The 144,179-nt window shown below is 44.2% G+C and overlaps 1 protein-coding gene across 1 annotated transcript; it reads right to left on the minus strand.

Moving 5' to 3' along the window:
• Nucleotides 1-21,397: 21,397 nt before the first annotated feature.
• tent4b (terminal nucleotidyltransferase 4B) lies at nt 21,398-91,558 on the minus strand. The gene is made up of 12 exons (XM_070898027.1): nt 90,910-91,558; nt 67,610-67,733; nt 67,061-67,107; nt 46,069-46,189; nt 44,483-44,590; nt 38,731-38,859; nt 36,065-36,278; nt 32,505-32,631; nt 32,305-32,408; nt 30,272-30,462; nt 28,002-28,169; nt 21,398-25,526 (listed from the first exon to the last, which is right to left on the minus strand). Exons 1-12 carry the CDS (start codon nt 91,359-91,361, stop codon nt 25,344-25,346), a joined length of 1,968 nt encoding a protein of 655 aa, XP_070754128.1. The 5' UTR covers nt 91,362-91,558; the 3' UTR covers nt 21,398-25,343.
• Nucleotides 91,559-144,179: the final 52,621 nt, after the last annotated feature.

Raw genomic sequence — 144,179 nt, forward strand, 5'->3', positions numbered from 1 at the left:
ATGTGTTTTGAGAGTTAAATCTTGCTATATTATAGCTAACAACCAGAAAATGAACCCAGAATCATTAGGATCGATGCCAAATAGCTTTTCAACTATAATAAAGAAACTCAAAGCCAACAGCCCTGTAAAGTACTTGCAGCTAATTGGCCCTCCTCTTCTATGATGCACATGAGTTAATGCATAGCAAAAGAAGATATACAGGACAAGTTTGCGATCTGGAAAAAAATTATGAGTGCTTAAAGATGTCTGTAATAGTGCAACTATAGTTGAGCTAATCTTTCTTCTAGCAGGCCTGGATTTTTTTTCAATGCTAGGTATTACTTGAGATTGTTTGAAGAACATTTAACAAGATAGCAATGCTGTATACAAATACTAACCATGGTTAGGTTTTGAGCTGCGATTTCGCACTGTTCCCAACTTATTGAGAAATTGAGGTAAGGAATTTCACCAATTTTGCGAAAGCAAGTATGGAAGCGCTTCTGAGTCGATCGTCCTTCTAGCAGTAGGTGAGTCGCTGTTGAAGCAACAACTGAGCTGGGGCCACAGTCAGGCATTTAGTAAACACAATTTGTGCCGATATCAGTCTTGAGCTTGGGACTGGATCATTGCCTTGACTATATAACCAGCACGTTCTTTCACTAAAAGGAAACATCTCGACAACCTTGCACCAGTTTATTCTATATTTAGTTTATTCACGATGATTAACTGTTCGCCTGACCAGATCAACTGATTCCTTTTAAGTATCACCGTTCTAAAAATGCCCATTTTGAGAACTTACTGAGATCAAGGATAGATTGAAACCATCTTACTCTTTTTTGGAATGAGGAAGAATCTATTTTTTTCATGTGATGGTGCTTTGACTGAGGCTGGGATGGACTGGGCTTCTTTTGACAAACGCAGTGCTCACAAAAGAGGAATAACCATTTCAGATGTTCATTTGAAGCTCTTGGAAAAAAAGATCCAAACAGTGCAACAGGAACCAACATTGTACTTGAAGACATGGGCTAGATATCAGGAATCACTATCCTGGAAAAGCATCAAAGATTTAGCAATAGGTTTAAACCCCAAGAAACCTCATTTGAATTTCTTGCAAAAATGTACATGCAATTTTAGCATCATTGTTGCCTTAGTAAGGTAGCCACAGTCAAGCTCCAAAGTAGGGGCAAATAGAATGGAATATACTCAAGAGAATATCAAGTTTATCATAAATGTCTCTCCCTATTGACAGCTGTCTCTTTTATCAAGCCGTATGTAGAATTATTGTCCAATAGACATTGTGGACCAATCATAGGCATGGCTGCCGACAACGCTTTTGTCACATGCCGTAATTTCAGTAGAAAATGCCTTACACACAATACAGGTAAATTTAATTAATGTATATTTACTTCAAAAACATCTGTCTCAATTCAGTGCAAAACTTTGCAGTCTTTGACCAAAGTTTAGAATTCCAGCATGTATTTATCAGATGCAGTGCTTCTTAGTGCACCTTTTAGGTTTTTGACCAGCATTTACCACAGTACTTTGACTTCCTCAGAGTGATTGCAGACAATGTTGACGTGGTTGCATCTATTTGTAACACCAGATTTCGGATTGGTCCCCTTGGAGGACAAGACCAGATTTCTGATTGGTCCCCTTAGAATACAAGACACACCCAACAGTTTGGCTGGAATGTATAATTTGATCCTGCCTGCTGTCGGCAATCCTGCAATGTGTAATTTGATGCAGCCTTGCCAGACTACAGAATGTGGAAGTCGAGTTACTTTGTGAAGATCCTCTGTTAAAATTGTAATTAGCATTGGTCACCTCATTACAGGAAAGATGTGATTGCACTGGAGAAGGTACAGAGGAGATTTACGAGGATGTTGCCTGGCCTGGAAAATTTTAGCTATGAGAAAAGATTGAATTGGCTGGGTTTGTTTTCCTTGGAACAGAGGCTGAGGGTGACCTTATCGAGGTGTCGAAAATTATCAGAGGCCTAGATAGAGTGGATAGGAAGGACCTATTTTCCTTGGCAGAAGGGTCAATAACCAGGGCGCATTGATTTAAAGTAATTGGTAAGAGGTTTAGAGGAGATATATATGGGGAAATTTCTTCACCCAGAAGGTGGTGGGGGTCTGGAACTCATTGCCTGAAAGGGTGGTAGAGGCATAAACCCTCATCACATTTAAGAGGTACTTGGATGTGCAGCTGAAGTGTTGTAACCTGCAGGGCTATGGACCAAGAGCTAGAAGGTGGGATTCGGCTAGATAGCTGTTTGTCGGCCGGCACGGACACGATGGGCTGAAGTGGCCTCCTTCCGTGCCGTAAATTTCTATGATTCTATGATTCATTGTACTTGGCTGGTAATATAAAGGATTTTATATTCTAATTAGAGGGTTAGTTAATTCTTTGGAGTTTTGTGTGTTTTTTCCTTTTGAAAAGATAAAAATGATTTAATTCTGAACGAAGGGCCATTGTGTGGGGGTATTTTGCTCACAAGAACTGTTCCTAAGGTTTCCCCAGAGTTTGTAGCTCTGGTTTGTTGCAGATTGGATTGCAGGGTCAGGCTGGAAGCTTGTATTGGGAGCAGAGTGTGGTGCATCCAGAGCACTGAGCTTTCCTTTCCCGTAAGAACATATGAAAGTGTTCGTGCCACTTTGAAACATATGGAAGTAAATAAGTGTTTCAGTATCAAATGAATCCTTACATCTTGAGAATGAAAGCCTTATTCACTCAGAAGTCGTGATAGTGACTTTCTGTTTATCTCAGGGGACAGGTCCGTGCAGGTGGGTAATGCAGAAACAGCACTGCTGGTCTGTATGAGTGCACTGCAAGTTCAACTTGCCCAGAACAAAATGGTATAAAACATACAACATAACCGATGGCACCTACTTAAGTTTGTCTCTCTTGTCTCCGCACCATCTCCCGACAGGAAGAAACTAAGATTTCCCAATTCGCAACCTTTGGGTTTTTGATTTGATTTTGACCCCTCTATCAGTAGCAAATCCCTGTACCTGCTCTCCTTGAGCAATTGAGCTGGAGAGCGCAAGAGGTGGCACAGCGAGCATGAGCCGGGGCCCCAACACCAAACCCTGGGAACCTCACATGCCCGCCAAGGCCACAAGTCGGGCAAGTGGGACTTGAAACATCAGGGCTATTATATATGTAAACCTGCAAATACCTTGTTTAACCACCAGAGGGCTCATCCCCTGGAATCCTAAGGGACCCCACAATTTCTTGGGAGCACCTGTACATAAGGAGGCCTCACAGGGGCTGGAGAGGCACTCTGGAGACCTGTAATAAAGACTATGGTCACACATTACTTTGAGCTTACAGTATCGGGTTAGATTCTTTATTCAAGACATAACAACTGGCGATGAGATACAGATGACGAACCCTACCGCAACAATGCAGAGAACCGTGGGCATCCTGGAGACATTTTTGGAGGGAGATGATTGGGAAACCTTCGTGGAGCGACTCAACCAATACTTCGTGGCCAACGAGCTGGAAGGAGAAGCGAACGCTGCCAAACGAAGGGCGATCCTCCTCACCGTTTGCGGGGCACCAACGTATGGCCTCATGAAAAATCTGTTCACTCCAGCGAAACCCACAGTGAAGTCGTATGATGATTTAGGCACACTGGTCTGGGAGCATCTAAGGAAAGCGTTCTGCTGGCGAGGGACCGGTTCTACACGTACAAGAGGTTTGAAGGCCAGGAAGTGGCAAGCTATGTCGCAGAACTAAGGCATCTTGCAGGACGTTGTGAATTTGAAAGGACACTTGGAACACATGCTCAGGGACTTCTTTGTACTTGGCATTGGCCATGAAGTAATACTTCGCAAACTTTTGACTGTAGAAACCCCAACCTTGAGTAAAGCCATAGCGATAGCCCAGGCGTTCATCGCCACCAGTAACAATACCAAACAAATCTCTCAGCACACGAGTGCTGCTGCAAGTACTGTGAGCAAAGTAATGTTGTTTTCGAATCGCAACGTACAGGGTAGGACCCACATGTCTGCAGCTGTACATCCGCAGATGCCTCAGAGTCCACCATCAAGGGTGGTGAATGCAAAACCATTAACACCTTGTTGGCGCTGCGGAGGTTATCATCACTTCCATTCATGCCGCTTCAAAGGATACGTTTGCAAGGGTTGTGGAACAATGGGACACATCCAATGTATGTGCAGGCGAGCTGCAAACCCTGCTAATTCTGCAAACCACCATGTTGCAGAGGAGGACAGATCCATGGTGGATCACGACAAACCAGAGCCTCAGACTGAGGAGGCGGAGGTATATGGGGTGCACACATTTACCACAAAGTGTCCCCCAATAATGCTGAAGGTTGAATTAAATGGACTCCCGGTGTCAATGGTGCTAGACACTGGTGCGAGCCAGTCCATAATGAGCAAAGAGACTTGCGATAAATTGTGGTGCAGCAAGGCTTCAAGGCAAGTCCTGACTCCCATTCGTACTAAACTGAGAACGTACACAAAGGAACTGATTCCCCTAATCGGCAGTGCTACCGTAAAGGTATCCTACGATGGAGCGGTACACAATTTACCACTCTGGGTGGTACAAGGTGATGGCCCCACGCTGTTCGGCAGGAGCTGGCTGGGAAAGATATGCTGGAACTGGGACGACGTCCGAGTGCTCTCGTCCGTCGATGACACTTCATGTGCCCAAGTCCTAAACAAGTTCCCCTCGCTGTTCGAACCGGGTATCAGGAAGTTCCAAGGAGCAAAAGTGCAGATCCACTTGATTCCGAAGGCGCGACCCATCCATCACATGATGAGAGAGAGGGTGGAGATCGAGCTGGATGGGCTGCAACGAGAGGGCATAATTTCGCCGATCGAATTCAATGAGTGGGCCAGTCCGATTGTGCCAGTCCTCAAGGAAGACGGCACCGTCAGAATCTATGGTGATTACAAAGTAACTATCAATCGTTTCTCCCGGCAGGATCAATACCTGCTACCAAAGGCAGATGACCTATTTGCGGCGCTGGCGGGAGGAAAAAATGTTCACGAAGCTGGACTTGACCTCAGCCTACCTGACGCAGGAGCTGGAGGAATCATCGAAGGGCCTCACCTGCATCAACACGCACAAAGGTCTCTTCATTTACAACAGATGCCCGTTTGGGATTCGATCAGCCGCGGTGATATTCCAGAGGAACATGGAAAGCTTGCTGAAGTCCCGCGCACCATGGTCTTCCAGGACGACATCTTGGTTACAGGTCGGGACACCTTCGAGCACCTGCAGAACCAGGAGGAGGTTCTTAGTTGGCTTAATCGTGTGGGGCTCAGGTTAAAATGCTTGGTGCATTTTCTTGGTGTCTGAAGTGGGGATCCTGTGGAGAAGAATCGCGGTGGATGGAGGCAATCAAGAACGCACCGAGACCACAGAACGTGACAGAGCTGCGGTCATTTCTAAGACTCCTGAACTACTTTGGTAACTTCTTACCAGGTCTCAGCATACTGTTAGAATCACTGAACTCTTTACTGCGTAAAGGAGATGAATGGGTATGGGGTAAGCGCCATGAAAATGCCTTTGAGAAAGCAAGGAAACTGTTATGCTCAAACAAATTGCTTGTGTTGTATGATCCATGTAAATGTTTGGTCCTAACATATGATGCGTCGTCATACAGTGTCGGGTGTGTATTGCAACAAGCTAATGAATTTGGGAAATTGCAACCGGTTGCTTATGCATCCAGAAGTCTAAGGCCGAGAGGGCCTACAGTATGATCAAAAAAGAGTCAGTGTGTGTTTATGGGGTAAAGAAAATGCATCAATATCTGTTTGGGCTTAAATTTGAATTGGAAACTGATCATAAGCCACTTATATTCTTCTTTTCTGAAAGTAAGGGGATAAATACGAATGCATCGGCCCGCATCCAGAGATGGGCGCTCAAGTTGTCTGCATACAACTACGCCATCTGCCATAGGTCAGGCACATAAAACTGTGCCGATGCTCTCAGGCTGCCATTGCCCACCACAGAGGTGGAGATGGCACAGCCCGCAGATTTAGTTATGGTAATGGAAGCATTTGAGAGTGAGCAATCACCTGTTACCGTCCAACAGATTAGAACCTGGACGAGCCAGGATCCCTTACTGTCCTTAGTAAAAAAACTGTGTGCTCCACAGAAGTTGGTCTCGTGTCCCGTTAGAGATGCAGAAAGAAATAAAGCCGTACCAGCGACGCAGAGATGAAATGTCCATACAGGCAGACTGCCGCCGATGGGGTAATCAGGTAGTGGTGCCAATAAAGGGCAGGGACACTTTCATTAGTGACCTCCATAGTACCCACCCAGGCATTGTAATGGTGAAAGCGATAGCCAGATCCCACGTGTGGTGGCCCGGTATCGATGCAGACTTAGAGTCCTGCATGCACAAATGTAACACATGTTCACAGTTAAGCAATGCACCCAGGGAGGAGCCATTAAGTTTATGGTCCTGGCCCTCCAAACCATGGTCCAAGGTCCATGTCGACTATGCAGGCCCATTCTTGGGAAAAATGTTTCCTGTGGTCATAGATGCGTACTCCAAATGGATTGAATGTGAGATAATGTCGGCAAGCACGTCCGCTGCCACTATTGAAAGCCTGCGGGCCATGTTTGCCACGCACGGCCTGCCTTATGTCCTTGTGAGTGACAATGGGCCGTGCTTAATCAGTGCCGAGTTCAAAGAGTTTATGACCCGCAATGGAATCAAACATGTCACATCTGCTCCGTGCCAATGGTCAGGCAGAGCAAGCAGTGTAAACAATTAAGCAGAGCTTGAAGAGGGTAACTGAAGGCTCACTGCAGACTCACCTATCCCGAGTCCTGCTTAGTTACCGCACAAGACCCCACTCACTCACTGTGGTTCCCCTGCTGAACTACTCATGAAAAGGGCATTTAAGACAAGGCTCTCGTTAGTCTACCCTGATCTACACGAACAGGTAGAGAGCAAGCGGCTTCAACAGAATACGTATCACGATCGCGCAACTGTGCCATGTGAAATCGAGATTAATGATCCTGTATTTGTGTTGAACTATGGCCAAGGTCCCAAGTGGCTTCCCAGCACTCTCATGGCCAAAGAGGGGAGTAGGGTGTTTCTGGTCAAACTTTCAAATGGACTCACCTGCAGAAAACATATGGACCAAACCAAACTCAGATTCACGGACTATCCAGAACAACCCACAATAGACTCTACCTTTCTCGACCCCCCAACACACACATGTGGCAACCGACCCAGCGGTTGACCACGAAGCAGAACCCATCACCTGCAGCAGCCCAGCAGGACTCACCACACCCGGCAAGGCCAGCTGTACAGCAGCCCAGCGAGGGCCCAACAAACGACTCACCAAGACCAGCATTTGCACCAAGACGATCAACCAGGGAAAGGAAGGCCCCAGATCAACTCACATTGTAAATAGTTACACGATTGACTTTGCGGGGGGGGGGGGGGCGGTGGGGGGGGCAGAGGGAGTGGTGTTATATATGTACACACCTTGTTTAACCACCAGAGGGCTCATCGCCTGGAGTCCCAAGGGATCCCACAATCCCTTTGGAGCATCTATACATAAGGAGGCCTCACAGGCTGGAGGCGCACTCTAGAGACCTGTAATAAAGGACTACGGTCACACATTACTTTGAGCTTACAGTATTGGGTCAGATTCTTTATTCAAGACATAACAAGGGCCAAGGCCGAATTTCTACCCTCGGCTGATTCTTGCTGGGTTTGGCTGCCCTCCAGTTTCCCTCAACAAACTGACCCTCCATCATCTCCTGAAGCTTGAAGCTCTAGCCCCACGGCTACAGAATCCAAGTCTGGTCCCCACACCAAGACCATGGCCTACTGCTCAGGCCTGCATCTGCCAGTCTGCCCCACAGATTGCTAGCAATGGACTTACAAGGGCCCTCATGTGCGCATGTGCAGCCGCAACGTTAGTGCACATGCAGGGTTCTTCTGAGAGCAGGACTGTGTTTTGGCGAGGGACAGATTAAGGCGGGAGGCAGGGGGTGGGGTGGGGGGGTGCGGATTGGGCAATTGCCCAGGGCCCAAGCCAAGAGTGGGGCCCATACAGGGTCGGATTAAGGGTAAGAGTTAACAGTATTGACATAAGTGGTAGAGTGGAGCGAAGCCATGAGGGCTCAGGTGCATGTTATTTTTGATTTGATGTAAACAGACTCTAGCTGCCCTTTAGAGATGCATTCTGCACACAAATCGGGGCATGAAAAAAAGGATAGAGTACCAGCTATGCGTGGAGCAAAAGAGACGAGAAGTAGCTAAACTGCTTAAACAAAATCCTTTTTTCCAACTAAAAACTCAAGATCATGACGATGAAGGCCAAGACGACACTGTGCAGTCAACTTCAACAATGAACCCACTAGCGGCACCGGCCCGGGACTTGGCCGTGTTGGTCCTCTAAGTCCAAAAAGTTGATGATGAAGAAAACCAACTGGTGCATACTGAGCTGAAAGAGGCGCAACTTCCGAGTGACATTGGGCTGTGGGGAGACAATATCTCATAAGACTTGCAAAGCCATTGGATGGCAAAAGGTAGTGAGGACTGCAGAAACTGTGATAAAGACTTCCAAAACTCCAGCATGATTCATACCAAGGATGTTGCCGATACTACTCAAAGTCCTTCTTCACACCTGTGCACCCGCTGACAGGGGAATGTGTGGAGCGAACGTGGCTGTTATTCACCTTCAAACGGTAGAGTATACTGCTTTGCTTGCAAGGTTACAGCACGAACAAGTAGCCACTTTATTCATGGCTTTAATGACTGGAAACATGAGATGGAAGGATGTCATCTCATGATAACAGCCATCAGCATAGAGAAGCCATGGTAGTAATGTGCACTAGACAAGCAGGCACTGGTTATGAGATGATCATGTTGTCTCAGTTTGAAAATGAATGGCAGAATTGGCACAAGGTGCTAGAGCAGGCTGTGTAATAATGCTTCTCTGTGAACATAGAAACATAGAAACATAGAAAATAGGTGCAGGAGTAGGCCATTCGGCCCTTCTAGCCTGCACCACCATTCAATGAGTTCATGGCTGAACATGCAACTTCAGTACCCCATTCCTGCTTTCTCACCATACCCCTTGATTCCCCTTGTAGTAAGGACTTCATCTAACTCCTTTTTGAATATATTTAGTGAATTGGCCTCAACAACTTTCTGTGGTAGAGAATTCCACAGGTTCACCACTCTCTGGGTGAAGAAATTCCTCCTCATCTCGGTCCTAAATGGCTTCCCCCTTATCCTTAGACTGTGACCCCTGGTTCTGGACTTCCCCAACATTGGGAACATTCTTCCTGCATCTAACCTGTCTAACCCCGTCAGAATTTTAAACGTTTCTATGAGGTCCCCTCTCATTCTTCTGAACTCCAGTGAATACAAGCCCAGTTGATCCAGTCTTTCTTGATAGGTCAGTCCCGCCATCCCGGGAATCAGTCTGGTGAACCTTAGCTGCACTCCCTCAATAGCAAGAATGTCCTTCCTCAGGTTAGGAGACCAAAACTGTACACAATACTCCAGGTGTGACCTCACCAAGGCCCTGTACAATTGTAGCAACACCTCCCTGCCCTTGTACTCAAATCCCCTCGCTATGAAGGCCAACGTGCCATTTGCTTTCTTAACCGCCTGCTGTACCTGCATGCCAACCTTCAATGACTGATGTACCATGACACCCAGGTCTCTTTGCACCTGCCCTTTTCCTAATCTGTCACCATTCAGATAATAGTCTGTCTCTCTGTTTTTACCACCAAAGTGGATAACCTCACATTTATCCACATTATACTTCATCTGCCATGCATTTGCCCACTCACCTAACCTGTCCAAGTCGCTCTGCAACCTCATAGAATCCTCCTTGCAGCTCACACTGCCACCCAACTTAGTGTCATCCGCAAATTTGGAGATACTACATTTAATCCCCTCGTCTAAATCATTAATGTACAGTGTAAACAGCTGGGGCCCCAGCACAGAACCTTGCGGTACCCCACTAGTCACTGCCTGCCATTCTGAAAAGTCCCCATTTACTCCTACTCTTTGCTTCCTGTCTGACAACCAGTTCTCAATCCATGTCAGCACACTACCCCCAATCCCATGTGCTTTAACTTTGCACATTAATCTCTTGTGTGGGACCTTGTCGAAAGCCTTCTGAAAGTCCAAATATACCACATCAACTGGTTCTCCCTTGTCCACTCTACTGGAAACATCCTCAAAAAATTCCAGAAAATTTGTCAAGCATGATTTCCCTTTCACAAATCCATGCTGACTTGGACCTATCATATTACCTCTTTCCAAATGCACTGCTATGACATCCTTAATAATTGATGCCATCATTTTACCCACTACCGATGTCAGGCTGACCGGTCTGTAATTCCCTGTTTTCTCTCTCCCTCCTTTTTTAAAAAGTGGGGTTACATTGGCTACCCTCCACTCCATAGGAACTGATCCAAATCAATGGAATGTTGGAAAATGACTGTCAATGCATCCACTATTTCCAAGGCCACCTCCTTAAGTACTCTGGGATGCAGTCCATCAGGCCCTGGGGATTTATCGGCCTTCAATCCCATCAATTTCCCCAACACAATTTCCCGACTAATAAGGATTTCCCTCAGTTCCTCCTCCTTACTAGACCCTCCGACCCCTTTTATATCCGGAAGGTTGTTTGTGTCCTCCTCAGTGAATACCGAACCAAAGTACTTGTTCAATTGGTCCGCCATTTCTTTGTTCCCCGTTATGACTTCCCCTGATTCTGACTGCAGGGGACCTACGTTTGTCTTTACTAACCTTTTTCTCTTTACATATCTATAGAAACTTTTGCAATCCGTCTTAATGTTCCCTGCAAGCTTCTTCTCGTACTCCATTTTCCCTGCCCTAATCAAACCCTTTGTCCTCCTCTGCTGAGTTCTAAATTTCTCCCAGTCCCCGGGTTCTCTGCTATTTCTGGCCAATTTGTATGCCACTTCCTTGGCTTTAATGCTATCCCTGATTTCCCTTGATAGCCACGGTTGAGCCACCTTCCCTTTTTTATTTTTACGACAGACAGGAATGTACAATTGTTGTAGTTCATCCATGCGGTCTCTAAATGTCTGCCATTGCCCATCCACAGTCAACCCCTTCAGTATCATTCGCCAATCTATCCTAGCCAATTCACGCCTCATACCTTCAAAGTTACCCTTCTTTAAGTTCTGGACCATGGTCTCTGAATTAACTGTTTCATTCTCCATCCTAATGCAGAATTCCACCATATTATGGTCACTCTTCCCCAAGGGGCCTCGCACAATGAGATTGCTAATTAGTCCTCTCTCATTACACAACACCCAGTCTAAGATGGCCTCCCTCCTAGTTGGTTCCTCGACATATTGGTCTAAAAAACCATCCCTTATGCACTCCAGGAAATCCTCCTCTACCGTATTGCTTCCAGTTTGGTTAACCCAATCTATGTGCATATTAAAGTCACCCATTATAACTGCTGCACCTTTATTGCACGCACCCCTAATTTCATGTTTGATGCCCTCCCCAACATCACTACTACTGTTTGGAGGTCTGTACACAATTCCCACTAACGTTTTTTGTCCTTTGGTATTCTGTAGCTCTACCCATATAGATTCCACATCATCCAAGCTAATGTCCTTCCGAACTATTGCCTTAATTTGCTCCTTAACCAGCAATGCTACCCCACCTCCTTTTCCTTTTATTCTATCTTTCCTGAATGTTGAATACCCCTGGATGTTGAGTTCCCAGCCCTGATCATCCTGGAGCCACATCTCCGTAATCCCAATCACATCATATTTGTTAACATCTATTTGCACAGTTAATTCATCCACTTTATTGCGGATACTCCTTGCATTAAGACACAAAGCCTTCAGGCTTGTTCTTTTAACACCCTTTGTCCTTTTAGAATTTTGCTGTACAGTGGCCCTTTTTGTTCTTTGCCTTGGGTTTCTCTGCCCTCCACTTTTCCTCATCTCCTTTCTGTCTTTTGCTTTTGCCTCCTTTTTGTTTCCCTCTGTCTCCCTGCATTGGTTCCCATCCCCCTGCCATATCAGTTTAAATCCTCCCCAACAGCACAAGCAAACACTCCCCCTAGGACATTGGTTCCGGTCCTGCCCAGGTGCAGACCGTCCGGTTTGTACTGGTCCCACCTCCCCCAGAACCGGTTCCAATGCCCCAGGAATTTGAATCCCTCCCTGTTGCACCACTGCTCAAGCCACGTATTCATCTGCACTATCCTGCGATTCCTACTCTGACTATCACGTGGCACTGGTAGCAATCCCGAGATTACTACTTTTGAGGTCCTACTTTTTAATTTAGCTCCTAGCTCCTTAAATTAGTTTCGTAGGACCTCATCCCTTTTTTTACCTATGTCGTTGGTACCAATGTGCACCACGACAACTGGCTATTCTCCCTCCATTTTTTGAATGTCCTGCACCCGCTCCGAGACATCCTTGACCCTTGCACCAGGGAGGTAACATACCATCCTGGAGTCTCGGTTGCGGCCGCAGAAACGCCTATCTATTCCCCTCACCATTGAATCCCCAATCACTATTGCTCTCCCACTCTTTTTCCTGCCCTCCTGTGCAGCAGAGCCAGCCATGGTGCCATGAACTTGGCTGCTGCTGCCCTCCCCGATGAGTCATCCCCCTCAACAGTACCCAAAGCAGTGTATCTGTTTTGCAGGGTGTTGACCACAGGGGACTCCTGCACTACCTTCCTTGCACTGCTCTTCCTGTTGGTCTTCCATTCCCTATCTGGCTGTGGACCCTTTCCCTGCGGTACGACCAACTCGCTACACGTGATACTCACGTCATTCTCAGCATCGTGGATGCTCCAGAGTGAATCCACCCTCAGCTCCAACTCCGCAACGCGGTCTGTCAGGAGCTGGAGGCGGATACACTTCCCGCACACGTAATCGTCAGGGACACCGGAAGTGTCCCTGAGTTCCCACATGGTACAGGAGGAGCATAACACCCGACCGAGCTCTCCTGCCATGACTTAACCCTTATATACACTTAAATTGGCAACAACAATGTTAAAAGTTACTCACTGATATAGAAGAGAAAAAAGAAAAACTACTCACCAATCACCAGCCAATCACTTACCCTCTTGGCTGTGACGTCACCTTTTGATTTCTTTCTACTTCTTTTTTGCCTTCTCCCTGTAGCTGCACAAGTACGCCTTTTATAGGCCTCTCCACGCACCTCCTCGACGCTGCTCCCGACTGCCGCCGATGCTGGGCCCCGGACTCCCTGCTGTGCCTTTTATAGGCCTCTCCACGCACCTCCTCGACGCTGCTCCCGACTGCCGCCGACGCTGGGCCCCGGACTCCCTGCTGTGCCTTTTATAGGCCTCTCCACGCACCTCCTCGACGCTGCTCCCGACTGCCGCCGACGCTGGGCCCCGGACTCCCTGCTGTGCCTTTTATAGGTCTTCCACTGCGAGGCAGAGACAAAATCGTTGGGTCTTCAAGTAATGGTAATTATCTGGGTGTGTTGGAGGTTCTCGCAAACTACGATGCATTTTTTGCTGAACACATCAAGTAGTTCACCACAAAGGCAAGAGGCATACTTCATACTTGTCTTCCACACTTCTGAAGAACTGATTAGTCTGATGGGTGGTAAAGTACTTAAGACGATTATCCAGGAATTGAAATCAGCAAAATTCTATTCAATATCTTTTGATTCAACGCCAGATGTCACACACTCAGATCAGCTGATATGTCATCCGCTATGTTCTACCGACTGGTCCTGAGGAAAGGTTCCTAAAGTTCTTGCCGATAATCGGTCATACTGGACAAGAAATAGCAGAAATAATACTGGCCTTTCTGGATGAGAACGGGATCGACATACAAAATTGTCACGGACAATCTTATGAGTGGGAAATACATTGGTTTCCAAACTATCAAAGAGCAATGCCCTTATGCGACTTTTATACCATGCGCAGCGCACTCACTCAACCTTGTGGGGAAAAACTGTGCCAAATACAACTGTGATCATCAGATTTTTTGACCTTATACAAAAGCTGTACACTTTTCTCTCTGCTGGTGACTGCTTTATGAAAAACTAAAGCCTTTAGGGCTGGCTGGTGACAGATAGCTTTCTGCTACTCGATGGTCAGCAAGGTATGAAGCAGTGTGAGCCCTACTCAAAGGTTACACTCCTATATGTGAAGTGTTGGAATCCCTGACAACTGACGTGGAACAGAAAGTTGAATGCCGAAATGAAGCTCAGTTGATCCTTGACAAACTGAATTCAACCATTCTCATTGTTATTTGGAACACAGTCTTGAAGCGCTTTCACCTTACCAATCTCTCGCTTCAAGAGACCGGCTTGAATCTGAATGTCATGGTGTCCTTACTTGAGTCCCTTGTTGATTCTGTCAAGATGCAATGGACAGAGTTTGAGGATTTCGAAAACCTAGGGATTAAACTGTGTGGCCACAACGAGTACAATTGAACTACGCCGCTATGACGATGGAGATGCTGAAAACAGAGTGCTGTCACCCAAAGAGAAATTCAAAACTGAAGTGTTCCTTATCATCATTGATCAACTAATCAGTACCTTGAAACACTGCCTTGAAGCATTCAAGGAAATCAACTAAGTTTGGACTCCTGTACAAGCTAGCCGCTCTCTCGACTCTCGAGATCAAGCAAGCTGCAACAAATCTTGCCTGCTCCTATCCCAAAGATCTGTAACCTATGATTGAAAGTGAATTCATCCAGTTTTCTAGCTTGGTTGCATCCTCAACAGAGCTTCAAACTTCAATGTGCGTCAAACAAACTAAGTCAGCAGAGCTGAGAATGTAGCAATTCCTCCATACACACACCCTCACCCAAACCTTTTCTAACTTTGAAATAGCTCTTCGGATATATCAGTCAATGATGGTATCAAATTGCAGTAGTGAGCGGTCCTTCTCGAAACTAAAACGCATCAAGGATGAGGATAAGGACAAGATCGACTGAATAGTCTTTCAATCAGGAGCATTGAGAGCGAAGTACTGAGAGAACTTGACTTCTCGAATTTAGCTGACAAAAATCTAGGAAAAGATCAATATACTGTTATACATATAGTTGCTTCTGTGGAGAAAATGGAATGCAAATGACAAATGATGGTCTTCCAAAGAAATTGCACTCTCTTGTTCTAAATTGAAAACATTCAAAGGGAAAGATTCTTCGAAGAGGAGATTCCTCTTAACCATAAAGATGAGGATGCCTATTCTCCATAATTAAACCCACAAAGTTGACAGTTAATCAATTATGGAGAAAATGGCTCAATTTTTTTGTTCAGGAATTTCAAGTCCTTGTTGGTACTAACAATTCAGAGATTTTGAAAAACAGAGGATTGGAGTTTTAAAACTATCAGCCAACATTATATGGAGTTAGAAAAGTAAAAATGGAAAAACAGTTGGTCCATCAAGCCTGTCTTGTGCGGTCATGGTCTATCTTATGCACACCATGATCCCCATTTTCACTGCATTGCCTCTTCTCCACCAACCAGCCATCTAAGCTTCTGGAAGAGGCAAAAACTACAGAAAAAAAAAAAACTGTATTTTAGAAAATAATCCTCAAATTCCTCTCCGAACCTCAAGGGTGATAAATTAAGTTCCAGAAGACCAGTGTCTGGGAGATGGATCCCCCAACCACCTTTTATACTCAGTGCACTTGCTCCATAGATTGACGACTCTCTGGGAATAGAAGTCCCTCCTTACATCTAATCTAGTTCTATGCTTACGTAGCCAATACCTGTATTAGTGTCTCCTTGATTTCAAACATAAATGCAGCAATGTTTTTTTTAAAATGGTAAGTATATTACTGATGTTTTTCCTCACACACTCCTTAGGACTTGAATCATTTGTATCTCAAATCTTTCTTCTATACCTCCTGATTAACTGAAGTCAGATCATGAGTATTTCAACACTTAATTCACCACGGTCATGCAAATAGTACCCGAAATAAATAGAACTGATTAAAACCCTTCAGAGCTGGGAAAATGCAGTAGATCCTCCAACATATCCCCCATTGTTTGCATCATTCTGTGCATATCTCCCACCAATCACCCTAAATTATCAAACACAACATAAGTTTTGGTCCCATTTTTAGCAATACCCAAGCAGCTACCCATGTGTTCAATATCAGTCTTGTCTGCACTTTCCCAGTTGTGAAGATGACCTGTGCCTCAATAATCATATTTTCTGCTGTTTGTATTTCTTTCTCAGCTGTTCCAACAAGTTCGTGTATTACAATGTTATTTAAAGATAAAACTAGATGGTCAAATACCACCCCCCCCCCCCCCTCTAAAATGAATGATAAAACAATTGGTAAGTAGCAAATACTAAAGGCAAAATGCTTCTGTTAGTATTCATTTCTTCCCCCCCCCCCCCCCCCCCCGTCCAAAAGGAAACCTTACAGATGTCACTAACATTTTTTTTTAACACAAATGCATAAGTGTTTATGGCAATTATGTTAGGTTTTATGGCCTCAATTTTGGCCGAGCCCGTTTTTCGGCGCACTTACCGGAGTTGCATCGCTTATCTACATTTCGAGGTGTGCCGAAAAAAAATGTTGCAACTTTGGCCGCTGTCCGGCCTCTTCACTACAGTTGCGTAACGTGGCCAGTCGAGTCGGGGGTAGAGCCTGCATTCTGTACTGGAAAATGTGCCGGAACGTCTGCACATGCACAGTAGAGTCCGCTGGTGATGTCCGCGCATGAGCAGTAGTGCTGAAAGTTGGCAGCCATTTTTAAAGAGCTAGCTAGCTGCTTGTGTTTTGGTGCCAGGAGTGCTGTGGTAGAAAAATCACTGCTGAATTCAAGAAGCAGTGCTCCGTTTGGTAAAATCAGTGCTGCATGCCAGCAGAAATGCTGTATTTGTAAAAATCGCTGCTGCATACAAAATAAGGAGTGTGTGTTTGGAAAAATCTACTGAGCATTGGAAAAGTGCTGCGAGTGTCTCAGAGTAGCTGCAGCATACAGCAATGCAGCAAACATGGACCAAGAACAAAGAATTTCTTGCTGGAGGAAATGGAGATAATAGTTAATGTAATTGAGAACAGATGGCAGGAGCTGGATACCAGCAGAGGTCGCACAAAAGTGCCACCCAAAGAAATGAAGAAACGCTGGAACCAAGTTGCAAAAGATTTCTGCGCATTGGTGAACACCAAGTGATCTGGAAGCCCGTATAAAAAGAAATGGCAGGACCTTGGTCAAGTAGTTAGTATAAGTAAGATTTTCATTTATTTAATGCAATTGCAAATGTGACCAGCTGTATATGTCCCACCCAGCAGAAAGACACCTCTTTAAAAAGTTGCCTTTTCATCTTTGCAGAAGAAATTGTCCCACAACAAAAGGGAAAGAAATCGAACAGGAGGAGGCCTGCCAAATCTGCACCTACTGACACCCTTGGAAGAGAGAATCGCTGCTTTGATGGGTCTTGCCTGGAGAAAAACAATCAGTACTGCACAAGCTGGGCCCACTCAAGGGAGAGGGCAAGTCCTGAAAATTCATTGTGGCCCTTCAAATCAACCTGCTGCCTGGCCTGCTATGTGTGATCCTACTCATGACACCCATCCTGCCTCCTCCTCTGCTGCTAACCATTTGACGGTTCTGTTATATTTTGAAGAACCCAATGCCAATCCTGAAGATCCAGATGCGGACGAGCCTGAACAGGAGAACATTTTCCAATCCAACCCTCCTTGGTTTCATCCCTTCCATGACTAGTGGTTTAAGTTTTGGTGGGACATTCCATGGTTTCACACAATCCAAGGTTGCGGGTCCCAGTAGCGGGCTGCAGCAAGTAACACCCAGGGCCCCACCGTCCGAGGATGCGGGTCCCAGTGGGATTCTGCGAGGCACACCCAGGGCCCCACCGTACGAGAATGCGGGTCCCAATGGGATTCCGCGAGGCACACCCAGGGCCCCACCATCTGAGCCTGCGGCTCCCATTGGGATGCTGCGAGGCAAACCCAGGGCAAGGGGAAGGAGAAATCGACCACGCTCTCCTGAGATGCAGGATGCAACAGATGTGGTTCAGATCATGGCATTGAGTGCGGAGAGCATTGACCTTACCCGATCACTCCTGGACACCATCAGTGGGGTGAGTGATGAGGTAGCGGGACTGTCGTGAGAAGGAACAGCAATGGTACGGGAAATGGGAACAATATCTGGAAACAGTGAGGGAATAGTGTCCATGAGGGAGGGAATGTCAGAGGTAGTGGAAAGGACGACACTGGCAATGACATAGGCCATGAGGGAGAGCATGTGTGAGTTAGCTGCTGCAAGGGAACACACCCAGACCATGCGCCCATTGACAGAATCGACTGCCACTCCCACTGCAATCCCCACACCAGCCTCTGGTGGCGAGTCCAAGACCAAGCGTGGCAGGCGATGTTAGACTAAGGGGGATGAGAAATGGGTGCAGCCTTTCTTTGTTGCTGTTGTTGTTGATGTTACTGTTGTAACTGTTTTCAAATTGAAAGTTTTTTTGTAACATATAAATTTACAATTTTATAAGGTGATCTTAAAGTTTTTAAGTGATCTTAAAGAGTCATATTAAAGTAAAGTTTGATAAAATTATTATTTTATTACACCAACGTTAAATACATTGTAAACTTTTGAATAAAATATATTTTACATTAAAACTGAATCATGTTCCATTAACACAACACAACATTACGGAACAGCTTCAAAAAATAAATATGTCCATGCGGAATAGTTGTCGCTGAGCCCTCAGGCATCAGTAAAGCGTTCACCAATGAGCTGCTGGCGCAAAGCTTGAACAATTGTTAAAGGAACATGATGGCCCGTCTTCCTCCAGCCTCAGGCACTTGCACGGTTTCCTCATCCTCGTCATCACCCTCCTCTAGCTCATCATATGCATCTTCCAGATCATTATCAGCCACTCTCACCGCAGGTGGGTCTTCTTCCACTAGCAGCTGCTGCTGCCTCATGATGGCCAAGTTATGCAGCATGCAGCATGCAACAGTGAACTGACCGACAATCTCAGGGGAGTATTGCAAGTAGCCTCCAGAATGGTCCAGGCATCGGAAACGCTGTTTCAAGATGCCAATGGTCCTCTCTATGATACTGCGCAATGTAATGTGTGACATGTTGTATTGATGGTCAGCTTCCGTCTGGGTCAGGCGTCATGAGCCAGGTGGTGAGACTGTACCCTGTCTCCCAGTAGCCAGCTCTGCCCTTCTGGTTGCTGCTCAAACATGTCAGATATAACGCTGTCGCGTAGGATGAACGCATCATGGGTGCTGCCAGGATATCTTGTATCGACTGACATGATGCAATGCATGTTGCCACACATGAGCTGTACATTAATGGAGTGGAAGCCTTTTCTATTCCTGAACAGCTCGGCAGCCTCCAAAAAGGTACTCGCTAGGCGATGTGGGTACAATCAATGTAGCCCTGTACCTTTGGGAAGCCAGCAATCCTGGAGAGCCCCACAGCCCTGTCATGGATTGCTCAGGCGGTCATTGGGAACTTGATGAAATAATTCCTCTGCGCATACAGTGCAGTCGTGACCTGGTGAAAGGAGACATGTATTGCATGTTTAGAGATGGCGCACACATCTCCAGTTGTAGCTTGAAACGATCTGGAGGCATAGAATGAAAGTGCAGCTGTAACCTTCACTTCAACTGACAAAGCAGTCCACCCGACGCTTCTCAGCTATAGGTCTGGTCTCAGCAACTCAGATCTCACGGACAACTTCTCTGCGGAAACGCAGCCTTCTGGACACATTCTGCATCACTCAGGTGCAGGTTCGAATGCCCGACTCGAAAATGCCGAAGTGGGTAAGGCCTCCTGCCCAGCAGCCTACAGGCTCGGATGTTCCTGATGTGATGAGCTATAATCAATTGACTCCTACGTAGCACAATGATGCAGAACGCTTGTCAGTATTGCCCCCATACTTAAAGTTAAACTTACAAAGTCAAAACAGCAGGAAAGCAGACAGCACAGGTTCTCAGTTCTCTCTCTCCGTCCCCCCCCCAAAGGTCTGTACGGACAGACCATGCCCAAAGGTCTTTTTTCTTCTCCCCTCTCCCTCACCCCCACCAGAGTCTTGTGAGCTCTCTCCTCCCCGCCCCTTGAGTCTTGTGACCTCTCTCCCTCCCCCCCCGTCCCCAGCCTCTCTATTGAATTGCAGCCTCTCCCTCTCTGTGGCTCCCTATGCTTGCTAACTCCCTTCCTTCCTCTCCATTGATTTGCTTGCAGCCTCTCCGTTGAATCCCGATGCCGGCCAATTCAATCGCTCCTGCCCCTAGCCCAGGCAGAGTGGCCTTCTAGAGCGTTGTCCTGCTCCTAGCCCAGGCCGAGTGGCCTCCCAGTGCGTTGTCCTGCCCCTAGTCCAAGCAGAGTGGCCTCTCGCACCAACCAGCCCGTTGCCTTCCCGGGCAGAGTTTGAAGATGAAGGTAGGATTTCAATTTTTTATTTCTTATTGAATTGTTAGTACTTTTTGTTTGCACTTTTTGTTTGCAATGTCTATCCCAGGCCGAATGGCCTCCGGTGTACCTACCTGCGCAGATTTCTTTAACTCTCCGCAAGGGTTTTCTGAAGTGGCCACATACGCTGGCCTAAGTAGGAGCAACTATTAGCTGGCCAAAGTTGCCTAAATGGGCAGAACTGGCATAGGTGGCTGGTAACGTCCCCTGTTGAGAAAAATAAATTACCTGAAAAAAAATCATAACTCAGTTACGCTGGTGCAAATTGATTGGGGAAAATGGGGATTTTTAAGTTACGCCAGAAAAAACAAGTTGCTCAAAAAAAAAGAGCAACTCCTGGCCAAAATTGAGCCCTATATATCCAACAGTGAAGGTTTTATATATCCAACAGTGAAGTTATAAAATACATCATTTGTCAGCTATTCGCAACAAATCAGGAAGCATTATAGCAAATGTACTTTTTAGCCCAGAAAAGATGATGCAGTTTGCAGTCGTATAAAATGATAAAGACAAAGGTTTCTTACCCTTTAAAAATGTAGTCTTTGACTCAGCCGGAGCAGATTAAGAATTTGAATTCATTGCCTTTTTGAAAAAAAATATTGCTGAGAATGCAATCATTTAGAACTGTGTACCAGACACAACAAGCAATAAACAAACGATTTATAATTCCCAAAAGTATATGCTCCATCAGTCACAACTCTAGTCAAGGAAACAGTAAATTTTCCAATTCACCGACCCTCCAATGAGCTTTGTAAAATGACTAAGAAAATAAGTGTTATTGATTTCATAACACAACAATGTTGCTGCCAGTATCAGTTTCCAGCTGTATATCACTGATCTTAAATTTAAAACTTTTAATGCATTTTTTTAATTCATATCTTCCACTGATATTGTCTGGAGTCGAGTTAATAAACATGTATTCAAATTGCCTGACAAAAGTCCCCATGCAGTTAATTTAAAAAAATACTTAAGACAGCATGTCATGGACATGGGAAGACAATTTACTTTATTAGCAATTACATGTAAACTCCTGAGTTAACAGGAGATTTCCTGGGAGAACCAATTACAAGACTGCAAATCATTTAAAAAAAAATCAGAACAATGCTTGCTCGGACAGATATTTATCAATGCAAACCTAAAAATGCAACAATGGAAAGAACAAAAATGAAATCAGCAATTTAAAAGTTATTGGGAGTTGAGGTCCAACAGTTGAGGCAGAGCATATTCAATATACTATGTCTGTTTATTGTATGTTAACAGTTTTAATTGGCAGTTGGACAGAAGTAAAAGCATAAATGAAAGTGGAACCAACAGAGCAAAGAAATTAGTGGATCAAAGAAAAAAAAAATCAGTGGGGGAAAAAAAAGAGCAACTGTTGCCAACCAGGTGAACAGTGTTAGCGAGTCATCAGAAGAGGAAAATAAACCATCAAAATGCAATTGTTTCAAGAAAAATGTCATATGATGTGCAAACAATTAAAGAGGCAATTCCAAAAAATAATCTGCAAATTCTGGAAATACACAGCTAATTGGTTAACATCTATAAAGAGAAAAGATGGTTCAACACTTTGGTGTAGAACCTTAATTAGAACTCCAGTTCTGATGAAGGGTTTACATGAGAAACATCAACTCATCTTTTCTTTTTATAGACGCTGACAGATCTGCTATGGATTCCCCGCACTTTCTGCAGTGGCAGTACAGTTCATATTACAAAAAAGGTATACATCGTAAGTTACAGCACATAAATTAAAGGTTCCTTTTGCCATATTCACAATAATTTTATCAGAGACTCAAACCTGGTAAAACAAACTGTAAAATATTGTATAGTTGTAAGTTGATGAAGTGACCAAGCAAACCTAATACAAGATACAGTTAAGAAACCACAAATTGCCAAGCAGAGAGAACAGGTCAACTGTTCTTAAGAGTCATTGATATTTTAAACTTTGCAAGTTTTATATTTTGTATGAATGACTATAAAAAAGTTTAAGGCAAACCATATAAACCTCTGTTTAATTTTTCATTTTCAAAAGTATGTGTACATTGCTTCAAGGCTGTTGTGCTGTCTCAGAAATAGAGGTTCATTTATCACTTAACAAAACAAATCATTTAATATAACTAGCAAAATTCTTAAAATGCTGGCAAAGATTCCCAATGGAATCAATATCATTTTTCAACTACTGCCCCATCTATTATGGCATTTGACCATAGTTCTTACTGTTATTTGGTATGCATCTATTTTAAGATCCCTTTTATATCACTGTCAGGTTACAAGCTGTGAATGTACAAACTGCTGCAGAACACCATAAATGTTAAGCATTAAATAGTCAAATTTTATCTGCAAATTGTGAAATACTACTATCTATGACAAAAATTACATAACTATGTGCAATTTAATAAAAATTTCCATCCACTCCTAAATAGTTTTTTTGGTTTACCTCCATCTATTATAAAGTACCAATTTAGTTAAAAAATAAATTAGCAGCATATACTGAAGCAATATAACTCATCAATTTACTACATGTAGTAAATAAGTCTAAAAAATGCATACTTCAATGTAAATATATCTAATCAGTAAAATAAAAGTTAACTTGGAATATCAACTTGGCATGAAACCTCACCTGACTAATAAGATCTACTGTAATCCAAAATTTTGTGGATAGTAGTGTTTTTGTACTGCTGATGTATATTTGCTAACACAAAAGTTCCTAGCATTTTAAATCTAAATATATTTGTTACAGCTTTGAGATCAATACTTACAACTAGTACAGTCTTGGTTAAAATATTTTTTGATCACTGTAATGATTCAACATGTGGATATTTACAGTAAAAGTTCTGCATCAACTCTTATGCCTTCACAGGAAATCTGAAGCAATCAGGTCATTTAAAAAAAGTGTGAATGGTGAGTTTGTGAACGAATTAATGTTGTATTATTGGCATCTTCACTTCCAGCTGTATATTTTGCCAAAAGCTTAAGTAGGACACTATTGATTTAATGGGATAATTCATCAGTTTGGCCATTTCAATGCTGGTAATATGCTGATTCTGAAGCCGGTTGAGAGTCACCGGCTTGTGAATCAGACTGATTGTAAAGTTTGCTGTAAAAAAAAAACCTCATATTGCTGAGCTGGACAAATGCTTCGAAGCATCCTGACTGGGAAAGTTGTTCTTCAGTGGCATACAGTGAACTAAATGTCAGAAGGGAGGGGGAGCAATTATCAAGGACCTCTGAAAGGATCCTTGCTCCATTCCAAACAATACCTACTGTAATGAGCAAGTAGATTTTTATTATTCTACACATGGATTAAAATGCCTGAATAGTATAGGTATAGTTTTTCACTGCTGGTTTACCCATCAATTGTCCATTTTCTATATTTGTTTTGCATCTAATGGAAACTAATTGCAAAGTTTTAAAAGAAATAAACCAAAAAAAAAGAACATTTGATTTTTCCTCTCCACTCCAATTGGTTTTATTCAGTTTGCTTTTATTGATTATTCTTCCCTGGAGAATTAATAACCAAGTCCATGCCTTTCCAGGTGAAACCCCATTATCACCACAGGAATCTTGTGTTTCTGGTATTGATTTTAAAAAGTCAAATTTATCCACAGTTAAAAAGGAAAATTGTACTGTGAAGCTTTTCCAGTAACGTTTCAGTTTACATGGTGTGTAAACACAGATGTCACTGGATAACACTTACTGGGTCTTATAGTTTGTTGAATGATATTTGGTCATGATTTTATGTATGAGGAAGAATTAAAGTCAGAAGTATACCAGGATTGAAGGGCTCAACAAACAGATATGCATGCATAAAAGTTCAAAGAACAAAAGCAGTATCTATTCGAGCAGAATGCTGGGAGGTTACTGTCTACAGAAATTAAGTGTGATATCACTTGTTCTTAGACTTCAACTTAAAATGTATACTATTACAACATAGAAAAGCCAGAAAATGGGACAAACACAGATTTATGCTGCCAGATCTATGAGGATGTATTTAGAAGGAAATTTGTGTCACTCCATTTGGTAAAATACAATATGAATATTTACTATTACACCTGAGACAAGGAAATATTAAAACTTCCTTCAAAATATTTGATAGGAACAATTCTGTTCATACAGCATCTTTAACAGTTGTACAAATGTCTACATGCTGCACACAGAATTAAACAGTATTAAAAACATTGTGTTTCACTTTTCCAGATGCCATGTGCTACTTAAAGCCTTTAACTTAGTGTATTTCAACAGCTGCTTGAGCAATATCTTCTACTTCAAAAACCAATAAGTGAATCTGGAAGTTGCTACATCGATAAGTATTAGTAGAGCACTTTTAAGCTTACCATATATAGCCTTCATTCCATTATATAAGTAGTGTCAGATAACATCCTTGGGATCCATTAAATTACCAATACTGAAAAGTTCAATTTTAAATTTAAGTTGCAATGACATGTAAAAACTGTTACCCAAAATAACACACAAAGGTTACCAATGCAAATACTGTACTGATACAATCTTTTCTGTATATACACAATAAAAATGTCAGTATATGCAAAAATAATTAAAATCGTGCACAAAGTATACATTTTGTTGTAACATTTAAATTTCCCTTGCAAAAGGAAGCAATGGAAATTTTGTTTTTTCAATAATTTTAAGATCCTCCAACACTCTTTTCTGATCAACTTCTTAAACCCGGGGGAGGGCGTTTTTGTCCATCGATTCCATCTTCTTCAAAGTCTGCTCCACTGCAGCTTATGGCCCATCTAAAAAGGGAAGCAATGTTTGTGACAACCACTGGAACCCATGATCATTTTATGGCAATCTGGAAAAAAATCAAAATCCATACTCCTGGGAAAGTCTGAGCAGATCCCATCTAGCGCCACCAGTCTTCTGTAGCTTATGGGATCACTGCAGGAATTTTCTTTAACCAAGTCAAAAACAGACTATCGACACAAGTCTGCTGAGGCAGTGTCTCTCTTGTGCTTCCTCTTTTTGCTAGGTAAGTACTGTTGTTGATGTGGTTTGTTGCCTGGATTCTGTTTGTTTGATACACTTCCAACATGGCTGGAGTTCTGTTGTCCTTGGAAACCTCTGATAGACGAACGGAATAGTCTTGCTGCACCATGCTGGAACAAAACAATATCTTAAGTCAACAAAACATTATCGCATTAGCAGAAAATATCTTGCATCAATATGCTGAAACAGCGTATGAATATTGAAATTTAAATTATACTGCTGACTGTACCTTGAATATAATTTTACATGTAAATACACTTAAGTATATTTTTCCACCTTCGCTGCACCGCCTCCAAGGCAAATATATCCTTCCTTAGATAAGGTGACCAAAACTGTGCACAGTACTCCAGCTGTAGTCTCACCGAGGCCCTGTACAATTGTAGCAAGACTGCCTTACTCTTATACTCCAACCCCCTTGCAATAAAAGGTCAACATGTAATTTGCCTTCCTTATTGATTGCTGTACCTGCAAGCTATCTTTGTGTTTCTTAAACTAGGACACCAAAATCTCTCTGAACACCACCTTTTAAAAGTTTATCACCATTTAAAAAATATTCAGATTTTCTATTCTTCCTACCAACATTACAACAGTGATTACAATTCAAAAGTACTTCAATGTCCATGAAGTGCTTTGGACATCCTGAGTTTATGAAAGGTGTGATATAAATGCAAGTTTTTACTCATTAGTCTGTTAATTCTGTATACAGGTACAAATTTCTACACTCATCGCCCTTTCTGCCCCCAATCCTTTTCGGATTGAATTATTTTCCAGTTATTTCATAACTAATGCGAGAAATGCTTTTTCAAAACAAAAAGAAAATTTCTTTTATATACTACAAACTTGTATTACATTTGAATCTGACAATCATTTTCCTTTTTATATACTACAAACTTGATTTTGTCAGATTCAATTGTACCAGTATTTCTATTAAGTGCAGTAATTTTGAAAACCCACAGTCCATCAGTATTGGGTGCAAAAGCCATCAGGAAAACTCTAACGTGCTTCAATCACCATTATAATTGCACATCTACATTTGTAGGGAGGCTTGAATGATTCAAAATAAAGAGGAAATTGATATGTAAAGAATGCTTTCATTCAAAAAAGAGGTAAACAATTTATATTTTAGTCTTCATTCCAGCACCCATTATATATTGTCGGGAACTGATTCCACTTTAACTAGGATAGAAGAGGCATTCTCTCTGGAAACAATTTTGAACTGCCAGTCGGCATTTCTCGCCTGAAAAACGGGCGCGGCAGTTGAAAATCCGGAGTGGGTGTCCTAACTAGCAGTCCTGAAAAGCTCCACAGAAGGCCTATACATTTTTTTTTGGAGAATTTTTATGGTGCCAGGAGGAACAGGAAAGCCGCAGATTCTTCCAACTTATTTTTTCCCTTATTGACCCTATTTTTTTTTGCCTCTCCCAGCAGATTCCATAGCTGAGGTGGGGGAGAGGAAAGTGTCTAGTCATGATTCTCCAGCCATCATGATGTGTGGCTGCCCCAGCTGGTCTTCTCCTACCATCAATTTCATATAAATGTTTTAATACCTTCTAGGCAACAATGTAAAATACATTTAGCCACCTATTTCATGTGGAGTAAGTTTTTGGCTTTCTGACTCCACAATAAGGAATGATTTGGAGGAGAAGGCCACCAGGGCAAGAAGAGCAAAATTCACAGCCAAGCATCACTAAAGATTTCCTCCATATCAACTTTTAACAACCCATTTCCTGGAATTGAAAGTGGTTGAATGGATATAGGAACAGAGTGATATGATACAGGAACAGGGTGATGATATCAGAACAGGAACTGTGATTTGAACAATTTGCTTGCATGGAAGGTAAATACCAAGACTGTCTGGTTGGCCCAAATGGCCTGTTTCCGTGTTGTAACTTCTATATATCTCTACTTTGAAAACGCCCATCAACTTAGAGTTAAAAATAAAATATAGCAGAGTACTTTTTATTCAAGTATATCTCTATATCCTTGTAGAAAAAAAAAAAGTGTTTAAAAATGCATGAAACTTCCTATCCCAATGGAAATCTGCCACTTCAGGTCTCTCCACTCATCACAACTAATGTTAATGATGCGGGAAACCACTGGCACTTCAGAATGCCACTCATTATAATGGGTGCCTTGACTTCAAACTGGCTCATGTGGCCTGGAGATGCCAAACATATAAGTGGCAAGTATACAGCTGAGAAGTCAGTTTATAAAGGGAAGACCACATGGGCAATGTCAAAAGGGACTACACATCCACATTCATTTCCTTTGCTTCAATTGTGCTGTATATGAAGGATACTGGAAAGAACATATAGTTCTATCACTAGTTTGTGCAATATGATTGTTAGGAAAGAGAACCATTCTTTTTAAATTTTTAAAGATCACCGTTCTTGTTTCGGTGGGGCTGGGAGGAAAAAGGGGAAATAAGCAAAAGGGGAGAGGACCAGTTAGGTTAGGTTATGAAGCATGTTTCATCCAACACTGGCTACAGCATGAATAGGTGCAGAATCGAGTCCTGAAAGTGGAGTCCAATTGGAGCTAAATTGCACACCAGTAGGAGACCACAAAATGAATAAATTGCAAACCTGGGCTTTCGTATTGTTGCTTGTTGAATTGCTTGATGTATTATGTTGTATTTTCAAACTTGGCAGTGAAGATGATTCTGCTACTGACTCTTGTGGCACTGATCTGTTAGTATTGGACTGGTGACTGCCAGATTGTTTGGAGGTTTTGCAAGGTGTTCCATCAGAATCCTAGATGTAAAAACATATGAATTACATTTAGAATTATGCACAAACACCATCAAACAAAAACACTCCAACTGATTTTAATATCACTTTATTCAGTACTGGGACTTGCATTAGATGGATATGCTAGCACCTATTATGAAGGATGTTATTTCTCATAGGTCACGCAAGCCAAAATAAAAATAACTTGCGTTCTCCAAATCATAATCTGAAACTTGCTGTGAAAGCATATTTATACCTAGTTCCAAAAGCAAAATACTGCAAATGCTGGAAATCTGAAATAAAAACAGACAATGCTGGAACTACTCAGCAGGTCAGTTAGCATCTACGGAGAGAGAAAGAGAGTTAACGTTTCAGCTCTGACAAAAGGTCATCTACCTGAAACATCAACTCTGTTTCTCTCTCCACGGAGGCTGCCTGACCTGCAGAGTATTTCCGGCATTTTGTTTTTATTTTATACCTAGATTGACAGATGAAGCAATATAAAACAAGGAACATAGGAAACAAGAGCACTTATTGTTTTCAGAAAGATACTACCTATATTCTAGTGTCCTTTTTGTTTTTGTGAACTGGATTTCAATCCTCCCCTTTGCCAACACCAAAAGTCCTATACCCATAATTCAACACAAACCAGAAATCTTTTTGGAAAAGTGAAAAATATGGCAAGTGTTGAAAATAGAGAAAAATTAGTAGTATTGCAGGTAGAAAGAATACTGTGCATCGATGTTCCCGCTAAGCTGTGCAGCCACGCAGCCGTCTTTTCAATGGGGAAACCGCGCATGTGCGGTATTTTGAATGGGCCGGGCAGCACACCCCAAAAAAATTAACGGGAACACTGATCTGCATCTGCCCAGGTTATATCTAACCTGGAGTGGGTGCTTGAAGTAGACACTGGGTGTCTTATTCAATATTACTAAAACAACTGTTTTCTATGAATCCACATTAATCGGTTAATGACATCATTGTAAATGGAAATTGAATAAACATCAGGATCATAGTACTGTATTTTAATTAAATGACATAAGCACACTTTACCCAAGCCAAACCAATCTGAATAGCCAATTGTAATTGCAATTCTTCCTCCTGCATTTAAAAAACAATGTTGACTGCTTTGCTCAGTTGGAATATTCAAAGAAAATAAACAGTGGCCAGAGTAACCCATTGGAAGATTCTGGGAGCACAGATATAATGTATAGTTCAAGTCTTTAAATCACTGAAATTCCATGAAAATTAAAAGTTATTTACAGTTCCTTAGCTGAATAAAAAAACTTGTATTATTAGAACATTTATACTGAAAAATGGGTTTTGTAACAGTCAGTTTAAAAGTCATTAAAATACACTGAAAATGTGTTTGAATTTAATCTGATAATCAGTTTGAAAAAAAGTAATGCAATAACTCAAAATGTTACATTTAAATTTCACTAGTCATTGGAAGGCACTTCCAAAAGTGTTGCGACGTTCCAGTAAACCATTTATCCAAACAGTACGAAAACCCCCTCTTTCAGATGAACAAATAATTTGAACAATTAACTGCTATGTTGCACTGCTTCAGATGATACTAATTCAGCACAAATTAATATACAATACAGTACAATAATTATGCACACAACAAATACTGAGAGATCCAACCAATTTAGTCAATCAGTTAATTCCAATAAATTGTGCTTTGGTAAATGGCTTCCAATTGTAGCAACTGTGCTGGATTTGAAACTGTTTGGCCATGTGTTTGGAGTTCTGGAAGGTCAATCCCTCAAGGTTGCAGGAAAAATGACCGAGAGAAGTTAATCAGTTCGCAGCTCTGCCACTCGCTTGGAGTGCACTGTAGATGCACAACATTCCAAACCAAAGCATGGAAGAATAACTTCAGAACTGCATCAGTGGAGAAATAACCTCCTAAGTACATTCGTGATCATTAAGTGGTGACAGATATTTGTACAGGTGCACTTTCTACTGTTTTTAACCTATCAACAATAAACTTCTTCCTTAATCCCTTTAAATCATACTTGTACTGCAAGCTACATTTAAAAAGAAAACATTTACAATTTTAAGTAAAATATTTGTCTCTACAACAGATACCTTAACATGAAGCCAACAGTTTGGTTACTTACAACATCACTTGAACTGGATAAGGTAGAAGATGCAGAGGACAATGGACCAGACGATGAATTAGAAGAGTGTTTACTAAGACATGTTTCAGAAGTCCTACTTCTGGGCTGGCCTATAACTGCGCACTCTTCTGAAACATTGTTGTTGCATTTATCCAGCTGTTGTGGGCCAACTAGCAAAGTTACATCATTCCCTGAGGAAGAAGGAGGAAATAGTTTGCTCACTGCAGTAACTCTCTTTTTCTTAATGACCAATTCATTTTTATGAAGATCCATTTACAGTTATTCACTGAGCAATATTCAATGAACAATGTAGCCATTGGGCAGATTACAAGAAGAATGTTGGCACTAACAGGATCATATATTAAAGCTAGTTATGAAGAATAACGTGAGAAATTTGAGCTTTTCAGCCCAGAAAGGAGACATCTGGGACTTGGAGGTATATAAGCTAGTTAAGGGAATGGAAAAAATAATTCTGGAATATTAATTAAATTAAATTGCGAGAGCAGGACAATGGGCCACAGGTTCTTCACAGAACTGTTGCTGAGCAGTAGGATTGTGGCTTGGAAAAACAGTTTGAAAAAAATCTTTTAAATATCTCAGATCTCTGTATAAAAAGTATTATACCCAATATTAAATTGAGATATTATTTTCCATATTGGTTAAGAAACTGAATTCCCTTGCATTAATATAGTATTTTAGGAACAAATAATATGCAGACAATTCAAAACCAGGCCAAATGCTGAAGATAAAACTTGCATTGAGAGGACCAATTTCTCAATGTAACCGAACACTAAGTATATTTGAAGATTCTCACCTGGTTCCAAATTGTTAATAAGGAATGCAAAATGGCTTTAAGTGGGAGTAAAGTTGACCATAAATAACAGAGCCTCATAAAAATAGTAATTACTGGTAATGGAGGGGCCGAGATTCAACTGGAGGATTTTTGTTATTACTCAAAAGCACATGCTTCTTCAGTAGATTGTGACTGCAGAACCAATCATTTTGATAAATCCTCAGATATTGATACATGGGTGTAGATTTAAACCAGCAAGGTAAAAACGGACATTTAAAAATCAACAAGCAGGCAGGTTACAACAGAACCACATAACAATCGTCTTGAAAGATGATCATTTAGAGGAGGTTAAGAATGAGAGGAGATCAAGGAAAGGAGAAATCCAGAAGAATAGAAGTATCTGGGAAGGTGGCATTAAAAGGACTAGAAGTAACGTACTTAAAATAGTATGCACAACTGAAAGAGCATTAAGAATAAATTAGGTGATCTGGAGCTCTATGCTCGGGACAAAGATCATAATTATCGGAGTCATAGCTAAATAAGGACAGAGTGAGGGGCACATCTTGAAAGATATAAATTCACACAGAAGGGGGATTTTTTAAATGCAGAAGCAGAAGTAATTAAACTTCAATTTACTATTAACAACGTAGAAAAATTATAGATTAAGAGAAGCTAGTTGTTGGGAACTGTTACAGGTTATTGAGTCAAAGAAAGAATGAAAGCGCCCTTCATGTCTTCAGAATCTCCCAAAGTGCTGTACAAATTTTCATCCTGAAAGGATTTTCAAGATAGTGGCAAAAAAAAGAGATAAAAGCTGCCTCAAAGTAATTATCGTACATTGAATAGCTACAGCATCAACAGAAGACTCAAGAGCAAAGCACTAAAAAATAATGCATTTTATATGTGAGGGATTAAATGAATGAGACGGGCAGCTCATCAACAATTCTCAAATACCAAGTACAGATAATGTGCATTTTTGTGACAAGCAGGGATCCAACAACATAACACGGTGTATCTATTCAAACCTCTAAATGTCTATATGCAGTTACTTAGGGAAAAAAAACAGTTAAAGTTAATAGCAAACCAAAATTCAGCAAGAAGTGGTCAGAAACTAAGAAAGTGAGGAGAGAGATAAAAGGAAAAAAAATTATTTTATGGAAAAAGTAATCTCAAATTTCTTTTAGTTTATTATTTACTAGGGATTTTGTTAATCAAAGTAATTTACTTACAACACACCTACCATTAAATGGAGAATCACTACTGCTCTGTGGTCCCCAATGCTCTTGTATCCAGGTCCTGTAGTCAGCAACTTCCTGAGTTACTCGGATTATTCGACCCAATATACTGTTAAAATATATTGAATATTGAATAGCTAACTAGCAAAATGAATTATAATGTATCATACAACTAACATTAAATTGTTTAAAAATAGCTTCTTACCTTTCACATTCTCGGTTTGGATAATGCTTTGCAATTGGAGACACAGCGTGACTTAGAACAACATAGGCATAATCAAAGGCTTGCTTTACCTGCATGGCACCATATGAACTCCTACCAACATCATTTCCTTTAGAAAAGAAAAAAATAAATCACTTAACACACTATGCATGCTGTGTGTAAAAATAACTCCAGACAATAAAACAGACAACTATATTTCACCAAGTCAAAATGCATTGGCCCAGATTTTGCTGTACTAATAATAGTGAGGCTGTTAGCGTTCACCGTTATTACAGGGTAAAACTGACAGCAACTTCTGGCGCCCATATGCGCGTAGTTAAAGTTGAAGTCAATGATACCCTGCTCCTTCACAGGCTGCTATGTTAAAGCCTTCGCTGATGGAATCTGCACAGAAATCACTGTAGTGGCGTGAACTTGGTGTAATTACCCACTCGTCTCGCACTAAAGAGAGATGAAAGAGTCAGGGCTAGTGCAATCAGGAGTAAGTGAGTTTTTAACGATGTAATAAGTGTTAATTACTGCTGAACAACCTCTGGCCCTAAAAAAATTAATTTTACAAGCATAGAGTCTCATTCCCTCAGAAGAAAATTAATGATGCCGATTTTAAACATTTTTTTTTAGTTTTACTATTTATCTCTCATGTCTCTTCCAGTGTTTCAAATCAATGGTTTCTGTTTGTCCAACAGTACTTTCTTCATTTTTAGTGTTTCCTTCAAATTTTACAATAATTGCAGTTCATAACTTTTTTAAAAATCCTGATGTGTCTATTGGTTGGGAAATAAATTAATGCTACATTTTCTTGTGTGAAATGTTTCCTGGTTGTTTTTCTACTGGAGGAAAGTATACAGTGGGGTTCCCCAGGGGGCAATATTAGGACCACTGCTCTTTTTGATATATAATATATATATATTAATGACCTGGACTTTGGTATATAGGGCATAATTTCAAAGCTTGCAGATGACACAAAATCAGAAATGTAGTAAACAATGAGAAGGACATAGACGGACTAGTGAAATGGGCAGACACATGGCAGATGAAATTTAACACAGAAGTGAGATACATTTTGATAGGAAGAATGAGGCGAGGCAATTTAAACTAAATTGTACATTTTTAAATGAGCTGCAGAAGCACAGAGAACCAGTTATGTGTACACAAATGTTTGAAGGGGACAGGACAAGTTCAGAAGGCAGAGTACAAAAGCAAGGAAGTTGTGCTAAACCTTTATGAAATCATCATCTTCTTAGGTGGTCCCTCGAATCGAGGATGACTTGCTTCCATGCCAAAAAGGGAATGTGTTTGATGAGTTTACAGGTGTTTCAATGAAGGACCTAATATTCCAGGTCCCGAACTGCATATTGAAGGGTGGAAGATGCCTGTGCGTGGATTTTTTATTTTTTAATGTGTGGTGGCCGTTGCACACCAGCCACCACAAGGGCATGACAGAGCTTAGTCTTGGTCCAGTGGCAAGAATTAACCAAGACAACTGGAGATCAGCTCTGCTGCACGGACCTAGGTGCTGCCCCTGGGCCCACACCTCTTCTGGGCCCCGAACTCGCGCCTCTCCTTGGCCCCGAACTCGTCGCTCTGCAATCTCTCGCCGCACCTTCGTCCCGACCTCATCGCTCCTGCTGTACCTGCCCGCACTCCAATCAGCAACCTGGACCTTGGTGACGTCCAATCCAGTCGCCCTCTTCACTGCCGTCGCCCTCCTGCACCAGCTCCCGCTGCTCCCTGGAGTGGTATGCTCCTTTTAAGGAAATACTTTATGAAATACTATTTAGACCTCAGCTGGAGTTCAATTCTGGGCACGACACTTTAGGAAGGATGACAAGGCCTCAAAGAAATGAGCAAGAGATTTACTGGAATAGTACCAGGGGTGAAAGACTTGAGTTATGTGGAGAGACTGGAAAAGCTGGGGTTGTTCTTCTTAAGAAGAGAATGTTAAGAGGCAATTTGATAGAGGTGTTTAAAATCATGAATGGTTTTGATAACAGTAAATAAGGAAAACTGCTTCCAGTAACAGATGGGTCAGTAACCAGAGGACACAGATCTATGGTGACAGGTAGAAAAACTAGAGGCGACATGAGTGCATTTTTTTCTTCATACAGCGAGTTGTTGTGATCTGGAATGCATTGCCTGAACGAGTGGTGGAAGCAGATTCAGAATACTAAGTTTCAAAAGGAAATTAGATAAATACTTGAGGAAGGGCTATGTGGACAGCGCAGGGGAATGGGACTAATTGGATAGCTCTTTCAAAGAGATGGCACAGGTGTGATGGGTTAATTGGAATTCAATATTTTAAAAAAACATTAAAAACTTTTGTATATTTACCCATTTTGTCTCCTGCACTGGTCATATCATTTTAACACTTTCTAATTTAATAGGTTATTTTAAAAGACAATATGAAGAACTGAAAACTGCAGAACCTAAATAAAACATTATTTTTACTTCATGTAACACATGTTAAACAAGCTGTCCGATAGCAGATCTAATTTAAGGGAATCTTTCATGAACAGACAGCCTTGTACTCGCATATTTGGAAATATTATATATAACCTTGACTTTACTTCCTTGTATCTAATTTATCCAAATCTTTTCATTCCTAACTTTGAAATCTTTCACCTACTTTCTTATTCTATTTAGTTTCTGCTCTCTAGTTTGGAGGTGGTATTAGCAATATATATAATTGATTTTTATTGATTTAAATCAACTTTAAAGATTCCAATTAATTGAAAGACCAAACTTGGTAGTTTGACATGTGATCAGGTCGATCTTTGATACATTTTAGGGAGTCAAAACAGGAAGAAACTCTGATGACATGTATACTTGATAGTGATCCTGCAGCCCGACTGTCGCCAGGTGAGTACAGTTTTGTATTGCTCCAGATGAGTTAATTAGCATTAAATGCTAAGACACAATTCATGTAAACTCACATAATTAAACCAGTAAATAAACTTATGAACAAAATGCCATCAATTCATTATTATTCTATTGTTTGTTGATACTACAAGCAAGTTCCTTTCTTAAGTACTGTATCACCTTTATACGACAACCTTTATACAAAAGTTCATCATGCATAATGTCAAAAAGAAAAATCACAATTATGCAGCTAAGTAATTGCAAAAAGTCACAAACTCTCTTCACAAGCATATAATGCAAACACAGAACATACAATTATGCTTTTCTATGCATACCAACTACATTTACTACTTGGAAAGCACAACTGTCAGAGATAATACAAAAAAGTGAAACTACAGTGCATAAGTTTATTTAGAAAATATGGGAATCATTTTATGGCTTTTACTTCATCAACATTTAGAAGAGTTACAATTCCCCCAGTGAGAGCACTACCTGATAGTAACTTCCATGTATCAGTAATTCTCTACAGAAATGGAAGAAAACCTTTAAGTGCCATTGCAAAATAAATATGTCTCATTTCTAACTGATTACCTGAATCTATATTTTCCACATAATCTATAATCTTAAGGATCACTTCAGCAATTTTAATTTTTAAACTATCGAAACACCAGATAAAGTGTTACCTTGCTGCAGTGGATCCTCGATATACAGCATTGATGGCCTGTATCCATCAGCCATAATTTTTTGCACTTCATCCTTAGCAACATATGAGCCCCCATCATTTATCCGAATACCAGTCTTAAGATAATTAAAATGTCTTCCATATAGTTCAAAAAATTCAATTAGAAGCACTCCAAGATTAGCATCACAGTTGCAGGCATCTTCTCGAGGATGTAACTACAAGCAAAGGAACATTATGGATTAAGTTAGATGTTTTGATTTGATGTGAAACAAAATAAGGACTTCTGTCTTCTTTAAGTAGCTAACTATAACCATAAAGACACCCTCAAGTAGGGAGGATAGAACAGTCTGTGCTATGGACTAATCTATAACTCATTATTAAAGTGAGTGAGTGCATCAGCTGAACTGAGAGACTGTAGTGGGTTAGGAATTATTCCATTCCTCAGAATGTATGTTATAAGGGATCTCATGTCTTGCATCTCCAGTGAGAAAGGAGACACATTCCTAACAACAACTGGCAGTCATTGGGCTCAAATGTAACCTCTGGCTAGCAGTGAAGCAGTAAACCACTTCAGATATGGTGGCATTAAAAACATACCTCTGCCTTTTAATAAAACCCAGGATACTGCACATCCAACAGTTTATTACCTAGTTTATTTTATGAGTATAAGAAATAATGGATAGCTGCTCAGTGAAGCATTGCTACTGAGGCAATATTTTACTTCGATGAGGTGTTATATGGTGGGAGGGGAGGAAATAAAAACAAGATTGTACTGTTTATTTTCTAGAATGTATTCAGGACAGTTTTTTTTAAAGAATCAACAAAGGATAAGGCCATCATAGTGATAAGGAACAAACTAGAATTAGTTAACAATCTGACCATGGGAATATTTTGAGAGAGTGGTAAGAGGGAATGTGGGCCCTTTAAAGACTGATGCAAGTGATACAATTATGGAGATGGCAGACTGTTAAATAAATACTTTGTATCTGTTTTCACAGGCGAGGAAGAGGACAAAATACCAGTTATACAAGTGAACCTAAAAATAAGTCAAGGGGAGGAACCTATTGGAATTAATATAAGTAAAAGACAGACAAATCTCCAGGGTTTAACGGCTTCCACTTTAGGGTATTAAAAGAAAAAGGTGGGGAAATTGTAGGTGCATTTGTCATAATTTTCTAAAGCCCTTTCGATTTGGGAATTGTGCCTTTGGATTAAAATTTTTTTAAATGTCACTCCATTATTTAAGGAGGGAGAAATCACAAAATTACAGACCAGTCAGTTTAATGTCAGTTGTGGGGAAGTTACTGGATTTGATCATCAGGGACAAAATGACCGAGCATCTGAACATTGTAGACAGGGGAGTATCTATGGATGTTGTCTATATGGACTTCCACAAGGAATTTGTTACAGTTCTGCACAAGAAACTATGAGCAAAACCGAGACAGAGTTAGAGTAACTTGTGATACTGGTTGTGTGGCAGGAGACACAGAATAGGGATAAAGCTGATTGGTAGGATGTGATAAAGTGGTGTTCCCCAAGGATCTGTACTGGGCACTCAGCTATTCACTATATATAGCAATAACTGGATGGAGGAAGAGAGTGTTGTATATCCAGTTTTGCATATGACACTAACATTGAAAGATTAAATGAATGGGCAAAACTGGCAGATGGAGTTCATTGTGGGGAAGTGTGAGGTCGTCCATTATGGATCCATGAAAGAAAAATTGGAACTTTTTTTTTTACTGACGAGACACTAAGAACTATGGAGGAATAAAGGGATTTGGGTGTCCAGGTAGCTGGAATACAAAGGGGAGGGAGTGATGCTTCAGCTGAACAGAACCTTGGCCAGACCCCATCTGGAGTACCTCGCTCAGTTTTGGGCACTGCACCTCAGGAAGAATATATTGGCCTTGGAGGGGGTTGCATAAATGTGGGTTGTATTCCCTAGAGTTTAAAAGGCGTGATCTAATTGAGATGTTTAAAATGATAAAAAGGTTTAAATATAGATACAGGGAAGTTATTTCCTGTGATGGGGGAATTTAAAATAAGGGGCATAATCTTAAAATTATTTAGGGCATTCAAGAGTGAAAGCAAGAGCACTTTTTCACGCAATGAGTAGCAGAAATGTGGAATTCTCTCCCCCAAAAGCGTGTGGATGCAGCATCCATTTAAATTTTCAAGATGGAAATAGTCAGATTTTTATAGGTAAGGGTATCAAGGGATGTGCATCAAAGGCAAGTAAATGGAGTAGAGGTACAGGCAAGGCATGATTTAATTGAATAGCAGGACAGGCTTGAGGAACTTCACTCGTATCTATATTCCTATGAAACTAAGTGGGCATAGAGACAAGAGGCAAAATCAGCAGTGCTAATTTTTCTGATGACAATTATTCATATTAATGCACATGATCAGGAGGAAGAAGAAATATTCATGGTTGCAAAGTATCAATGGTTGCTGCTGAAAATACCAACAGAATTCTATGTCAGGTCAATTCACCTTCAAGGAGTGGAGAAGGAAAAGTGAAGGAGAAGAGGAATGAGCGATACAGGGATGGGGAAGAAGGGAAGAGTGAGAGAGTGAGGAAAATAAACTGCAAGCTAGAACAGAGAAAGTGACAGCGAGCGAAAGTGAGCATGAAAGAATAAGAAAAAGGAGAAAGATTTTCACCTGTAGGAAGCTAACAGCCATTAGGAATAGGCTGTAGGAGCCAATCCCACCTGTGAACACTTCATTTAGGTCTCTCTGCAGCAAGAACTGCTTCAGCACTAGAACCAGGTACGGGAGCACTGGAAACTTCTACAAAAAAGTAAACTTTTGTTAGCTGTAAACTGGAAATTGTCATGTTATCAAAGTAACGTTCATCCTTTATACGGTACTTTAGGAAATCTGAATGAAAACACAAACAAGGACATGGGAAGAAGAGAAGCAAAAATTCAAGAGTGCAGGAAATAATAACTTTGTAACATCCTACTATAGTTACATAGGGGCCAAGTTTCGGCCTGAGTTGCTGCTGTTTTTTTGGAGCAACTGGTTTAGAATGGAGTATCTTAGAAATTGCAATTCTCGGCATTTAGTTTGCTCCAGTTCTACTCCGTTAGAACAGTTTCAGTTTGGAACAGATTTTTTTTTCCTCAAAAGGGGGCATGTCCAGCCACTTACGCCCGTTTTGAAAGTTTAGGCAGTGAAAACATACTCCAAACTAACTAAGAATGGAGTAAGTGTAGATTTTTGTATGCTCAGAAAAACCTTGTCTACACTTAGAAAATCAGGCGTAGGTTACAAATCAGGCATAGGGAATGGGGGGGGTTTAAAGGGAAGTTTACAAACATTAAACACTACGGCACCAAGTTTCCACATGCGGTGAAAAAGGCGCACCTCAGAGCTGGGCGCCTGTTTATCGCGCCGAAAACGGCACCGGAAAAAAAGTGCGGTATTCTCGAGCTCCTTGGAGCTCGATGTCTGCTTGGCGCGGCGCACAGGGGGCGGAGCCTACCACTCGCGCCGATTTTGTAAGTAGGAGGGGGCGGGTACAATTGAAATGAGGCTCCTTGGTGCCGGCAACCCTGCGCGTGCGCGTTGGAGCGTTCGCGCACGCGCAGTCTGAAGTAAACATTGGCACTCGGCCATTTTTAAAAGTACTGCAGAAAAAGTGAAGATTTGTTTCTTGGACCCCAGCAAAGGCTTGTATTTTAATTTTCTTGATATTTGTGTGTGTGAGGGAGTGCTTTTAGCAGCACTGCTGAATAAATCACCTGCTGAAATCAGTGAGTTCAGCTTTTCACTGCTAAACTTGCAAGTTAAGGACTGTGTATTTGGAGAAATAAAAGTGCCAATTCAACTTTGCAATGGATCAACATCCACCAAGAACAAAGAATTTCTTGTATGAGGAAGCAAACCATTGCATAATATGTGGTGTTGACAATGCAGCAAATTTAAATATAAAGATGTCGATGTGGCTGTCTCTCCCTGTCCAAATGGCCTCAGTCAGTCCCCCTCACAGCTCGAAGGCTGCTGCTGTTCTTTCTTCGGCTCCCGGCCAGCCACTGATGCCGCTGCAATCCCATGGCCGAATGGCCTCACGTCCGCTCCTGATTCTTCGGCTGCCTTCGAACCACTGACGCCGCCCCATAAGCGTGGCCGAACGGCCTAAAGAATTTAAAATCTGCAGCTGCGTGTGTCCTGTGTTCATTCTTCGGCTCCCGGCCAGCCACTAACGCCGCTGCAATCCCATGGCCGAATGGCCTCAAGTCCGTCCGGGTGCTGCACCTTCGCGGGGAATGAAGGCCTGCCTCAAGCACCGCAGTTCAGCTCGAAGGCTGCTTGCTGCCTGCCGCTGCCGTCGAGACACTGACGCCACACCGCTGCCTCAAGCACCGCAGCTCAGCGCGAAGGCTGCTTGCTGCCGCTGCCGTCGAGTCACTGACGCCACACCGCTGCCTGAAAGGCCTGCCTGAAGCACTTTCACACAGGTAGGAACATGGTTTATTTAATCTTTTCTTTGCTTATAAATTTTTATTCAGGTTGGATTTATTTGTATAATATTTGTATAAGTATAACTAAGGATTGATTGTAGAATTTAATGACTTCCCTTCTCCCCCCCCCCCCCCCCCCCCACCTCGTTCCCGATGCCTAATTTGTAACCTGCTCCTGATTTTTTAAAGTGTAGACAAGGTTTTTTCAAGCGTACAAAAATCTTCACTTACTCCATTCTAAGTTAGTTTGGAGTACGTTTTCACTGTGGAAACTTTGAAATCAGGCGTCAGTGGCCGGACACACCCCCTTTTGAAAAAAAAATTCTGTTCCAAAGTGAAACTGTTCTACCTGACTAGAACTGCAGAAAACTAAATGTGGAGAATTCCGATTTCTAAGATACTCCGTTCTACACCAGTTGCTCCTAAAAATCAGGAGCAAATCATGTGGAAACTTGGGGCCAGAAGTTTTACAAATAAAGAGTCATCAATAATAAATGATAAATACATCAATAAATCAACCAATAAATCAATCAAAAATTTTTTTTTAAATCAATAAATAAAACATTTTCTACTTACCGACTGCAGCACCGGGAGTCCTCCAACAACATGCTGGGACGCCGCCCCCCCCCCCCCCCCCCCGCCCCGCCCCAGTGTCTCTATCTCTCCTGTCTGTCTATGTGTGTCTCTCACTTTCTGTCTGTCAGTATCTGTCTTTCTGACAGCGAGGGGAGTGGGGTGAAATTGGAGGGGGGGAGGAGGAGGGGGGTTGGGGGGAAGAGGAGAGTGGGGGGGGGGGGGGGAAAGAGAGAGAGGAGAGGGGAGTGGGGGTTGGGGGGGAGCAGAGCGGAGGTCGGGTTGGGCCCGGTCCAGTCCGGTGGGGGGGGGGGGGGGGGGGGGGCGGGAGTAGAGTCGGGTCGGGTCGGGAAGCAGGAGCTGGGCGTGGGAGGCAGCCTTATCCACGCAGCCCCAGTGAGGCCATTCGGCCAGGGCTAGGGCTGTGTGCTTTGAGCCCCTCCCACACAGTTTTGGGTGCCTGGAGCTACTGCACATGCGCGCCCACTGTAGCGCGCATGTGCAGAGCTCCCGGCACTGTTTTCAGCACAGGGACCTGGCTCCGCCCCCCACAGCTTGTGCTGTGCCGCGTCCAGCTCCAGAGGACCTGCAGGGAGCCGGAGAATAGGCAAGTTTTTTTTAGGCGCACTTTGTGGTGCGAAAAACGGGCATCCAACGGCGCAGCCCAAAACTTGGGCCCATAGAATGTACAGCACAGAAACAGGTTAATTCAGTCCAACTGATCTGTGCCAGTGTTTATGCTCCACATGAACCTTCTCCCACCCTATTTCATCTAGCCCTATCAGCATAACCTTTCTTCTTTTCTCCCTCATGTCTTCCCCTTAAAAGGCACCTACGCTATTCGTCACAATTACTCCATGTGGTAGCGCATTCCACATTCTCACTTCTCTTTGGGTAAAGAAGTTTCTCTTGAATTCCCCATTGGATTTATTAGTGACTATCTTATATTTATGCTCCCTAGTTTTGGTCTCCCCCCACAAGTGGAAACATCTTCTTTATGTCTACTCTATCAAATCCTTTCATAATCTTAAAGTCCACTATCGGGTCACCCCTGAGAGAGAGACACCGAAATGAAGTGTTCGCAGGTGAGATTAGCTCCTTTTCTAGAGAAAAGAGCTCCAGTTTGTTCTAAATTTCCTGGTGTTCTTTATATCATATGGAGACCAGAACTGTGCACAGTACTTCAAGTATGGTCTAACTAAGGTTCGATACAAGTTTAACATTACTTCTCTAGAAATGAAGCCCAGTGCTTGGTTTGCTTTTTTCTTTTTTTTTTTAAATGGCCTTATTAACCTGTTTAGTGATTTGTGTATCTGTACCCCTAGATCCCTTTGCTCCTCCCCTCCATTTGACTCTTATTTTCCAAGGTGTATGTGGGCCTCCTTATCTTTCCTACCAAAATGCACTCACATTTACCTATATTTAAATTAATTTGCCAATTACATGCCTATTCTGCAAGTTTGTGTCTTATATTTTGTCCCAGTCTTCCTCAGAATTAACTATAACCCTTAATTTGGTGTCAATCACAAATATAGTACTTCTGATTCCCAAATCCAAATCATTTATGTAAATGGTGAACAACAGTGGTTCCAGCACCAATCCTTGTGGTAAACCACTTCCCATCTTTTGCCAGTTTGCCAGTAACTACCCTTAACTCCTACTCTCCATTTTCTGTTTTGTAGCCAGCTTGCCATCTATTCTGCTACTTGTCCCCTGATCCCATGAGACACCTTCGTCATGAGTCTACTATATGCAGTACCTTATCGAAGGCCTCTTAAAAATCCAAATATATTACATCTACTGCATTACCCTTGTCTACTATTGCTCAAACAGGACTTTCCCTTTTGAAACATGTGCTGACTACTCTTATATTTTTGGTTTCTAGATGCTTTCCTACTTCAATATATTTTATTTAGCTGGAACAATAGCAATAATTAATTAAGGTTGGTACCCAAAATTAATTTTAACAATGTAAATTTGTCTTTTTTGTGCAACATTTCTATGTAAGTAGGAAGGAAGGGATAAACCGAGCAACTATAGACCCATTGGCCTAACATCAGTAGTGAGCAACCTTTTAAAAGCTGTAATACTTACAAGTTTATCAGAAAGCTTTTAACAAAATCCCAAGTTAAAAAATGCTAATTAAAACTAAAAAAATGAATCTAGGGTAGAATATGGGACTAGATCAGAAATCAATTACAAAACAGGAAGCTGTGGATACAAATGTGTATCAAAACTATACACAAGCTTGTAAAATGTGTCACAACACTAAAGTAGGGACAGCGGTAGAAAAAGAGGCTATTGAATAAACAATGTGTGAAATGATTTAGATTGGCTTGTAACTCGGCAATTGAAATTTAACACAAAAAATCTGCAACATACAATAAGTATAAAATGAATGGGATTGAATTGGTAAACTTGGAAAGAGACCTGGGAGTGATGATTGACTCATTACTTTTAATATCAGGACAATATGGTGAATCCATCAACAAAGCAAATAGAATCCTTGGGTGCAGTTGGAATAGTGTGTTCAATTCTGGTCACCACACCATAAAAAATACATGCAAGTATTTTAGAGTAGGCAGAGAGGAGCAACAAGACTGATCCCAGATGCAAGGCTGTGCTGTGAAGAAATGTCTACCGTCTAGAAGGATATAACAATGAGGTATACAAAGTATCAAATGAAATAGATCAGGCAAACATGAAATATTACTTTCATTTATGCAAGGAATACAAGACCAGAAGATAAATTTAAATTAACGAGAAACAGTTTTAAAATAGTTTATCAGCAAGAATTTTCTTTTTGCTGAAAAGAGCAATAAATGTTTTAAAACAAATCAGCCAGGTAGGGAATAGATACAAATAGATTAGAACATCCAAAATAAGGTTGGATTCTATAAAAGAGAAGTCAGGGCACCAGACAGATGGCCTTTCTTATCATTAATTTTTCTTAGATCCTTTTCAGTCATCACATGGGAAATAAGTGTGAAGAAATGTTTTCATCATTAGAATTGCCTTACTGTCTTAGCAGTACAACATCCATGAAATTCAGAACTGAAGCCACCCAAATGTGAACACTTGACTCAGGCTACAAATACTTTGGCTGCATTACCAATTTATGCGAGAGGCAACCAAATTTAAACCGAGACTCAGGCTACAAATACTTTGGCTGCATTACCTATTTATGCGAGTAGTCAACCAAATTTAAACCGAGGCCCCGTCTGCCCTCTCGTATAAGTAAAATATCCCACAGCACTATTGCAAAGAAGAACAGGGGACTTCTCCTGTGTCCTGGCCAACATTTATCCCTCAACCAACACAATTAATAAATCTATACCACATACAATACAGATTATAATACAGAATCTTCTGACCTTGATAAATTCACGGATAAGCTGAGCAGCCTTTACTCCATTTTGTACATTGAAGCTGATGTCAACTTTTACTTCAGTGTAAGAGTCTGTTAGTTTGATAATAGGCACCTGTTGCATCAAAAAAAACAAAAAGGTTATAACAGAGGTGCAAGGGATGAATTAATTGTTCAATGCTTCAGGTGAACTACTGCTCAGTCCCCTGCCCTAAAAACTGAAACCAAAACCAGCAGTATTAACAGTCTTAGTAACCTGCATTGTATAGCACTGAAATCATTCAACCAACTTTTATATCAATTACTTACTGGCAAGGCAGATTCATAAGCTACTCTACAAACACACTGCAGACCAATGTGCCAAAAGTGATAACGGTTTTAATGTGCACCCAAACACAATCAGTTGCTTTAAATCATTATTCACCCAAGTGTCAACCTATAGTACCTTTTTGAAAGAAGGTCGACTCACTCTGCTACTTCTATAAAGTGCTCCTCCAGTGGAGCTGCTGTGGATGATGGTGGCCCCCTTGAGTTGAATGTGGCCAGGGATCTCTGCAAGCTCCAGCCCGTGAGAGTATGGGTTGCAGACTGTAGCTCTTCAGTGCAATCTGACCCAGCTGGCTTTCAAGCATTATTAGAAATATTGGCTGATGGGGCAGTGAATGCAGATGTGCTGCCACCTGAGAGAAGGCAACACTTGACTCTCCTGTAGCATGGGGCTGCGGTTCATCACTCCATCTGAACTGGGAGAGCTGATTGCAGGAGATGAGTCGTGCCTGGAAAGCCCTCGTCCATGTGGTCTACCCATCTATTCACCTGGTTCACCAGTCTCTCTAAAGCGAAACAGATGTTGGAGCCCAGAATCTGGATGGGAGCCTTTGGAGCATCCATCAAAGCTGCAAAGGCTGGCAACACAGACTCTTGCTGTAAGGGTCCAGTTGCAGTAACCCTGGGACTGGCCACATGCTCCAAGGTAGATGGCAGAGCTGAAATTCAATGCGATAGAACTCCACATATGCCGAATGTGGACTCCTCTATACACTGAGGCAGTGTTCAAGCTCTTTGTTGGGCCTTGCAATACCTCATATGATCATTTTTCTTTTTGTGGTTGGGCCCTGGAGATCCGCATCTCTGTCCTTCTCAGCAAAGCTAGGAGAGGACGAGTCGTCTCCCGGGCTGTCCCTGCCACCGGCATCTGCTCTTGTTCGCTTATGTTGTGTAATGTGTTTTTCTAACTCACTATCTACCCACTCATGGTGCCAATCCCTGTGCTGCTGCATTCTCACTTCAAAATATGATTCCTCAGGACTGCCACATAGCGATTGTGAGAAAAAGGTGGGTGGGTGGCTGGCCTGCTGCCGACACGATCTGCCGGGCCTCACTCCAATGATGTTATTCGGATGCACTGCCTGCCTCAACACTCGCCACGCACCAATCCTGCTCTCCGTTAAAAACAGCACCCATATTTCTGTAGCACTAAACAGTTTCTTTGTTCGCAACAAATACTAAAATCCTATTTCTTTGCACTTGCCACCCTCTTTAAACAGACACAAAAGGAATAATTATTCAAAAATTAAACTTCCAAGTACTTACAGTTGCTTTATCCAATACTTTCACAGAGCTCTCATCAGCCACACTGTGTTTCCTAAGTGCTTCCTCTAAAGTCCACAGTGGTAGGGTCTCCCATTTCCCAAACACCACTAAGTCTATATCACTGAATAGGAGAGAATGAAAAGCATTAGTGAATCATTTTTTGACAAGTTAAAAATGTAATACTAATGGAAATTTGCACTCCACACCCTGCAATGTTTCTGCATGTGGAGGAATTGATCTTCATCCTTGCAACCAAGATTGTAAATCATTGGTCACATGACAATAATAGACATCGAGTACTAGTGTTATATAGGTTGGTCACTGGGAAGGATTCAGGACCAGGACCCTCGTCAGAATCGGAAATTAGGAGCTGGATTTAACTCCTAATATCCAAATCTGGCCAACATGAAATGCACTGGCACTAAACTCACCAGGTGTCATGACCAAATATTACCTAGCATGCGGTGATGCCTCACCATGAGAAGACAATGTTTCAAAACTTTACCAAAAAAAGTGACAAGATTAGGGATATTTCAATTCAGAACCAAATTGCTGAAAAGACTAGACTGCAAAACAAATCTAAGAGAGAAATAAAAGGCATTTGAACTTTTCTAAAGTAGGAACCCGGCAGCTTTGCTCACAGCAAGTGATCCAAGGTAACCTAACTTGCACATGGTGGAAATGCCTTGAAGGAATAGTGTACTTTGATGACTTTCCCCCATAAAATAGAAGCTCCGATTTGTCAGATTCTTAACCAGTTATCTACTTCTACTCACTCCCACTGCACCCTCCTCCTGGAGAGGTGGTGAGAGATCAAAGGCCCCCAAACCCTCAACTGTTTCTTTCCTCTACCTTCCCATCTGTTTCCCTCAAAGAGGCTTTGCTTGCCTTCAAAATTCAACGTTTTTTTTAAAAAAAGAAATCAAATTACAATGAAGAAAAACATCTCTATCTAACTGGCTGGTTTGTGTCTCGCAATCATGTGTGTTAGAATTAAGATGTGCCTCATAGGTGTAAGGAATTAGCATTCACCTTCTCCAAAAGTCAGCAATACATAAATTATTAGTTGGCTTCAAAACTGAACTGGTGTTTTTGGAAAAGTGATTAATAACGAGTCTCTCTCTCTCTCTCTCTCTCTCTCTCTCTCCATTTCCCCTTCTCCCAGATTAATGCATATTCAGATGTTTTGTGACACAAAAGCTATAACAGGTGTGTATCAGAACAAATCATTATTTACCCCTTTCTCTCAGACACACCTCTTTCAAAATACAGGTTGAACCTCCCTTATCCGGCACCCTCAGGACCTGGCCTGTGCCGGATAAGGGATTTTGTCAGACGAGGGGAGGTCACGTGTTCTACCGTCTTTTACAACTGCCAGCCCCGAGCCCAAGCCAGCCAGCCCCAATACAGATATTCCCGACGCCCGCAATCCACTGCCCCCCCCACCCCCACGATCTTCAAAACTCATTGAAAGTAATGAAGAGGTCTTTTCTTTTTGTTTGGCAGAGCACCAAGGGCAGCAGGGAGGGGAGGAGCGGCCAGCCCAGGTTGCAGCCCGCCGGCCTGACCAGGGCGCGGGAGGCAGGTCGATGGGACTCAGTGCAATCCATGTGCTGACCCGGGATCGCGTTAAAAGCAAGCCGCCCAGCGTAAGCGAAGCTATGGTGGCTCTGTGGTTGCAGGAGTCCCCACAGGGGGGTTTAAACATGTTTATTTTTTAAAATAATAACTTTTATCAAGTTTTTATTTATAATTTAATTCAAAATATAATTATTAGTAGTATAGGTTGAACCTCTATCTATCCCCCGCCCGCACCCCCCCACCAACTTGAATACCCACCCTCAAGGCCACTTAGGCAATCAGTGCTTTCAGAATCGGAGCAAGGAAGGAGTCTCATCTTCAGGAGAGCACAGAATATTAGTGAGTATGAAAAAAAATTATCTGTGCATACGCCACCCATCAGCCAGGAATGGTGCCGGATAAGGGAGTCTCGGATAAGAGAGGTTCAACCTGTACATTCAATATAAATTTTTCTTCAATAAAGGTTTTGAAATTTGTCCTCTTATTCAAAACTATTTGAAGAATAACTATTGAGTTAAAAGTGCTCAGAACTAAAGCAAAATATTCTATTAGTATAGCTGACTGAATGGCACTGATGGATCCTGTGAAATTAGGTACACTGCACATGCTTTGACTGCCCAATCCAAATTCAACCCAGAGTCACAACTCTGGGCAAAAATATCAGCCCCAAAATGTCAGCGTTTCAAGTGCAAAATATTTTTCCTAGGCAGCAAATTGAGGCAGAAGCTGGTTTAACTCCAAAATCCACCCTCCTAAATTTACACATGCTTTTTGGTGCTTCCTGGTGAGTCCCCGCCACTGAATTAACATATTAAAATGAGGGCTCTTGTTTTATGCTCATGCTGCACTAGGGGCAAGTTAAAATGAGAAATACAAGACACAACTGTTGCCTGGACTTGTCAAAGATTGCTGAAAGTTTGAGTAGCGATTACAGTAGTTTGGAACAACTTTTCAGAGCTATATATTTTTTGTATTTAGCCTAGATAAACCTTGGACGTGGGAATGTGCGACCATTGGGCGAATGACTTTTTGCAGCCCCCCCCCCACCCCCCAAACCCCATTTCAGGCAAGGGCTTGTCAGGACCAAGTACAGAATTCCCTATGGGCATACCTTTGTATGCCATTATATGGAGGAGGAGTAAAAGAGGAGAGGATGGAGCAAAGGACGCTGTCACATCATTCAAAGAATATACAGGCAGCATGGGACCTTTGAAGGTGTTAATGAAGGGATATGTATTAGAAGACTGTGTTTCCCCTATGAGATAATAGAGGAAATCTGCCACCTACTCCATAAAGACCTGCAACCACAGTCATTGGTCCACACTTATCTATTTGTAGCTATGAAGATGATGCGTACTCAATGCTTACTCACTCACTCATTTGGCACTTACTCATTTCGGGCAGCCACAGGAAATCTCTTATTTCAGCCAGGTGTGTGCATATTAGGTGACCAACTCACTTTTTAAGAGAGCTGGGGAATTCATGCACCATCACATCACAGCAAGGGAAAAGATAGAGCCATCTAGGTTTTCAGATTGCAAGCTTTCACAAGGTTCAGAGTACAATGGATGGCACCAGCATTGCTCTGACAGCTCCTACAGTCAACCCGGTCAACTTTCTCAGCCTTGGCTTAGTGGTAGCACTCTTGCCCGAGTCAGAAGATCATGGGTGTACAAGTCCTACTCTAGAGATGCCGGCACAAAATTATTGGCTGACACTCCAGTGCAAAACAGATTAGAGGTGTTGTCTTTCAGATGAGACATTAAACCGAGGCTCAGTTTTCCCTGTTAGGTCAACCTAAAAGATCCCATGGCACTATTTGAAGAGCAAGGGAGTACTAGCCAACACCACGAACAAACTTCAATTGGTAATTTATCTCTCTAGTGCCTGTGGGATCTTGTTCTGCACAAATTAGTTTATTTCCCACCATTAAACAGTGACTACACTTCAACAATACTTCATTAGCTGTGAAGCACTTTGCAATATTCTGAGGTCGTGAAAGGCACTCATGAAAGTTTTCTTTTCTTCAATAGGAAAGGCTCCCATTTTCTGAATGTACAGATTGTGAGACAACATGCAATGTGAGATTTCTTGGAAGTTGTCACAATGGCTCTGAATTTGCGGTCGGAGGCGTACCAGAAGAGGATACCTCCGAATCAAAAAAAAAAATCCGAACATACCTGATGTCTCCAGAGCTTCAGACTCTTCGAGTCCTGGATCTGCAGGCATACGCCTATGCCCCTGGGATCACCTGTGCCCGGTCAACCAAAAGGGGGGGATTCCTATGATGCTTATGGGGATTCCATTTATGTACGGAATCCCCATAAGCATATTAGAAATCATCAAATGAGTAAGAATTCACACCACTTAAATAAAAATAAATGTTCCCATGTTCAAAATTCATTCCTTTAATTAAGCATTTAAAATTAAAATTTAATTTTTTGAAAAATAAATTTAGCATTAACTAATTTTAACTATGTGTATGTTTTAATCATTTTTAAAATTATTTTAACATTTATTTTAACCCGTATGCTGGTAAAAGGCTTTACGATTGCTTTAACCAGATGCAAGGGTTACGTGGGCATTCACTGGCAGTAGTTAGCCAAATAGCCCAAATCCGGGCCAAGGAAAGTGTTTTTGCAGCGGATGCGAAGGATCTGTCAATGTGAAACTTGACAGATCGCAAGTTCCGGGTTTCGCGCATGCAGAAATCCAGAACTTGTAGAGCCATTCTGAGGACTTACAACGGCATACGCTGTGCATACGCCATCAGCTGCCTCGCAAAATCCAGGCCAGTGTATTCAGCCTTCAAAATTAGGCCCTTCCTAAATTCGAGGAAGAAAATCAGGTCACTGTGGGTGACGAGGTGATGCCCCTGCTCTCATGGATAATGGCCATACTAAGAGTTGCCCAAACAGCAGCAGAGGAGCACTACAAGTCATATGCCTTCACCAAAGTGGGCATCAAGAGGACTATCAAAGTCTTGAAGGAACACAGCAGTATGTTCCAGATTGTGACTCCAGCATAATTGTAGTTTGGTGTGCCCTGCTCAAATTCACTACACAAAAAGGCCTGGACTTGGATATTCCTGGCGAGGTGGCACTCACTGCTTTGGAGGCATAAGTATGTGGAAGAGTGCATCACCATGACCATCATTCAGAGTGCTCCTCAGTTACTGCTGCAAAAGGGTATCTGAGCACAATTGATCACTAAAGCTTTCTCTTCTGTGCGACACAATCTAACTGTCACCACTGCCGCAATTCGATGTCCCCTACCTTCAGAAAAATCACCAAATGCCTTCACGAATAACAAAGCATGACTTAAGTACGCATTCTTTTTCAATACAATAAATTCCAAAGTGAGCACTAGCCAACCTATTCTTCACTTTAAAAAAAACTATTACCGCATGGCCTTTCTTTCACTTACTCTATTGCTTCTCTTAGGTACAAATTGAGGGTCAGTTTGAGAGACAGTTGACTGCTGGAAACAATCTTCTGCATGCAGAGCCCTGCTGCTGATCTTCAATTATGCTCCTGATAAAACCACCCTGCCGCCTAGAAGCCCCACCGCCTCTGCCTAGCTAAAAATAATTATTTTTATATTTGGCCCGCAACTGCTTCAGGCCAAATCCAGGCCCACTGAAATACCCACCTCCTTCTACCCCAATGGTGCTTTAGCCCCGCTGTTTTAATTTGTCCCGCTGCTGACCTTAAGCTGCTACCCCTTCAAGCCCCACTGCTTCACAGTACTGAAGATTAAAAAAAGGTTTAAAATGTTCTTAGTTGCTGCCTCAGCCAGCTGCAATGAAATCACCACGCACTCCCACCCCACTGCTCCTTTAGTGCCCACTGACTGAGCCGTGCACCCTCCAGCCCTCTGGCCTTCATCCCAATTCTCTCCAGCCCAGCTGACTGAGCTCTGCTCCTTCTCTGCAGTGCTTATGTGCCCATTCCCTTATAGTGCACCTCTGGTCATAACCAGATCTCTTTGACCATTCCACATTCGCCATCGGAAAATGCAACCTATAACCTGGTTTCCTATCCCCACCTGCAACCAAAAAGATACCCATCACCTACCAGCCTGCAGCACTGGTCAGATCCCCTTCCCTACCCAGCAACCAGAAGCCACCACTGAAAATATGGTGCCTTCTCCGCCGACCTAAAAAGGACAAAAAATGAGAAGTAGAAGAGGAGACACAGAATAGTAGGAAAGAGAGGGAGGGAATAAAGAACAGAAGAGAAAAGATGGAGAGAGAAGCAGACAGAAAACCAGCAACATGAAGGTAACAGACAGGTAAGACAAAGAACTCTTCTTTCTATTTACCGTGAGCAACAGCACGAGAGATCTACTAGTAATGTGTTGTGTTATATATCAAAAACTCAGTCTCAAGGTTCCAAAGGTAATGTGCCAGGAGGTGGCACAGCAATTGTAACATTACAGGTCAAATTAAAATCCCTAAATAATGTTAATGTGCCCAGCTCTTTAAAAAAAATTGTGTGTAACTTACTAGGAGCTGTTAAAAAGATGAGTAATGCAATAGATATTTCCATTTGGAATAAGGTAAATGTTTATGTAAAACAACTGTCAAGCAGTTTAAAGGCATTTCACAAAAATCAATTGCAAAAAAACTTTTGAAAAAAGTGTCCACATGCAAAATAGTGAAGTGAAACCGATGACCACGAGTACAAATCCTGAAAAGTAAAATTGCATGGAAGCAGAATTGAAGATCGTGCATTGCATCATCAGCCAGAGTAATAGAATCAGCGTATTGGCCCTTAAAAGTCCAGAGAAGCAACCAAGATCACACATCTCCTCCTCCCTCATCTCCTTCCTCCCACCCCATGCGTATGACTCGTGCCCCTTCCCACTGAGCAACAATCCACTCCCCTCGCCGATGAAGAAACCATCAGCAACCTCATCAACTAATGGACAACAGACGTGTGGCAACCTGCATTACTTGTACAAGCTGGATTACTAATGTAGCTTGCTCCCCCACCCCTCCACTGGTCGCTGCAACAGAAATCCTGGGATGACAAAGATTGTTTCTCCGTGTTGAATTGGAAATTGGGTTGTGCTCAGAAAAAGTAATCTCCTTCTTCAACTGACATTGGAATTAGAACTTGCTGCAACCTCCTTCAGGGTCTGGTGAAGGGAGGGGCATGTGTCGGCAATTATTTCTCCTTCCATTCAAAACAAGTGGGTGGCCAGGTGCAGGGAAAGGATGATTTCCCAGATCCCTCTGGTGAGAGGTTGTGAAAGGTCTAGTGGAAGCAAGGGGACATTCTCCAGCTTCCTTCTCTCCCCTCCCCAACCACCCCCACCCGAGAGAGAGAGTCAGGACTGGTGGAGGGAAGGGCATCCTACCATCTGATGATATTTTGGAACCCAACCTGCTGCGGGTTTGCCAACCTCAGCCTGCAACCCCCCTTCCCCCTCGACCACCCTTTCCTCTTTCACCCTCACCAATGTGAGGCCATCCCATTTCCCCCTCATTTCGTATCCTCCTTCTCCCCCTTCCTTTCCACCCTATCCCTCGATCTACCCATTCCTTCCTCTCCTACTCTCACTCTCTCTTATTCCTCCATTTTCCCTCTCCATGCTCTCTTTCACCCACCCTTCTCTAATCCAATTTGATCCAAATACTACACTTGGGATCTGACAAAGGTTCATAGACCCAATACATTAATCCCACCTTCCTTTTTTCAGATTCTGCCTGACCTATTGAGCGTTTCCTGTATTTTCTGTTTTAGTACACTTGGTCTTCACTTCCGGTGTGCAACACCATAGCAATCAGATAGTTATATATTAAATTTGGTACATGGGGGTGATGAGCCACATTGAAAACTCATTGCAAATATTTGCAGTATCTGTTACTCCTGTAGGTGACGCTGTGATATGTATTTTTAATGATTATATTCCCGTGATTGCATAATCTAGCCACCAAGTTTCTACAAATCGCTCAAAATGTTTTATCATTTTTTTCTTAGTAACTGTGATTTTTAATATCCAAAATAAAGGTTTAAAACAAAATGAAAAATTAGAAAAATTACATATTTCACAATAACACAATTACATTTATTCACTGAACTGCCTTTTGTGTCTATTACATAAGAACATAGGAAATAGGAGCAGGAATCGGCCATACAGCCCCTCGAGCCTGCTCTGCCATTTAATACGATCACGGCTGATCCGATCGTGAACTCGGGTCCACTTCCCTGCCCGCTCCCCATAACCCCTTATTCTCTTATCGGTTAAGAAACTGTCCATCTCTGTCTTAAATGTATTCAATGACCCAGCTTCCACAGCTCTCTGAAGCAGCGAATTCCAGATTTACAACCCTCAGAAGAAATTCCTCCTCATCTCAGAATAACGGGCCGCCCAGTTAAAACTAAGATTATGCCCCCTAGTTCTTGTCTCCCCTATCAGTGGAAACATCCTCTCTGCATCCATCTTGTCAAGCCCCCTCATAATCTTATACGTTTCGATAAGATCACCGCTCATTCTTCTGAATTCCAATGAGTAGAGGCCCAACCTACTCAACTTTCCTCATAAATCAACCCCTTCAGCTCCGGAATCAATCTAGTGAACCTTCTCTGAACTGCCTCCAAAGCAAGTATATACTTTTTTAAATATAGAAACCAAAACAGTACGCAGTATTCTAGGTGTGGCCTCACCAATACCATGTACAACTGTTGCAAGACTTTCCTGCTTTTATACTCCATCCCCATAGCCTTTATTGCAAAGATTCCATTGGCCTTCCTGATCACTTGCCGTACCTACATACTAACCTTTTGTTTCATGGACCAGGACCTCCAGGTCCCGCTGCACTGCAGCACTTTGCAATTTTTCTCCATTTAAATAATAACTTGCTCTTCGATTTTTTCTGCCAAAGTGCATAACCTCACACTTTCCAACATTATACGCCATCTGCCATCATCATCATCATCATAGACAGTCCCTCGAAATCGAGGAAGACTTGCTTTCACTCTAAAAGCGAGTCCTCAGGTGACTGTACAGTCCAATGTGGGAATTACAGTCTCTGTCACAGGTGGGACAGACAGTCGAAGGAAAGGCTGGGTGGGACGTCTGGTTTGCCGCACGTTCCTTCCGCTACCTGCGCTTGCGGTCTGCATGCTCTCAGTGACGAGATTCGACGTGCTCAGCGTCCTCCTGGATGCTCTTCTTCCAGTTAGGGCGATCTTTGGCCATAGACTCCCAGGTGTCAGTGGGGATGTTGCATTTTATCAAGGAGGCTTTGAGGGTGTCCTTGAAACGTTTCCTCTGCCCACCAGGGGCTCGCTTGCCGTGTAGGAGTTCCAAGGAGAGTGCATGCTGTAGGAGTCTTGTGTCAGGCATGCGAACAATGTGGCCCACCAAACGGAGCTTGTCGAGTGTGGTCAGTGCTTCGATGCTGGGGATGTTGGCCTGATCGAGAACACAAACGTCGGTGCATCTGTCCTCCCAGGGGATTTGCAGGATCTTGCGGAGACATCGTTGGTGGTATTTCTCCAGCGATTATTTTTTGCCCCCTGTCTATGTCCTTTAGCAGGTTTTTTTGTGTCCTCCTCACACATTGCTTTTCCTCCCATCTTTGTATCATCAGCAAACTTGGCTACGTTACACTCAGTCCCTTCTTCCAAGTCGTTAATATAGATTGTAAATAGTTGGAGTCCCAGCACTGATCCCTGCGGCATCCCACTAGTTACTGATTGCCAACCCGAGAATGAACCATTTATCCCGACTCTCTGTTTTGTGTTAGTTAGCCAATCCTCTATCCATGCTAATATATTACCCCCAATCCCATGCAGTAACCTCTTATGTGGCACCTTATGAATGCCTTCTGGAAGTCCAAATACACCACATTCAGTGTTCCCCTTTATCCACCCAGTTCGTTACATCCTCAAAGAATTCCAGCAAATTTGTCAAACATGACTTCCCCTTCATAAATCCATGCTGACTCTGCCTGACAATTATACTTTTCCAAATGTCCTGCTACTGCTTCTTCAATAATGGACTCCAACATTTTCCCAATCACAGATGTTAGGCTAACTGGTCTATATAGTTTCCTGCTTTTTGTCTGCTTCCTTTTTTTGAATAGGGTGTTACATTTACAGTTTTCCAATCTGCTGGGACCTCCCCAGAATCCAGCAAATTTTGGTAAATTAGAACCAATGCATCCACTATCCTTGCCGCTACTTCTCTTAAGACCCTAGGATGCAAGCCATCAGGTCCAGGGGATTTATCCGCCTTTAGTCCCATTGTCTTACTGAGTACCATCTCCTTAGTGATTGTGATTGTGTTACGTTCCTCCCCCTTTATAGCCCCTTGACTATCCACTGTTGGGATATTTTGTGTCCTCTACCGTAAAGACTGATACAAAATATTTGTTCAGAGTTTCTGCCAGCTCCATGTTCCCCATCACTAATTACTCGTCCTCCTCATCTGCATCTTCCTAATCATCATCAGCCACTCTCACCTCAGGTGGGTCTTCTACTACCAGCTGCTGCTGCCTCATGATGGCCAAGTTATGCTGCACACAACAGTGAACTGACGCTGAAACATGGCAGATATAACACTTTTGCCTAAGATGAACGCATCATGGGTACTCCCAGGGTATCTTGCATCGGCATGATGCGATGCATGTCGTCACACATGAGCTGCACATTAACGGAGTGGAAGTCTTTGTTCCTGTACATCTTGGAATCCTCCAAAGATGCTCGCAAGGCGATGTGGGTACAATCAATGCAGCCCTGTACCTTTGGGAAGCCAACAATCCTGGAGAAGCCCACAGCCCTTTCACACATTGCCTGGGCGGTCATGGGGAACTTTATGTAGTCATTTCTCCAGGCATATAGTGCGGCAGTCACCTGCCGAATGCAGATATGTGTTGCATGTTTAGAGATGATGCACACATCCCCAGTTGTCGCTTGAAACGAGCCAGATGTATAGAATGAAAGTGCAGCTGTAACCTTCACTTCAACTGACAAAGCAGTCCTCCTGATGCTTCTAGGTTGCAGGTCTGTTTTTACTAACTCACATATCTCAGTTACAACTTCTTTGTGAAAACGCAGTCTTCTGACACAGTCTGCATCACTCGGGTGCAGATACGAACGCCTGTCTCAATATACCCAACGTGGGTAAGGCCTCCTGCCCATCACCCTATGTGCTGAGGTTCCTCATGCGATGATGTCGAATCAATTGTCTCCTCCGCAGCACCATCATGCAGAAGGCTTGACATCATCAGTATTGCCACCATGATTAAATTGTACCTTTGGAAGAAGCTCAAAACGGCAGCCCCCACCCCCACCACCCCACTCTTCATTTGATGCATAATGTAAGTTTGGAGCAGAAGGCTGGAGCTGTGAAAAATCAAAAACAGCTAGTCACCGCAGCAGCAGAATTAACAACGGTCTCAAGAGGGCGAGAAAACCAAAGTGGGCGACAAAATTAAATGTCATCAGAATGCAGGTAGATGATTGGTGGCATCTCTTAGCGTTGTGTCCTTAGATGCTCTAGTAATGACTCCATGAGGCAATGTGTTGTACTTGAACTGTAGTGACCCTAATCCTTTATTCGTTAACTCCAGAATGAGGATCACACCTGGTGGCCTGCCTTTTATACTAGGCCAGGCACACCTGTACAGGGAACCTACAAGTCTCTCACAGCTGTGCCCTCTGGTGGCACACCTTGTGACAGTACCAACAGTAGCCATGTATGATACATGACATCACTCTCCCGAGCCTTTAGTGCAAATCGCCTCTGTATTGACTGTGCTCTGGGCTTAGCTCTATGTGGGCTCTATCTGGTTGACCCTTGGTAGGTCGTTTCAATCTTGGGTGAGTGGTTGGTGCAGTAGAGTGCTGGTGGTTGCCGTTTGTGTGTGTATGTTCCTGACCACTTCATTCTCGCCCCCTCCAACCCCCCATCTTGATTAAGCCGGAGGCTCATAGCATTCATATACATTCAAGTTCAGGAAAACAGGTTTGCATTACATTTGCGGGTCGTTGTGAGACAAGTACGTTAGACTGGTGAGATGCCTTATTGATACAGTGACCAGTGCGTGAGGACAAACTAGTTCCAGAGCTGCTGGATTATGTCCCTGCAGTCTGGTGGCGGCTCAGTGTCCAGTGCTGGCAGTGGGAACCCGGTTGGCTCGAGTTGCCTGCTCTTGGGGCTGTTGCCTTGGTCCCTAGCATCGGGCCGGTTCACAGATGCCTGTGACCTCCCTGTCCTTTCTTTGTACCGAGGATCGCTGCTGCTCCCTGAGGAGTTGTCGCCTAATAATGCACAGGGGACTGCTGACTCGCTGGCCTGAGCGTTATTTGGCTTGGGATCCTAGCTGGTCCCGGTCCCCTTTGGTGGAACTGTGGTGGGAGACGCTTCGTTTGCAAGTATGGCCTTGGTGGCGATGGGGTCTGGGAACTGCGCCTTAGCACAGTCTGCTCTCTCAGGCTCGTGGCAGTTGGTGCCATCGGGTGCCTGAGAGGTGGAGCCGATCAGGGACATGGTATCGATACCGGTGCTGTTGCCCTGCTGAGGTCGCTTGCTCTGCAGCTCGTGTGTGTGTGTGTTGACTGCTTGTGGCCACACTCCGTGGTGCATGACTCTGGTCCCCGGGACGCTGGCTACGGTATTGGGTAGCTCACTGGACCTGTGTGCTCCCGATGGATGTCTGCCCGTTGCATTGTCTGCGTGCAGTTGAAATCCTGCATCGCATAACCTTTCATTACTTATGATGGACACTCTGTGGGTCCGATCGCGATCGCGCAACTTTTCCTCGCTGGTTGCATGTACACAATTCAGATTGTCAATTACACATTTTACATGATCGCACGACGTTTCCTTGCTCGTTGCATGTACACAACTCTGATCATCACTTACACATTTTACATGATCAATTATACATTTTGTCTCTGACTTACAGCTACTGTTACATTGCTTGAGTGTGTGGAACTGTTCCTTTGATTATGGTGGGTTGCAGGCCTCCTTTAAGAGAGCCTTGCTTGCTTTACCTCAATCCTCTTCTCAGTTTCGTGCCAGATGTTGCTCTATCAGCGCTGCACCTCATGGTCTGGCCACGGCCATCTTTTTCTTCAGCGCCTCACCTCATGGTTTGGGCGCCATCTTTCCTCCATAATCGATGTCGGCTGTGGTGATCCTCTTCTCCCCTGCCTCCGAAGCTGGGAAGGTGTGTTCAGGTCGTCTCAGCTGGATCATCTCCACGCAGTCGTGCTGAGCGGTCTGCGCCTCGGGTGCCGTGCTGCTCTGCTCTCCGGTGCCGGGTCCACCCTCAGGTGAGGGCTTGCTTTGCCTCGGAGCGCAGAGGACGTCGATCGCTGGAGGGGTGAAGTCTTCCCACTTCCAATGGATTTTCTCCATTCACCTTCTGCTGAGCAGCGTTGGTCCATCACCTGCAACAATCCAGAGAGATAACTTGTGCACCACGCCATCATGGAGTACCTTTACATTCGCGCTATCAACGACTGGGATGATTTCATCGGTGTAGGTGTGCAGCTTTGCCTGAACCGGGGCCAACTTGGGTCGTTCAACTTGATTGTCCCATAGCCTCTCAAAGGCTTCTTGATTCATCACTGACTGGCTCGCCCCAGTGTCCACTTCCATGTAGACTGGAACGCCATCTATCTCGACTTCCATCTTCAGTGGGGAACACTCGGTGGTGCAGGTAAACATGTTATGTACCTCCCCGTGGGACTGGGCTGCCTCTCTGCCTATCGATTCATAATCTGCACTGGATTCCTGGCCATCTGCAGACTCTTCATCGACACAGTGAGTCATATTTCTCTTACACATTCGCTGGAGGTGACCTTTTGTGCTGCAGCCTTTGCATACATAGTCTTTAAAGCGGCACTGGTGAGTCCTGTGATTCCCTCCGCAACGCCAGCATGGTGCTACTCGATTAGCCCCCCCCTCGGCGGACTCTGAGTCAAGGGACTCATGGGCCTGTTCTCTCTCCCAGTCCAGTCCAGCCTCTAAACGGCGCCACTCTGTGCACAGTACCTGCCGGGTTTGAGTCCTGAGGGTGAGTCATCTGCCTAGAGCTGCAGGTAGAGGTCATGAATGACTGACTCACAAAGATGGCCTTCTGCAGTGCGACTGTGGTATCCGCCGACAGTAGCTTGTGAAGAAGGCCCTCATGGCCAATTCCAATGAGAAAATTGTCCCGCAACACTTCGTTGAGGTGGTTGCCGAACTTGCACAGTGCTGGCAGCCTCCTGAAGTCTGCGGTGCACTTCGCGATTTCCTGGCCTTCGGGCTGTCGATCGCTGTAGAACCGGTGTCTGGCTGTGACAATGCTCTCTTGGGCTTGAGTTGCTCATGGTTCAGGGTTACGAGCTCCTTGTAAGTCTTGATCGTTGTCTTCGCTGGTGCCAGCAAGTCCGTGACGAGGCCATAGACGGTGGGCCCACAACTGGTTAGCAAGATAGCTCTGCGCTTATCAGCCAGTGTGGCCAGGTCGTCTCCTGCCAGGTTGTTTGCTATGAACAAATGTTTGAGCTTCTCCTCAAAGGCATCCCAATCATCACCATCGGCAAACTGCCGCAGCGTACCAAGGGTAGCCATTTTCGTGTGAAAGTTCGTAATCACGTCACCAATTGTTGTGTCCTTAGATGCTCTAGTAATTACTCCACGAGGCAATGTGTAGTACTTGAACTGGAGTGACTTTAGTCTTTTATTCGTTAACTCCAGACTGAGGATCAGTCACTGATCCTATAATAGGCCAGGCACACCTGTACAGGTAACCTACAAGTCTCCCACTGCTGTGCCCTCTGGTGGCACATCTTGTGATAGTACCAACAGTGGCCATGTAGGATACATGACACTTAGAGCATGGTGGAGCCTAATTTAGCAGTCGCGACCCAGGATCAGGAGAAACGGAGGTTGGAAGCTGCGAGGAGCGGAGGTCGGAAGCAGAGAGGACGGACAAGATACGGAGGAGCGGAGAAGTCGGGGCCCAGAGGTGGAGCAGCGTGGACAAAACCGAGGGAAGGTGCAGCACGGGCCAATAGCAAGGCTGTGAGGCTCACATTGCGTACTATGAATTCCACATCGGGAGAGGTCCTATGGAAAGGAGGAAAGAAGGACAGTAGGAGTATGTTTGAGCTTGTGTGTATGTATTGGCACATGCGGCGGAGCCTGGTCCCCAGTCGTCTTGGATCCCCTTGCCACTGGACTAAGACCTTGCTTCGTCAAGCCCGTGCGGTGGCTGGTGTGCAACGACCACCCCACATTAAAAGAATTCACGCACAGGCATCTTCCATCTTTTGAAATGAGTTCATCAGTCACCCGTGTACTAATTTTTAGTGTGGAAGCAAGTCATCCTCGACCCCGAGGGACTGCCTATGATGATGAGTGTAAGGCTTCTCATACCCCCCTAGGCTTCATTTGATGCACAGTGTAAGGCTTCTCATGCCTTCCACTCGCCTTCCATAGCCCCCCATCCACCCCCGGGCTTCCTTCAAGCCGAGCTCAGAGCCCGGGACAGATACTGCCGGCCAACGCTGCGATCCGCGAGCCTGGTTTGAAGACGTTCGGTGGTGGCGTGTCCATTTCCTGCATTTTAAGGTTTTAAAATTTAAGCTTGATTATGCATATTTACGTGTTCTTGACTCCCTCCAAAACTTTGCCTAAAAACAATGGCGTCGTTCTGCGCCGATTTTTTAATGTGCGTTGATTTTCCTTAAGTGCCCAGAAGATTTTTCAGGAGTGGTCACATACGCCGTCCTAGAAATTTAAATTGGCCAAACTTGCATAATTATGAAAAGCTATGACGCAAATGGAAACTAACCCAAAAAAAAATCGTCACTAACTGAGTTACGCTGATGCACAAAGATTGGGGAAAGTTTGATTTTTAAATTTAGGCCAAAAAAACAGCGCAAATCACTGGAGAAAATTGAGCCCAAGCCATTAATGTATATCAAAAACAGCAGTGGTCCTAGTGCTCACTGTACACCTCCCTCCGGTCTGAAAAAGGGTGATTCTCGACAAATATCTCTTTTCTATCCCTTAGTTAATTTAGTATCTACGCTCCTACTGCCCCTTTTCTCCCATGGGCTTCAATTTTGCTAAGAAGCCTATTATGTAGCACTTTATGAAACACTTTTTGAAAGTCCATATACACATCAACTGCACTGCCTCTATCCACCCTCTCTGTTACCTCATCAAAAAACTCAATCGTTAGTTAAACATGATTTGCCCTTAATAAATCTGTGCTGGCTAGCCTTTATTAGTCCATACATGTCTAAGTGGCAGTTAATTTTCTCACAGATTATGTTTCTAAAAATTTACCACCACCGACATTAAACTGACTGGCCTGTAAATGCCAGGCTTATCCTTCTCTCCTTTTTAGAACAAGGGTGTAACATTTGCAATCCTCTTGCCCCTGTATCCAAGGAGGATTGGAAGATTGTGGCAATGTCTACCCTTACTTCCCTCAGCAACCTAGGATGCATTCCATCCAGATCGGGTGACTTATTCACTTTAAGTACTTCCAGCCTTTCTAGTACCTCCTCTTTTATCTATTTTTTAAAATCTCATCCAGTATCCCAACAACCTCCTCATTTACCCTAGTTTTGGCAAAGTCCTCTTCTTTGGTAAAGAACTGATGCAAAGTACTCGTTTAGTAACTGAGCCGTGCCTTCTGCCTCTACCAATCGATCTCCATTTTGGTCCCTAATTGGTCCCATCACTCTTCTGACAACCCTTTACTGTCAATATGCCTAAACTCCATTCCCTCTCTCTAGTACTGCTCAGTAGGAGACATCGATCTCTAATTGATGCATCTTGCATAGCATCCTGCCGAGTAGTTCAGTTTTAAAATGGTATGGGATATAAACTACATAAGTAATGGGATATATATAAAATATCTAAAGACTACTCATTTACAGTTTTCATAATAATGAACAGGTTTGTGGAATTAAATCCCCAAAGCACCAGTAAAATATCGCAGGATACCATTTAATAAAAATTTAATTTGTCTCGGCATAAACACTCCTATTGTTATAAAACCACAAATCTTCTGACTCACCGTGAACAATGACATGGGAGTTCAAGTAACATATTAAAAGTCTCACAACTGCATGCAATTCTTGTGTCACTATTTGTCTTGCCCGAGTAACACCTGCATACAACCAGAAGCCAAACTATACATACTTACCATTATATTTACCTTTAATTCTCCAAACATTAAGTGGTGCTACTACCCTTCTAAATTTGCATCTGAGCGATGCAGGCCTGCAAAAAGTGCATTTAAAAAAAGTGTATTTTTTATATATTTTTTTCATTTAATATGTGACAGTGTAAAATATCTGGGATGTTGTTTACTTTGTTTCCCACAGGTCTTCCAGAGGCCTCATTTTCAGTTTGTCTGGCAAACAAACAAGCCACCATGCCACTGAAACCCATGCTTTCCATAAGTTTACTTTTGAAATCTTTTCCCGCATTTTTGCTGCAAAAACTTATTTTAGTCTTTTCCTGATCCTAGAATACTTCCTGCCAAAATGTATAGGTCTTACATATAGTGTATATGTCTTGCAAGTGTCACATTTAACATCTGCGTCCTCATTCAGGCTAACATCCCCAGCATTGAAGCACTGACCACACTCTATCAGCTCCGCTGGGCAGGCCACATAGTCTGCATGCCAGACACGAGATTTCCAAAGCAAGTGCTCTACTCAGAGCTCCTTCATGGCAACCGAGCCAAAGGTGAGCAGCGGAAACGCTTCAACGACACCCTCAAAGCCTCCCTGATAAAATCCGACATCCCCACGAACACCTGGGAGTCCCTGGCCCAAGACCGCCCTAAGTGGAGGAAGTGCATCCGAGAGGGCACTGAGCATCTCGAGTCTCAATGCCGAGAGCATGCAGAAATCAAGCACAGACTTCAGAAAGAGCGTGCGGCAAACCAGTCCCACTCACCCCGTCCCTCAACGCCTATCTGTCCCACCTGTGGCTCTCGTATTGGACTATTCAGCCACTAAAGACTTCAGGAGTGGAAGCAAGTCTTCCTCGATTCCGAGGGACTGGCTATGATGATGATGACATTTACTTCATGTGACATAACAGAATATAATTTATTTAGCCGTTGTAAATCTGTGGCAAGATAATACATTGAGCATTATATGACATTCCTACTGTTATAAAAAAAAAATACTGTCCAGCTCAATTAGCAGGAGATTTGCAAATATATTAAAAGTCTTGCAGATAGTACACACTTCCTGTATCATCACACTGACAAGTTTTCCTGTCACTTTGCTGATCTGTCAGAACAGAATTTGACTTAAATCACAATAATTAGTGGCCTTGGTAATACTTTATGCACTACATTGCAGTGCACCAGCTAGTTATAAAACAGTGCATCATTGATTCATTGTGAGTAACCGCATAGGACACCTGCTAGTATAGTTTATCTCCCACTCCGGCCATTATCTCAGGCTTAATCTGACTGTTCACAACCTGTGTTTTGTTCTACCCGAATCTACTCTTCCAACCCCATATACACTCCATCTCAAAGGTTGCCTACTTCCACCTCCGTAATGTAACCTGCCTTTTTCCTCACCTGAGCCCATCTGCTGCTGAAACCTTCACACATGCTTTTCTCACCTTCGCACTCAATTACTTCAATGGCCGACCTCCTATCCTCCACCCTCCATAGATTTTAGGTCATCCAAAATTCTGATTCCCATATCCTGTATTGGACCAAGTCTCGCTTGCCTATCATTTCTGTCCTCACACTACTTGGCCCGCAACACTTCAAATTTAAAATTCTTATCCCTCCATGACCTCACCCCTTCCTTTCTCAGTCACCCACTGCAGCCCTACAACCCAACTCTCCGTCTCTCTGACCCTGCCCACTTGTGCAGACTCAGCTTCCCACCACTGGCAGCCATGCCTTCACCTGCATAGGCCCTACTCTGTGGAATTCCACTCCCTTTTCTCCTTCAAGGCCCTAGATAAAATCCACCTCTGTAACCAAGTTTTGAGTCACCTCTACGAATCTGTCCTTCTTTGGCATGGCCTGTATTTTCTGATTATCCTGTGATGCACCTTGAAACATTCTTCTATGCAAGTTAACAACGCAAATTGTTCTTGCTAAAAAGTAAACTCATAAATAAGCAATAAGGTCCCCTGATGATCTGTGAGTTTATCCAGTTATTATATAGACCACAAGCATCTCCGGTTTGAATCAGAATCTGTGCGGAGTTAGGTGATCTTAGCTGGGGCAACTGCAGGATTGCTCAGGATTAGGGTTTAGAGGGAGATTAAAAAATAAAAATCAATGGGGCAGGGATCCTGCTCCCGATTCCTATCCAGGGTTCCCTGCTAACAGTAAATAGTGGCAAGATCAGGCTTAGCTGTCATATGCCACCACCCCTCCACACTCGAAGAGTCTGGTGACACACCATGAATAATGGTCACTTGGGCTGGATACTGGAGGGTGGCCAAAACCTATGGAACTATATCCAGGCATGCAGCTGGAAAGGAAAGGGGTAGAAAAAGATTTTAAAAAACATTTAAAAAAAGGAGATGCACATTGGGATCGAAGGTATACACAAAATAAATGTACTTAACAGTAGACATACCAAGTACCACAGGGGCAAGTAAGTTATTGCAACAAGAGTGGTTCAGTATGCAAAATATACTAGCATTATGGGCCCAAGTTTCCACATGATTCGCGCCTGATTTTTAGGAGCAACTGGTGGAGAACGGACTATTTTAGAAATCGCAATTCTCCACATTTTTTTTTCTGCAGTTCTAGTCAGGTAGAACAGTTCTAGTTTAGAACAGAATTTTTTCTTCAAAAGGGGGCGTGTCCGGCCACTGACGCCTGATTTGAAAGTTTCCACAGTGAAAATGTACTCCAAACTAAAGTAGAATGGCGCAGTGAAGACTTTTGTAGAACTGAAAAAACCTGTTCGACACATTAAAAAATCAGGCGCAGGTTACAAATTAGGCGCCCAGGACGAGGTGGGGGGGGGGGGGAAGGGAATTCATTAAATTTGACAATAAATCCTTATTTATACTTCTACAAATAAATCCAACCTGAATAAACATTTATAAGCCAAGAAAAGATTAAATAAACCATCTTCCTACCTGTGTGAAAGTGCTTCAGCCAGGGAGAATTCTGCAGCTGTTCGTGCCGCTGAGCGAGAGAGGGAGGGAGAGAGAGAGAGAGAGGGAGGGAGGGAGAGAGAGAGAGAGGGAGGAGAGGGAGAGGGAGGGAGGGAGGAGAGGGAGAGGGAGGGGGGGAGAGAGAGGGAGGGAGGGGGGGGGAGGAGAGGGAGAGGGGAGAGAGAGGGAGGGGGGAGAGAGAGAGGGAGGGGGAGAGAGAGGGAGGGGGAGGAGAGGGAGAGAGGGGGGGGGAGGAGGGGAGAGAGAGAGGGAGGGAGAGGGGAGAGAGCGGGTGTCGGGTCGGGAGGGGGGAGCGGGCCTCGGGTCGGGGAGGGGGGGAGCTCGGGTGTCGGGGCGGGGGGGGGGGGAGCGGGTGTCGGGTGTTGGGTCGGGTCGGGAGAGCGGATGTCGGGTCGGGGCGGGGGGCGGGTCTCGGGTCGGGTCGGGGCGGGGGGGGGGAAGAAAGCGGGTGTTGGGTCGGAGCGGGCGGTGGGGGGGGGGAGCGGGTCTCGGTCGGGAGCGGGTGTCGGATCGGGTCTGGTCGGCGGGGGGGGGGTGTCGGGTCTGGTCGGGCCTGGTCGGGCGGGCGGGGAGCAGGAGCTGGCCGTGGGAGGAGCCTCATTCACGCAGCCCCAGTGAGGCCATTCAGCCAGGGCGAGGGGCTGCGTGCTTCGGGCCCCTCCCACAGTTCAGCGCCTGGAGCTACTGCACTTGCGTGCCGACTGTAGCGCGCATGTGCAGAGGTCTCGGCACTGTTTTCAGCGCAGGGACCTGGCTCCGCCCCCCCCACAGCTCGTGCCGGCTGCGCCGAGTGCCACAGGACCTGTAAGTCGGTGGAGACTACCGAGGATTTTTTTAGGCGCCGTTTTAGGCGCGAAAAACGGGCGCCCAGCTCGGAGGGGCGCCCGTTTTTTTTCTTGTGGAAACTTGGGCCCTATATTTGTACAAGGTTATTGTCATTTTTGAAAAGTTCTATGTAATACTGCAACAATTTTTATGTGGACTTACCACTGAGGCATTTGAAAGAGAATGACAAATGATGCCTAATGAACCTAATGCAAGTCAATAAAATGTTGATGGGTTAAAATAAATTTAGAAATGGTGGATGCTGGTAGTTTCTAAACTCTAAACCAATACTGTCTCTATGTTTTATAAAAAAAAAGTTTAGACAATGACCTGGTAGAGGCATAAACTATCAAGAGTAAATCACTGTTATGAACAACTCATCACAAATTCAACCAAATAGATTATTACATCATTACTTGTACTTTACAAATGTTACCTTGTTGGCAAGTATAGGCCAGTGCTAAAACTTCCAAATATCTGCACCTGAAATATAATTTATTTAGTATCAGTTAAATGGTATACATTAGAATCACAGTAAAATCATGTGTGACTAACTATATAATGTGTTGGCATTTACTGCCCACTAGTGGCTACAGTGGAGTTTTGAACAATTATCTATAGCATTACAAAACAAAATCGATTAAGAGAAAAAGTGGTTCAAGATCAAACTGACATTTTCGAGCAGATGCTGGAAGCACCACACGCTAAAGTACAAAATACACCACTGGCACAAAATAGTGAACAAAACGGGTGTCTGTTCGAGACTTTCCATAAGAAGTAACACTGCTTTTTGTCTAACAAAAATAAGCGAGCTGTGAGACTGAAAATATTCAGCAGTAAATTACTGAAGAAGAATTTTCAACTGTACATTAAATTAACATTTCAACAGATATTCTTTGAAATCAACAAACAGCTCATACACTTCTATATATGAACCATACTTCTGCTATCCTTGATAATATTAATGTCCCCCTTTAGTACTTACATCTGCACTGGGCCAGAGTTCTTTGATGACACTTTCTATTCTGTCAACAACCTCCATCCGCATTTTTGCCTCCTCCTGTCGAGGTGACATGTAGTTGTAGAAATCAATAATTTCTTCATGAAGTCTGAAATGTTTCAATAAAAAATATTTTTTAGTATACTGCTGTTCTACAATACAATCTAATGCTCCTTCGATAGCAGAAGAAGCATGCGTCAAATCAGGCTCCCCGCCCACCCTTTCCTTCAACCACTGTCTGTCCCACCTGTGACAGGGACTGCAAGTCCCACAGTGGACTCCTCAGTCACCTGAGAACTCACTTTTAGAGTGGAAGCAAGTCATCCTCGACTCCGAGGGACTACCTATGATGATGACGCCAATCTAATGACTTTTGTAAATGCTTTTAGAAAGTTAAGAGTGGGAAAAAAGTGATCGACACGAAAGAGAAAGCCAAACTCCTTGAAGGCAGATTTAGTCCTAATCCCATGTACTTGTCTTGTTTCTATATCCTTGTCCACCACCCACCCGACTTCCTTCAACCATCTATGTAACCTATTCTTAAATGTTGACATGGTCTCTGCTTCAATCACAAACTCCAGACCATCCCACAACCTTACAACTTGGTGTAAAAAAGGTTTCTCTTGCTCTCCGTTCTAAATCTTGTATGTAATCTTGTACCCATGTGCCCTCATTGAAACTCTTCAAAACAGTCCCTGTACCATTCCGCCATAACTTTAAATACCCTTCATAACTTTAAACACAACTATCAAATCATTCCATAATCTCCTCTATTCTAACATAGACAGCCCTAATTTTTCCAAGTCTTCATATTTGTATTTTCTCATACAAGACAGCATCTGATGAATCTGCACTGTATTCTCTTTATTGTCTCAACATTCTTCATATAGCATGGAGCCCAAACAGCACAAGGTGGTCCAATGCCAACCTTACTAAGGTTTTACATAGATTGATCATTACATCTCAACTTGTACATTGTCTACCTTTTGTTATAAATCCCCACTATTCCATTAACTTTTTTTATGATCTTATCCACTTGGTGATGCTTTTAATATCTTGTGGGACTGAACCATCAAATTTCTCTTCTCTTCCACATCCATCAATCTTTAGAGAAGATAGCAAAGCCAAGAATGTTCAAAGATAATGGGCCTGAAATTGCGCTCCCCATGGACACATTTAAGGTGCGCACGCGCCCATGGGGTCCCCTCAAGTTCCGAGTTTAGGCATGTGAAGCGCATGCACCAGGATGGGTGATGTATCAGTGCTGCAACATGTGGGAGCTGGTGGACCTCATGGCCACGTCTGTGGTAAGCATCTGCAGCTTGAGGAACTTCGGCTCCGCATTGATGAGCTGGAGTCCAAGCTGCAGACACTGCGACACATCAGGGAGGGGGAGAGTTACCTGGACACTGTGTTCCAGGGGGTAGTCACACAGCTTGGGTTAACTAACTCATATTTGGCTAGCGGTCAAGGACAGGAGAGTGTGACGACGAGTCAGGAAGGTATCGGGGTCCAGGAGGTAGTGATGGAGGAGCCTCGACCCTTGCTCTTGTCCAACAGGTTCGAGGCTCTTACTCCGTGTGGACGAGAGCAGGGACTGCAGGGAGGATGAGCAAAGTGATCACAGCACCGTGGTACAGGAGGCCATTCAAGCGGGGGCAGTAAAAAAAAACATTGTAATAGTAGGGGAGAGTATCATTAGGGGGATAGATACTGTTCTCTGCAGGTGTGAGCCTGAGCCCCGCTGTTTTGCTTGCCCGATGCCAGGGCTAAGGACATCTCCTCAAGGCTGGAGAGGAACTTGGAGTGGGAGGGGGTAAATCCAGTTGTCGTGGTCCACGTGGATAACGATGACATAGATAGGACAGACAAGAAGGTTCTTCTGAGAGATTATGAGCAGCTAGGGGCCAAATTAAAAAGCAGAACCTCAAAAGGTAATAATCTCTGGATTACTAGCTGAGCCACGAGCAAATTTACATAGATTAAATAAGATCAGAGAGCTAAACTCGTGGCTCAAAGACTGGTGTGGGAGAAATGGGTTTTGGTTCCTGGGGCACTGGGACCAGTACTGGGCTAAGAGGGAGATGTTCCGTTGGGACGGACTCCACTTGGAACATGCTGGGACTAGGGTCCTGGCAAACTGAATAACTAGGGTTGCAGAGAGAGCTTTAAACTAATTAGTGGGGGGGGGGGGGGGACGGTTCAGGTGAGCAGAAACCTAAAAGCTCAAAGAACAAGATGAAGGCAATGTGCAAAGTTAAAACACATAGGATTGGGGGTAGTGTACTGACGTGGATTGAGAACTGGTTGGCAGACAGGAAGCAAAGAGTAGGAGTAAATGGGTACTTTTCAGAATGGCAGGTAGTGACTAGTGGGGTACCGCAAGGTTCTGTGCTGGGGCCCCAGCTGTTTACATTGTACATTAATGATTTAGACGAGGGGATTAAATGTAGTATCTCCAAATTTGCAGATGACACTAAGTTGGGTGGCAGTGTGAGCTGCGAGGAGGATGCTATGAGGCTGCAGAGTGACTTGGATAGGTTAGGTGAGTGGGCAAATGCATGGCAGATGAAGTCTTATGTGGATAAATGTGAGGTTATCCACTTTGGTGGTAAAAACAGAGAGACAGACTATTATCTGAATGGTGACAGATTAGGAAAAGGGGAGGTGCAACGAGACCTGGGTGTCATGGTACATCAGTCATTGAAGGGTGGCATGCAGGTACAGCAGGCAGTTAAGAAAGCAAATGGCATGTTGGCCTTCATAGCGAGGGGATTTGAGTACAGGGGCAGGGAGGTGTTACTACAGTTGTGCAGGGCCTTGGTGAGGCCACACCTGGAGTATTGTGTACAGTTTTGGTCTCCTAACTTGAGGAAGGACATTCTTGCTATTGAGGGAGTGCAGTGAAGATTCACCAGGCTGATTCCCGGGATGGCGGGACTGACCTATCAAGAAAGACTGGATCAACTGGGCTTGTATTCACTGGAGTTCAGAAGAATGAGAGGGGATCTCATAGAAACGTTTAAAATTCTGACGGGTTTAGACAGGTTAGATGCAGGAAGAATGTTCCCAATGTTGGGGAAGTCCAGAACCAGCGGTCACAGTCTAAGGATAAGGGGTAAGCCATTTAGGACCGAGATGAGGAGAAACTTCTTCACCCAGAGAGTGGTGAACCTGTGGAATTCTCTACCACAAAGTTGTTGAGGCCAATTCACTAAATATATTCAAAAAGGAGTTAGATGTAGTCCTTACTACTAGGGGGATCAAGAGGTATGGCGAGAAAGCAGGAATGGGGTACTGAAGTCGCATGTTCAGCCATGAACTCATTGAATGGCGGTGCAGGCTCGAAGGGCCGAATGGCCTACTTCTGCACCTATTTTCTATGTTTCTATGTTTAATGGAGCAAGGTAGCATTGGAAAAATGAAAACCAGAGCATGACAGGAAGGGACAGAATTTATAAGCATAACAGTGCGTCAGAAACTGGGGCCATAGCAGGAGAAAATGGGAAGAAAACACATTTAAAAAGCTCTTTATCTGAATGCACGCAGCATTCGTAACAAATTAGATGAACTGTTGGCACAAATAGGTATGATCTGGTAGCCATAGCAGAGATGTGGTTGCAAGGTGACCAGGACTGGGAACTAAACATTCAGGGGTACTTGACAATTCGGAAGGAGAGACAGAAAGGAAAAGGAGATGGGGCAGCTCTGTTGATAAAGGATGGAATCACTGCAACAGTGAGAAACAATATTGGCTCAAACGATCAGGATTTGAAACAGTTTGGGTGGAGATAAGGAATAATAAGGGGGAAAAGTCACTGGTGGGCGTAGTCTATAGGCCCCCTAACAGTAGCAACTCTGTTGGTCGGAGTATAAACCAAAAAATAGTGGGGGCTTGTGAAAAGAGAACAGCAATAATCATGGGTGATTTTAACCTCCATATTGATTGGACAAATCCAATTGGTCAGGGTAGCCATGAGGAAGAGTTCATAGAGTGCATATGGGACAGGTTCCTTGAGCTATATGTAACGGAACCAACCCGGGTTATCTTGGATCTGGTCCGGTGTAATGAGACAGGATTAATAAGCAATCTCCTAGTAAAGGATCCCCTTGGAATGAGTGATCATAGCATGGTTGAATTTCAAAGTCAGATGGAGGACGAAAAAGTTGGCTCTCAAACCAGCGTACTAAGCATAAATAAAGGAGACTACAAAGGTATTAAGGGCGGAGTTGGCTAAAGTGGACTGGGAAAATAGATTAAAGTGTAGGACAGTTGATGAACAGTGACATACATTTAAGGAGCTATTTCATAACTCTCAAGAAAAATATATTCCAGTGAGGAGGAAAGGGTGTAACTGACTGCAAAAGCTTCTATAAATATGTGAAGAGAAGAAGATTAGAAAAGACAAACGTAGGTCCCTTGCAGTCGGATTTAGGTGAATTTATAATGGGGAACAAAGAAATGGCAGACCAATTGAACCAATACTTTGGTTCTGTCTTCACAAAGGAAGACACAAATAACCTTCTGAATGTACCAGGGGACAGTGGGTCTGGTGAGATTGAGGAACTGAAAGATATCCTTATTAGGCAGGAAATTGTGTTCGGGAAATTGATGGGATTAAAAGGCCGATAAATGCCCGGGTCCTGATAGTCTGCATCCCAGAGTACTTAAGGAAGTGGCCCTAGAAATAGTGGATGCATTGGTGATCATTTTCCAACAATCTATCGACTCTGAATCAGTTCCTATGGACTGGAGGGTAGCTAATGCAACGCCACTTTTTTAAAAAAAGGAGGGAGAGAAAGCAGGTAATTATAGACCGGTTAGCCTGAAATCAGTAGCAGGGAAAATGTTGGAATCAATCATTAAGGATGAAATAGCAGCCCATTTGGAAATCAGTGACAGGATCGGTCCAAGTCAGCATGGATTTATGAAAGGGAAATCATGCTTGACGAATCTTCTGGAATTTTTTGAGGATGTAACTAGTAGAGTGGACAAGGGAGAACCAGTGGATGTGGTGTATTTGGACTTTCAAAAGGGTTTTGACAAGGTCCCGCACAAGAGATTGGTGTACAAAATCAAAGCGCATGGTATTGGGGGTAATGTACTGACATGGATAGGGAACTGGTTGGCAGACAGGAAGCAGAGAGTCGGGATAAACCGGTTCTTTTCAGAATGGCAGGCAGTTACTAGTGGGGTGCCGCAGGGCTCAGTGCTGGGGCCCCAGCTCTTTACAATATAATTAACGATTTGGATGAAGGAATAGTGTGTAATATCTCCAAGTTTGCGGATGACACTAAACTGGGTGGCGGTGTGAGCTGTGAGGAGGACGCTAAGAGGCTGCAGGATGACTTGGACAGATTAGGTGAGTGGGCAAATACATGACAGATGCAGTATAATGTGGATAAATGTGAGGTTATCCATTTTGGGGGCAAAAACACGAAGGCAGAATTGCGGCAGACTAGAAAAAGGGCAGTTGCAACGAGACCTGGGTGTCATGGTTCATCAGTCACTGAAAGTGGGCATGCGGGTACAGCAGGCGGTAAAGGCGGCAAATGGTATGTTGGCCTTCATAGCTAGGGGATTTGAATATAGCAGCAGGGAGGTCTTACTGGAGTTGTACAGGGCCTTAGTGAGGCCTCATCTGAAATATTGCGTTCAGTTTTGGTCTCCTAGTCTGAGGAAGGACGTTCTTGCTATTGAGGGAGTGCAGCGAAGGTTCACCAGACTGATTCCAGGGATGGCTGGGCTGTCATATGAGAAGAGATTGGATCAACTGGGCCTTTATTCACTGGCGTTTAGAAGGATGAGAGGGGATCTCATAGAAACATATAAGATTCTGACGGGACTGGACAGGTTGGATGCGGGAAGAATGTTCTCGATCTTGGGGAAGTCCAGAACCAGGGGACATAGTCTTAGGATAAGGGGTAGGCCATTTAGGACTGAGACGAGGAGAAACTTCTTCACTCAGAGTTATTGACCTGTGGAATTCCCTACCGCAGAGAGTTGTTGATGCCAGTTCATTGGATATATTCAAGAGGGAGTTAGATATTGACCTTACGGTTAAGGGGATCAAGGGGTATGGAGAGAAAGCAGGAAAGGGGTACTGAAAGAATGATCAGCCATGATCTTATGGAATGGCGGTGCACCTATTTTCTATGTTGCTAAAAGATCCGTGGCTAACTAAAGAAATAAAGGATGGTATCCAATTAAAAACAAGGGCCTACAAAGTGGGAGGGCATAAGGTTGGGAAGCATTTAAAAGCCAGCAAAGAACAACTAAAAGAAAAATGATTAAGAAAGGGAAGATAGACTATGAAAGTAAACTAGCACGAAATATAAAAGTAGATAGCAAGTGTTTCTACAGGTATATAAAAAGGAAGAGTGGCTAAAGTAAATGTTGGTCCATTAGAGGACGAAACCAGGGAATTAGTGATGGGGAACATGGAGAGGGAAGAAACTCTGAACAAATATTTTATCAGTTTTTACAGTAGAGGACACTAAAAATATCCCAACAGTGGATAATCAAGTGGTTATGGGGGCGGGGCGGGGGGAGTGGGGGGGGAGGAACTTAACACAATCACAATCATTAAGGAGGTGGTACTCAGTAAGATAATGGGACTAAAGGTGGATAAATCCCTTGGACTTGATGGCTTGCATCCTAGGGTCTTAAGAGAAGTAGCGGCAAAGATAATGGATGCATTGGTTGTAATTTACCAAAATTCCCTGGATTCTGGGGCGGTCCCAGCAGATGGGAAAACTGCAAATGTAACACCCCATTTTAAAAAAGGAGGCAAACAAAAAGCAGGAAACTATAGATCAGTTACCCTAACATCTATGGTTGAGAAAATGTTGGAGTCCATGATTAAAGAAGCAGTAGCAGGACATTTGGAAAAGCATAATTCAGTCAGGCAGTCAGCATGGATTTTTGAAAGGGATGTCATGTTTGACAAATTTGCTGGAATTCTTTGAGGATCTAACGAACACGGTGGATAAAGGGGAACCAGTGGAAGTGGTGTATTTGGACTTCCAGAAGGCATTTGACAAGGTGCCACATAAAAGGTTATTGCACAAGATAAAAGTTCACGGGATTGGGGGTAATATATTAGCATGGATAGAGGATTGGCTAACTAACAGAAAACAGAGAGTCGGGATGAATGGTTCATTCTCGGGTTGGCAATCAATAACTAGTGGGGTGCCACAGGGATCGGTTCTGGGACTCCAACTATTTACAATCTATATTAACGACTTAGATGAAGGGACAGAGTATAACGTAGACAAGTTTGCCGACAATACAAAATGGGAGGAAAAGCAATGTGTGAGGAGGACACAAAAAACCTGCGAAAGGACATAGACAGGCTAAGTGAGTGGGCAAAAATTTGGCAGATGGAATATAATGCTGGAAAGTGTGAGGTTATGCACTTTGGCAGAAAAAAAAATTGAAGAGCAAGTTATTATTTAAATGGAGAAAAATTGCAAAGTGCTGCAGCACAGCGGGACCTGAGAGTCCTGGTGCATGAAACACAAAAGATTAGTATGCAGGTACGGCAAGCGATCAGGAAGGTCAATAGAATCTTGGCCTTTATTGCAACGGGGATGGAGTATAAAAGCAGGGAAGTCTTGCTACAGTTATACAGGGTATTGGTGAGGCCACACCTGGAATACTGCATACAGTTTTGGTTTCCATATTTAAGAAAGGATATACTTGCTTTGGAGGCAGTTCAGAGAAGGTTCAATAGTTTGATTCCGGAGATGAGGGGGTTGACTTATGAGGAAAGGTTGAGTAGGTTGGGCCTCTACTCATTGGAATTCAGAAGAATGAGAGGTGATCTTATTGAAACATATGATTATGAGGGGGCTTGACAAGGTGGATGCAGAGAGGATGTTTCCACTGATAGGGGAGATTAGAACTCGGGGGCACAATCTTAGGATAAGGAGTCTCCCATTTAAAACTATGAGGAGAAATTTCTTCTGAGGGTTGTAAATCTGCAGAATTCGCTGCCTCAAAGAGCTGTGGAAGCTGGGTCATTGAATAAATTTACAGAGAGAGATAGTTTCTTAACCGCTAAGAGAATAAGGGGTTATGGGGAGCGGGCAGAGAAGTGGACCCGAGTCCATGATCGGATCAGCCATGATCTTATTGAATGGTGGAGCAGACTCGAGGGGACAAATGACCTACTCCTGCTCCTATTTCTTATGTTCTTATGTTTTAATAACAAGTTTTCTAACGTTTGTTCCAGTTAGTTACTTAAAGGAAAATACTTGCTCTGCAGTTTCCATGTTAAGCTACTAGATTAGTTGGACTAAAGTAGGGGCAGAGGCGAGCAACATTAGAGGTGGAAGTAGGAGATATTTGTGATGGAAAAGGAATGGGGTTGAAAGCTTAACTCAGTGTCAAACAAGACATGAAGGGTGTGAACAGACTGGTTGAAGCTGGGACAGTGCCAGAAAGTCTATGGCAAGGTTTCAGAGTTTGCAGATAGGTACAATATCCGAAATCTAGTCCTTGCCAGTTTTGGGGTTTTTTTGAATTTCGGACAAGAATATCAATAGTCTGAAATCCGGAATCCTCGACCGAATCTGTGTCGGGTTTTGAGCGGCGAGGTCCTAAATCCAGCACGGATTTGGTCGAGGATTCCGGATTTCAGACTATTGATTTTCTTGTCTGAAATCCGGAATCCTTGCCAGATTTCGGGTTTTGCCAGATTTCGCAACTCACTTCTCAACAATTCAAGTCACTCCTTGCCGCCCGCCATTTTTTTTTAAATTGGTAAGTAGCCTCCTTATTCCTCCAACCAAACTGAACCACCCCACTGTTGGCCGCCTGAGAAATGTCCAGTTTTCAGACAATAATTCCGGATTCTGGACGACTCCATCAGCTATGTGCAAAACGGTCAGTTTTCAGACCATTCCGGTTTTCGGAGTTCTGGATTCAGGACATTGCACCTGTACCTCCTATACTACCCTGATACCATCTTAATGCCAATATATTACTAGCAAGTCCTATTCTAACAATAGGGCATTTCAATTTTCTATGGTGATCTTATGTCCCTAATTTAGTTAATACAGAGAAAATTGCTGTAAAACATAATTCCTCAGTAAAACATTTTATTCCTGCCATATAGCAATGATATTGATTGTACTCTCGCCATAACTGCTTTTAAACCAAAACTTTTCCTTTCACATGGACAGCAAAAAACATGTGCATGCAGAATGCTAAACTTTGAATATCTGCACAATACTACCAACATAATCAGGTTGGTAAAGCACCAGAGCATCCTATTTTTATTAAAACTACTTGCTTTGGTACAAGTCCTATTACCTAAATGGGAAACATCTGTCTTAGAGGGCTTGACAGGGTAGATGCAGAGAGGATGTTTCCCCACGTGGGGAATCTAGAACTAGGGAGCATAGTTTCAGAATAAGGGGTCGCCCATTTGAAACGGAGATGGAGGAATTGCTTTTTACAGAGGCTCGTGAATCTGTGGAATTCTCTACCCTAGAGAGCTGTGGAGGCTGGGACATTGAATATATTTACGGTGGAGCTAGACAGATTTTTGAACGTTAATGGAGTCAAGGGTTATGGGGACGGGCAGGAAAGTGGAGTTGAGGCCAAGATCAGATCAACCATGATCTTATTGAATGCAGAGCAGGCTCGAGGGGCCGACTGGTCTACTCCTGCTCCTATCTCTTATGTTCTTATACAGCACATCAGTGTCCAAAAGGTTATGCCTCGCTGGTGGTGTACAAGTTCCAAACCACAATTCCCTACACAGATGGTTCACAATTTCAACCATGCAGTCAACTTTTGCACACCTCCAAATAACTAACCCAACAAATGTTAGTAGCCATCTGACAATAGGTTGCCTGCTCCTCTTTTCAGCAAAGGAATGGAAAATGGCAATGATCACTATGAAAGACAAAATCGTTCAAGAAATGACTATCTGGGGGTCAGGCAAAGCCGGCAAAGTTGTTGCAAGCTCCATCAATGGCCCAACCAAAACTGGAAACTCAGCATGCAAAACCACAACCAACTATTTCACAATGTACAATGTTGGCAAGCATCTTCAGCATCTGTACTTGTAAGGCATTTAATTTAATTTAATTTCCTTCTCCATTCAGATGCAAGACATATCAAACTATTCATCCTCAATTATGCAGTTGAGTAGAATGTTCATACATTAGAATTGAAAGCAGTACAGGTACAACATCTCAAATCCGGTTGTCCGAAAATCGGAATTGTCTAAAAACCGAACATTTTTGAGAAAATACTATTTGATATCCAGTAAAATAAAATCTGGAATTATTGTTCAAAAACCAGCGAGCCAGACTGATTATCTGCTTCGCCGCTATGTTTTCAGATTTGAGACGTTGTGCCTGTAGTGGGGGAAGACGGCCAAGATGGCGGCGGCCCAATCACTGGACGTCTCCAATCCGGCGACATCGGGTGGCGAGGGACGAGGAAACCCGTAAAAAACGCAGCGCCGGGGGGCCCGCAAGAATCGGCAGGCAGCAAGGATCGGTGGGTGGCAAGGAGCGGCAACAGCGCGGTCCGAAATCGGGAAAAATCTGAAAATCAAATTATAGGATGTTTTCACGAAGAAGCATGCATAAACACTGCAACTTTTAAAATTTTTGAAAGGAGAAGGCAAGTTCATGATGTCTACAGGTGTTCTAAATTAATTTCGATTTTTTTCAGTTATTTTGTTTCTTTACTTTTATAAAGTATAATTTATTTTTTATATTGTACTATGTTCAGTATTTCTCTCTTAATTGCATGCCTGGAGTCTGACATCTATTTAATCTATCCTGCACTGAAATAAAAGAAATATACACTCACTTTAAATAAATGTTTCTTTATATGGATTGCTCCAAGAATGCAAGAAAAACAGCAAAGAGAGAGTTGATAAAAAGATAACAAAATTTGGGCATTTGTACCTTGCAAAATATTGCATTCCTGTCAGATCAATAAGGATTTTGATCAGTTTATGTACAAAACCTATTCAACCAAAGGCTAGTGTTTGGGCAGGTGGGAGAGAGTGAGAGCAACAGTCATTTCATAGCAATAAGGAACAAGAAACCTTAATGATTTTCTCCATTACCCCAGCTTGAGGATGCCAAGGCTTTAGTGACCTACCACCCTAGTTGAAATCAGCTATCTCTGTATCTACAAGGATCAAACCTTCTTAAAATTGTATGGCTTAGCTACTCACTGTCTCAGTCAGCTGAGACATTATGGGAACTATGTGAATCTTACTCTCGAGGATTCCTCTGGAGGCACTGCTAAACAGGCCCACAGCTAACACTAGCAGACTGCATCCCCGGTACAAGCAAAGACTTGAATTGACAGATTTTTACGACCATTGGACCAAATCAATAAAGAAATTAAAATTTCTCCCCATCAAAAATTTGATTTGAAAGAAATCCACTATTGCATAGTTTTCATGAGGGAGAGAGGGTGGAAGAAAAATATTCCACTTGCACAAAATAGGTAATGCTTCAACAGAAAAAAATCATTGGGTCAAGATCCTGGAATACCATTGTGGGAGTACCATCACCATGAGCTCTGCAGTGATTCAAAGAGAAGGCCCACAATCACCTAGCCACCATTACTCACATCCCGCAAACTAAAAAATATCTGACTAAATTAAATGGGATCTAATGTTCTTTTTCCTGATCTCACTATTCAAATACAAATCACAACCTTCCCAGTTGTTTGTTACAAGTTTATACTCACTATAGTTCTCTGCAGGTCCCTACAGTGTCAGTGCCTGATGCCTGCTGAGACATGCAGTCACAATTCAGGTAATTCACTGTACTTCACGGCGCGGCCCTGAACAACGTGAATCACTTCCCTTATCTCGGGTGCCTCCTAGCAACAAGAGCAGGCATTGACGACGCGATCCAACACGGCCTCCAGTGCGTCAGCGCAGCCTTCGGCCGCCTGAGGAAAAGTGTGTTTGAAGACCAGGCCCTCAAAACTGTCACCAAGCTCATGGTCTACAGGGCTGTAGTAATATCCACCCTCCTGTATGGCTCAGAAACATCGATCATGTACAGTAGACAACTCAAGTCACTGGAGAAATACCACCAACGATGTCTCCGCAAGATCCTTCAAATCCTCTGGGAGGACAGACGCGCCAATGTTAGCGTCCTCGACCAGGCCAATATCACCAGAATTGAAGCACTAACCACACTTGATCAGCTCCGCTGGGCAGGCCACATAGTTCGCATGCCAGACACGAGACTCCCAAAGCAAGCGCTCTATTCGGAACTCCTTCACGGCAAACGAGCCAACGGTGGGCAGCGGAAACGTTACAAGGACACCCTCAAAGCCTCCCTGATAAAGTACAACATCCCCACTGACACCTGGGAGTCCCTGGCCAAAGACCGCCCTAAGAGGACAAAGTGCATCTGGGTGGGCGCTGAACTCGTGGTCGCGTCGCCAAGAGCATGCAGAAATCAAGCGCAGGCTGTGGAAAAAGCGTGCGGCAAACCAGTCCCACCCACCCCTTCCCTCAACGACTATCTGTCCCACCTGTGACAGAGACTGTGTACAGCCACTTAAGAACTCATGCTAAGAGTGGAAGCAAGTCTTCCTCGATTCTGAGGGACTGCCAATGACTGCCACTGTAGTCTATAGGTGTAGATAGTAGAGAATTCTAGCATATATGCAAAAATATTTTTACAGATATAGTTGATTAAACCACAGTCGGCACAAAATTCTGTCTTCTCTCACTGCAGAATGACACAATTTCAGACTTCGGAAGTCAAAACCTTCAAAGGTGAGCAGGTAGAAGACATTCCATATCCCAATTTTCATTACACAATCATTCACATGTCTTGAATTTGTGTGGGGATTTGGAAGAGAGTTCACATATAAAAAAACTCTCACCAGCACACACTGCTGCCCCACTATAGGTATTTCTGTTATAAAAGCCATTGTAATTATAGACATTGTCACTAACCCAACAACTCATGTTCCACTTTCTGGGACTCAGCGTTGTCCAATATGTTGGCCATAAGCCACGTGTGGCTAATTAGGAATCCAGATGTGGTTAATTACATCTCAGATTAGCAAATTAAAAAGTAATAGACACCATCATTCTTATGTCATTGGGCATGTGATCTCAACACTCATTCACACAGTGTATGCAATGTGTACTTTAACCTTTTTGTGTGCTTGTTGGTAAAATGGCAAGACGAAAAGCAGTATGCAATTGTTTTTTTTGATCATAGCAAGTGCTTTGCCTACTTGATTACTGAATGGAGAGAGATGTTTATTAAGTAAATATACACGTGATGTACATTTACCTGTATGTTGCAGTTTTCTGTTAAAATTAGTACATGGCTAAAAAGGTGTCACCTTGACAGCAATTTTTATTGGACATTATTTTAAATGAAAACTTAAATTAAGCTTGCCTAATGTAGGAATAACTATATAGTCGAGAAAACTCTACAATTCAATTCACAGTGTGTTAAGCTATGATCTCAGCCAGAAAAACAGCAGCAACCAACAACTGCCCTCAAGAAACATGGGTAGTGAGGTGAGGACAAAAGTCAGCAAAGTCCCCCCCCCACCCCACCTCCCGATTGCTAAACAGAGAAGTTTGCTGTAAAAGTTCTTGTATGGACAGGAGTGGGTCAAATAGTCTGCTGACACACAGGGGTCGATATTAACACAACCCACGATGGGAACAAGAGGGTCAGAGGTCAAAAATTAAAAATTGGGGAACGCAGACGTGCTACCATTTTTACGGCTGCGGGCAGCATGGTGTGCGTGTCATGCCTTGAAGAGGTGGGACACTTCATTATAACATTTAAATCAGGTTCCCACATTGCAGTTGGGAGCCGGATTTAAATTTAACAGCTGCAGGTTGGGTTTTACATCAGCTAAATGAAGTCAGGAGCAGTTGCCTGCAGCAGATAAGTGCTGTTCACAGTGCTCCCCTAGCCCCTCAAGCAAAGGTGCAGCCTCCCTTCTGCCGACCGTGATCTTTCCTTGCTGCCAGGATGCCCCCCCCCCCCCCCCGCCACAACCCTTCCTTCCCTCACCATTACCAGGCTCCAACCGCACCCCCACACCAAGCCTCGATCTTTCCCTCCTAATTGCAAGGCTCCAACCTCCCAACAAGCCCCAATCTTTCCCGATTGCCGGGGACCATCCCCAACTGCAGTCTGCTGCCACTGGTTTTCCCGCATGTTAACTGGTCAGGCTGTCAATCTGGCCCGCTGCCAGGCAAGAAATGGAAGAACAAAATGATAATGAGGTCCTGCCGATAAATTCAGCGAGACTTCAATGGCCCCCGGGATTCCCCCCCCCACCCTCACCCAGGGTTGCCTCCACATAAATATTGGAACCAGTGTCTGGGCTGACATCAAAATTAGCCACTTAAATGAGGTATCTGAGGGCTGTTATTGGATATGGAACTCTACTCCAGAAAGAAAGAGTCACTACCTTCAGGAGAGGAGGAGGCATAAATGATGAAAATGTTTAAAAGAAGAAAACAAGCTGTATAAACAAGATTATAAACTATTGCTGGACCAGCATTGTGTGTCACTTGGTCAAAATACAATCTCTGCCTTTAAATGATTCTGCAAACCCTGCATCTTTGAAATATTATTCTTCTGACATCAGTTCAACCTTCTTTTATATCAAATGCGCTTCTTTTCAGGATCCATTGGTCAGGGTCCTCCGCCTGCTCCACGACAACATGCAAGCCATGATCCTGACCAACAGATCCATCACAGACCTAATCCACGTCCGGACCGGGGTCAAGCAGGGCTGCGTCATTGCACCAACGCTCTTCTCGATCTTCCTTGCTGCAATGCTCCCATCTCATTCTCAACAAGCTCCCCGCTGAAGTGGAACTAAACTACAAAACCAATGGGAACCTGTTCAACCTACGTCGTCTCCTGACTAGATTCAAGATCATCCCATCCTCGTCATCGAACCACAGCACGCTAATGATGCTTGTGCCTGCGCACATTCAGAGGCCGAACTCCAAGCCATCGGCAACACCTTCACCGAGGCATACGAAACATCCATAAGGCAAAAGGTCCTCCACCAACCCCTGACCCCGCCTCACAGCACTGCCCCCTGGTCATCAAAATCCATGGCGTGGCCTTGGACAACATGGACCATTTTCCATACCTCGAGAGCCTCCTACAGGTTGAACCTCCCTTATCAGAAACTCCCTTATCCAGAACCACCCCTCGTCCGGAACCATTCCCAGCCACCAGGTGGTGCATGCGCAGAACTCTGACATGAACAAATTGAAGTCCTTCCTCGCTGCCGACTCCCGCAATCACAGGCCTGATCCCGCGGTCCACCGCCCCCACCCCATGATCTCTCTGCCACACTCCCAGCCCCAAGCCAACCGGCCCCGCTATCCCCTTGCTCAGTACCTGTACCTTCCAATTTAACATAACCACGCCTCATCCGGAAAAATCCATTATCCGGAAGAGGCCAGGTCCCGAAGGCTCCGGATAAGGGAGGTTCAATCTGTATCAGCAAGGGCAGACATCGATGACTAGGTCCAACACCCTCTCCAGTGTGCCACCGCAGCCTTCGGTCGCCTGAGGAAGAGAGTTTGAAGACCAGGACTTGAAATCCAGCACCAAGCTTATGGTCTACAGGGCAGTACTGATATCTGTCCTCTTATATGGCTCATGAACATGGACTATATACAGTAGATACCTCAAAGCGCTGGAGAAGTACCCAGAGTGCTGCCTCCGCAAGATCCTGCAAATCCACTGGGAGGATAGATGCACCACCGTCAGTGTCCTCGCCCAGGCCAACATCCCCAGCACTGAAGCGCTGACCACACTCGACCAGCTCTGCTGGGCAGGCCACATATTCCGCATGCCTGACACGAGACTCCCCAATAAGCAAGTGCTCTTCTCGGAACTCCAACACGGAAAGCGAGCCCCAGGTAAGCAGAGGAAACGCTTCAAGGACACACTCAAAGCCTCATTGATAAAGTGTAACATCCCCACCGGCACCTGGGAATCCCTGGCCCAAGACCGCCCAAAGTGGTGGAATAGCATCTAGGAAGGCGCTGAGCACCTCGAGTCTCGTCGCCGAGAGCATGCAGAAAACAAGCGCAGACAGCGGAAAGAGCGTGCGGCAAACCAGGCTCCCCACCCACCCTTTCCTTCAACCACTGTCTGCCCCACCTGTTAAGAGACCGCAATTCCCGCATTGGACTGTGCAGCCACCTGAGAACTCACTTTTAGAGTGGAAGCAAGGGACTGCCTATGATGATGATGCTTCTTTTCACATAATTTTAACCTCTAAGCTATCACTAACATAGATGCATTTAAGGGGAAGCTAGATAAAGGGAGAAAGGAAGGGAAGGATATGCTGAAGGGATTAGATGAAAAAGCACAGGAAGAGGCTCGTGTGGAGCATATACATTGGCGTGGACCTGTTGAGCTGAATTGCCTATTTGTAACATTGTTCAAGCCAATTAAAATACTGTAAATTTCAAACTGGTATCTGATGTATAGTGAACTGTGGCACATTATATAGTTTACAGCTCTTAAAAGTTGATTAATTCAAATCAAATCACAAACATGACTCCATTACAAATGCATTGCTAATTCAAACCTCAAATTATTTGTTCATTCAAATTTGAATTCCCAATGCAAATGAGTACCGACAAATGGAATTCACTGCTAATTTGAATTGAACCCCGTGATCAACATCAGGAGCCAGCCCTCCCCAGAGTGAATTGTATTGCATCGTTGAGTGAAGACAGAGAGCAGTATCAGAAGGAGTCGAGAGCATGGCTACCCTGAAGCACAAGACCCTTACCATTGAGACAAAATACAAGATCAAACGTGTGAAGAAATTTGATGCCCCTCCCACCAGCCTCTCCACCTCCCTAAAAAACAAGGAGAGAATCACTGCTGATTACAAGCAGAAATTTTCCAGCCAAAGGAAGAAGATGTGCAGCCCAACTTGTGCCGGTGTCGAAATCAGCTCCAAGCGCAATTAGGTTTCCGGGCCATTTGTCCTCATCTAGCTAGAAAAAGAGAATTAATTCAGGAAAGTTTCTGTATCATGCATGGATCAATGGCTTCAAAAACCACATTGTAATCGAGTCCAGGTCCACACAAGGGCCCCAAGTTTCGTCCCGCGGCGAAAACGGCGCACGTCCGAGCTGGGCGCCTGTTTTTCGCTGCCCCTAAAGCGTGGCCGATGGCCTCAAAAACCTTAATGAGCTGCGTGTGTCCTGCGTTGATTCTTCGGCTGCCGGCCAGCCACTGACGCCGCTGATATCTCATGGCCGAATGGCCTCGGGTCCGTCCGGTGCTGCTTCTTCGCGGCCAGCCACGAAGAGAATGAAGGCCTGCCTCAAGCACTGCAGCTCAGCTCGAAGCTTGCTGCCGCTGCGGTCGAGACACTGACGCCACACCCCTGTCTGTCTCCAACATGAAAGGCCTGCCTGAAGCACTTTCACACAGGTAGGAACATGGTTTATTTAACCTTTTCTTTGCTTATAAATTTTTATTCAGGTTGGATTTATTTGTATAATATTTGTATAAGTATAACTAAGGATTGATTGTAGAATTTAATGACTTCCCTTGCCCCCACCTCGTTCCCTACGCCTAATTTTCTAAAGTGTAGACAAGGTTTTTTCGAGCGTACAAAAATCTTCACTTACTCCATTCTAAGTTAGTTTGGAGTAAGTTTTCACTCACGAAACTTTGAAATCAGGCGTAAGTGGCCGGACACGCCCCCTTTTGGAAAAAAAAATTCTGTTCCAAAGTGAAACTGTTCTAACTGACTAGAACTGGAGCAAACTAAATGTCGAGAATTCCGATTTCTAAGATACTCCGTTCTACACTAGTTGCTCCTAAAAATCAGGAGCAAATCATGTGGAAACTTGGGGCCATGGGGAGGTAAGCAAGATTCCCAGAGAAAACATCAAGAACTTGATATATGATAAAACTCCTCAAAGTTTTATCTTGTTACAAACCCAAACTTTAATACTGATGGAACTGGCCTTTAAAAAAAAAACAAGTGCACTCAAGCAAAACAATAGCTTTCAATGTAAATTGCTCAGTTGGGAAAAAGGCTAAGCAGCAAATTACCATTATGCATTTTACTAGTATGACTGAAGCAAAATAGAAAGCTGGTGACTGAGAATTCCAATAACCCCCAATGCTCTCTGTGTTACTACTCTGCCTGCAACCTACAGAAATAGCAAAAAGCCACGTATTACTTGCAACCTTATTGATACATCACTTTGATCGAAGCTTGGCACTGCATGGTAGAAAAGTCATCTTGATAGTCGACAACTATGTGGCTCATAAGCAGTGCCTGCGTGTAATTGCAGCAGAGCTAATATTTATACCAAACATGGCTTTGTGATTAACCATTTATGTCATGGAACAGTACAAGAAGTGTTTGCGAAAAGTGACTGCCATGCCCAATACTATCATGCCATTTCTATTCATCATGGAACAAAAGCATTTGGCATTAAGGAAGAGGCCCAAATCGAGTGGGTCCACAGAACAGACCGAGGTCAGGCAACCTGTACCCACCATGGCCATGGTGTCCAATTGTGTGTGATGAGTAAGGAAGTATCTGAAAGCCAAAGCAGATATCCCAATAAAAGTTATCTCAGCACTATTTTGAGAATTAACATGCTGTCACCAGGAAGCAAATCACATTTATTGAGTATTTTGTCATGACTAAACTTTGTTTTGCACTGCCTGTAAAGAGCTCAAATTTCTATCACATGTATTTCAATCGTTGCTTTATGTTTAGTGCTCCCATGGTGTTCTGCTGCGCTAATTCATTAAAATTACTTCATTCAAATTTTTTGATCAAAAACAGTTTTAATTAATTAAATTCCATTAAGTGCTTTAACATTTGTTGGGGGAAGAGGGTAAAATTTGCATGAGAACAAATCAGAGTAGTTACTATTATGTAAACTTATCTCAGTGCACTGATTACTGAAAAGGGCAAAGTTTTCTTTTAACTATTACTTTATAAAACAAAAGTTTAATTTTAATCTCACATGGTTTCTCGGCAAGAGTTTGCACATTCATTCAGATATATTCCAGTCAGAAAGACGAGATATTCTGGAACATCGGCATTTCCATAGCTACTGTTAATGCTAGTTCAGATTATGCAAAAAGCTGAACACTTAATCAAAGAATGAAAGGAATGGGTTTTTACCTACCCCTGAAATGGAGCGTTACATCACAATATGAACTCCAACCAACAACACAGCTAAGAACCACAGAGTGGTTCAAAAATCAAAGAGTGTTTTAAAGTTTCAAAACGTGACAGTGGGTTAGAGTTACAGTGAACCCTGACACTTGGGTGAAACCTGTGAATATGCACCACCAGTCAGGCACTTATGTCCTCAGTTACTGGGCCACAGCAAATGCTCAAAAGTTAACAATTGACCTGCACCAAGATAACAATTTTTATTTAGTAAACAGCTATATTCAAGATACTGGCACAAACTGATCATAATCACAGAGTGAGTGCCATAATCATTAGCCATCCAACCACTCAAATTCAGTTAAAATATTTATGATCCTCAAATTACTCTTAGATGGCAAATAGCAATCACAACCGATAGTCAGGTGGAGTGCGGTGCATAACTGAAGCAGTAAGATTCTGTTCAGGTGCTGTCTCTAATCTGTAAGTTAACAGCCTTAATAGAGAATGCTCCTCGAAGATTAAACCAGTTGCGGTTCAAATTTATATAAATCCTTAATTTATTGAACCATGTGCACGTGTGTTCTTCTCATGCTTTACATGTTTCCAACCAATAATTCAAATATTAGCCAGACCTAAGATTCTCAGCACTTTTCTGAACTGCTGATCCTTGCAGCTCTTATTTTGTCCCAAGCTGAGCACTAGCTTGTTCACCATGTACTGATTATGTGTGATGCATACACATTTCAAATGCTTCCAATCTTCCACGTACCACTGAATTTAAGAGTTACTAAATGACTTTCTGCACTTCATTTTTTTTGTTTTACCCCGAACAAGAATGCAGACATCTTCACAACGCTAGCTGATACTGCTCTGTCAACAGACATCTCAGGCTACTGAGTTTCTAAATATTCTGTTGGGAGGTTTTAAAAGTTACACATAATTAGAGAGCATAAACAGAGCCTGTAAAACTCTCTTTAATTTCATGTTTTTAGCCAGTCCAGGTATGCAAAAAAGGACAGAAAATACAAACAATAATTCAGGTGCTAGCACAACACACATACAGGGGCATGGCCTCACACTCTATAACCATGATTTCCCACTTGTTGAGCCATGCCCAACAAGTGGAATATGTAGCATGCTCACTCCTTAAAATCAGAAGATTGTGGGTTCAAATCCCACACCAGTACTTCAGCTGGCACTTCAGCACAGTATTGAAGTAGTGCTGCACTATTCGAGATGCCACCTTTCGGATGAGTTGTTAAACCGAGCTCCAGCCTGCCTTTTCCAGTGGTGCAATTGAGTGTAAACAACCCCATGACACTATTTGAAGAGAGATGGGGGTTATCCTGATGCTGTAACTCTTCTGGATTGAAAAGGCAATACAACAATATGGTGGAACGGGAGTGATAGCTGGAGGAGATCACTGAAGTTAGATGAAGCAAGATAATGGAATAATTTAAAAGGGCCAAGAATCTGTTCCAATTAGGAACCAATGGAGCATGGGGGTGGGGGGAAAAGAAATCAACATGTGGAAGGTTCTTGCAAAGCAAAGGTTTGGGAGTGGGAGGCAGCAGTCTTGGCAATGGATTGAACAGTATGCCAAGGTTCCGCACATCTGGAGATATAAACCAGAGTAGGTGATGGAGTCAAGACCAGAAGCAAATTGGTATTTGGCAAAGAGAATTCCCACAACTTTACCAATATTTTGGTGCAGGAAGATAGCTCAACCAGATCTTAAAGTTGGACAGGCAATCAGAGAGCGTGCCAACAACTATGCAAGCAAAGTCGTCAGTGTAAATGGGGAAGCTGGAAACATGCTTCCAGATTACGTTACTAAGAGGGAAAAAAGCAGGAAAATGCACTGGCGTCTGAGTCCACCAGACAAAGAAGCCACTGGATGTGATGTAATATCCATGTTCTAACAGATAAGAATGAAACCATGAAAGGGCAGTACCATACTGGTGGACCATAAAGCAGAAATGTTCAAGCAGAATGGATTTGTCAACTGTGATGAAGGCGGTGGGGAGATCGAGTAGGAACAGCAAGTCACAGCCACAACCGTTTGTTACTTTGACCTCAAGTGGAACACTAGCCTGATTTGATGTCTCCAAAAGTATAGTCGCGAGATTACCGCAACGTTAAATTCTTGATATGAAGTTTGAGCTCACAACCTTCTAACCAAAGAGTATAGCGTTACTAACTAAGCCAAGTTGACATTGTAAGCCCAACTACAAGATCCTTACTGCAACTCTGGTTCAGATCAGCTCTCTCAGCACATTAAGCTTGTAACCTTTTTGATCTATATGACAGTGGTATATTTACCCACTGAACCACCAAGAAAAAGTTTGTCATACCCTCATTATTTTCACACCAGTGATTTACTGATGGTTTTAACTTATAAATCACCTTCAGTAAAGGCAGTGATTACAAGCCTATTATTTCTTAAATGTGAATCTGAAGAGTTCGAGGGAAGGAAATTTGCTTTTTAACGCAAATTAGTAAATTCATCACAAGGCAGATAATGACAAAGAAACAAGCATATTTATCCATGGCAGTCATACGGCCAAACTGACAGAAAATAAATGTTCTGCTACAGCAGTTTTGAAATACTAACTAACTTCACCCGTGGAATGTTCTTTCAAAGCTCCTCGTTTCCCCTCTCACTCCAAAAATCTGCATGTTCAAATATGTGTAATTTCAGAGAAGTCAGATTTACTCATTTTGACCTTCAAAAAACTGATAGTTGCTGCAACCATGTGGCGTGGGTGGACTGAAATTCGCAATGCATATCTACTTTCAATCTCTGAGGGGGAATTTTTTTTAAAATAAGCACCATGTCTTACCCAATTCAAAAAACACCAATTAAGACCATAACTTACAGTAGCATTGTTTCAAAAACATGAAAGTAGATGTCCTGAAATATAGCCGGAGCAAAAGTGGCAAGAGGTTCACAACAAATTAAAACTAAAACAAGGTTCATTTGGACTAGAATTGTGCCAAATGAATGTAAAACACACACTATTTTGGGAGCTATTAAATTAAATGCTGTAAAATTTGATTTAAATGTAACACAATTTTATGACTCATTAAGACTAAAAAAAAACTTAGGTCACACCAGTGTAAAAATCAATTTACGACAATTAGAGAGCAATTTATACATTTTACAGTATCACTCATTCCAACTGTCGGCCAAAAATAGGTAAGGGATTGATATAGACATTTCACATACCAAACTTACTTTTGTAGTTAAACAAAATGGACTCCTTGTACATTACATGATAGCAATTGCTGGACATAGCAGTTAATAATTTCCCCACCCTTCCCCCATTAATTTTTTTAAATCACATTTAAACACACGCAGGTCTGCCTCAGAATTCAAGCACACAAACCATGTCCTTTTACATTAACAAAACGAATGCAATACTGCTCTAATTTTCTATCTTGATAAAGATAGCAAAAACTTTAATTACATTTGCAAATTGCTTAAAGACATATTTCAAGTCGACTACCCACATAATCTTTATCAATATTCAGACAATCTTTACCTCTTCCTCAAGCATCATAGGCAGACCAAGGCTGAATTTAAGGAACTGTCCACAAATTCAATCTGATAAGTAGCTATTCAACTACCAAATGTCCGAAACAATATAGTTCGCAAAATTATAAAATATTTTTTATACCCATGAATATTGATAGCTTACAACAGATCCATTTTAAATTAACAGGCATAGTCTTGAAAATCGGCCAAACTTTTTTTATCCTATGTCAACACATCATGGAGTGACAATTTGCATTTATCATTTGTCAGTCACGACGTGACAAAAATAATGCACGACTCTTCTCCATTCCCCATAAAAAATAAAGTTTGGCAGTCGCATTTTCATTAAGACAGTGCCAGTTTAACACGTGGGCAATCTTGACATCCACAGACTTGGCTGCATTTTAAATAAGGGCATCGACAGACTTGCCCTTAAACAGGATTTGTGAAGTCCTGTGCTACATCACGAACACCCAAATTAGCTTTCACAGGGCATCCAAATGAGGCGCTCGGAAGCCCGAGGCTGCCTCTGCAAAAAGTGTGAAAGATTTGGAGCCTTACCCCACGACTCCCTCTCTGTAGTTCCGGCTTTTCCAGGGAGTTCCGTTGTAATGGCCACTTCCAGACAGGAGGCTGTAGTTTAACCCAAAAGTGCTGGCCTTGTTGTCCCGTTTCCTCTTATTTCCCGAGCTGTTGGTGTTGCTGTTGTCGGGGTAGCTCTTCCTCCAGCCACCTTCTCCTGGGCCGGGTTGGAAGTTGCTGTTGTTGCTGTTGTTAGCGCTGGGCTCCAGCGGGAGGAAGTCCTTCTGTACGCCGAAGTCCCCTCCTCCTTGGCTGCCCCTCTCCCTCAACATGCTCTCGCTGCCTACACTTGCTGCCGCTGCCGTTGCCGCCGCACAGTTATTATTAAAGAACAGATTCCTCAGCCCTTGCGTAGTTTCCCAAATTTGCATCCACAAAATGTTGGCAGGTCCGAGCTGTTCTGGCTGAAACCAGGCTAACCTCGGATCCATCAAACGGAGACGGATTTCCACACTGAAAACGAGCGTCTGTTCGTTTTCTGTCTTTCGCCCTCCCTCTCTGTCTGTCTGTCTGTCTGTCCTGCTGGCCACCCTCGTTAACAGACCGTCTCGTTTCTTTCCACCGCTTGTCGGAGCCGTCAGCCTGTCGCTGGGCCGTAACGAGGACAGACCCAACAGCAATGGCGACAGCCGCTCGACTGCGCAAGCGCGCTGCGTGCTCCGGGTGCCGCGAGCCTGGCGGAATGGAAGCCGCAAACTTCACGCGCAACAATTGGCCGCTTGTCACGTCATCACGGCGCGAATATTACGCAATAAATACGCTGGGCTCGCGGCTGCTTTTCTTTTTCGGTTTATATTCGAATGGTTTCAGTAACGTTTTCCTGGCGCGAAACTTAGAGCAGCAGGAGGAGGCGTTTTGAGTTGCTCAATCGGACGCCTCACACACCCACACTGAGCTGTTGCAAACGGCACCGCATCAATGCAAAGTGTGCTGTATCCTTGGTATGCAGTTGCCCAAATCGAATTTAGCAAGTGAGAAGTTGTGCTGTATCTGTAACTGAGATTTGTAAATTGAGCTTTTGACAATTTTCCAACTTTAAAAAAAACTTTATTTCACCCTTTGAATGTGTCAGAGAGCTCCTAGTGTCACTTTTTAAATATTAGACGTGTAACTGGCACCTTGGCACAAGCATGCAGGTTGTTTTAAAAAGGAAGATAGGGATAGACCGAGTAATTACAGGCCAGTCAGCCTAACCTCGGTGGTGGGAAAATTATTGGAAAAAATTCTGAGGGACAGGATAAATCTTCATTGAAAAAGACACAGATTAATCAAGGACAGTTATCATAGATTTGCTAAGGGAAGGTCGTGTCTGACTAAATTGATTGAATTCTGAGGAGGTAACCAGGCGGGTCAATGAGGGTAGTGCAATGGATGTAATCTATCTGGATTTTACCAAGGCTTTTGATAAGGTCCCACATAATAGATGGGTCATGAAAGTAAAAGCCCATGGGCAAAGTGGCAAGTTGGATCCAAAATTGGCTGAGGCAGGAAGCAAAGGGTGTTTTTGTGACTGGAAGGCTGTTTCCAGTGGGGTTCCACAGGGCTCAGTGCTAGGTCCTTTGCTTTTTGTGGTGTATATCAATGATTTGGACTTCAATGTGGGGTGTATGATTAAGAAATTTGCAGATGATACAAAAATTGGCTGTGTGGTTGATAATGAAGAAAAAAGCTGTAGACTTTAGGAAGATATCAATGAACTGGTCAGGTGGGCAGAACAGTGGGAAATAGAATTCAATCCGGAGAAGTGTGAGGTAATGTATTTGGGGAGGGCTAACAAGGCAAAGGAATACACAATAAATGGTAGAACACTGAGAAGTGTAGAGGAACAGAGGGACCTTGGCGTGCCTGTCCACCAACCCCTGAAGGTAGCAGAACAGGTAGATAAAGTGGTTAAGAAGGCATATGGGATTCTTGCCTTTATTAGCTGAGGCATAGATTATAAGAGCAGGGAGGTTAAGCTTGAACTGTATAAAACTAGTTAGGCCACAGCTAGAGTACTGCGTGCAGTTCTGGTCACCACATTACAGGAAAGATGTGACTGCCATAGAGAGAATACAGAGGAGATTTACAAGGATGTTGGCAGGATCGGAGAATTTTAGCTACGAGGAAAGATTGCATAGGCTGGGGTTGATTTTCTTACGAACAGAGGAGACTGGATTGAGGTGTATAAAATTATGAGGGGCCCAGATAGAGTGGATAGGAAGGACCTATTTCTGATAGACCTGATCTCTCCTCTTTACCTCTCCATGCTCATCTTGTCCGTGAGACCCACATCCTGCTCCCTTGACCCACTTCCCATTAAACTGCTGACCACTCATCTTCCTTTTCTGGCTCACATGTTTGCTGACGTTAGCGGTTCTCTCTCCTCAGGTACTGTCCCCCTCTACTTCAATTCTGCTGTTATCACCCCTTTCCTTAAAAAAACAACCATTGACTTCACTGTGCTTGCAAAATAGAAAAATAGGGAGGTCCTGCTACAACTGTACGTTGGTGAGACAACACCTGCGTACAGTTTTGGTCTTATTTATGGAGGGATATACTTGCATTGGAAGCAGTTCAGAGAAGGTTTACGAGGTTGATTCCTGAGATGAAGGGGTTGTCTTATGAAGAAAGGTTGAGCAAGTTGGGCCTATACTCATTGGAGTTGAGAAGAATGAGAGGTGATCTTACTGAAACTAAGATTCTGAGGGTGCTTGACAGAAGATGCAGAGAGGATGTTTCCCCTCGTGAGGGAATTGAGAACTAGGGGGCATAGTTTCAGAATAAGGGGTTGCCCATTTAAAACAGAAATGAGATGGAATTTCTTCTCTCAGATGGTCATGAATCTTTGGAATTCTCTACCCCAGAGAGCTGTGGAGGCCGAGTCATTGAATATATTTAAGGTGGAGAAAGACAGATTTTTGAAGGAGTCAAGGATTATGGGGAGTGGGTAGGGAAGTGGAGTTGAGATCAGGATCAAACAGCCATGATCTTATTAAATGGCGGTACAGGCTCGAGGGGACAAATGGCCTACTCCTACTTCTTATGTGTTCGCAACCTTGGTATCATATTTGACCCTGAATTGAGCTTCTGACCACATGGTATAACTAAAACCGCCTATTTCCACCTCTAACATTGCCCGTCTCTGCCCCTGCCTCAGCTCATCTGCTGCTGAAACCCTCATCCATACTTCTCTTACTTCTAGACATGACTACTCCAACACACTCCTGGCTAGCCACCCACATTCTACCTTAGGTAAACGAGGTCATCCAAAAGTCGGCAGCCTGTGCCCTAACTCGCACCAAGTCCCGTTCACCCATCAACCCTGTACTCGCTGACTGACCTACATTGGCTCCCAGTTAAGCAACGCTTCGATTTCAGCATTTTCATCCTCGTTTTCAAATCCCTCCATGGCTTCGCACCTCCCTAACTCTGTAATCTCCTCCAGCCCCACAACCCCCACCGCCCCCGAGATATCTGCACACCTCAAATTTTGCCCTCTTGAATCCCTGATTATAACCGCTCAACCATTGGTGCCATGCCTTCATCTGCCTAGGCCCTAAGCTCTGGAACTCCCTCCCTAGACCTCTCTATCTCTTTCCTCCTTTAAGACACTCTTTAAAACCTACCTCTTTGACCAAGCTTTTGGTCATTCCGTAATTTCTTATGTGGCTTGGTGTCGAATTTTTGTCTTATAACACTCCTACGGAGTGCCTTGGGATGTTTTACTATGTTAAAGGCGCTATATAAATACAAGTTGTTGTTGTTGTTAGCAGAGGGGTCAATAACCAGGGGGCATAGATTTAAAGTAATTGGTAGGAAGTTTCGAGGGAATTTGAGGGGAAACCTTTTCATCCAGAGGATGGTGGGGGGTCTGGAACTCACTGCCTGACAGGGTGCTAGAGGCAGAAACCCTCACCACATTTAAAAATACTTGGATATGCACTTGAAGTGCCATAACCTACAAGGCTACGGACCAAGAGCTGGAAAATGGGATTAGGGTGGATGGTTCTTTGTCGGCCGGCATGGACACAATGGGCTGAATGGCCTCCTTCTGTGCTGTAAATTTCCTTGATTCTATTGTAAGGAGTTGTGTGGGTTTTTTTTTTGCTGACCAAAGAAGGAGGTGGAGGCAAAACTATTTTAACTCTTGGCAGGTGGGTAGCAGGGTGAGTTTGAATCTTACTCGCTGCCTCGGAAAACAGGCCTGGGGTATTTTTACTCCCGGGCTTCAGTAGAATCTTGGGTTACCCGTCAGAAACAACACCCACTTGCAAGCCTCCTTTTTGAAGTGCACTGTGGCTTTAAATAGGGCTCTGGCTCTGGCCCCGCCAAAGTGCTACAGTCTGCAGTCAGAGGCTTGAGCTCCAAGAAATTGCCAGCCACAAGCATCTCATGGTTCCCCACATGAGCAACCGCATCTTTCCACTACATGAACACCTTGTAGGAGTAATAGAGTTAGTAAACCTTTTTTTAAGTAAAGCACTATGGGTGACAAAAGACCATTAGGGTGACAAAAGAATTCACTACTATATTTGGAATTAAAATAATGCCTTTATTATATTTAACACCTCTTCTTCTATATTGTCAGAAAGTCATTGACAGGTCAGCTGAATGGTTTCAATGTTCTTCAATATAGAATCAACTGATTCTGTATTGAATGGGTAGGGGCTTTTCCCGGCCTTTCAGGTAAAGGGATTGAGGAGATCATCAAACACTACCAGGTATGATTCAATGCTAGGCTATATTATGTCCATGGTAGTCCCACGGCTCTCATGGTACCTGTGTTGCTCAGATGTGGTGGGATTGCGAAAGGGTGTCATCAGCCATGTGTGGAGGGGTTATCCTTTGTCCCTGAGCTACCATCCTCTCACATTCCTGAATGGGTAGAAAAGTGTCATAGAATGAAGGCGTTATGGCAGCTGCCAGCAAAACTGGCACAAACTTAGATTATCTTTCTGAGGTGATCACACACCAGTTCAAAATTGATGGAGTAGAAGCCCATCCTGTTTGCATAATTGTTGGCTTTTTTCTGGTACCCTGATAGCTACATGAGTACAGTTTATTATGACTTGAACATAGGGAAGCTGGCCAGTGCTGCAAATCTCAGAGCGCTCTCCTGGCTGTTGGCATCCATGGCAAAGAGAGTACTGGTGACCTGCCTGATGCAGCTTGGCACTGCAGACTGAGAGATATAGATGATGTCCCCTATAGCAGCCTAGAAAGAGCCTGTAGCAAAACAGTTAAGGGCGGTGGTGACTTTGCCATCCACTGGCAAAGCATGGTCCCCTGGTCCAGCAAGCAGCGGGTCCTGCTTCAACAGACTGCAAAGGTCAGCAACAGTCTGCCTGGAAAGTCCAGCCACCTCGTGCACTGCTCCTCAGAAAGATTCAAGAAAATAACTCTTGGCTGTGGGCTGGATAAGCCCTCCTGCAAGCAGCCTCCTTAGCTGCTGCCTTCTATCAGGCTGCCTGTCCTAGTTCGTCAGGTGGCTGCTGCATCAACCTGAAATGGTTGATGCAGCAACCATTTCTCGCCACAGGTGCTGCCTGACCTGCTGAGTGTTTTCCAGCAATTTCTGTTTTTATTTCAGATTTCCAGCATCCGCAGTATTTTGCTTTTGTTTGAAGGCTTAATGATGATTTGTAAGGGGGAGAAGAATCAGAAAGAAGCAAACTGGATGCTCAGAACTGTTTTGGAAGTGCACTACTCACAATGGCACACACATCCTGATTGTCCCTTTAAAATCAGCTTGCAGTAATGTCAGTCAGTTTGTGAATGCTCATTTCCCCAGTGCTAGGGAGAATATAAGGGACAGAGATCCATTATGTCTCTGCCCACTTTACGTTGCTCTGGGATTTCTGGAGCTTTCCCAAATGGGAGCAGCATGGTTTGTCTCTGCAAAAGCTACAGGCCCAGCATTCAGATGTAAATAAGGTGGCATTCCTAGTCCTCCCATCTCAATTTTTTCTCAATATGAACAAGGGATGCCCACTGGTATCACATGAAGCTGCCATTGAGCCTTGTGCCTTCCTCAGATCAAAGAGTCTGTTAGGTCCAAGCTGCAAGGTGAATAGGTTTAAACTTTCCTCTTGAGGGACTCACCAAATCTTCGGGCCTTCTTGCTGCTTTTCTACAACAGCAGCCAGAAGACTCTGAGCTGACAGACCAGTACAGGATTTTGCTGCTTACCTGATTCCACCCCTCCTCATCTGCAGTTCCCAGTTCAAGGCCCTTCCAGTGGGTCTGCATTGGAGGTGTGAACAACTATGCTAATGGTACAGCCCACCACAATGAGGTGTATCGTGGCTTGGACAGTTGTCGCACACTTCTGATGGACTCTACTTCCCAAGCAAGAGGGGGAGCAAAATTGGAACCATAGTGTCTGTAGCTTAATCAGTTAATAAAGGATAGTGCTCCCTAGACAAAACAGGTAGCTGGCGCACCAGAAAGCCCATTCCAACTCAACAGTGTCCTGTTTCCAGCACTGTTATAAGGAATCTTCTATCAAGGTGCAGTCATAGTCTAACAAACATACAAGTCTGTCAAATCATGTGAATATTGTAATAATATTTAAGATTAATGTACCTATATCTAAATTGATGTGGTCCACACCCAAGTTATTTTTAGTTTGCATTCCTTGCCAGCTACCTGACTGAAAGCATATTTAACCATGAGACTCATTTCTTTCAATGCCTGGACATTGATACATTCTGATGACATGAGGCATGGGGAATGCTGTTGTTGTAGTAATCATTAAATTAATAATTATGGAATTACTATTCCTGTTTATCTTCCAGTTGATTGTGCAGTACAAATAGAAGGAAAAAGAGAATAAACCCTACTTATATCTGTGGAATTATTGCAACTGTAGAAGGTAAAAACAGGGGGAGAGGAATAACCTGATTTACATTAGAAGCAGTATGGCAACTTTATATTCAGGCTAGTTGATCCCCATGAGATTACTCAAGGGCAGTCCTATTTTCTTACAAAAATGTTCTCGCATGTAATACATTAGTATATCTCCCTTGATGTTGCTTATGAGTAGGCTGGACTTGTCTCTATGGCCCGAACTTGTGGCCTTGCCACCGGCTACCGCCGAGTTTTTTGGTGCCATTTTCATGGAGGTCTCCTGCCGGCGGGAGGGGAGGACCTCTGGGAATCAGCCGCTGGCACGCAAATTGCATAAGTGGCCTCCCGCCTGCCGAGCTGCCAGATTGGTGCAGGCGGGAGTCGGCGGCATTAGGGGGAATGACCGCTGAGTGGAGGCAGGTTAACCCCAACGGTAAGTAAAAAGACCTGCAAAAAAAGGTTAGTGAACTTCTTTTAATATTTTTTTCAACGACTTATGTGTATGGGGTCCCGTGAAGGTGTTTCAGAGGCTTTTTTTTCTTTGGTGAAAATTTTAATTTTTATGTGCTCCACCCTTCCTGGGCCTGACTCAATCCTTGGCGGCACTTTGGCGAGGATTACATTTGCCACTGAGATTGGGAGCTCCCACCCACTGCCGCCCAGATTTGCGGCATAAGTCGTTTTTTTTGCCTCCAGGCGGTCTTTCAAGAACTTTTTCACGAAACACCCGCCCAAAGTAGCGTCCGGTATCTCGGCGGAAATTGGCTTCCACCAAGTTCGGACCCTAAATGTATGTTTCTGAATATGCATGTGATACACAATGGATGTGAATTTCCGCAAATTTTTCAGCCCGTTAGCAACGTATAAATGACGCAGGTATTTCTTGTGGTAGGAATATCGGGTAAAAGCCAATTTCCACCATTAAAACATTTCCCCCCGTGTTCTCTCGCACTTCCCCCGTCGAGCCCTGACTGATCTCATCAATACATATTATAATGACGGCCAGTGGCATTGCAGCTCTGAGTTTCCTACATTACATTTGATTTTCACTCTAGGTAACTTAAGACTTAAGATTTATAAGGCACATCAGCTGCCTGAATCAGGTGGACATAAGAATATTTTCATCCTTAAAAGTCAGGAGAGTTTGAATAACGATTTCTATAGCTGGAAAAAGCTCTCTGCAATGATTTTTTTTTTTTACCATTCTGCCTACAGATATCTGAACTGTCAGGTCTGACAGAAACAGAACAACGTCTGATTTTCACCTGAGAGCTTCTCCCGAGTGCACGTATTGCATTCTCCATAGGTATACCATTGTATGCCATTATCATGGCGGAGGAGCAATGCAGGATGGAACAAAGGAGGCTCAGGCATCAATTATGGATGATGTACCCCACCAGATACTCTCCCCTTAGAATATCCAGGCAGCACAAACCATACGAAGACATTACTGAGAAGTTGTACATAAGAAGAGTGCACTTCATCAAATGTACAATAGGGCAGCTCTGCTGCCTGCAACCACACTTATCTGCCTGCATTGCTCTCTCTCTGGCGACAAAGGTGACCACTGTGCACAATGTTTATGGCATGGTTCATTTCAGGCTGGCAAGGGCCATCTCTGCAATATCAGCTAGTTTGCAGTATGGACATGTATTCATCAAGTCACTGATGTCTTGAGAGCTGGCGAATTCATCACCTTTGGCATCATAGTAAGGTACATAAGAATTAGGAACAGGAGTAGGCCATCTAGCCCCTCGAGCCTGCTCCGCCATTCAAAAAGATCATGGCTGATCTGGTTTTTTTTTCTCCCCGACAATGTGGCGCTCCCTCAGTACTGCCCCTCCAACAGTGCGGCGCTCCCTCAGTACTGCCCCTCCAACAGTGTGGCCTCCCTCAGTACTGCCCCTCCGACAGTGCCGTGCTCCCTCAGTACTGCCCCTCCGACAGTGCGGCGCTCCCTCAGTACTGCCCCTCTGACAGTGCCGTGCTCCCTCAGTACCTCCCCTCCAATAGTGCGTGACACCCTCAGTAATGCACTGGGAGTGTCAGCTTGGATTATGGACTCAAGTCTCTGGAGTGGGACTTGAACCAATGACCTTCTGGCTCGAGGTGCGACTGTGTCACCCACTAAGCCACCGAACCACCTCGAGAAGAGGAGTCCTGTCTAAAACGATAACCATCGACTCACCGATTGATCGAGGTTGTGAATTGGAGCTGGGGTTCGCCACTGCCTTGGAACCCTCTCCTCTGCAGTTATTTTGCAGCTTTAAGTGCACAATATAATAAAGGAGCTGTAAGATTTATGGAATCAAGTCAGTAGGAGCTCGTCATCAACGCCAAATTCACACAGTTCTAAAGTGCATGATAGCTTTGAGTGTTTTTGCACTGTGAAGGACAAGAAACCAAAAAGTTCCCCATTTTAAACCCAACTACAAATCCCGCTTTCCTGGCCCCGCCCAGCAATGGGCCTCAAACACAGCCTCAGGCACACAGTCCTCGCCGCACCAGTGGGAGATTTATGACTGCACCCCTTGGCTCTCCTGTGACCCTGAACGCTTTGCCCCCACCCCCTCATTTCGTCTCCCCCCCCCCCCCCCCCTCTCCTTTTGTTCGCCTCCAGCAGCTGCTCGATGTTTTGGATGGCTTGACCCGTCTGCCTCAGCGCCGTCTCCACACTGGCTTCCCGCTCCGTGGGAGAGCTCGGGGTAGCAGCAAGATAGCTAACTCCCCAAGATCCAGAATGCAACCGATGGCACCCTCTTTGCTTTGAGGACTCCCACAGAAAACTCCCTTAACTACCTCAACAGGAAGAGCTTTCACTCCCTCAAATGTACAGTATATATGACAAAATGCAGAGTATCCTACATGTCAACATCTGAAATGCTGGAAGTTGTCAAGAAGTCTTCATCCTTCAAAATTCATCCCTATTTACCAAATCAGGGAAGAAAATTATATCAATAGATAGCTTCCAGGTGACAAACCCCACCCGCTGCTTCTATGGATAATGGCCTCACTAAGAACCACCTGATAGTCTGCATCCCAGAGTACTTAAGGAAGTGGCCCTAGAAATAGTGGATGCATTGGTGATCATTTTCCAACAGTCTATCGACTCTGGATCAGTTTCTATGGAATGGAGGGTAGCTAATGTAACACCACTTTTTAAAAAAGGAGGGAGAGAGAAAACGGGTAATTATAGACCGGTTAGCCTGACATCAGTAGTGGGGAAAATGTTGGAATCAATTATTAAGGATTAAATTGCAGTGCATTTAGAAAGCAGTGACAGAATCGAACCAAGTCAGCATGGATTTATGAAAGGGAAATCATGCTTGACGAATCTTCTGGAATTTTTTGAGGATGTAACTAACAGAGTGGACAAGGGCGAACCATTGGACGTGGTGTATTTGGACTTTCAAAAGGCTTTGGACAAGGTCCCGCACAAGAGATTGGTGTGCAAAATCAAAGCGCGTGGTATTGGGGGTAGAGAACTGTTTGGCAGACAGGAAGCAGATGGTTGGGATAAACGGGTCCTTTTCAGAATGGCAGGCAGTACTAGTGGAGTGCCGCAGGGCTCAGTTCTGGGAGCCCAGCTCTTTACAATATACATTAACGATTTAGATGAAGGAATAGAGTGTAATATCTCCAAGTTTGCGGATGACACTAAACTGGGTGGCGGTGTGAGCTGTGAGGAGGACGCTAAGAGGCTGCAGAGTGACTTGGACAGGTTAGGTGAGTGGGCAAATGCATGGCAGATACAGTATAATGTAGATAAATGTGAGGTTATCCACTTTGGGGATAAAAACACGAAGGCAGAATATTATCTGAATGCCGGCAGATTAGGAAAAGGCGGGGTGCAACGAGACCTGGGTGTCATGGCTCATCAGTCACTGAAAGTGGGCATGCAGGTACAGCAGGCAGTGAAGAAGGCAAATGGTATGTTGGCCTTCATAGCTAGGGGATTTGAATATAGGAGCAGGGAGGTCTTACTGCAGTTGTACAGGGCCTTAGGCCTAACCTGAAATATTGTGTTCAGTTTTGGTCTCCTAATCTGAGGAAGGACGTTCTTGCTATTGAGGGAGTACAGCGAAGGTTCAGCAGACTGATTCCAGGGAAGGCTACTGTCACATGAGGAGAGACTGGATCAACTAGGCCTTTATTCACTGGAGTTTAGAAGGATGAGAGGGAACCTCATAGAAACGTATAAGATTCTGACGGGACTGGACAGGTTAGATGCGGGAAGAATGTTCCCGATGTTGGGGAAGTCCAGAACCAGGGGACATAGTCTTAGGATAAAGGGGTAGGCCATTTAGGACTGAGATGAGGAGAAACTTCTTCACTCAGAGAGTTGTTAACCTGTGGAATTCCCTGCTGCAGAGAGTTGATGCCAGTTCATTGGATATATTCAAGAGGGAGTTAGATATGGCCTTTACGGCTAAGGGGATCAAGGGGTATGGCGAGAAAGCAGGAAAGGGGTACTGAGGTGAATGATCAGCCATGATCTTATTGAATGGCGGTGCAGGATCGAAGGGCCGAATGGCTTACTCTTGCACCTATTTTCTATGTTTAACAGCAACAGATGAGCTCGACAAGATTGGGATCTTAAAGGCACACTCCTGTTTCTTGAACCGGCCGGGATGGGATCCGCAATATACCATCAGTCACTAATAGTTATAGACTTGTTCTCAATTTTGCTGTTGATGAGACTGTGGCTGCATTGGAGTCAGAATTACATGGAAAAATGCATTACAATTTATTACATGAAGAGTATTCCTTAGTGACCACGGCAAGGAGCATCAGAGCACATCACATCATTAAAGTTTTCTCTTCTGGGCAGTCGTCTACCATTGGCAACACAGAATTAACTCTTTCTCCCACAGCTTCCAATAAAGGGATATGCGCTACCCATTTTACAACATGACAATAGATCAGCTCTCTTTGCCCCGACATGGATAAGAATCTCAACATCAACAACAACAACTTGTATTTATATAGCGCCTTTAATGTAGTAATACATCCTAAGACGCTTCACAGGAGTATGAGACAAAAAAATTGACACCTAAGGAGAAATTAGGGCAGGTGATGAATAGCTTGATCAAAGTGGTAGGTTTTAAGGAGCACCTTAAAGGAGGAAAGAGAGGTGGAGAGGTTTTGGCAGGGAATTCCAGAGCTTAGAGCCTAGGGAACAGAAGGCACAGAGATAGGGAGGGGCATAGCCATGGAGGGATTTGAAAACAAGGATGAGAATTTTGAAATCAAGGTGTTGCTTAACTGGGAGCCAATGGAGGTCAGCAAGCACATGGGTGATGGGCGAGTGGGACTTGGTGCGAGTTAGGACATTGGCAGTTGTGTTTTGGATAGCCTCAAGTTTACGTAAGGTAGAATGTGGCAGGCCAGCCAGAAGTACGTTGGAATAGTCAAGTCTTGAGGTAACAGGCATGGATGAGGGTTTCAGCGTTGGAAGAGCTGAGACAAGGGCAGAGATGGGCGATGTTATAGAAATAGGCGGTCTTAGTTATGCTGCGGATATGTGGTCGAAAGCTCATTTCAGGGTCAAATATGACACCAAGATTGCGAACAGTCTGGTTCTGCCTTTGCCTCCCTTGGGGAAAGGGATGGAGTCATGGGAGTTTGTGGTGGGGACCGAAAACAATGGCTTTGGTCTTCCCAATATTTAATTGGAGAACATTTCTGCTCATCCAGAACTGGATGTCGGACAAGCAGTCTTACAATTTAGAGACCGTGGAGGGGTCGAGAGAAGTGGTAGTGAGATCGGGCTCAGTGTCATCAGCGTACATGTGGAAACTGATGCTGTGTTTTCGGATGATGTTGCCAAGGGGCAATATGTGGATGAGAAATAGGAAGGAGCCAAGGATAGATACTTGTGGGACACCAGATGTAATGATGCAGGAGTGGGAAGAGAAGCCATTGCAGATGATTCTCTGGCTATGATTAAATAGCTAAGAAGGGAACCAAGCTAGTGCAGTCCCACCCAGCTGGACGATGGTGGAGAGGTATTGGAGAAGGATAGAGTGGTCAACCATGTCAAAAGCTGTAGACAAGTCAAGAAGGACAAGGAGGGATAGTTTGCCTTTGTCACCATCACAAAAAATGTAATTTGTGACTTTGAGAGCTGTTTCGGTACTGCAGCAGGTGCAGAAACCAGATTGGAGGGAGGTAAACAAAGATAGCCACGGATTTGGGAGGTGACAACATGTTCAAGGACTTTGGAGAGGAAGGGGAGGTAGTTTGCAAGGACGGAGGGGTCAAGGGTTGTTTTTTTCAGGAGAGGGGTGATAATGAGGGAGAGGGGGACAATACCTGAGGAGAGAGAACTTGTAACAATGTCAGCTAACATGGGAGCCAGAAAAGGAAGTTGAGTGGTCAGCAGTTTGATGGGAATAGGATCAAGGGAGCAGGAAGTGGGTCTCATGGACAAGATGAGCTCGGAGAGGTCATGAGGGAAGATTGGAGAGAAACTGGAGAAAGATGTGAGGTCAGGGCTAGGGAAGGGGGGGATCCTTAGAGGAAGTTTGGCTTGGTGGGTTAGTGGAAGGAAGGGAAGAGGCAGACGCAGCTGAATGGGCGGTCTTAATTTTAGAGACAAAAAAGTCCATGGGCTCCTCACACTTATTGTTGGAGGTGAGGGTGGAGACTGAGGAAAGGGGTTTAAGAAGATGGTTAGCAGTGGAGAATAGAAGCCGGGGTTTATCTTTGCATTCCAGAATGATTCTGAAATAGTGACCAATTTTGGCAGATGAGAGCAGGACCCGATAATGCTTTATGTGGTCCAGTCAGATCTGGCAGTGAATGGCTAAACCAGTTGTCCGCCAATCCTGTTAAAAGTCTGTATCCCTTGGACTTAAGGGAACGAAGGTGAGGTCTGTGCCGGGGGAATGACCAGGGTGAGAGAGAGTAATTGTTTCAACAAGGACTAAGGTATCAAAGGTGGTAATCAGGGTATGATTAAGCAGAAATGTCATGGTGAATGGAGGGATAAAGGCTGGACAGTTGGGAGTTTCAACTCATCAAATGAGCAGTTGAATCATCATCCGAATTAATGTCAGCAACAAATAATTTCACCCCTTGTGACTAACCTCCATGTATAATAAAGCACCATGTTAGTGCACATTCTATTTTAATACAATAATTGCAGCTGACACAAGCCAGTCTAACTTTTTTAACACTGTGCTTCCCCTTGTTCCTCACACATGCCTTTCTTTCAACGATTTTAGTGCTTCTTCTAGGTGCAAAGATTGCAGGAAATCTTTCGCTGCTGTGAGAAACTCACGTGACCAAAATGGCCTTCTCTCATGGCAGCTGGCTCCAGGTATGAACCGCTGCCTGCTGCATCTCTGTTGCTTGCTCCTGGGCAACTGCTTCCCATGTTTCACTGATGTGGTGCTCTGAGAGGGAAGGCTGGGGGTTCAGCATGTGTTGTTGTCCTGAGCCATATGACCCCTCTGATCAGTGGGATGGCTGGTGTAATGGCTGCTATAAGATCCTGAAAGCCTTGAGACACAGTCGAGGCATGAAGGTTACTATGATCTGAAAGGCGCTATGCAAACTGTTTTCTATTCTCTCCCCTACTGCCACTAGAGCTGCAGTCTATTCTTCCACAGAGCCGGAAGCACTGCCTGGCCCTTGACCACTTCTTAGGTGCCGATCTCAGTCGTCTCAGGACCAGGTGTCGGCCATTTAAGACTGAGATGAGAAGAAATTTCTTCCCTCAGAGGATTGTGAATCTTTGGACTTCTCTACCCCAAAGGTTTGTGGATGCTGAATCGTTCAGTATATTCAAGGCTGTGATAGATAGATTTTTGGACTCTAGGAGAATCAAGGAATATGGAGATTGGATGGGAAAGTGGAATTGAGGTCGAAGATCAGCCATGATCTTATTGAAGGCTTGATGGGCTGTATGGCCTACTCTTGCTCCTAATTCTTATGTTCTAATGATCTGCTGCAAATTGAAGTTGCCACTCCTTCGGTTTCTGCACTGAAAAACAAGTTTCCAAGACTTTTGCGCAAATGGGAGCTGTAGACTAAAGAGTCATGCCTATCAGTTGCCACACATCTGGGATTGATACAAAAGCAAAATACCGTGGATGCTGGAAATTTGAAATAAAAATAGAAAATGCTGGAGATACTCAGCAGGTCAGGCAGCATCTGTGGAGGGAGAAACAGTTAACGTTTCAGGTCGATGACTCTGCACAGCTGCTGCCTGACCTGAGTATTTCCAGCATTTTCTGTTCTTCTGAGATTGCCTGCAGAGCTTGCACATAGGTACAATATCCCCCAAACATTTTGCTCAGGACCCATGAGCTCTGGGTCCCATGACTCTTAAGTCATGGCCAGTTTGCTCCTAAGCCTCCACTGGAAAGGTGGCACATTCTCATTCACTTCTCACTCCTTGGGCTCTGATGCTCTGAGAAGCACCCAATCATAAATCCTCAGTAACACTATTTAATTACCCCCAAGTGAAAGTGGAATGGAGCATAAACGCCGGCATGAACTGGTTGGGCCGAATGGCCTGTTTCTGTGCCGCATATCCTAAGTAATCCTATGAAAGTAACTGAGCTCGTGCCTAGAAGTAAGGAAGTAAATGATGCAGGGGGTGACATTGAGGGGGGATGGGCAGAGAAACATGGGGCAGGATCATGCTCCAAGGACTCCTGTATGGCCTGTTTCTCGTCATTCTCTACCTCATTGTCATTGTTTCAGCAACATGGAAGAAATTTATTCTCTGCTGCTCCTCTTCCTCATTATCATCTTATTCCCCTTCATCATCCTCTGCCTCTCTTTGCTGTGATGGATCTACAGGAAACAAAATAGAAGCTAAGACTGGGTGAACATTATTCCACTTGGGATTAAGGAGATGGAGAAGGGGGTGGGACTCGTGAGAGATTGTGTTTGTGTGGTGCTTCACAGAGATACTAGGGCAACAGTGTAGGTATTCAGTCACTAACCTGGTATCAGTGATATGCTGCCAACCTCGTCATTTCCCACAGCAAGAGCAGAGTGCCTCCTTAATTAATGGCCTCATTTAATGGCCCTCATCCATGGCCTTATTAGATGCTCATACTATAGACATTATTCTTGAAAAGTATGATAGAAGTATTGATGGGACATGCAGTGAGGTTATCTGACCGTCAACTGAGTGAGCCAAGCCAGTTGTGATGAAAGCTCATCAACCTGAAACATTAACTCTGTTTCTCTCTCCACAGCTACTTGTGGGTAAATCAGTGTTGGAACAGTGGGAGGCATTCAGTGGGAGAAGATCCGGAAGGCTCAGGCCAAACATGTGCCCTTAAAGAAAAAGGCTGGGAAAAATAATTCGAGAGCCCCCTGGATGTCTAGGGACTTACAGGGGAGGATTAAGAAAAAAAGGGACGCTTATGTCATATACCAACGGCTAAATACTTTAGAATCTTAAGAGGGATATAGAAAGTTAAGAGGCAAAATTAAAAAGGATATTAGGAAAGCTAAGAGAGCACGAGAAATTCTTGGCCAGTAAAATTAAGGAAAATCCTAAGATGTTCTATAAATATTTTAAGAGTAAGAGGGTAACTAAAGAAAGGATCGGGCCTATTAGAGACCATGCGGGTAATCTTTCTGTGGAGACGGAAGATGTTGGTAGAGTTCTTAATAAATACTTTGCATCTGTTTTCACAAAGGAAAGGGGTATTGCAGATACTGCTATCGAGGAGGAGTGTGATATTCTGGATGAAATAAATATAGTGAGAGAGGAAGTATTAAGGAGTTTAGCAGCTTTGAAAGTAGTTAAGTCCCCAGGCCCGGATGAAATGCATTCCAGGCTGTTGAGCGAAGTAAAGGAGGAAATAGCAAAAGCCTTGACCATCATTTTCCAGTCCTCTTTAGATCTGGGCATGGTGCCGGAGGATTGGAGGACTGCTAATATAGCACCCTTGCTTAAGAAGGGAAAAAGGGATAGACTGAGTAATTACAGGCCTGTCAGCCTAACCTTGGGGGGAAAATTATTGGAAAAAATCCTGAAAGACAGGATAAATCTGCATTTGGAAAGGCAAGGATTAATTAAGGACAGTCCGCACGGATTTGTTCAGGGAAGATCGTGTTTGACTAACCTGATTGAATTTTTTGTGGAGATAACTAAGAGGGTCAATGAGGGTAGTGCGTACGATGTAGTATATATGGACTTTAGCAAGGCTTTTGATAAGGTCCCACAAGGTAGACTGGTCATGAAGGTTCATGCCCATGGGCTACAGGGCAAAGTGGCAAGTTGGATCCAAAATTGGCTTGGAAGTAGAAAGCAAAGGGTAATGATTGATGGAAGTTTTTGTGACTGGAAGGATGTTTCCAGTGGGGTTCGGCAGGGCTCAGTACTGGGTCCCTTGCTTTTTGTGGTATATATCAATGATTTAGATTTAAATATAGGGAGTATGATTAAGAAGTTTGCAGACGACACTAAAATTGGCTGTGTGATTGATAATGAAGAAGAAAGTCATGGGTTGCAGGAGGATATCAATCTACTGGTCAGGTGGGCAGAGCAGTGTCAAATGGAATTTAATTCAGAGAAGTGTGAGGTGATGCACTTTGGGAGGGCTAATAAGGAAAGGGTATACACATTAAGCAGTAGGCCACTTAATAATGTAGATGAACAAAGGGACCTTGGAGTGCTTGTCTACAGGTCCTTGAAAGTAGCAGGCCAGGTGGATAAGGTGGTTAAGAAGGCATACAGAATGCTTGCCTTTATTGGCCGAGGCAAAGAATATAAGAGCAGGGAGGTATGCTTAAATTGTATAACACTTTAGTTAAGCCACAGCTGGAGTACTGCGTGCAGTTCTGGTTGCCGTATTATAGGAAGGATGTGATTGCACTAGAGGGGGTGCAGAGGAGATTTACTAGGATGCTGCCTGGAATGGAGAATCTTAGTTATAAGGACAGATTGGATAGGCTGGGTTTTTTCTCATTGGAACAGAGGAGGTTGAGAGGAGATCTTATCGTGGTGTACAAAATATTGAGGGGCCTGGACATAATGATAGTAAGGATCTATTTCCATTGGTGGAGGGGTCTATTATGAGGGGTCAAAGTTTTAAGGTAGTTGGTGGAAGGTTTCGAGGGGATTTGAGGGGGGGTTCTTTACACAGAGGGTTGTGAGGATCTGGAACTCGCTGCTTGGAAGAGTGGGGTGGATGCAGAAACCCTCACCACTTTTAAGAGATGGTTGGATGGGCACTTAAAGTGCAGTAACCTGCAGGGTTACAGACTTGGAGCTGGTAATTGGGATTAGACTGGATAACCTTTTGTTGGACAGCGCAGCTATAATGGTAAGTACTGTAGGGAATAGAATAAGACCAGGCTGATCTGGACTAGTGTCGATCGCCTGGATGGATCGGAGAGGAATTTTCCCAGATTTTTTCTCCCTAAATTGGCCTGGGTTTTTATCTGGTTTTTGCCTTTCCCAGGAGATCACATGGCTCCAGTTGGGGTGGAGTGTAGATGTTTTCAGTATAAGGGGTGTCGCAGTTGTGTGAGGCGGACTGGTTGGGCTGGGTGCTCTTTGCTTTTCCGTCATTGTTCATAGGTTTATATGTAAACTTTAGGGCTGCTGACCAAGGGCTGGGCGGCTCTTTGTCGGCTGGCGCGGACACGATGGGCCGAAATGGTCTCCTTCTGCGCTGTAAATTTCTATGTTTCTATATGCTGCCTGATCCACTGAGTATTTCCAGAATTTGCTGTTTTTATTTCACCGTTCCTTCATTGTTGTTATAAATATTTATATGGCATATATTTCACTGAAACCACTTTGAAAACATAAATGCAATGACGCGATTGGGTGAAATTGCAGCCTTTCTGCTTTTCTGTGAGATCTTTGCTGATCCATATTTCAGTGAATTAGTCTGGTGAAATTGTTTATTTGTGTCAATGAGAAAACCATGATACTTTTATTTTTCTGATAAAGACTGTTTTAATGTGCCACTTGTAGATTTAATGGGGTAATTTTCAACATCACTTCTTGGCGGATTGAATTGCCTGCCCATTGTTGAACTTTTCCATTTTTTGTTCCTTTGCTGTCAATGGAACAGAAATTGGCTGGGTTCTATATAAGGTAGGCAATATGCTCCACCAGGTTACTACCCAAGCGGCAAAGTTCAAAATTACCTCACTGTGTTTTGGGCTACATGCCAGAATTTCATTTTTAGTGATAGTTGATGGCCTATGAAACTGCTCACAGACAAAAATAAACATAAATTTATGTTTTTCTTTTTGTAACTTTTTGCCTCTCACTGTTTTTCTATGTAATTCTTTTTCTCCAAGTCTCTCTTTCCCTCTGTTTCATCTCTCTCATAATACAATAGAATTTCACATTGAGTTTGAGAGTGATGTACTTAAATCAGAAACTAGATTATTAAACTTAAACTTAAATAAAATCAATTACATAAGTATGAGGGGCGAGTTGGCTAAGGTAGGTAGGAAATTAGATGAAAAGGTGTGATGGTAGATAAGCAATGGGGAACATTTAAAAAAATATTTGAGAAATAAAAACTCCAAGGGAAAGGTGATCCATCTATGGCTAGCTAAAGAAGTTAAGGATAGTATTAATTAAAAGAAGAGGCTTATAATGTTGTCAAGAAAAAAATTAAGCCTGAGGATCGGGAGAGCTTTAGAAACCAGTAAAGGATAACCAAAAATTGATAGAGGGAGAAAATAGAACATGAGCGTAAATTAGCAAGAAATATAAAAACAGATAGTAAGGGCTTCTATAAGTATGTAAAAAGGAAGTGAGTAGTGAAAGTAACAATCTGGCTTGGCTCACTCAATTGACTCCCTTAGAGGCTGAGGCAGGAGAAATTATAATGGGGAATAAGAAAGTGGCAGAGACATGAAACCAATATTTTGTATCTGTCTTCACAGAAGACAAAAAAATACCAGAAATAGTGAGGAACCAAGCGTTTAATGAGAGTGAGGAACTTAAAGAAATTAATATTAATAATTACTGGACAAACTAATGGGATTAAAAGCTGACATCCTTTGGACCTGATGGCCTACATCCTAGGGTTCTAAAAGAGGTGGCTGCAGAGATGGTGGATGCATTGGTTGTGATCTTCCAAAATTCCATAGATTCAGGAATGGTCCCAGTGGATGGGAAAGTAGCGAATGTAACTGCTATTCAAGAAAGGAGGTAGAAAGAAAACAGGGAACTACAGGCCACTGCTGACATCAGTCATTGGAAAAATGCTGGAATCTATTATTAAGGAAGTGGCACTTAGAAGATCATATAATTAGGCAGAGTCGACATGGTTTTATGAAAGAGAAATTGTGTTTGACAAATCGTGGATAGCACGTTTCTGGAGGTGGTCACCCCGTAGCTTAAGCATGTGCAGGCAGAGAGGGAATGGGTGACTGCCAGACAGACAAGGAGGACCAAGCATGTAGGGCAGGAGTCCCCTGAGTGCATCTCGCTCTCCAACCTGTATTCAGTTTGGATACTGGTGAGGGTGATGGTTCCTCTAGGGATTACAGCCAGAGCCAAGTCCACGGGACCATGGGTGGCTCAGCTGCATGGGAGGGAGGAAGAAGGGTGGAAGAGTAATAGTGGTAGGCGATTCACCAGTTAGGGGAACAGACATGACTCCAGGATGGTAGGTTGCCTCCTTGGTGCCAGGGTCAAGGATGTCACTGAACGGCTGCAAGATATTCTGAGGGGAGAAGGTGAACAGCCAGAGGTCGTGGTCCATATCGGTACCAATTACACAGGTAGAAAGAGGGATGAGGTCCTGCAGGCAGAATTTAGGGAGCTAGGAAAGATATTAAAAAGCAGGACCTCAAAGGTAGTACAGGTAATCCCAACAAGAGGCGGGGGGTGGGGGCATTTCTGGACTTAGTTTTAGGAAATGAAGCTGGGCAGGTGGAAGGAGTACGAGTGGGAAAGCATTTTTGCGGTAGTGATCATAATTCAGTTAGTTTTAGCATAATTATGGATAAGGACAAAGATAAAACAGGAGTAAAGGTTATAAATTGGAAGGCCAATTTTACTTTGAGAAGTGATTTAGCAAAAATGGACTGGAAACAGCTACTTGAAGGCAAATCGATGTCAGAGCAGTGGGTGGCATTCAAGAGGGAGATACTTGGGGATCGAAATTAGTTCGCTTAGCGTCACTGGAAAGGGTCGGAACAGGGTACTAAAGGGGTCAGAGCCACGAGCGCCGGCATTCGCGCTGCTCGGCACATTCAGTGTGTCAGTGCCGGCAGCGCTGACCAGTACCGCCCGGGAGTGTTGAGTCAGTGTGCAATGCCCCCGGTTTCGACAGCGCAATCATTTTTGTTCCGAGCTGAACCCGTAGTGTGCTGTGGTGGGATCACCTGGGAAAGCGGGCGGTCTGAGCTGGTCCAGCGGCGGTGAGGGAAGGAATGAGTACATGAGATAAGTGTGTTTTTTTTTGCAATTTATGTTTATGTGGGGTGAGCAAGGTATTGGGAATAATTTTTGTGGTTTTTTTTGGCGATTTCCCCCCCCCCCCCCCCGTGGAAGTCTCTCTTGGGGCGTTCTGAGGCCGGCTCTTTAGCTAGGGATTTTCAGTTGCTCATCCAGCCTAGCACCCTTAGTGCTCTGCTCCACACTCAGGGCCCAGCTGCTTAATTTTGTGGCTGCAGACGTAAACCATTTCCTGGAGCAAAATTTACCGTCCCGTCGCCATTAGCGGCCTAATTAGCCTCCAACTGAATTTCCACCCCAATGGAGTTCAGGGTAAGAAAAAGGGTAGAACTGCCAAATTTAGAGCCCCTTGGATGACAAAGTACATACAGAGTAAGATGAGGCAAAAAAGGGAACCTTATATCAGATATCGAGAGCACAATATTGCAGAATGCCTAAAAGTGTAGGGGTGAAATTAAGAAGGAAATTAGGAAAGCAAACAGGGCATGAAAAAATACTGGCAAATTGAATGATTACATAAAGATCATTAGGATAACTAAGGAAAGAGTAGGGCCTATTAGAGACCAAAATGGTGACCTATGTGTGGAGGCGGAGGACGTGGGTAAGGTACTAAATGAATATTTGCGGCTGTCTTCAAAAAAGAGGGGGACGATGCCGACGTTGAAGTTAAGGAGGAAGAGAGTGAAATATTGGATGGGATAAACATTGTAAGAGAGGATGTATTAAGGGGTTTAGCATCTTTGAAAGTAGATAAATTTCCAGGAACGGATGAAATATATACTAGGCTATTAAAAGTGAGAAACGTAATTGCAGAGGCTCTGACCGTCATTTTCTAATCCTCCCTGGCGACAGGAGTGGTGCCACAGGATTGGAGAACTGCTAACGTTGTATCATTGTTTTAAAAGGGAGGAAGGGATAAACCGAGTAATTACAGGCCAGTTAGTTTAACCTCGGTGGTGGGCAAATTATTGGAATCAATTCTGAGGGACAATATAAACCTTAATTTAGCAAGACACAGATTAATCAAGGACAGTCAGCATGGATTTGTTAAGGGATGATCATGTCTGACTAACTTGATTGAATTTTTTGAGGAGGTAACAAGGAGGGGTCGATGGGGGCAATGTACTTGATGTAGTCTACATGGATTTTAGCAAAGCTTTTGACAAGATCCCACATGGCAGGCTGATTCAAAAAGTAAAAGACCACGGGATCCAAGGAGAGTGGCAAATTGGATCCAAAATTGGCTCACTGGCAGGAAGCAAAGGGTTATGGTTGACAGGTGTTTTTGCGACTGGAAGATTGTTTCCAGTAGAGTTCCACAGGGCTCAGTACTTGGTCCCTTGCTTTTTGTAGTATATATTAATGATTAAAATGTAGGAGGCATGATAAATAAATTTGCAGATAATACAAAAAATGGCCGTGTGGTTGACAGTGAGGAGGAAAGCTTTAGGCTGCAGGAAGATATCAATGCACTGATCAGTTGGGCAGAAAAGTGGAAAATGGAATTCAATCCAAAAGATATGTGAGGTAATGCATTTGGGGAGGGGCAACATGGCAAGGGAATACACATTGGGGGGAAAATTGTAATCAGAGGCTTCCTTTGTACAAATGCCTTTGACCCGAATAAAATCTATAAAAGTACCTGGTGGTCCCGGAGGAAGGTCGGATTCCAGTCGGAAGCCTAAATTCGCTGTGCAGCACATGGGAAGATGTCTTTCAGGTATGTACATACATGCTGAAGTCACTTGGGCCTGGACCACCAATCACTATGCAGTATTCTCATTGATAAAAATGGGAACTCCATTTGTACATGTTCCCATTACTATCAATGAGAATAACCCCCTAAAACACCAAAACACAGCATAATAAATAAGTAAATAAAACACCTCACATATTTAAAATGAATTGAAATTAAATGTTTCAGAAAAAATATATTTTTTTGGGATTTAAAAAAAATGTGTTTTAATAGGGCTAAATGTAAACTTACCTTAATGGACAGGGTTGTGAATATAAAAATGAGTGTTTAAATTTAATTTTTATATGTTTTAAAAGTGTTATGCTGGTAAAAGTAAGCTATGCGCCTGGAGTAAAAGATTGAAGGACATTCGCTGGGCATGAGTTGGGCAAAAAGTCCAATCTCTCCCGCGCGGATGTCCTTCTCCCGGGGATGTGGAGGATACGGCTAGAGAAATCTTGACAGATTGGAAAAGACTGTTTTCGGCGCATGCGCATCGTGCCCCGAAAACCGGCTTTTGAAAGGCCTCGCTGGGTCCGTGCGCACTTCGTACAGACCTGGCGAGGCTGGAATTTTCGCCCCAATAAATGGGAGGATACTGGGAGGTGTGGAGGAACAGAGGGACCTTGGAGTGTATGTCCACAGATCACTGAAAGTAGCAGGACAGGTCGATAAGATAGTTAAAAAAGGCATATGGAATGCATTCCTTTATTAGCCAAAGCATAGACTATAAAAGCAGGGAAGTTATGCGAGAACTATATACAACACTAGTTAGGCCACAGCTTGAGTACTGCGTATTGTTCTGGTCACCACATTACAGGTAAAATGTGATAGGCTGGGGTTGTTTTCTTTGGAACAGAGGAGGCTGAGGGGAAATTTAATTGAGGTGTATAAAATAATGAAGGGCATAGATAGAATGGATAGGAAGGACCTATTTCCCTTAGCAGAGGGGTCAATACCCAGCGGACATAGATTTAAAGTAGGTGGTTGATGGATTAGAGGGGAGATGAAGAAAAAGAAATTCACCCAGAGGTGGTGGGGCTCTGGAACTCACTGCCTCTAAGGTAGAGGCAGAAACCCTCATTACATTTAAAAAGTACTTGGATGTGCACTTAAAGAGCCGTGACCTACAGGTTACAGACCTAGTGCTGGAAGGTGGGATTAGGCTGGGTAACTCTTTTTCAACCAGCACAGAAACGATGGACTGAATGGCTTCCTTCTGTGTCGTAATTTTTCTCTGATTCTAATGGTGCATTGCTTGAGTTCATTCTCAAGTGAAAGTCCACAAACTATAAATATCATGGCTCTTCTCAGGAGTGATAGTACATTGTCAATGACTGGTCTAGGGCACAATCTGCGGTATAAGTAATTTTCCGAGTCATTTAATTTTTTCTTCACGAGGTTTCAAAAGCATCATAGCACTTTCATGTGCAATATTTCAAGGTTGTATACATGATTTTATATTTGATTGTGCCTTATGTTGTGTATCTGTAAAGCATGCACTCCCATGTTCCGCCACCAGGGAGCTCACCCCCTGAAGTCCGAAGGGATCCCAGCATCCCTTGGGAGCACTGTATATAAGCCGGCTCCTAAGGCCTGTTCCTCACTCTGGAGTGTCTTATTAAAGACTGAGGTCACTGTTACTTTAACCTCCCTATGTGCAGCCTCATCTGTGTGAGGAACACAATAACTGGCGATGAGAATACGAATCCAACGCAAAGATGCAGCAAACTGTGGGTATCCTGGAGAAGTTCTCGGAGGGTGAGGACTGGGAAGCCTATGTCAAACGGCTAGACCAGTACTTTGTAGCCAACGAGCTGGACGGAGAAGGAAGCGCTGCAAAATGGAGAGCGGTTCTCCTCACAGTCTGCGGGACATCGACCTACAGCCTCATGAAGAATCTTCTGGCTCCGGTGAAACCCACAGATAAGTCATATGAGGAGCTGTGTACACTGGTTCGGGAGCATCTTAACCTGAGGGAGAGCGCGCTGATGGCGAGGTATCGGTTCTACACATGCCAGCGATCTGAAGGTCAGGAAGTGGCGAGCTACGTCGCCGAGCTAAGGGAACTTGCAGGACAATGTGAGTTTGATGGCTACCTGGAGCAAATGCTCAGAGACTTTTTTGTACTGGGCATTGGCCACGAGACCATCCTACGAAAACTTTTGACTGTAGAGACACCGACCCTCAGTAAGGTCATTGCGATAGCAGAGGCATTTATGTCCACCAGTGATAACACCAAACAAAATCTCTCAGCACACAAGTGCGAGCAATGTTCATAAATTAACTGGAACTGTGTTTGCGAGCAGAAATGTACAGGACAGAACCCACGAGACTGCAACTGCCAGCAGGCCTCAGGTGACCCAGATGACTCAGAGTCCCCAATAAAGGATGAACGCAAGACAATTCACACCTTGTTGGCGTTGCGGAGGCCTCCATTCAGCCTATTCATGCCGCTTCAAAGGGTATGTTTGCAAGAGCTGTGGAACAATGGGGCACCTCCAACGAGCTTGCAGATGAGCTGCAAGCTCTGCAAAACCTGCTAACCATCACGTGGCAGAGGAAGATCGGTCCATGGTGGATCAAAGCAATTTCGAGCCTCAGAGAGAGGAGGCAGATGCTGAAGTACACGGGGTGCACACATTTTCGACGAAATGTCCACCTATAGTGCTAAACGTAAAATTGAATGGCTTACCCGTAGCTATGGAACTGGACACTGGCGCTAGCCAATCCATCATGAGTAAAAAGATGTTTGAGAGACTGTGGTGCAACAAGGCATTCAGACCAGCCCTGAGCCCCATCCACACGAAACTGAGAACGTACACCAAAGAACTTATCACTGTCCTGGGCAGCGCCATGGTTAAGGTCACCTACGAGGGCACGGTGCATGAACTGCCACTCTGGATTGTCCCGGGCGATGGCCCCACACTGCTTGGAAGGAGCTGGCTGGGCAAAATCCGCTGGAACTGGGATGACATCCGAGCGCTATCACATGTCGATGAGGCCTCATGTACCCAGGTTCTTAACAAATTTCCATCCCTTTTTGAGCCAGGTATTGGAAACTTTTCCAGGGCGAAGGTGCGGATCCACTTGGTCCCAGAGGCACGACCCATTCACCACATGATGAGGGAGAGAGTGGAAATTGAGCTGGACAGGCTGCAACGCGAGGGCATCATCTCCCCAGTGGAATTCAGCGAGTGGGCCAGCCCGATTGTTCCAGTACTCAAAAATGATGGCACGGTCAGGATTTGCAGCAATTATAAAGTAACTATTAATCGTTTCTCGCTACAGGACCAATACCTGCTACCTAAGGCAGACGACCTATTTGCGACGCTGGCAGGAGGCAAGACGTTCACCAAGCTCGACCTGACTTCGGCCGACATGACGCAGGAGCTGGAGGAGTCTTCGAAGGACCTCACCTGCATCAAAAGGTGCAAGGGACTTTTCATCTACAACAGATGCCCGTTTGGAATTCAGTCTGCTGCAGCGATCTTCCAGAGAAACATTTTATGCTCCAACAAGCTGCTTGTATTGTATAACCCGTTAAAAAGACTTGTGCTAGCATGTGACGCGTCGTCGTACGGAGTCGGGTGTGTATTACAACAAGCTAACATTGCGGGGAAGTTGCAACCTGTCGCCTATGCTTCCAGGAGCTTGTCTGAGGCCGAGAGGGCCTACAGCATGATTGAGAAAGAGGCATTAGTGTGTGCGTTCGGGGTACAGAAAATGCATCAGTACCTGCTTGGCCTCAAATTTGAGCTGAAAACCGATCACAAGCCCCTCACACCCCTGTTCGTTGAAAACAAGGGGATAAATACTAATGCCTCAGTCCGCATACAAAGGTGGGCACTCGCACTATCAGCGTATAAGTATACCATCCGCCACAGGCCAGGCACTGAGAACTGTGCGGATGCTCTCAGTCGGCTACCATTGCCCACCACAGGGGTGAAAATGGCGCAGCCTGAAAACTTGTTGATGGTGGCGCAGCCTGCAGACTTGTTGATGGTCATGGAATCGTTTGAAAATAATAAATCACCTGTCACGGCCCACCAGATTAGGACTTGGACCAGCCAAGATCCTCTGCTGTCCCTAGTAAAAAACTGTGTATTGCATGGGAGCTGGACCAGCATCCCCGTTGAAATGTAAGAGCCAATCAAGCCGTTCCAGCGGCGAAAGGATGAGTTGTCCATTCAGGCAGACAGCCTCTTGTGGGGTAACCACGTAGTGCTACCAAAAAAGGGCAGAGAGTCATTCATCTCGGATCTCGGATCTCCACAGCACACACCTGGGTATAGTAATGATGAAAGCGATAGCCAGATCCCACGTATCGACTCTGACTTAGAGTCCTGTGTACGGCAATGCAGCGTATGTGCTCAGTTGAGCAACGCTCCCAGAGAGACACCATTAAGTTTGTGGTCCTGGCCCTCCAGACCATGGTCGAGGATCCATGTTGACTATGCGGGCCCGTTTCTCGGTAAAATATTCCTGGTGGTGGTGGATGCTTTTTCAAAATGGATTGAATGTGAAATAATGTCAGGAAGCACCGCCACCACCACCATTGAAAACCTGAGGGCCATGATTGCCACCCACGGCCTGCCTGACATACTGGTCAGTGACAACAGGCCATGTTTCACCAGTGCCGAATTTAAAGAATTCATGACTTGCAATGGGATCAAACATGGCACCTCGGCCCCGTTTAAACCAGCCTCCAATGGGCAGGCAGAGCGGGCAATACAAACCATCAAAGAGAGCCTTAAATGAGTCACAGAAGGCTCACTCCAAACCCGCTGTCCTGAGTACTGCTCAGCTACCGCACGAGACCCCACTCGCTCACAGGGGTGCCCCCCCCGCTGAGCTACTCATGAAAAGGACACTTAAAACCAGACTCTCGCTGGTTCACCCCAACCTGCATGATCAGGTAGAGAGCAGGCGGCAGCAACAAAATGTAAACAATGGTCGCACCACTGTGTCACGGGAAAATAATCTGAATGACCCTGTGCATGTGCTAAACTATGGACATGGTCCCAAGTGGATCGTGGGCACGGTGATAGCTAAAGAAGGGAATAGGGTGTTTGTAGTCAAACGAGACAAAGGACAAATTTTCAGAAAGCACCTGGACCAAACGAGGCGGTTCACAGACTGTCCTAAACAACCCACAGCAGACACCACCTTTTTCGAGCCCACAACACACACCCAAAGGATCAACGACATCACGCCGGACCAGGAAATCGAACCCATCACACCCAACAGCCCAGCAAGGCCAGGCTCACCTAGCAGCCCTGCAGGGCCAACAACACACCAGCCCAGCGAGGGTACAGCCAACACACCAGAACAGACATTTGTACCGAGGCGGTCCACCAGGGAAAGAAAGTCTCCCGACCTCCTCACCTTGTAAAGTTTTCACTTTGACTTTGAGGGGAGAGTGATGTTGTGTATCTGCAAAGCATGCACTCTCATGTTCCACCACCAGGGAGCTCATCCCCTGAAGTCCCAAGGGATCCCAGCATCCCTTGGGAGCACTGTATATAAGCCAGCCCCTAAGGCCTGTTCCTCACTCTGGAGTGTCTTATTAAAGACTGAGGTCACTGTTACTTTAACCTCCCTGTGTGCAGCCTCATCTGTGTTCGGAACACAATACCTTATACCTTGTTTATAATTGCCAGTGCAAGCAGAATTGATCTCTCATTTTCCACTATAAGAATGAATTTTAGACCATTTGGAATAAACACAGTGCACTTGCAATGTGACTTGTAAACCTGTATCATGTTCATTAGCATGTTAATAACTGTTATTTTTATTAAGTGTGGAAACGACATGAAGAGTTCTTTATGCAATAAATACCATAACAAATTTTAAAGGTAGCTGTTGTTAACACAATTCATTGTATGTGTGCGGCAATGTTCCCTCTAATTTTTCTTTCAGGCGCAATCCCTTTAAATTTGCTGTGCAACCGCGCATGCGCAATATCTCTTCCAGTAGCAGGACTTGGTGAGCGGCCTGCGCGGAACCTTGCGATTGGTGCGTGACCTTGCGTTTGGTGCGCGACCCCGCGACTGTGCACATTCGGGGGGAACATTGATGTGCAGCCCTCAACAGCTCACCAAAACATGTTAAGTGGCCCTTCAGCCCAAATAATTGCCCAACCCTGGCCTATACTCTCTGGAGTATAGAAAAATGAGAGATGATCTCATTGAAACATATAAGATTCTGAAAGGGCTTGACTGGGTAGGTGCTGAGAGGCTATTTTCCCTGGCTGGAGAGTCTAGAACTAGGGGGCATAGTCTCAGGATAAGGGGTCAGCCATTTAAGACTGAGATGAGGAGAAATTGCTTCATTCAGAGGCTTTTGAACCTCTGGAATTCTCTACTCCAGAGGGCTGTGAATGCTCAGTCGTTGCGTATATTCAAAATCAATAGTGTTTTTGGAATCTAAGAGAATCAAGGGATATGGGGATCGGACGAGAAAGTGGAGTTGAGGAAGAAGATCAGCCATGATCTTATTGAATGGCGGAGCAGGCTCGAAAGGCCAGATGGCCTACTTCTGCTCCTATTTCTTATGTTCTTCTGTAAGCCTCTCAATTTATCTATCAGTTTTTTTCTCTTTGTCTCCCACTCTGAAAATCTCTCCCCCCCTTTCCCTCTATATGTCTCTCTTTCTTTCTTTTGTATATCTTACTCTCCTTTTCCTATCAGCGCCCACAGAGATCCAGAGGCAGACTTGAGGCTTCAATTCTCTGACAGGCACAGAAATGATGATCTTGTTCCCTGGGTATGAAGCGACAGCTGTACTCTCTGGCATCAGCATAATTCAGAAACTCCGTTGGGAAGAATATGCCCACCACAGAAACATTTCATTCAAATTATAAACCAGGAGCTTTCTCCCATCTGTAACACCATCTGGGTAGTCTTTTTTTGTGTGCGTGGGAAAACCAGTTATTATTTAAAGGCTGAGTGAGAGCTTGTATCTATCCTGTCCCTAGCTCTGATGTCTTCTTTGCTGAAATGCTCCAAGGAAACTTGCAGTAGCAACCAGTTTCAAAGTAGCCGTCAGTTGGCAACATGGCCATTCAAAGAAATCAGAAAAGATTGAGCATTTAGTTCATTCTGTGGTTATTGCGGTTGGTAGCTGTTAAGAACAATTAAGCAATTTGATAAATGATGTGGAGGATTCAGGTTCTGAATTGGTAGTAATAGCTATTGCTATTGCTACATTAACATATTTTCCTACTGTGCACTTCCAGAAAGGATAATTGATAATGAATGTATTCTGATCAACTTTCGTCCTAAAACTAATTATAGATCTACTGCTACTGCCTCAGTTCAGATTAACTCAGCATAGATCAAGGATTGAATGTGGGAGCTTTCTGGTCTGTACATTACTAATATACAGCCCATAGGTCATTTGAAAGCCAGAATGGACATATTGTGCATCAAAATGTAGATTAGTGTGGTGGAGGTGGTTAAAAGGAAGATTAGAAGGACTAAAAGAAAATATAAAAAATGCAAGCAGATAATATAAAAGGAAATAGTAAAAGCTTTTATAAGCATATAAAATTTAAAAGAGTTAGGGTAGGAATGAAAGAGAAAGTCAAATTGTGGAGTAAGGTGGAGATATTGGGGGTAAAATTTAACTTGGGCATAAGCGCAAAACGGACAGTGGTGGATCCATTGAAGTTGACCGCTGAAGTGACAGTGACTGCTCTTGAAGAAGTAATCTATTGGTTGTATAGCACCCTGAGATGTTCTGAGAACGTGATAAGGTGCTTTATACATGCAAGTGCTTTGTTTCTCTTTCATTAACTTGGGCACTAATTCAGGTGATATTGCAGAACTGACTTGTCTTCATGCTATATGGGTAGCTTGTGTTGATATTCAAGACAAGCAAATCACGCAAGCTGCTGGAAAAGACCAAAGCTGTAAACAAACAGTTTTTTCCAGTAAAATCAATTAAGACCAATAGCTTTGGAGGGAATGTGCATATTTTCAGGAGGCAGAGCAGGTTTGTACAGCAACAGAAAAATTGAGCCATATCCATAGGTAAAGTTACAGAGCAAAAGCCAGCTAAATTTTCAGATCTCTCATTAATCCAGACACAATTTGATATCTTTCTAATACACTGTTACTTAGTGGACTATGGAAACAAATATTGTTGAAAACATGATGTGGAGTGCAAGCCCTTTATATAAGAGACATTTTAGGACCCAGAATATTAAGACCACCTCAGTCATACAGTTGAGACATTTACCGTCCTAATAACACAACACAACCATTTCCGTAAGCCTTATTTCTCGCGATAGTGTGATATTTGACTATTAAGATTGACCGATATGTAACCTGTCCTGTACATTTAACACGACTGATCAAGTATTCTCCATGGGAAAATTCTCCAAATAGGCACATCTGGGAAACATTTCTGTAGACTGGGATCTGTTTACTGATCCTGGCATTTGACCTTTAGGAAAAGCTAGAGGTTATCAAGCTTAGTAAAAACAGCAGGAAATGACTGGCCTCATTTCGCTTTTTAAAACACTTTAGCCTGGATTTTCTGATTAAAATCCAGCATGGGCTGCTGCCCGCATTAAAATAACACCAGCTGGAAAACCTGGGCTTTGAAGTGTGACGTCTGAAGTATGTGACCAATATGAGAGGGGAAATTTTAACCCTCCCTGATCAGTGGGAAAGGAATGGGGGGACCCCATTCCTGCCGGACAATGCACAGGTTAAATTGTGGCTTAGTAGTTGATCCCAAGTAGTCTGAGGCCTAGAGTACAGTTTCTGAAGCTTAGGAACTCCTGTTCCTATTCGGAAGCAGCATCCACTCTATGGTTGCAAATTAGAATTGGCAATGCAACCTCAAGTGGTTCTGAAGTCTTGATCAATGAGGAAGAAGAAAACTGATTGATGTTCAAAAGATAAAATTGATGGATGTTCATGACATACACGGCAGTCAAGAACTGGAGTGTTACCCAACCCAGCACCGAGTGCAGGAAGTGTGAGATGGACTGTTAGTATGAGTTCAACACTGCTTGGCTTTAGTGTTTTCTGGAGTAAGATTAAAAAGAAGCAAAACACAGCACTACCAAGTAAGATGCAAGGCTGTGATGAAGAGAGAAAGACCAGTTAAAGGACAGAAAAAAAGGGCAGGTTGGGCATCAGCATTTCTATGTCAGCAGTTGCTAAAATGTTGGTGAGGGGAGAGGATTAACGGGCAAAAATAGACAACTGCCATGGCATCAAAAGCGGTCTCAGTTTTTCTGAGGAATATGATTGGTTCCTGCAGGATTCTGCCCATTCCCACTCAATGGACAGAACATGAGCCCACATTATGCATTCACAACTTAACTAGGAGCTAACCAGTTAGCTGTTTCAGTATCATGGCTTAACATATAATACAGAATGCTTCAACAGATGCATATCAGATTAACTGCAGAATTCAGGAAAAGGCAATCTGTCCAAGCCTCCAAAATATACCACGAGCAGTTCCCCATCCCTACTGTAAGTCTGACAAAAATTATTCATGCTGCATACTAGTCTATTTTCACATTTCACGATGAAATAGAAATTACGAGTTGGAGATAGCTGCAGCAGAAAATAAAAATAATCCCTTTTACCTTGGGTATTAAATAATTCTTCTGAAAAGCCATGGGCTATACATTCGGCATATAATCACCCATTAACCGCCCATATAAATGCCGAGATTCAGTTTATTGCTCATATTTGATAATAAATGGAAACTAGCGCCCGATTATCGCCCATTTATTGCCGGTGCAACTTGCGACATACAGGAATGAGCTGAATCGCCCGGCCTATTTTTTAAAATAAAATCTGATGTCATCACTCGTGCAAGGCTCAGAATACTGTTTGTAATGGAAACTAGCAGCCAAGATTATCGCTGAGCACCACTTTAGGCATTTCGCCCATATTGCGCCCAAGTGATTGCTCGCCCCAAAAAATGCTCAAGAAAAGCTGCAGTCACCTGACCATAACCCGTCTATGAAGCAAGTTTAATAAGAACATAAGAACATAAGAATTAGGAACAGGAGTAGGCCATCCAGCCCCTCGAGCCTGCTCTGCCATTCAAAAAGGTCATGGCTGATCTGGCCGTGGACTTAGCTCCACTTACCCACCCACTCCCCATAACCCTTAATTCCCTTATTGGTTAAAAATCTATCTATCTGTGATTTGAATACATTCAATGAGCTAGCCTCAACTGCTTCCTTGGGCAGAGAATTCCACAGATTCACAACCCTCTGGGAGAAGAAATTCCTTCTCAACTCGGTTTTAAATTGGCTCCCCCGTATTTTGAGGCTGTGCCCCCTAGTTCTAGTCTCCCCGACCAGTGGAAACAACCTCTCTGCCTCTATCTTGTCTATCCCTTTCATTATTTTAAATGTTTCTCTGAGATCACCCCTCATCCTTCTGAACTCCAACGAGTAAAGACCCAGTCTATTCAATCTATCATCATAAGGTAACCCCCTCATCTCCGGAATCAGCCGAGTGAATCGTCTCTGTACCCCTTCCAAAGCCAGTATATCCTTCCTTAAGTAAGGTGACCAAAACTGCATGCAGTACTCCAGGTGTGGCCTCACCAATACCCTGTACAGTTGCAGCAGGACCTCCCTGCTTTTGTACTCCATCCCTCTCACAATGAAGGCCAACATTCCATGCGCCTTCCTAATTACTTGCTGCACCTGCAAACTAACTTTTTTTGGGATTCATGCACAAGGAACTCCAAAAAGAGTTTCATGCACAAGGACCCCCAGGTCCCTCTACACTGCAGCATGTTGTAATTTCTCCCCATTCAAATAATATTCCCTTTTACTGTTTTTTTCCCCAAGGTGGATGACCTCACATTTTCCGACATTGTATTCCATCTGCCAGACCTTAGCCCATTCGCTTAACCTATCTAAATCTCTTTGCAGCCTCTCTGTGTCCTCTACACAACCCGCTTTCCCACTAATCTTTGTGTCATCTACAAATTTTGTTACACTATACTCTGTCCCCTCTTCCAGGTCATCTATGTATATTGTAAACAGTTGTGGTCCCAGCACCAATCCCTGTGGCACACCACTAACCACCGATTTCCAACCCGAAAAGGACCCATTTATCCCGACACTCTGCTTTCTGTTCGCCAGCCAATTCTCGATCCATGCTAATACATTTCCTCTGACTCCGCGTACCTTTATCTTCTGCAGTAACCTTTTGTGTGGCACCTTATGGAAATCTAAATACACCACATCCATCGGTACACCTCTATCCACCATGCTCGTTATATCCTCAAAGAATTCCAGTAATTAGTTAAACATGATTTCCCCTTCATGAATCCATGTTGCGTCTGCTTGATTGCACTATTCCTATCTAGATGTCCCGCTATTTCTTCCTTTATGATAGCTTCAAGCATTTTCCCCACTACAGATGTTAAACTAACTGGCCTATAGTTACCTGCCTTTTGTCTGCCCCCTTTTTTAAACAGAGGCGTTACATTCGCTGCTTTCCAATCCGTTGGTACCTCCCCAGAGTCCAGAGAATTTTGGTAGATTATAACGAATGCATCTGCTATAACTTCCGCCATCTCTTTTAATACCCTGGGATGCATTTCATCAGAACCAGGTCTACCTTGAGTCCCATTAGCCTGTCCAGCACTACCTCCCTAGTGATAGTGATTGTCTCAAGGTCCTCCCTTCCCACATTCTTGTGACCAGCAATTTTTGGCATGGTTTTTGTGTCATCCACTGTGAAGACTGAAGCAAAATAATTGTTTAAGGTCTCAGCCATTTCCACATTTCCCATTATTAAATCCCCCTTCTCATCTTCTAAGGGACCAACATTTACTTTAGTCACTCTCTTCCATTTTATATATCAGTAAAAGCTTTTACTATCTTTTTATGTTTTGCGCAAGTTTACTTTTGTAATCTATCTTTCCTTTCTTTATTGCTTTCTTAGTCATTCTTTGCTGTCGTTTAAAATTTTCCCAATCTTCTCGTTTCCCACTAACCTTGGCCACCTTATACACATTGGTTTTTAATTTGATACTCTCCTTTATTTCCTTGGTTATCCACGGCTGGTTATCCCTTCTCTTACCGCCCTTCTTTTTCACTGGAATATATTTTTGTTGAGCACGATGAAAGAGCTCCTTAAAAGTCCTCCACTGTTCCTCAATTGTGCTACCGTTTAGTCTGTGTTCCCAGTCTACTTTAGCCAACTCTGCCCACTGTAGTCCCCTTTGTTTAAGCATAGTACGCTCGTTTGAGACACTACTTCTTCACCCTCAATCTGTATTACAAATTCAACCATACTGTGATCACTCATTCCGAGAGGATCTTTTATTAGGAGATCGTTTATTATTCCTGTCTCATTACACAGGATCAGATCTAAGATAGCTCGCTCCCTTGTAGGTTCTGTAACATACTGTTCTAAGAAACAATCCCGTATGCATTCTTTGAATTCCTCCTCCAGGCTACCCCGTGCGATTTGATTTGACCAATCCATATGTAGGTTAAAGTCCCCCATGATTACTGCCGTTCCTTTTTCACATACCTCTATTATTCCCTTGATTATTGTCCGCCCCACCGTGAAGTTATTATTTGGAGGCTTATAAACTACGCCCACCAGTGACTTTTTCCCCTTACTATCTCTAATCTCCACCCACAATGATTCAAAATTTTGTTCATTAGAGCCAATATCATCTCTCACAACTGCCCTGATATCATTCTTTATTAACAGAGCTACTCCACCTCCTTTCCCTTCTTGTCTATCCTTCCGAATTGTCAGATACCCCTATATGTTTAATTCCCAGTCTTGGCCACCCTGCAACCACATTTCTGTAATGACCACCAAATCATACCCATTTGTAATGATTTGTGCCGTCAACTCATTTACTTTATTTCGAATGCTGCGTGCGTATAGGTAGAGTGTTTTAATACTAGTTTTTAAACCATGATTTTTAGTTTTGACCCCTCCTGCAGCCCCTTTATATTCATACATATTGTCCCTTCCTATCACCTTGTGGTCTACACTTACCCCAGTGCGACTCTGCTCTGTTGCCTCCTGCCTTTTGCATTCTTTCTTGGGGTCCTGTTCATCTGCGCTCTCACCCATTCTAACTAGCTTAGAGCCCTCTCCTGGGTTCCAAATACTCCTCGCATTGAGGCACCAAGCTTTCAGGCTTGCCTTTTTATTACACTTTGATGCTTTAGAATTTTGCTGTACATTGGCCCTTTTTGTTTTTTGCCTTGGGTTTCTCTGCCCTCCACTTTTACTCATCTCCTTTCTGTCTTTTGCTTCTGTCTCCATTTTGTTTCCCTCTGTCTCCCTGCATTGGTTCCCATCCCCTGCCATATTAATTTAACTCCTCCCCAACAGCACTAGCAAACACTCCCCCGAGGACATTGGTTCTGGTCCTGTCCAGGTGCAGACCGTCCGGTTTGTACTGGTCCCATCTCCCCCAGAACCGGTTCCAATGTCCCAGGAATTTGAATCCCTCCCTGCTGCACCACTGCTCAAGCCACGTATTCATCTGCGCTATCCTGCGATTCCTACTCTGACTAGCACGTGGCACTGGTAGCAATCCTGAGATTACTACTTTTGAGGTCCTATTTTTTAATTTAGCTCCTAGCTCCTTAAATTCGTCTCGTAGGACCTCATCCCTTTTTTTACCTATGTCGTTGGTACCAATGTGCACCATGACAACTGGCTGTTCTCCCTCCCTTTTCAGAATGTCCTGCACCTGCTCCGAGACATCCTTGACCCGTGCACCAGGGAGGCAACATACCATCCTGGAGTCTCGGTTGCGGACGCAGAAACGCCTATCAATTCCCCTTACAATTGAATCCCCTATCACTATCGCTCTCCCACTCTTTTTCCTGCCCTCCTGTGCAACAGAGACAGCCACAGTGCCATAAACTTGGCTACTGCTGCCCTCCCCTGATGAGTCATCCCCCTCAACAGTACTCAAAGCGGTGTATTTGTTTTGCAGGGAGATGACCGCAGGGGACCCCTGCACTACCTTCCTGCACTGCTCTTCCTGCTGGTCTTCTATTCCCTAGCTGACCAACGCGCTACACGTGCTACTCACGTCATTCTCAGCATCGTGGATGCTCCAGAGTGAATCCACCCTCAGCTCCAAATCTGCAACGCGTTCCTCAGGAGCTGGAGGCGGATACACTTCCCACACACGTAGTCGTCAGGGACACCGGAAGTGTCCCTGAGTTCCCACATGGTACAGGAGGAATATATCACGTGACCGAGCTCTCCTGTCATGACTTAACCCTTAGATTAACTTAAATTGGCAATAACAATGTTAACAGGTTACTTACTGATATAAAAAAGAAAATCTACTCACCAATCACCAGCCAATCACTTACCCCTTTGGCTGTGACGTCACCTTTTGATTTCTTCCAACTTCTTTTTTGCTTTTTCTCCTGGCTGGAGCTGCACAACCACGCCTCTTATAGGCCTCATCACACACCCCGGACTCACGCTGCTCGAACTGCCGCTTCTTCTCCGACGTTGGGCCTCTTATAGGCCTCATCACGCACCCCGGACTCACGCTGCTCGAACTGCCGCTTCTCCTCCGACGTTGGGCCTCTTATAGGCCTCATCACGCACCCCGGACTCACGCTGCTCGAACTGCCGCTTCTCCTCCGACGTTGGGCCTCTTATAGGCCTCATCACGCACCCCGGACTCACGCTGCTCGAACTGCCGCTTCTCCTCCGACGTTGGGCCTCTTATAGGCCTCATCACACACCCCGGACTCACGCTGCTCGAACTGCCGCCTCTCCTCCGACATTGGGCCTCTTATAGGCCTCATCACGCACCCCGGACTCACGCTGCTCGAACTGCCGCTTCTCCTCCGACGTTGGGCCTCTTATAGGCCTCACCACGCACCCCGGACTCACGCTGCTCAAACTGCCGCTCCTTTTCCGAAGTTGGGCCTCTTATAGGCCTCACCATGCTCCCCGGACTCGCGCTGCTCGAACTGCCGCTCCTCCTCCGATGTTGGGCTTCTTATAGGCCTCACCACGCACCCCGGACTCGCGCTGCTCGAACTGCCGCTCCTCCTCTGACTTTGGGCCTCTTATAGGCCTCACCACGGACCCCGGACTCGCGCTGCTCGAACTGCTTGAAGTGGATGGGAGCATTGAAGTAATTTGTGAGTGATTTTAAGGGCGTTTTAGAATCTTGCCAATCATCTAATCACATTGTGGTCAATTTTGAGTTTATATTGTATTTGTTGAGCACAATTTAAGAATTTTGAAGACACATTAGGGTATTTATAGTGATGGGACCTGTAATTTCTCAACCAGTATTGATGACTACTCACATGCTGCAGAATAGAGATGGGTAAAGGTTCATTGAAGAGCATTATGTCAAATCAAAGTGGCAGACTGCTGAGGAGGAGGAGACGTTACACCCAACGCATTTACAGGGATAAGCAATCATACCTGGACTTGTCCGATAACACGTGCATTCGAAGGCTGCGCTTCCAAAAGGTCATCAGTGAGATATGCCAGCTAATTAAGGGAGATCTGCATCCTACCAGCACTATCAGGACCACACTGCCTGTTGAGATTAAGGTTACTGTGGCACTTTCCTTCTACGCATCGGGCTCCTTTCAGGCCTCAGCTGGTGACATTTTCTACATCTCTCAGCACGGCACACATTACTGCATTCGACAGGTGACTGAAGTGATATGTCCTTACTATACAGTATAAATGCACACGAGGCCCATACTTGAGAGCAGGTCACTCTGTGACCTCAAGTGATGAAGGTGGGTGGAGCTTCTGCTTTTATACCTGAAAGTCCAGGTTAGGAGTGTCTCCCACAAGTTCACCCCCTTGTGGTCAATGTTCTCAAGGTGTACAACTTAGGTCAGCTTATACATGGCTTACAATGATAGTTGAATATATGACATCACCTCCCCTCCCAAAGTCTTATTGGGATCACAGGTTAAGTCTCTCTGGTGGTTTACGCTCCCTTGTAGAGCGCCTGAGTTGGGGCTCCGGTTGTTGGGCGCTGGCCTGAGTGTCTGCTGTTTGCGGTGCCTCAGGCCTGTCCGGACTGCCCACAGTGACTGGGCTCTCCTCCGCTTGGATCCGGTGTTCGGTCACCTGTGGTGGAGTAAACTCTATGTCGTGTTCTTCCTCTGCTTCTTCTATGGGGTTGCTGAACCTCCTTTTAGTTTGATCCACGTGTTTGCGGCAGATTTGTCCATTGGTAAGTTTAACTACCAAAACCCTATTCCCCTCTTTGGCAATCTCAGTGCCTGCAATCCATTTGGGCCCTGCAGCGTAATTAAGGACAAAAACAGGGTCATTGACATCAATGCATTGCGCCCTCGCATTCGTGTCATGGTAGTCACATTGTGACTGACGCCTGCTCTCAACAATTTCTTTCATAATGGAGTGTATAAGGGATAACCTGGTTTTGAGCATCCTTTTCATTAGCAGCTCTGCCGGTGGAACCCCTGTGAGCGAGTGTGGTCGGGATCTACTGGCCAATAGGAAGCGTAATAAACAGCTTTGTAGGGAACCCTCTTGGATTCTGAGCATCCAAGGGGTTTCCTCTTGATTATCTGCACTGCTCGTTCCATCTGGCCGTTTGAGGCCGGCTTGAACGGTGCCGTTCTGACATGGTTGATTCCATTGCCTGCCATAAAGTCCTGGAATTCAGTGCTTGTGAAGCACGGGCCATTGTCGCTGACCAAGACACCCGGTAGACCATGGGCGGCGAACATTGCCCGTAGGCTTTCTATCGTGGCAGAGGATGTGCTTGAATTTAAAATGGCACACTCAATCCATTTGTGGTAGGCGTCTACTACAACCAAAAACATTTTTTCCATGAAAGGACCTACGTAGTCCACATGGATGCGTGACCATGGCTTGGTGGGCCAGGACCAGGGGCTAAGGGGGACTTCCCTGGCTGTGTTGCCCAGCTGAGCACACATGTTGCACCTGCGAACACAAAGTTCCAGGTCTGCATCTATCCCTGGCCGCCAAACGTGTGACCTGGCAATTGTCTTCATCATGACAATGCCCGGGTGCTCATTGTGAAGTTCTCTGATAAACACCTCTCTGCCCATCTGGGACATGACTACTCGGTTTCCCCACAGTAGGCAATCGGCTTGAATCGAGAGTTCATCCTTGCGCCTATGAAACGGTTTAAATTCCTCAGGGCATGCCCCGTATGTGACACCCAGTCCCCATTCAGGACACATTTCTTAACTAAAGACAATAGCGGGTCTTTATTTGTCCAGACTTATACACTCCATTATTTGTCTGACGGGCTGTCACACATGAGCCTTCGCTTTCGAAAGCTTCAACAGCCATGACCATCTCAGCATCATGCTCAGTTGCCCCCTCAGTGGTGGCTAGTGGGAGCCTGCTGAGTGCATCGGTGCAGTTTTCAGTGCCCGGTCTGTGCCGAATTGTGTAGTCATAGGCGGGTAACGTGAGTGCCCACCTCTGTATGCCGGCCAATGCATTCGCATTTATGGCCTTGTTGTCGGCCAAAAGGGACGTTAGGGGTTTGTGATCTGTCTCCAGCTCAAATTTCCTGCCAAACAGGTACTGGTGCATTTTTTTTACTGCATATACACATACTAGTACTTCCTTTTCTACCATCCTGTAGCCCCTTTCTACCAGGGACAGACTTCTGGAGGCATAAGCTACCGGCTGTAACTGACGATTGGCATTCACATGCTGCAACACACACCTGACCCTATAGGACGACACATCGCACATTAAAATAAGTTTCTTACACGGGTCATATAACGTTAACAGTTTGTTGGAGCATAACAAATTGCGTGCTCTATCAAAAGCCCTTTCCTGGCTGTCCCCCCAGACCCAATCGCAACCTTTGCGTAGGAGCACGTGTAGCGGCTCTAACAGCATGCTCAATTTGGGAAGAAAGTTACCAAAATAGTTCAGGAGCTCCAGGAACGAATGCAGCTCCATCGTGTTACGGGGTCTGGGTGCTCTCTGGATCGCTTCCGTTTTGGATGCAGTAGGTCTGATCCCGTCTGCTGCTACCCTCCTCCCCAGGAATTCTACCTCTGGAGCTAAGAAGACGCACTTCGCCTTTTTCAGTCGCAGCCCTACCCGGTCCAGTCTGCGTAGCACCTCCTCCAGGTTGTGGAGGTGTTCTTCAGTATCGTGACCCGTGATAAGGATGTCGTCTTGAAAAACCACCGTCCTTGGAATCGACTTGAGGAGGTTTTCCATATTTCGCTGAAAGATCGCGGCGGCCGAACGAATCCCGAACGGACATCTGTTATACTCAAACAACCCCTTGTGTGTCGTGATGGTGGTCAGCTTCTTCGACTCACTCGCCAGCTCCTGGGTCATGTAAGCTGAGGTCAGGTCCAATTTTGAAAAAAGTTTGCCACCGGATAGCGTCGCAAAGAGGTCCTCCGCTCTCGGCAGCGGGTACTGGTCTTGGAGTGACACCCAATTGATGGTGGCCTTGTAATCGCCACATATCCTGACCGACCCATCCACCTTGAGCACTGGCAAGATCGGGCTCGCCCAGTCACTGAATTCGACTGGCGAGATGATGCCTTCCCTCAGTAGGCGGTCCAATTCGCATTCTATCTTTTCCCGCATCACGTACGGCACCACTCTGGCCTTGTGGTGTACTGGCCTGGCATCTCAGTTTATGTGAATCACTACCTTGGCCCCCATGAAAGTGCCGATGCCGGGTTGAAATAATGAGACAAATTTGTCCAGGACCTGTGAGCATGATACTCGCTCCACAGAAGAAATTGCATTGACATCGTCCCATTTCCAGTTCATGACAGCAAGCCAACTCCTCCCTAGTAGTGCGGGACTGTCCTTCGGGACAATCCAGAGTGGCAACCTGTTCTCCGAATCTTTATGGGTCACGACTACCGTGGCGCTGCCTAGCACCGGAATGATCTCCTTTGTATATGTCCGTAACTGTGCGTCAATCGGCAATAATTTTGGCCTCCTGGCCTTGGACACCCACAACCTTTCGAACTGTTTGATACTCATCAGGGACTGGCTGGCCCCCGTATCTAGCTCCATTAATACTGGGATGCCCTTGAGGAGCACTTCCATCATTATCGGCGGCGTCCTGGTATATGAACTGTATATGTGTCCCAGATGAACTCGCTGAACTTCAGCTTCCAGCGATTTCCCCCAGTATTCATTTGGCCTCGTAAGGTTTACATCGGGCCCGTCCTCCTCATACATCAACCTGGCTGCAGGCTTCCTGCAAATATGCGCCAAGTGACCGCTGACGTTGCAGTTTCTGCAGGTATATTGCTGATACCTGCAAGCTCTGGCTGGGTGTTTGCGTCCACACCTCCAGCATGAGCTGGAGGCCTGTTGTTGGAAACAAAAGGTCCATTACCAGTCGATCGTCTCTGACTGTCTCTGTAACTGTCCTTAAGCGCACCATTAACAGGTGTTGATGGCCTCATTACTGGCCGCATTGTCCAATGCGATGGCATGAATCGCCAATCAGCTAGCCATTGTCTCTGTTGAATTCTCCCTTTGGGTTCGACTACATGCTGGGGCATGTGCGATTGCCCTTGTCTGCCTAGAGAACTGTGTGCCGCGTTAACAATGTTGACTCCCTGGTAGGTTGCCGCATTTGAGCCAAGATTTTTGCCATACATCATTCTGGTCTCTTCCTCCCCTGAGATAAATATCTGGGCTATGAGAGCCGCCGCTTCCAAGGTCAAGTCTTTGGTCTCAATCAGTTTCCTGAAACCCCCAGCGTGCCCAATGCCCTCAATAAAAAAGTGTCGCAGCATCTCTGCTCTGCATGCATCTGGGAACTTACATAGGCTCGCCAGTCGCCGGGGATCTGCCACGAAGTCTGGAACGTTTTGCCCTTCTTGCCACCGGTGCGTGTAAAACCGATGTCTCACCATGTGCATGCTGCTCGCCAGTTTAAGGTGTTCCCCGATCAAGTTACTGAGCTCTTCAAACGTCTTGTCCGCCGGCTTCTCTGGCGCTAGAAGGTCCTTCATCAGGGTATATGTTCTGGATCCACAACCCGTCAGGAGATGGGCCCTGCGTTTGTCGGCCGAATCCTGTCCCAACCATTCCTTAGTGACAAAACTTTGCTGTAGTCTATCAATAAAGTTGTCCCAATCATCCCCAACACAGTACCTCTCTTCTATGCTGCTAGTGGCCATGCTCGCATGGTTTAAATCCCAGTTTCTCGTCACCAATGATATGTCCTTACTATATAGTATAAATGCACACGAGGCTCATACTTGAGAGAAGGTCACTCTGTGAGCATTTACCTTTATTACCAAGACCTCAAGTGATGAAGGTGGGTGAAGCTTCCCCTTTTATACCTGAAAGTCCAGGTTAGGAGTGTCTCCCACAAGTTCACCCCATTGTGGTCAATGTTCTCAAGGTGTACAACTTAGGTCAGCTTATATATGGGTTATAATGATCGTTGAATACATGACATGAAGCATGCAGGATGGACTTTATAAACTTCCCCATGACCAGGGACGTACAGAATGAGAGGGCTTTGGGGTTCTCGAGAATAGCAAACTTCCCCAAGGTGCAGGGAGCAATAGACTGCATGCACATTGCCCTGCGAGCACCTTTACAGGATGCAGAGGTGTTTCAGAACCAAAAGGGATTCCACTCCCTGAATCTGTAGCTCATTGTCGACCACAAGCAAATGATCATGGCAGTAAATGCCAATTTTCCAAGGAATATTCATGATGCGCATATCTTGCATGAGAGCACCTGTTTAAAAGTCAGCCACAAGGTCACGGTTGGATGCTGGGGGGATAAAGGATACGGCCTTGCCAGCTGGCTCACAACCCGCCCTGCGTAAGCTACAGACAGAAGCCGAGAAGCACCACAACGAAAGCCATATAGCCACACGAAATAGCATCGAAAAGACAATTGAAGTTCTGACCACTCTGACCACTCAGGAGGCAACCTACAATACCACCCTCAGCAGGTCGCTGAGTTCATTGTGGTGTGCTGCATGTTGCATAACCTAGCTATCAGGAGAGGACAATTGCCAGATGGGACTGCCGGTCCATCTCAGGAGAGAGGGGAGGAGGAGAGGACAATCAGCCTGACGATGAACACATGCCCCCCCCCCTTCATCCCCCCCACCACACCTCCCCCGACACACCACTGGAAAAGCCCTGTGGTAGTTACGCAGCTGCAAGACTGTTGCGTCAGCAGCTCATAAATGAACGCTTTGCGTGAAGTTACATTGGTGACAGTTACAGTTGCGTTACAGTTTCATCCTTGCCTGGCCATTGTTTGCAACCCTTATATTGATGTTTAACCGTACATTATTAGAAGACACTGCACAACAATTGTAAAGTTCAATAAAAAAATGTAATAATGTAACAATTGACATAAAATTTTTAAAACAAACGAGAACATCCATTTCCCCTCACCCCCAATAGTCAACAACATTTTTCACCCAACAATAAATTTTAAATAACGATAACACTACAAAAACACCCTCCCACCACCTCCAACATTCAACAAAATTTTTATAACAATAAGAGCAGTCAACAATTTTAATTAAAATAGATTAGGCCCCACCCCCTCCCTATCTGCGGCTATGCTTCTGTCCTTTACCTTTACCCCACCTCATCAAAATCCCCCCTTTCCCAATTACGCCCCAAGTAATGGGGCCAAGTCATCTTGCAGTAGAGCACCTCGAGGGCTGTTGCTGTGAGGGGGGGCTGGCATTGGCAGATTGCCTTCAGGGGGCCGAGGGTAAGACGTTTCCGAAGAAACTTCTTCCGAGTCAGAAGCAACTGCTTCCTCCTGACTCGCATCTGTCGAAGTTGATGGTGGTATGATACCCTTGGGATGCAGTGCTGTATCCTGAAACATCGCTGTCACATAGCAGAGACGGAGTCGGCCGTTTGCCGCATTGCTGCAACATCTGCCCCATGTCCTCCGAGATTCTAGCAGATAGTGTGGCAATGTTGCCGGTCAGCACACCAAGCACTTGGAGGAGCTCTCGACCAATGTCGACGCTCGCCCTCGACAGAGACACCATGTCCTCGTTCACATCTACCTGTTGCTGGGGGTGGCTACCTCACTGACCCAACCTGCGTGGGGTCATCGTGGGCACTGGATGACTCGGAGTGCCCTGCTGCAAGCGGCTTGGCCCCGCTACTTTATCCATTGAGGATGACGTGGCCGCAGGTACTATAGATGACCCTTGAGGCTCATCATCATCCTCGATTGTATCTTCTTCTTCCCCCGTGGTCAGCATGACCTGCAGCAATTGGGGTGATGCTCCAGGGTCCTCCCGTTGTGCCTGGGGAGCCCGGGAGCTGGAAAACATAACTGAGGTTATTAGAAGAGAAGGAGAGACATGAGAATGCTTGCGCTGCACAGGCATATGTACAAAGAGCAACACTACTGCAACAAATGTGAACGAGAGATGCTACATATAATTAACATGAAAGTACAGAAGAGTACAGAAACTGCATGCATAACATTACATCATTCATATATTATAATCAAATGGCTTTAAATTACCACTGGTTTACACATTACTTACGTGGCGCAAGAACGGGATCTGCACCACCACGGGTGGCAGAACGATTATGCGTGCCTACTAAGGCTGTGGCACGCTCCTCGAGATCAGTCAATGTGTAAAGGTCGCAGGCCCTCCTCTGGTCCGCCGCCACACCGCTTGATTCTTAGATATCTTCCTCTGCAAATCTGACAAGAGCATGGCATAAGCTAATTGCCCAGGTACTATTACAGAAAAACAACAGCTATTGTAATCCACAATTAGTCACCCCACATGCTATTCATCGTTAACGTTAACATTAAGGCCCCAAGTTTCCACACGCGGCAAAACAGGCGCCTCACCGAGCTGGGTGCCCGTTTTTCGCGCCGAAAACGGTGCCTGAAAAAAAACGCGCTATTCTCGAGCGCTTTGCAGCTCGATGTCAGCTTGGCACGGAGCCTACCACTCGCGCCGATTTTGTAAGTAGGAGGGGGCGGGTACCATTTAAATGAATTTTTTTCGTGCCGGCAACCCTGCGCGTGAGCGTTGGAGCGTTCGCGCACGCACAGTGTGAAGGAAACATTGGCACTTGGCCATTTTTGTAGTTCTTTGTAGCTGTTCAATTTTTAACATTTTTTAATAAAACCACATTGCCCTTCCATGATCAGCACTGAGGCTTCTTGCAGCAGTGAGAAGGCTGCAGGAAGCCTCAGAAGTTGAGGCAGCCGTTTCCCGACGGGCCCGACCGACGGCGGGGGGCCTTCCCCCCCCACTGCCGTCGGGAATGGCTGCCTCAACTTCTGAGGCTTCCTGCAGCCTTCTCACTGCCTCCCCACCGCTGCCTCCCCCCCCGCCTACCATCAGGAACGGCTGCTGCCGTTGGTCGGGCTCTTACTGCCTCCCCCCCGCTGCCGTCGGGAACGGCTGCTGCCGTCGGTCGGGCTCTTACTGCCTCCCCCCCCCTGCCGTCGGGAACGGCTGCTGCCGTCGGTCGGGCCCTTACTGCCTCCCCCCCCGCCGTCGGGAACGGCTGCTGCCGTCGGTCGGGCCCTTACTGCCTCCCCTCCCCTGCCGTCGGGAACGGCTGCCTCAACTTGTGAGACTTCCTGCAGCCTTCTCCCTGCCTGAAGCACTTTCACACAGGTAGGAACATGGTTTATTTAATCTTTTCTTTGCTTATGAATTTTTATTCAGGTTGGAATTATTTGTATAATATTTGTATAAGTATAACTAAGGATTGATTGTAGAATTTAATGACTTCCCTTCCCTCCCCCCCCCCACCTCGTTCCCTACGCCTAATTTGTAACCTGCGCCTGATTTTTTAATGTGTAGACAAGGTTTTTTCAGGCCTACAAAAATCTTCACTTGCTCCATTCTAAGTTAGTTTGGAGTACGTTTTCACTGTGGAAACTTTCAAATCAGGCGTCAGTGGCCGGACACGCCCCCTTTTGAAAAAAAAATTCTGTTCAAAAGTGAAACTGTTCTAACTGACTAGAACTGCAGAAAACTTAAATGTGGAGAATTGCGATTTCTAAGATACTCCGTTCTCCACCAGTTGCTCCTAAAAATCAGGAGCAAATCATGTGGAAACTTGGGGCCTATATGCTAATACGGTTTGTATCCAATGGATGCATGGTTATAACATCTACGTTCAGAGAAAATATTTAATAAGATTGTGTTTAGGAACTAATGCTTGACACCAACCCTCTCATGTACAATCCCCAGGAAAGGCCCCTATCCACAGGCTGTGCCATTCGGTGCCTGAGGGGAGGGAGCCGAGTTATTGCAATCAATGGAGGTCCCTGAGGCGGGGGAATCAGGACCGCTGTTGAGCTGGTGAGCTCGGCAATGACAGGACCATGAGGGGAGGACACCGTGTCCCTAGGCTGTGCTCAGAGACCTCTGTGTGGCCGGAGCTAATGTCCCAAAGTGTCCCAGGGCAGACAGTGAGCCAGGGCAGCTCTCCCCCAGTCCAGGCTGAGTCACTGTGTGAGTGACAGCAGCCGGAGAGACTCCCAGTCTGGGTAGAGCTGAGTGGCCCCCTCAGCGCTCAGACATGCCCCCATCTACCAACCTAACCAAAAAGGAGACAGTGCCGAAGTTAAAGAGTTGCTCACAGCAGACAAGCAGCGATGTAATTTAATAATTCTCCTTCTAAACTCAAGTGGTAGAAATGGCAAGTGTTTGCGGTCTGTCTGTTTCCAGTCATTCCTTTGGCCCCAATTTTCAATCAAAGCGTTTAAATAATAATTAATAATGTCGATTAAGTTTAAGGCACATCAGCAAGATTAGAGTTAAAGGGTGCAAGTTCCGACCCCAGTCCAAATTTTAAAAGGGAAGCTACCCAAAATTACCCAGCTTAATTACAATCTGGCAGATTTACATTCTAATTAATGAGTCAGTGCATCATTACAATTATAAATTTAATAATTTAATACTTACTCTTTCAGATGAAACAAGACTGTTCCAGTGCTTGCGGCACTGGTTTGGCTCTCTTCTTTTTTGGGCTGCCGACGATACTAGTTCGCCGATATCCACCCATATTCGCTGGTATACTCTTGGGCAGGTTTCCCATGCCCACCCCAGATTAATTGGACCCACTGAGTCTCCACCTCGTTCGCCCTCCTTTTCCCTGCAACCTCCACAACACTCTCTTCCGACTGCTCGTGTTCCATCTCCGTGTTATCCGATTACTTTTTTCTCAATTCCTTCAAATTCACAAGCCTCCACAAACCTTCCTTCAAAAATTATTTCTCTCTCTCCCTCCCTCCCTTTGTCTTCTGAGCATGCGCAGGTGACCCTTGACCTCCCGAATCGCGGGAAAAGTTATTTGCCTGAAAAAAAGCGCCAGCCTTTGGATGCCAGCCTTGCATGACTGAATACATCGCTATCGCCTATTTCACATTGCTAAGGTTATCGCCCAAATTAAAAAGGCGAAACTAGCAGTTTTTAAAATGGGCGATATTCCGGCGATCCTGAAAAATAATAAAACCACTAACACCGGAAATATCGCCCATTTTTGGGTGATAGCGATCATAGTGGATAGCCCATAATGTTTTTTGAATGAGAAGTTTGCTTAACTGAAATTGCTACTAACAGAAAATCATTTTTTATGATCAATTTCATCTAAAACTTTAATATTTTCTTGAAAAATATTTAACCATTAAAACACTGAATAGTCATTGAAAATAATTCAGATTACACATTATTATGAGTGGGAATTATTTGTCCATTAAATTGACATCTATAGGAGGGAAGACATTGCAGTCTATAATAAAGGAAGCAAATCAAACACATTTAGCAAGAGGGCAGTAATTCCCAGGCCACATGGATTTATGAAAGACCGGCATTACACATGAAATTCATTGGAATTCTTTGAGTATGTTGCAGATTTGTTGGATGATAAAAATGTGACAAATGGTATATATCTAACTTTCAGAAAATATTTCATAAGAACCCTCAGAGGAGACCTATAGCAATGAGGTTGTAGCTTGTAATAGAGTAGAAAGTTGGATAATAATTCCTACTGACAAGACATGGAAACTAGTGATCAATAGTGGTAGTTTTAATTGGAAGAGTTTGAGCAGCAGAGTGCACCAAGGATCAGTGCTGGTAACCCTGCTGTTCACAATATTTATAAATGATGTTGATAAGTGCATTAAATGTAGAATGTCTAAGTTTGCAGATAACACTAAATTATCTTGGAAAGCACGATGTTTTGAGGAAAGGGATATAAATCAGAGATGTACAAAGCTAGTAACTAGGCAGGTGAATTGCAAAGGGACTTCCACAATGAAAAATTTAAGGCAACAGATATTGAAACTAAAAATAGCAAACAAAATAATTATCATCAGCTAAGGTGAGTAAGGAAGAAAGATCATTCCACAACAGTTGACCAATCATTGGAAATCCCATCAGGAGAAAGGGCAGCAGTTGCGAAAGGAAATAAAAGGTTGGGTTGTATAAATCTGCAAAATACCTTCAAAGAAATAACAGTGAAACTTTAACTTTTTGTAAATACAATGATGACAACTGCACACAATAACCTGCATATAGCTTTAGTAAAAAGCAGCAGTGAAATGGATTTAGTGGACAACAAAATGGTTGCAGAATTTGAATCACTAAACTATCAACACAGACTGAGGGAGCTGAATCCAGCAGAAAGAAGATTGGGAATATGATTCAACTGTTAAAAGTGGATCAATAACATGGATGTAGAACATTGTTATCCAATCTGTTGGCCACTAGCCACAGGGCAAACTGCATTTCGGATTAGCAAATAAAAATGAGGAATAGACACCTATATCTGTACATGTATGCAAGCGTAGTTTAATCTCTGCGCTTGTTGGTAAAATGGTGAGACAGAAAGCAGAGTGTGCTCATGCTTTTTGATATTTGTGACTACTTTTCTTCCTTGGTTATTTAATGGTGGTAGCTGTTTGTTAAGTAAATATATTTATGTGCAATACATTCACTTGCATTGTGCGTGTGTGTAATGCGTTTGTTACTAAAATGAGTGCATATGGCTAAAATGGTGTCGCCGTAGCCACACCTGTAGCTAATCAGATATTTTTATTGGACAACCCTGATGTAGTGAAATATTCTGAACAAAACCAGTTTAGGAGAACAAGATCCTTGTAAACTGTAGTAGCTGTAGAAGATGAGGAGGAACTTCTTCACTCAGAGGGTTGTGAATCTCTGGAATTCTCTACTCCAGAGGGCTGTGGATGCTGAATCATTGAGTATAGTCAAGGCTGATCTGGTAGATTGTTGGACTCTAGGGGAATCAAGGGATATGGAGATCGGGCAGGAAAGTGGAGTTGAGGTCGAAGATCAGCCATGATCTTATTGAATGGCGGAGCTGGCTCAAGGGGGCGTATGACCCACTCCTGCTCCTAATTCTTATGTTCTTATGATGCCGAACCAAGAGGATAGAGATTGGAAGGAATGACTGAAAACTTGTTCAAAGATGGGTTTGATGAGATTTTTTAAAGAAGCAGTGAGAGGTAGAATAGCAGAGAGATTTAGGCTGAAATTTCGATTAAAAAACAGAACTATAGCAACTAAAAGCTCTGTCACGAATGCCAGACTGACAATCTAACAGTATAGAGACAGTTCAGGGATCGAGAGAAACGGTGGAGTGGTAGAGCTGGGTACAAACAGTGTACTGTGAAAGCTAACATTATATCTCACACTTAGAATGGTCAGTGTATGTAACAGATTGCCAGCTAAAACAAGAAAATACTAACTTAGGTGAGCTTTCAGTTCATCAAGTATAAAATATATAAAACAGTTCTTTATAAATGAGTTTACAATTTTGATACATGGAGCACACATACGAAATCTCCCCAGCAGTGAGTTGGATGTCTTACCTCATTTTTGTAATATTATGATGGATTTGATTCTCATATCAACACAGGTTGAAGCTCTTGTGATGTATCCATGAGTCAGTGATGAGTGATTATTGGTTCCAAAATCACTTTACAGTGTTGGTTTACAACAGCTGAAGATACAGTAAAACATCTTCGTTTATTGGAAACTTCAAAGCTATAGAAAAGGAATAGAAGATAGAACTATTCTGAGTAAATAATGAGTAAATACTTCCAGAGCAGCGAACCTGATCGGGAACAGAGAGAAGAGCCAGTTGTAAGAAGCAGCAGAGAGAAGCCCCAGACTCACAGAGCAGCGAACCTGGTCGGGAAAGAAAGAAAGACTTGGATTTATATAGTGCCTTTCACGACCACCGGATGTTTCAAAGCGCTTTACAGCCAATGAAGTACTTTTGGAGTGTAGTCACTGTTATAATGCAGGAGGAGTTTTGCAGCCGGAGCGTGGCGGAGGCATTTAGGAGCCTGAGCGCTGTCATCAGGACCCGTGTTCCCAGGCCGAAGGGACCCCGCACCGGCCTGCTTCTGTCCCGGGCCGGAGGGACCCCTGCACCGGCCTGCGGATCTTGTTCGGGGCTTGCGGCCTACACCGATACATCATCCATGACTTTTTAAAACCGTCCGAAGGGACTCTGGGGCCAGCGTTGAATCGGCCGAAGGGACTTCGGGGCCGGCGTTCAACCGGCGAAAAGGACTCCTGGACCGGCGTTGAATCGGCCGAAGGGACTCCGGGACCAGTGTTGAACCAGCCGAAGGGACTCCGGGGCCAATCGTCCGAAGGGACCAACCTGCCGTAATTTCTTCGAGGGGCCGGAATTCCTACTACTGACTGACATCTTAAACTTTTAATCAACTTTTAAACTTTTAAACAATTTGGGGAAACTTTTATAACCTACTACTGACTTACATTTTAGACTTTTTATAGAAACTTTTTGTTGTGTATGCAATAACTCAATAGACTGAATACTGTAAACTCCGAACAGGTACAAACCTGGCTCTAATTTATTAGGGCCAAAGTGATTACATTACAAGATGGCTGGCCTTTTATACCTGGGTCGCACACAGTGCGCACAGCCCAAGGGCCTCTGACAGTGGCGCCACCTGGTGGCTAGTAAACCCAAGCATACATACATGACAATATCCCCCTTTAAGATATTAGCAACAGTCTTTTTACAAATTGAGACAGTCCGAGGCTTTCCGCTCCCGAGTTGAATGTCTCAGTTCAACTCCAGCCTTGGGCGAGCGTTCTGAGTCTGTTATGACTGGGGGCTGGGTAGCCGATCTGATGGGAGTGGCAATGACCACGTCAGGGATTGAAAGTCCCGATTCATTGACCATATCAGTGATTGAAAATCCAGATTCATTTATGACAGCGGAGTCCTCTGATGACTGAGAGTAGGTTCACCCACAGCTTTATCTGATCGACATGTTTCCTGCATGTCTGCCCATTCTTGAGCTTAACGATAAACTCTCTGTTACCCGCCTTGGCCGTAACAGTACCGGCGATCCATTTGGGACCTTGACCATAATTCAGTACATACACAGGATCATTGATGGAAATGTCGCGTGACACAGTAGCGCGATCATGATACCCTTGCTGACTTTGACGTCTGTATTCGGCAGGATTATTCAAGTCCGGGTGGACAAGAGAGAGCCTGGTCTTGAGACCTCTCTTCATCAATAGTTCAGCAGGGGAGACCCCGGTAAGCGCATGGGGTCTTGTCCTGTAACTAAGCAATATGTGTGACAAGTGAGTTTGCAGTGAACCTTCAGTTACACGTTTCATACTCTACTTGACGGTTTGGACCGCACGCTCTGCTTGTCCATTGGATGCGGGTTTGAATGGTGCTGACCTCACATGTTTGATACCATTGAGTTTCCTAAGAAAATAAGAACATAAGAACATAAGAATAGGAGCAGGAGTAGGCCATTTGGCCCCTCGAGCCTGTTCCGCCATTCAATATCTGATCCCGGTCTCAACTCCACTTCCCCACCCGCTCCCCATTACCCTTGACTCCCTTAGCATTCTAAACTCCAATGAGGATAGGCCCAACCTGCTCAACCTTTCTTCATATGACAACCTGTACAGTAAATAAAAATTGAATCATGGCGGTATCATTTAAGCAACTAAAGGCACAAAAACATAGTTTGCCGAAATGGGTACTTTATCCTCTTAGATGAACCTGACTGGGTGCCTCGAGTCTGGAGTTTGCAGTCTATCTTACTTTTATCGATTATGAATGTCATTCCTCACATTTCCCTGTGGATGTTAATTACTCTAATCATGACTCTTAGAACCCATCAACTCATCAATCAACTGTTCTGCCCCAAGTTTGTACACAGTGGGAGAAAAATTGGTTCTACATGCCTTCCATCCCTTTGTCCAACTTATCTG

The sequence above is a fragment of the Pristiophorus japonicus genome, chromosome 13, assembly GCF_044704955.1.
Source record: "Pristiophorus japonicus isolate sPriJap1 chromosome 13, sPriJap1.hap1, whole genome shotgun sequence".
Taxonomy (NCBI): Eukaryota; Metazoa; Chordata; class Chondrichthyes; family Pristiophoridae; genus Pristiophorus; species Pristiophorus japonicus.

Coding starts and splice junctions, on each gene's coding strand:
- tent4b (XM_070898027.1), bottom strand. CDS start 91,361: ATGGATCCGAGGTTAGCCTGGTTTCAGCCAGAACAGCTCGGACCTGCC. Junction 67,734..90,909: donor TACAGAGAGGGAGTCGTGGG/GTAAGGCTCCAA, acceptor GAAACATTTCAG/ACTTCATGAAGAAATTATTG. Junction 30,463..32,304: donor TAGTGATTCTCCATTTAATG/GTAGGTGTGTTG, acceptor CTTCTTCCTCAG/GGAATGATGTAACTTTGCTA.